At 44.0% G+C, this 129,834-nt stretch overlaps 7 protein-coding genes and 1 non-coding gene across 8 annotated transcripts; 5 read left to right on the forward strand and 3 right to left on the reverse strand.

Moving 5' to 3' along the window:
- Window positions 1–14,855: 14,855 nt before the first annotated feature.
- LOC128299813 (probable serine/threonine-protein kinase cdc7) lies at window positions 14,856–48,480 on the forward strand. The gene is made up of 7 exons (XM_053035915.1): window positions 14,856–15,159; window positions 23,454–23,547; window positions 27,802–27,883; window positions 39,995–41,104; window positions 46,337–46,594; window positions 46,678–46,755; window positions 47,285–48,480. Exons 1-7 carry the CDS (start codon window positions 14,856–14,858, stop codon window positions 48,434–48,436), a joined length of 3,078 nt encoding a protein of 1,025 aa, XP_052891875.1. The 3' UTR covers window positions 48,437–48,480.
- Window positions 48,481–56,376: 7,896 nt separating this feature from the next.
- LOC128310589 (uncharacterized) lies at window positions 56,377–58,745 on the forward strand. The gene is made up of 4 exons (XM_053047273.1): window positions 56,377–56,453; window positions 56,555–56,842; window positions 56,905–57,414; window positions 57,506–58,745. Exons 1-4 carry the CDS (start codon window positions 56,377–56,379, stop codon window positions 58,743–58,745), a joined length of 2,115 nt encoding a protein of 704 aa, XP_052903233.1.
- Window positions 58,746–61,346: 2,601 nt separating this feature from the next.
- On the forward strand, window positions 61,347–63,011 carry LOC128298498 (chromaffin granule amine transporter). The gene is made up of 2 exons (XM_053034248.1): window positions 61,347–61,449; window positions 61,609–63,011. Exons 1-2 carry the CDS (start codon window positions 61,347–61,349, stop codon window positions 63,009–63,011), a joined length of 1,506 nt encoding a protein of 501 aa, XP_052890208.1.
- Window positions 63,012–63,669: 658 nt separating this feature from the next.
- On the reverse strand, window positions 63,670–73,271 carry LOC128309880 (uncharacterized). Its single transcript, XM_053046369.1, has 8 exons — window positions 70,680–73,271; window positions 69,929–70,606; window positions 69,674–69,857; window positions 66,078–69,600; window positions 65,761–66,009; window positions 65,219–65,687; window positions 64,722–65,156; window positions 63,670–64,651 (listed from the first exon to the last, which is right to left on the reverse strand). The coding sequence occupies exons 1-8, from the start codon at window positions 73,269–73,271 to the stop codon at window positions 63,893–63,895; spliced, it is 8,889 nt and encodes a 2,962-aa protein (XP_052902329.1). The 3' UTR covers window positions 63,670–63,892.
- An 813-nt stretch (window positions 73,272–74,084) lies between these two features.
- LOC128310600 (uncharacterized) lies at window positions 74,085–74,886 on the reverse strand. The gene is made up of 2 exons (XM_053047285.1): window positions 74,584–74,886; window positions 74,085–74,525 (listed from the first exon to the last, which is right to left on the reverse strand). The coding sequence occupies exons 1-2, from the start codon at window positions 74,884–74,886 to the stop codon at window positions 74,085–74,087; spliced, it is 744 nt and encodes a 247-aa protein (XP_052903245.1).
- A 14,099-nt stretch (window positions 74,887–88,985) lies between these two features.
- LOC128310617 (high-affinity choline transporter 1) lies at window positions 88,986–97,780 on the forward strand. Its single transcript, XM_053047305.1, has 9 exons — window positions 88,986–89,151; window positions 90,754–90,861; window positions 90,934–91,388; window positions 91,457–91,586; window positions 91,660–91,981; window positions 92,544–92,586; window positions 93,369–93,598; window positions 93,670–93,781; window positions 93,848–97,780. The coding sequence occupies exons 1-9, from the start codon at window positions 88,986–88,988 to the stop codon at window positions 94,058–94,060; spliced, it is 1,779 nt and encodes a 592-aa protein (XP_052903265.1). The 3' UTR covers window positions 94,061–97,780.
- Window positions 97,781–102,040: 4,260 nt separating this feature from the next.
- Window positions 102,041–103,924, reverse strand: LOC128298071 (pro-resilin). Its single transcript, XM_053033803.1, has one exon. It carries the CDS (start codon window positions 103,922–103,924, stop codon window positions 102,041–102,043), a length of 1,884 nt encoding a protein of 627 aa, XP_052889763.1.
- An 11,741-nt stretch (window positions 103,925–115,665) lies between these two features.
- Window positions 115,666–115,747, forward strand: Trnas-gcu (transfer RNA serine (anticodon GCU)). The gene has a single exon. It is a non-coding gene; the product is annotated as a tRNA-Ser (tRNA).
- Window positions 115,748–129,834: the final 14,087 nt, after the last annotated feature.

Consider the following 129,834-nt stretch of genomic DNA (forward strand, 5'->3'; position numbering starts at 1 on the left):
TATCTTTATGATGTACATGCACCTAGCATTTCTATATTACCTAAATTATTTTGTAGAGTTGAGTTAGGCAAAAAATAAAAAGAACGTCTTCATCTTTAGAAATAAAAAGGATAATTGGTATTTTAAGTACTAGAAAAAAGTGATTATCCTTTCGCAGTTCTCATCTTTACACAATAATTTAAGCAATCTAGAAAAGCAGGTATACATGTGCATGTACATCATAAAGGTATAGCTTGAATAGCAAGAATGACAGTTGTTCAATTGAAATTGACAATTGTGTTAATCATTTGGACAGAGTAGCTTACGCCGTGTGACGTGTGTACAAGTGGTAGACAGTGGTGACTAATCAAAGAGACGGTTGTTATAATCAAGTGGACAGTTGTTTTCAGGACTGTTAAACCCTGTATTAGACGAGGGATTTTCGGTTGTCGTCTATCTGTCAAACTGCGTCCGTGTGGGGGGTTTGACACATAAATGCCGTCCTCTCGTGTAATAACGCTAGCTTCTGCAAACATGATTTCGTCTGTCACTGGCGAATAATTTCATATTTAAATTTTTCGTTTTTCGTGGGTGGAATGAAGTTTTTAAATGTAATTTGTTATTCGTTTGTTATTCTTATTTTTAAGTTGGTATAATAACCCAAAAATGTATAGTACATTCAATTAAGATATATGCTTAGCATAGGCTGCGAAATTGCAGTTTGAAACCGCAAACACTGATAAGAACTCCCGCTGATCAAAAATCGCAACGTTGCACTCAGCCGCTCGTGTGGTGTGATGGCTGGTCTCATTACCGTGTCCTCCTTTATTATTAGCGGTGTCACTTTCTGCAACAGGAGCAAGTAGGAGTCCTCGTCCATTCTGGCAAAATTAAGCCAGTCGGTAGGCTCCAGTCGCAGCTCTGTCATCATGTTTGTGTGTGATAACATGTTCCGCTTCAAAAACATTCATTTGCACCATTTTTCGCGTTTCTTCGGCATCGGTTGGAAGGCAAATAATGCCGCTACAACCAGCAAAACGTCCTCTTCGATATCCATGCTATATGCGATAGAAAAGCTCACTCGAAGGAAAACAACGCGAATGTAAACAAACCGCCACTTTGACAGATAAACGACTGTCCGAAGCAAATCGGAACCGAGCGTGCTCAATTCCGATTTTCGGACCGTCGTTTATCTGTCAGACACGCGATCGGCAAAAATGACAGATAGACGACAACCGAAAATCCCTCGTCTAATAAGGGCATCAAAACCTGTTTTTTTCCTGCTATAAGTTGTCAATTGACATGGTATGAGACCACTATTGACATGGTAACAAACCACAATCAACAAAGGTTTCGGTGTGAGCAGTTTCACTAAAAGCAATACGAGTCAATCATATTCGGAAAAGTTAATGCAACAACGAACACAATCTAAGGAAGTGTCACGTGAGTATGTAGAATAAAATATAAGAAATCTTCTGGACTTTTCCTAATCCGCTGATTTACTTACGTCGAAACTATAGTAACGTAGTATACGGCACAAAGTTAGTTCTACTGCTTTGACTGGCTCAGTTCTTGAATATGCGATGGAAGGCGCGTAAATTGTTGAATTGAAATGATATTTCACGATCACTTCAATATGAACAAGCGGCAAAAATGAACTCCGAAGGCCCAAAACCTCTTTAACTTTACAGCGACAACTTCAATATCAACCTATACGGTCAAAAATGTACGGATCGGCGTAGCGGTTCACCGAACTAACCGTACAATGAAACAGTCGAATGGCTTGTTGGTTATTTGGCAACTAGTGGTGGTCGATCGCGTAATAGAAGAGCAGCAAAGATCGCCCAACCGCTTAGTGGATCGAGCTGTATTTGTAGTGTGGTTAACAGATTTTGGCTTTAAATTTCGTTGGTTCGCATTTCCATTCCATCCTTCGATTAGATCCACACCCCGATACGATAAGTCCAGCACGCGTGCCAATCCCTTTACGGTGGGCAAACGTTCTAGCTCGCGGCTCGCAGTGGATTCACCCGCGGTGGAAGCTACCGTTCCGGGAAGCTTAGCATTACTGACCATGGCCACCTACTCCGGTGCTGCAGCAGAAATGGAACGAAACGGAACGAAACGGTTAATCCACTAAATTGATGTGCTCCACATTGGGGGCAAGAGCGCTTCCGTCTCCACGGCGTTACTTACACGCATTCATCTACATACATTGGCGGCTCGGGGTAACTGTTGGTTCTGTTTCTGCGTGATGCTGCTGCTTCGCTCGAAATGCTTTTCGCCCGTTCGCTCCTGCACTTCATCTCGGTTGGCCTACTTTGTCCGCTCGACTGTGTAAGTGTGTGCTACGCAGCCGAATGCTGACAACAAGAGCCGAAACCGAAGAACCGGACCGGACTGTCGGAAAATTCTTTCCCGCGCTCACGACGAATTTTCCGCTTACGGCGGAGATTGACAGCGCACGGACACCAAACGCCATTCCGCTACATTCGTTTCGTCCGATCGCTGCAAAGAGTGACCGATACGTGATCAAAGCACTGAATTAGCCGAGTTAAACTGTCTCTGAGGAGTCTGTAGGGCATAATGCAAAGAACCCAATACACTCGCGAGTACTCTGAGTGCAGTGCGCACCACTTACACGTACGGGGAAAATGAGTTACCATACGATGGCGATGGCAAGCCGGGTGAGCGATTGCTTCGTACTTCTTTCCATTTCTGTGTTCATTTTCTTCGCAGACCATCGAGGAAAATGCATACGCACTCACCAAAGCATCCACCCACCCATTAGCACTAATACACGCACACACACACCGCACCACAGATACACACAGCACGAAAGAGAGCAAATGATAATCCGAAACCTATGGCACGGTTTCGGCATTTTGAAGGCACGGTTACTACGTGAACCTGATTCTTCGTCTCCCCACGCACGCTAATGAGGTACTTCCGATATGTGACTTTCGATGCCTAAATGTTTGCGTTCGGTGCGTTCGTACCGTCAGGCGCAGGAAAGTGCATTCTCGTCGCGTCGTCCGCCTTTTGGGGCCATTCGATTGTTTGTTACAACCCGCCTCCCCGGTATTATCAGTCCGCTGCCATCCCGCTCCAATACACCTGTTGAGCGAAAGGGGGTTAGTGCGGGCGGGATACGCGCGTCATATCCTTTGGTGCGCGATGCTGAGATACGGCCGGGAGACCAAAACAAAGCGCAGAAGAAATGCAACCGAAGAAATGTGCCGGAATGAGAGAAAATGGTTTCAGTTCACGGTGAGAACAGCACACAAGCCGGCCGGGGAACCGGCTTGTTCGCTAGAAGACGTTCTAACATCGCGAACATTCGCACGGGCGGCCGTTGCTAGTGCCGTTCTAACCATCGAACTGGTTTAAATAACCTGCGAAAGTTATTTGTTCGTGTGCGTGATTGTGTAAGGTAGTGGAAAAAGAAGTGTTTTGGTTGGGAAAACCCCATTGCAGAATGCAAAGCAAACAAGACACTTTCAGCCCACCCTCGCGGCTCAGGGCAGCAGTGTGATGATATAAGAAGTACTGGTTTAACGTCTGCTGCAGTATTCGGCGGCCATCTCTCATGCTCAGGCGTTTTTATAATTATTTAAAGTTGCGAATTTACATCATGCTCTTATTTCGCAACATTTTCAAGTGATTCTTAAGCGACGATTTAGCGAAGATTTAGTGGTGTCGTTCTATGAAGTGGTGTGATTGTTTTACTCTATCAGCTGTTGATGTGCATGGTAAAAGCAGAGAGAGGGAGCTATACTGGCGCAGTGCTTTGCAGAAGGGATTTACTACGGGAGTCACCTAAAACCCGATAACACGTTCAAAATTGTACACCTCCGTCCAGCCAGGTTCGTCTACTAACATGTGTGTTGATTGTTGTACACATTTCACTGACTTGGACCGCAGCGTTGTTGTTTCGATTCCCCATTTCACGTCGCGGCGCATTAGCAACACACGCCGTGTCCGTGTGTTGGTGACATTCCTCCGGCTACCATGTGATAATGTTTACAAGTGTTTTTCGATGCTATTCGATCCCTACCGGTACGAAAACGGAGGAACCCCACCGTACATTGTTATCGGTCCGCGAATGCCACTGATACGAGCCACCACACTATCGGTGCAGAACGGTGTTGATAACGAATGCCGAAAGGGTTGCATCGCTCAAGTTCCCTTCTGCTCTCACGTTCCGTGAGTACCCCTGGACATACATACGGGACCGTTTTAGCTGAAATTGCCAGCTCCACAAAAAACTAAAAGCAAAAACACCTGTACCACACTACTTCTAGGATCTGTATCTGTACTAGCTGTCAAATGTATATTGCTTCATTTGATTAGAAGCAACCAGCCCGCATGGGAGTGACAGCGTATAAATTCTGTGTTTGATTACGCTTTACCGAGGTTACTTATTATTGCGTAATTACGCTACAAAATTAGTGATCTTCAAAAGGGAAACTAATATTAATCACCGAATTGTTTGAATGCGATTATAAATTCAATGAACGAACTTAAGAAAATACTCCCTCAAACTCATGCCGTTGCTGTATAATGTATCGATAATGAAACATATGCTGATGAGCACATTGTTTCCAATGTCCATGTTTAAAATCTCGCTGTTGTTTCCATACATTCCGTAACATTTCCCCAACGTGTCCGAGAACGTTCTGCAATTTTCGGTCACTTAACTCTACACCAGGTTAAATCTTCACCACACCTTTCGTTCACTTTCAAATCTTTCCCGTGCTGCCCTTCGCTTAGACTCGCTTTCGTGCTCTTTTTCTCTGCGGCTCGCCGTTTGCCCGTGCCCCGTCCCTTCCTTTTCGCGTCCACGCACACCGAAATGCCGCTCGCTTTCGCACGTAGTTAGATAACATTCTAAAATCGATTTTGAAACGATTGCCAAAACGGGGAGAACTTCAAACCGGCACGGGGACAATCCGGCGACGGGTGGTGCCGCCGTGTTACAGAAGCTCATAAATGGTCGATTAGCAGCAGTAGTAGCACCAGCAGCAGCGGCAAACAGGTGGCGCTCCGTGTAGAATCGCGACGCACGCGGCACCGGCCACCACCAACTTCCGTTCTGTGCCGCTGCGTTGGTACGCCCTGTGTGTGTTTTTGGTTTGGCGAGCTCGGACACCGTGCAAAGAAAGCGGACGCGCATTCATCAGTGCTCGGGTGCGTGATAGATTATTTTTGGATCGCGTCAGGTTAGGTTTTTGCGTGTTTGGCGTGTTCGGAGGGGGCAGAACCTGGCCCGATGGTTCGCGCTTTCCGTTCGATCGGTCCACCGGTTCAGGTCGGTAGCGCATTGGAATGAGATCCACCGATCGGACGTAACCCGAACCAAGAACCAGAATGGATCGCGTAAACAAATTGCATTCGGCAGAACTAACAATTCGGTTTAATGAAGTTACGGTCGAGTGGTACATGTTTACGGTATTCAAACACGCCAGTCTTCGCGAAAAGTCCCCGAATCGCTACCATATGTTAACGGTTTTCGTGTAAGATGCTTCAATTTCCATCTGATATGTAGACACGAGCTACCTAATGGGTGAAGATTGTTATTGATGTTTCATTTAAATTATATCCACACCCTTACATTTGTACAATATTGACGATCCACGATGTTGACCAATTTATTCAAATTAAAGAGTTATTGGATAGTTTAACGCTTCTTTGAAGTTTTAACGTTCTTTTTTGTTACTACAACAGTAAAATATGTTATTGTGAGAATAACTATGTAATCTTATTGATGCAATAATGTCTAATCACATCAATCTATCATTCTATCATCTATCATTGCCAATTCTAACAGATTTCACCAGCCATATGTTAAAAGAGCGTTTTTGTTGTTATTATTTGCTTTGCAACATATGCTAGGCAAGATTCGAAAAGTCGAGGGGAAAGTAGAACCCCAAGGAGGAATGCTTTCCACGAAAAAACTTCACTTTTCGCTACGTTTACACGCGCCGGGTGCAAAACTGCATTCTTCCAAGCTCGGCCGCACTGCAAATGCACCTTAAAATCGTACCATATTGTTTATTTGTTCTGGACAGAATAGGAACGCGCGGTTACCATTTTCTCGTTTTTCTCGACCGGCGCAAAAACCAGACGCGCGCCTGTCCGTTGCTGGTGAATGTGAATTCGAGTATTTGCCCCATTGGCAGCAGACGGGATGTAAACGGGGGTAAAAGGTTTCCGGATCGTGGGAAGGCGAGAGCAGTAGGAATAAACAGCAGAAATGGCAACATTTGCCGAGACGTTCGGTGTTTGCGTTCGGAAAGTGTGATGAGTGGCCGAATCTTGTAGAATGCTACCGTATGGAAAGGAAAGTGAAAAGAGTTCCCACCCACCATCACCCATTTCCATCAAGCGTACGTCTTTCTGGGCCCTTTTTGGGGAGGTGGTGATGGCGGCGATATGGACGCCAGGAGGATTTGTTTGGCAAGCAACAAGTTAGTACGCACGTTCTCAGCTTCTCTCGCTGGGAGAAAAGCGCACCACCAGCTGAGAGTTTGTTTCGTCTTAGCACACGCAGCGTGCGGTAAAAGTGAGAGTGAAGCACCCCCCCCCAAACGGAACTCAACGCTGCCGAGCGTCCAACGTACGTTTTGCATCTTTCCTTCATTTGCGTAGCCCAGGGATGTAACACTGCAAACCTGCCGAAGCGAAGAGCAATGAGCAAATATTCACGCGATAAGCTTATGTAGAAGCCAGGCTGTCCAAAATTCTTTAATTCGTGATTTTTTTACGAAATTTTGACAAGCTTCTATGCGAGGTTTTGATAATATCTCAAAACATTCTTTATAATTAATTTGAAAACAATTGAGGATTGGTTGTTTGTGTAGGCTGTATCATTTTGTATGCAATGTTTCCAATGCTTTTGCATGTTTTATTCTTCAATTTCAAAATGAAACATTAGCAGCATGTGATTATAATTTTCCCAATTTCTTCTTCTTCACCGTCACAACAACCTCAAGAGGGGTGCCTACCATTTTTGGCTTTTTTTACTTTATTTACCCGTAGTTGTATAATTAGTTCTACGTAATTTTTCCACTTTATTTTGTTCATATTTCAGAGTGAAAAAATCCGATTGTTATCGATTGAGGGATAAATACAAATTAATCTTGCATTTTGGTTTTCTAAAAATATTTATTTTGTTTCTGAACAATGTATTTATGGAAATAATTAATGTATCGTTTACTTATTTTGGTTAAATTATAAGTTTTCTTTAAGTTATTTTCTTACACATTTTTGTAAAGGATAAATTTAATTATTTGAAACATACACAGTGCAACGCCTTCATTTAGTTAGTAGTGTTAATACGTAGAGTGAACACATTATGGATTTTTATTATTATTATAAAAGTGTTGAGACCACTTAATTTATACCAAGTTTGTGTAGTTTACGATCACTACTATCGGCTAATGTCAAGTTTTAGATCGTTTGTTAAAAAGAATATTTTCCATATGCCTACTAGGTTATAATTAAAATTCTTAATTTTGTTAAGGTAATATCCTTGTTGCATGATATTTAAAACAAAAAAAAAACTATTGCTATTCTTTAAACATTGTTTAGATTTCCTACTATTGGTCATCGATTTCCCTACTTTAACATTTCAATTGAAACCATTCTTTGGTATCGTTCTACCCCTTGCGCATGCTGGTATGTTTGACATTCCTGCACCAACTTTCTTAGTTCTCTTTCTCTATCCGAAGCGCACGCTCGCACCGTGAGTTACGCGTCTATTCCAAACGCACTACTACTGCTGCTGCTGCTGAGGGGAGAAAGGGGGAGAGAGAAATTCGGAGAAGTTCAATGTGTTCTAGGTGTTTAATGATAACGGTCGGCCAGTGATAAGGATCACCAGCCGTGCGAATGAGACCGACCGTGGTGTGCTTTCGCTGGCGGGCAAGAGATAGCGTCATATCGCGACTGGAGCGGGCGCCCAGTTAGCGGTAGGTTCGTCCATCCGCACGGCTAGGAATGGTGCGAGTGTCATTCTCTTTTCGAGATTCGCCCTTCCTCCCGCCCATAGGACGCACCAACCCCGGCTCACCTTCCGCCGCCGCACCACCACACACACACACACACTCCCCGTCGGCTTTGGTGGTTCTGGCGTTCCTTCCCAGCAGCGAAAAGGGCAATCTCGGGCTGGCCTCATCCTATGCGGACGCGATACGCAGTGTACGGTGTTGTTTAGCACAGTGTTAGAAGGACAACGTTACGGTGTGGACGTCAGTGCGTTCGCCCAGTGGTTCTAGTGATAGTCGTACTACCAAAACAATAGGTGACTGTGAGTCTGAAAGGGGCGAGCGCCATTGTATATGGCTGAGCGCTGCTTGCTAGAACAGACGGCCCATCATATTCTAACCATTTGTATTCTCACTAGAATCTTGTCCCCTATTGCAATAGTGTGTTTGTGTACGCGTGATGGTGAGAGTGAGAAGACGTTCTCGATAACTGATAAGAATCTCCAAGTTATCCACAGCTGTCCACCCAGTTCCACTCACATTCCCTACGCACAGCACCGCACCGAAAGGGGAGTTCTTTTCTCCCCGTTCGCGATTTTCGAGTTCCATTCTTATTCCGACCGGTTCCATATGGTTCGGTAGCGTCGGATGCCAATCAAGAACATATGGAAACGGTTGTACCCGCACACCCGCAGCCTTCCGGCGCTGGTGTTGGAACAGAAAGCTGCCCTTATCACCCCCGCACCGCACTCCACCCTTTCATGCCACCGTTCAGTGCCCCTCCCCCCCCTCCCCCTCCTTGCGCCCCCCTCTGGCAAAAGAAATTCTGGCCGAAGCAGACCGTTTCCCGCTCTTATCTGTCAATCTGTTCCCCGAGCGATTCGCGCGGGTGTTTGTCCTGAGTCACGTGTTTTTGCGTCTTTTCCCAGTGCCATTCGTTCCCGCGAGCGGTGCACCGCTCGAAATATTTTGCCCAGTGCAATCTGCTGCACACATTTCAAGTGGTTTGTTGTCGTGTCGTGTCCTTCGGGAGAAAGAACAAAGCTTCCGGATGGTACGGTATGCGCGCGGGGCGTACCGGTAAGCAACAATATGGTTCGGTTAGCTAACGCCTAGTGGGGCGTGTTTCGTGGAAGTTGTGGTTAGGTGTGCTGACTGGTGGTTCTAGAACATATGGTCAATGGTATAGATGATGTAAACTTTAAATAACTCGGTAGAGAGGTGTGATTCATTTAACTCACGTGTATGTGTATTTATTTAGGCACATTTGTGATAAAAAATATGTTCGGTGTCATTATTTTTAAACCACCATATTGTGTGGAAATGTGAAATGAATTTAAATAGTCAGTGTAAGTGCTTTTAAGCATCACTATGATGAGTAACTTTTTCGATAAAACAGTAACACAAAAAATTTTTAACGAAATAAAATCGAATTTCAAACAATTTCTAAGCGTTTCCGAAGGGAAGAAAATGAAACATATGTTTGAATTCGGCGTGCTAAATTCACACTCCCGAACAATGTTAATGCAACCGAGCTGCTGTTTATAGCTAAAAATAGTTTACTTTTGCAATTAAACTATCAATTCATACCGTTTTCCGCGTAACAGCTGGTGGTAATTGCTTTCCATACTTGACGGTCAACGGAAACATACGGTTTCAGTGTCTCACTTTAATTAACATAAATTTAGTGGCCATCTTGAGAATCCAACGAGCTTCTCCTCTATTGAGTGTTAAATAAGAAAACGGGGATCTTTTTTATTCAATTTTGATTGATGCATGGCATAATGTCGTTACCCATTCTAAGTGTTTACTCGTCTCACGGGGAGATAATTTTATCTCCGGCTGATAAATTCGCGCTCATGCTTACTTCTTGCGCAGTCATTCTAAACTTATCTATAAAGCATTGGAAACGTTGCTGTTTCCGGTTATTGTTGTTAGTGGCGTGTGCTGCAGTTGATTCCAACACTGGCCAAACTATTATTTTAAACTCCAAGGAGTGTATATATCAGACGAACAGCACGAACTGCTGCTTTGCACCTGCAAAAAACGTTTTGCGCCGTATCAAGCAGTGAATCAACGCATGCCATTCCGTATCTATAGAACGGATTACGTTACACCGGGCAAGTGACAACTGTCGGTGGGGCAAGTGTGAGCAAATTCCGGTGCCCGGTGCAAAATACAATAAAAAATAAACGAAGAACACGAGCTCCCTGTATGTAATTTCGCTGGTCAGCAGTTGCTTTGCGGGGACCGATAAGAGAACACAATGAAGAACGTACTGGGGCAGTTTCTTATCGTTCTGATGAAACGCAGAAAAGCCATGCGCTTCAAGGTAAGGCGGTTGGGGAACAGATTTCGAGGTTCGTGCTAGAAAAGCAGATAAAGCCATCCACCTCCCTTACTTTTCTGAAGGTCTGGTCACCGTTCTAAACTTCATTTTTGATAGGCCGCCCTAGACCGGGGATCAAATTGACGTAGACTGTGGTAGAGATAGCGCTCGAACCTACCGTTCCCTACCTACCTACGTTGTAAGGGTGTCTTTAGATATGACCCGATTCTCGATGAGAAGCATTCACGGGTGCTTGTGCCAGAGATCAACGGTGGGCATATGTTGATACGGGAGGCAGCGAATAAATAGATTGCCCGCTGGTTAGCTGGCAAGGGGAAGATGTGCCAGGTTTGAGGCTACACTGTTCGGGGCATTCATTTTGGGGGCTCCCACGTGAGCGATGTGTGTGCCCTAGTATGCATCAGCATGCTGGGCAAGCTTACTGCTAGTACATGCGCCTGCGCACTCCGGAGCGTGGGTAAATGGCACGTTGATTCATCTCGTGCACGTTTCGGATGGAAGTTAGACGATCGCCTGCCTTGTAGCACGGTTTACGTTCTTCTTTCTACCCCAAAAGCTTTCGCTGAACGGCTATGCCCACCCTTGGAGAAACTGTTGGAAAGCATATCTCTCGCTTTTCTACCGCACTCGTTCGGTAGCTTATAGTGGCTGGCGAAACCGTTGGGCCTATGGTAGTTTTTCCATCTTCGCTTTACCGTGCAGGGTTCTCTGTGCGGGATTTTATTGCGGGCCGCACCATTCTCACTCGCGAAGAAGATCTGCTCGGTTCGGTGCTTTCGGTGGCCTGTTTTCCGCAGATCTTACCGTTCGTTCCTATTGCGATGGGCATTTTTGTTTTACTGCGTAGCCTTTGATTTGACTGTCCAGGGTTGTGCTAACAGTAACACGTTTTGGCCCTTGTTTTGCTTGACGGTTTGGAGTGCTTTATGATTCAATTTAATTAACGCAAGCTTTATATTTTAAGGTTACAGTCTAATTAACTCGAGAAGGTTTTACATTTCGCCTCATAAATAGTGCGAAGACGAATAGGGAATAGCACAACATATCTTCATACGTTACTATGGTACTATAAAACCTTATAAATGCAGGAAATGAAGAAATTATCTCCTCAAAAACTATAATAAATTAAGTTTTACAAACTAAAAACAAAGTAAATGCAAATTGATTGCAAGGACAAAAAAAGAGTTAACAATTGAATAATGGCATTGAAAAAGTATTTATCATACAACATATTTATTCTTTCCTTCTTTATTTACTGAAAAAAACGTGATTGAATTTTATTTCGGTTTGCTTTTGCCATAAACAGCTGTAAACGTATTCAATCGTTAGTAAGTGTGCAATTGTACAACGTCTTCTATTTCATCCATCAAATATTTAAAAAAGATTTATGGAATAAAATATGGACCCGGGCCACCAATGGTATGGGCCAGAGCGTAAAGGGTCCAGCGTGGGACGCGGTCCGCTACTTGAAGCAGAAGGAGAAGAAATCACAAAACAGCTGAAACAAACGTTTTGTTGAAGCGTTTTTACCATGCTTGAAGACCCACGCACCAAACGATCTATCAATAGCAACCGCACCGAACGCAAACGCCATGGAATTTCTTAGCTGAGTTTCCTCCTCGGCTGCCCCATTTCGTGCAACCCCTGCCGACCAGCCTTTGCACTCGCGGGGCACCGGTGGGCTGCTGCAGCAGTTCCTTGTGGTACATCTTACCTCAATTGGCTCATTTGTTCTGTTTCCTCTCTTCCCACACATCGCGATCGTTTCTGATTTGTTTGCGCTTTCTTTCCACTTTCCCATCGCTACTTTGTCCGCTTGGGCAGGCTGTGTGTGAATCTCTCGCGTACAGTGCCTCTCTACGGCCACGGCTTCGGTGCTCGGGTGGATCTCCTGACTAGAGACGGTCCAAAACTCCACCGTTGGTGCTTGTTGCCCGACCGCTGCCTCTTTCCACGCCAACCGATTAAAGCACATGTCGTTCCGAATGGTTTTCTATTCTTCTACTTTTCTCTTTGAACTTTCTTCTTGGAGACTCGAACGATCCCGCAGACGAGGAAACGGTTTTTCCTGCTCGCAACTAGGTGAGGCAGAGCACGCCATCTTATCCGCCCGCTGGTACAGGGTACGGCGCACTGTACAAGGCGGCCGGGTTTAAGGCTGGATTCTATGCGCGGTGGCTGTATATTCTCGTTTCTCGCTTATTTTTTTTTCTCCATCTCCCGTGACATGGCTTGGTGACCTGAATTCGCAGCCAAACGGAAGAATCTTGCCGGTTTAATGATTTGTTGTACGGTCTTCTCGTTCGCCCCAAACACCTTTGGCCCAATTCTGGTACAAACGCTTTGAACCGGATGTGTAGTGCTGTGCATGGTGGTGTGTAAACTGAGTTTGTGAGAGTTGGTAAAGACTTTTAGGTAAGAATAGCTGTTGCCTATTTTCATGCAATAGTTTTATTGAAGTATGAAGCTTAATTCAAAGTTGTTGTTTACATTACAAATAAAACAAATAAAATTTAATGGAATAGCAACGAGTTATTGAGTCCATATATGAGATGTGCAATATTTTCTTCAAGAATCTGACCATTAAAGTTTGATATGCAGTTTTAGAGCTCGGTCCCCTGCAATCGGAACTTGGAATGTTGTACAAACGCATGTTCAGCTAAGCAATAGCAGAACGCTTCGTCTTTTCCCAACACTGCTTCTGTTTCGATTTGACCTGACTTTTCTCACTCCGACGAGCGCCGAGCCACATCCACATGCCCGAGTCCGCAGCGGAGTCCGAGACCTAGAAAAGAAAGCGTCCCGGATTCATGTTCGTTCTGCTTTGCCACGCAGGGTAGCGGTAGACTGGAAATATTTGCGGGCGAGCGTGCCAGTGTGGATGGGATCGGTAAGTTAATGCGGGAAACGGGTCCGGTCTGGCTGCACTGCACTTAACGAGTTGTACAAAACTCTACGGTTCTTCTCAGAGCGCTCAGCGCGTCTGCGCAAACGCGGCACCGTACGTTCTGTTCGTCGTCTTTCTTTTGAAACTTTCTTCGATCGAGCGAGACGGGCAAGCGACGGCGAAGCTTTGGCAACGAGTGACTCCGTTATAACAATGAAACGAGACAAAACTAGCGCAGTGCGTGTGTGCGAGCTTTTGCTATCGATAGTAAACAGCGGAGAGGATGAGCTACTCACGCTTAACTCTGCACTTGCGTAGACCAAGATGGCGAAGGGTAGGGAAGCACGTTGAGCGCACCAACAGAAACAATCCGTTCCGAAGGGCTGAAAAGAAATTGCCTCGAACCACCACCACCACCCCGCAGGGTGGTTCAGGTGAAAAGATCGGCAAAAGAAAGAGAGCAACCGTTTCGAGAATAGCTCGAAGGAAAGCTCGCATCACTAGCCGAACGCGGTGTAAGTGGCACTCTCGCAGAGCGAAAGAAAGCTTTGCGGAGCGTGCTCCGTAAGTGCGTAAGGGAGAGCCTGGGACCTCTCGGTTGCACCCGTTTTCGCGTGGTGTACCAGCGCGGAGATAGCGCGCGAAAGAGAGCAGACGTTGCCGCGCTTGTCTGTTACGGTGGTGGAGGTCTTTGGCGAGTATCCTAAACCTCGTCTCTGCCAGCGCTGGCGAGAAAAGAAGGCTCCGCCTGGTCGGCTGGCAGAATCACCGATCAGATCAGATCGTACCGGTGGCGCGAACGATCCAAAAGGCGCAAAGAAACCGCAGTCCGCAAACCGTCTTCGGAGTCTGGCAACGTGCTTCACCGGGAGTGTTCGTTGTGCCTGGCAACATTTCTGCCGTTTTTTTTCCTCATCATCGTCTGCAGAGCAAAACATTTCGTTCCCAACAAATTTGGGGTGGATTTTGTGTACGTGTGCATTGTGTGTTTTGGTGTGCGCATGGGTGCGTGTAGTAGTGCGAATGGCTTACTCATCCTGCAAGGATAATGTACATCAGCTGTACTCTGGACTGAGCAGAGGCGATTATTCGGTCAAAAGTGTTCATTTGTATTCTATTCCACAGAGATCAGCGTGCGAGTAAGTGTGCGAAGAAACAATAGGAATTTAATCCTAGCCAAACGTGCGCAAGTAACACGATCGTGATCGTAGTAGTCGTTGGAGAAAAGATAACAAAGTGCGTACACAAGGAATGTGAAAAGTATGTGTCGCGTCAAGTGCATTCTCGCTGATCCCGTAGCAATGTTGCCCCTTGGAATGTCGTCTCCTAGAGGACACTAGACTGTGGTGGTTACGCCGAATGCTACGCGTTTATTGAAGCCCTATCGTGTGATCGTGCGCGTGAGTGAAAAGTGCAAACGAATAACAAATCCCAATTTTGACTGCTCGTCTCAGGAGCACATAAGGAGAAGAAGAAAAAAAAATCAATTTGGACGTGTCGAGTTCAACATAGTGGCAGCAGTGAGCAGTGACAGTTCTACCGTGCAGTGATAGTTAAGTTCTGTGTGCGCAATACAAGCAGTGCTAGAAAGTTTGAAAGTTGATTGTTTGGCGAAACGGGTGCGCATGTGTGTAGGAGGGGCATTCGGAAGATGTCGCAACAGTTGAACGCAGCCAGTCACTGTAATACTATGCTCGGTAGTATTGCGAACAGTATCGGAACGAACAATAGTATCGCCTGCAGTATGGGCAATAACATCCCGAACAATTTGACCACTTGTGCTACCATCCCCAACAGTATGATCGCCACCATGTCCAGTCCGGCCGGTAATGCGTCCAACGGTCCGACCAGTAACGGCAACAGCAACGGTGGAACCGGTGCTAATGGCAGTAGCAACGGACCGTCGTCGACTCCGGCCACCCCAACCAACAATTGCCAGTCAATCCGTTACTGCTGTAAGTAGCCACATTTGACACCTACTCTCCTTTATATTGCCATCTAGTCAGTTTCACCCCCAGCGATACTGTTTCGTTGAGATATCTTCGCTGCGAGTATTAATATGGACGGGAGCCATATCGACATTATTGAAAAAATAGTATCAAGAAAACGTTCACCTTAAGAATTTTAAACTCGGTAAGAAATGTCGTTGAAACTCTCCAGAAATGGAAAGGTATTTTCCCTGTGGTTACAAGAATAGTTCACCATCGCCGCGATTAAACTCTGCTAGATTAGGTTACAAAACAGATTGTTTTAATAGTCATCTTCTCATACCCTGTACGATGTAACTGTTACATTTCTTCAGATTCGATTCTTTGATTGTTATCAGCATCATAACATACAACAACATCATTGTTGCTAAATTTCATGGCACTAGAATTGCAACCAGCAGATATTTTGTAACAACAAACGCTACATCTACATCGCTTGTCTGAGTGGGGCTTTCTTCTGATTCTGATAAGGCATCGTGCCTCGATTGATTAGAATCCTTTCTTCTCCCGATCGGGCGATAGATCGTGGGTCATTCGCACTGTTTCGCCCTCATACACCTGTAGCGAGGAAAAATAATCAACTTGCTCTCGTTTAGTTTTCTCCCACCCCGGGTAATAATCATCCACGATCGATCGTTGCCCTGTGGAGGCGCTTCTATCTGGTTGATCTTGCGGCTTAGCATGATGGAAGTGCTGAATGGATTGTGGATGTGGCAGTGTGGCGACGCAGGGCCGGGAGCAGGAGTGTGTGAGAGAGATTAGTAATTTCAGCTTCAACCCCACAAAATGATGGAAGGGGTGAGGGGGGGGGGGGGTAGGGGGAAGAGGGAGGCGGTGGTGGTAGTCTTACGTTAGTGGTGCGGAGCTGGTTGCCGTGCTAGTGATCGTAGCAGCCCCTAGTAGCTGCATGACACGGCCTAGCACAAGGGTTGAAGAGAAATTTTCATTCCGCTTTCTAGCTTTCTTTCCGCTGCGTTCGTTCTCCTTTCTTCCGACTGCGCTCCAACCGTTCAGCATTGGTGGAGAGCTATGCGGTGGCTTTCCTTCTCGGCTTTCTGTCATCTTCTTTCATTCCACCCCACCCCACCTCGGCACCACGTTCCTCTTACCACCCAAAAACCCATCTCATGCTGGAACGCTTGCTTTTGCTTCTTTTGCTTCGCTTTGGTTCGCTTTTCTGCCTTTTGTCGCCTTTCTTCTTTGCGATTCCGATCATGCTAGCGACGACGTGTGACGAAATTTGAGTCGCGTTTTAGACGAAACCCACGGTCTGTAGGCACTCCTTCCATCTGGCTCTGCTTCCTGTCGTGCACTTTTCGGTAACTAGTGTACTCAAACGATCCATGCAGCAACCCCAAACTGTCACCCGTGGCGAAAGCGAATTACTGCATGCGAAGAAGAATGGTTGTAATTTTGTTTTGAAACCCTCCGCTCCCCTACCGCCCCCGTATGTCCACTTCATTTCACCTCAATGTAACTCAATGATTGTGGTTATCGTTAAAATGAAATCATAACACCCTGAGCTAATACCCTACTACAAAGTAATTCTTTGTGCAAAGAAAGTTGCTTTGGAAAGCCGTTAATGACTCCAATTAAAGGGTCGATGAAATAATGCATCGAGAGTTGTTTGGAGCTGCACAAAGTATTCAATACAGCCCTTCAAAGGCTAAAAATTTATAGATTTGTGTTAAATTCTATACGTTTTTTTTATTCAATTGTAAACCCTGATCATATTTAGTATCAAAAAGAGGATATTTTGTATGGAAACTTGTTACATGGATGGTCATAATCCTTAGATAGTTAAGGGCTTTATTTCAATGCGGATGGGAAGAGACAGTCATTTTGGGCAGTGGTGGATCCGGGTCAATCAATCGGACACTCATATTTACGTGCGTTTAGTCACACCCTTGTCGCTTCTTCGGAAATCCAAAGAGAAAGAGATGACGTGATACAGAGAGTGAGAGCGAACGAACGAAGCTCGTTTATTGCGTCGTGGCCTCGCGATCACAATGAGCGACAGGTGCGGTAGAAAATTGCAATGGCTACAACGATCGATCAGGACCTGTTTGACGTGAAGGGATGGTTGGGTGGTGCATTTTTCGGTGCTGTGAATCGGTGATTTATCACGGAAAAAGCGAATGGGAATTATTTCTTGCGCGAATAAACGTATGCAATGCCGTACGATCACTTGTGAAAGGATGCAGAATACGTAGGGATGGTACATTATTTACGCTTTCCAAATAATACTACCAGCTACAGTCACAGAGGGGAATAGCTGTCGGGAAAGAAGTAATTAAACCCTTCACCCTTTATGTGGACAAAATAGGTGCTAAACTGTGAATGGTTCCTTTAAACTATCCACCCATGTGTGTCGTCACAAGATCCATCCAGACTAAATTTTCGAATGTTTCGAATGATTTTGAACAACAAATCGACTGACAGGAGGACCTTTGGTTCTTTCGAACGGTGCACAATTGCAAAAAGACAGCTGAAGGTATTTTCCAATTTAAATGTCACTGTATGAACAGCGTGCTACTTCAAAAGCTGGGCTCGTTCGTGTTCCATTGGTCTACATTCATGCTTAAAACTCTTTATTTACATCTGACCATCATTTATCAGTGGTTTTACCCATCGCCCTACGGCTACGACCGAACAGTTCTTTGTCAAGCGCACTGCAGATACTGTGCAAGAAAATCAGTGAAAGTGAGTTGATCGATGGTTGGGGTTGGGCATGCGCATCACGCTGCGGTATGCATTTTTTTCCCCTCACGCAAATTGACGCACTTACGCACACGCAAATCGGTTTGCATCGTACCAGCGGACGGGTAGACGTATAAAAATGAAAGAAAACGAAACAAAATGCTCGTTCCTCGTTTCGGAAAGAATACTCCTGCTGGAGTATTTGGTTGACTATCCCGGTTCAACCTGTCCGCGCGAGCCCGCAAGTGTCTCCCCGTGGGTTCATCGGGTTATGAAAAAGAGCAGGATAGTCCGTCTCGAGATGAATCGAGCTTCCCCACCTTCCTCCACATTTCTTTCAGCATGGCTTGAAATGCTCAATGGCTCGCATGGTTTGCAGAAGGAGATGGAATGCCTTAAAGACCAGGCCGGTGCCGCTAGGGTAACGCTGTAACAGCGGTACGAATTCACGATTATCATCATCAAGCCCGAGCACTGGTGCTTGGTGAAAGTCTTTCACGCGTTGTGAATTGTTTGGTGCTGTGCTGCCCTTACAGGGCGTCGGGCATTCTTCGCATCGCTCTGGCATACGAAAGTCTCGATGGATGGGTTGACGTTTTCCAAACCAACGAAGGAACAGGTCTGCGGTGATGAGTGGCGAGTACCTGCTACGTACCGGATCTACACGCACCGAACGCGATCGTGCGATGATTCTTCGCCAGTTCATTTTTTGTCTACTGTGCTTTGCTTCTTGCTCGTGGATACGATGCAACATCCGCAAAGGGTAACCATCTTAACGAGCGGTCCGAAAGAGAGAGGGAGAAATATAATGTTGAAATCTCCGGTTTTGGGGAGAAGCCAGTTACGAACCGATGGGGAAAAAGAATCTAGGTCAATCGACCCGGGGTGGGACCTCGACAAACGCTGCTGGATCGCTAGCGATCTTAAGATCACTTTCCACTGTATGGATACTGAGTCATGTCGGACCCGTCCGCTCAAGAGAGAAGTCCGCTGTGGCTGTTGGTGGGTTTTTCCCAAAAAATAATAATAATAAAGCCAGCAACCGTACGGATGGTGGAAAATCGCTGCGTGTGTTATGTGGCATAAGATAACTTACAGCTCAGCGAGCGCCCGACTTTTCACGGAGATCAATCATCGCGATATAGCTGCGAAGTGAGAGTTGTGTAGAAATAGCAGCAAGTTAGCAGCATTATACCGTGACCGGAGCTGCAGAAGTCATCAGCACGCACGTACATACAGATCGGGTAGATCCATAGACGTCCCTGAAGCTTAGATTTTGATACCAGTCGGCATTCACTATCATTTAGTGAACTAAAATTTTTAAAATATACTTCGATTGGGAATTTTTATTTAAAACAAGATTTTCGGAACTTCATGATTTCCTCAAAAGCTTTAAAACTTTACCAAAATTCTTGTCCGATGAGAGGATGATGTAAGGCGCCCAAACATAGGTAACAAGTATGAACACATTTGTATTAAATGCTGCCGTTACCACTGTCGTCGTCGTCGTCGTCGTCGTTGTTGTTATTTTGGGTTAAGCCTGGTTTCGTAACTGCCCAGTAGATCCTCCCTCCCTGGCGAAGAGTCGAAGCTACTACAAAACAACCCGATCGGCCGCTGGAGGTGGTTGCTAAGTTGCTTTCTTCGTTTTCTATTTTCTAGCTGAAGCTTTGTTATTTTGGAGATTTTTTTTTTCGGCACTTTTCCCCCGCCATCTTAGCAGACGTTTGGTGTTTTTTTTTTCGGAGAGGGAAACAACAGGCCCCAATGGCCAACCCTTGGCCAACTCGAGGCAAACGTTAGCACTGCGCGTGTCAATAAACTCGAATTCGATTCACCTTGTGCCTGATGCCGTCGGTTTAAGGATTGTTGAAGAGTGACTGCATACACACTGTTCGCTCCAAGCAGTAGTCGTGGTAGCACCCCACAGTCGAGGTAGTATATGTGTTGGAGCACATTGTAGTAGAAACTGCTATCTTTACAGTGGTTTTCCTTTGTATTGCAGCGAATATACGCTCACCGGGTATCTTCTGCCCGATCCACACTTATTCTTTGCACTCTCGATCGAGAGGGAAAGCTTTCTTCGCTGGTTTCGTGTCTCAATCTGGCCACGATCCACCCATAGCACCGTGCGCACTAGTACCGTTTCGCGATCTAGGTCAACGGTAACGGTACCACGAAGGGTATGGAATTTATTATTATCTGTACTTGTATGGAGCTGGGCATGATGGTGCTGTTACTCTTAAAGAAGAATCATCTTTCCGATTAGGATTGTAAAGGTGCATTCTTTCCTTTAGCTCCTTTCTTGCATGACTCTAATGATCCTTATGTTTGGGTGAGTGAGCAATGCTTTTGAATCGACGGTTAAAATCTACATCATACGAATACGCTCAACGGAATAATCTATTGCATTATGTATTTGACCATGCGAGAAGAGCGCAGAAAGACAGTAACGTCCAGTAAGGCGACGAACCTCTTAAGATTCAATTTCGACCAAAACATAGCGGAAACGATTTTTATGCTTACTTTCACTATCCAAACTATCCGGGTCTTGAGGACAGTGAGAACTGCAGCAGTCGATTTGGGTAGCGAGGCAATATTAACCAAACGAAACAAAAGCAAAACATGCCACGAATCTACACAAAAACTTGCTCCCCAAGACAGAGAGGGAGAGAGAGAGAGAGAAGCAAAAAAAAACGCACAATGGTGCCGGGAAAAGGAAACGATACAAGAAAGACACACTTAACACACAATTCATTTCGAGAAAGGGTTTTAGAAAAGAAAGCATTCTTTTCATTTTGGCAGCAGCTTCCCAGGCTGCATGACACATTCCACCCGGTCCGGCCTCCCCGTAGGTTGCGTTGCCTGCGCCGAAATCTATTCCGTCGCACGGTGACATACATCCGCACCGCACTGTGCAAACGGATGGCCGGAGCTGGTGGCGCTCGTTGTTGCTGGCCGTGTGGAATGGTTGGTGGAATTGTGTATACCGAAACGGTTTACCGTACCTCTCTTCGTGACCGTTTGTCGCGCCAGCATACTTTTCTCCTGGCGGTACGGAAAACAACATAAAAACGCGACCCGCGATGAACGGTCCAGCAGGGTGTGGGGAAAACTCAATGCACGAAACAAGTTTATTCCGCTTTTCGCGTGGTGGTGCCGAGGATAAAGGGGGAGTCGTACGAATCCATACCCAATATCAGACGGCACCCGGTACAGCAAGCAAGTGGGTGAAGGACGTTAGCAGCTAGCTGGCAACGCAGTTTTTGGTTGCCATCGGAAGAGTACCAGAAGTAATGCTGATTTGAGAATAATCATCTGGAAAATGGAAGCATTTTTTCGTTTGACCTAGTTAAACACAAAAAACAAAAACAACCCCCCCCTGCCCTAAGAGCAGTTGTTTGCAGCTGTTAATAAATAACAATCATCGAGTCAAGTATGGATGGATATTTGAGCATTGTTTAATAAGTTACTATATTTTGTATTGTGTTTTAAATGCTAAATGAAATCGACTGAATTCATTTATGAAAATTTACTGTAAAATTTGAAATTTGATTTCTATATTTTTGAAATAATTGCATCGTAACGGTGTTCATTTCAGTTTTGTGGGACACACCCCCTTCTAACAATGTTTAGGTGGGTAAAATGTAAATGTTATGTAGCAAACTTGCGGGTCCGGGTTCTTTGGAATGCAGGTCGACAATGAATGCTTTAACACAGATGCACAGACACATTGTTGGTTGGTGAAAATTCTTCACTTCTACTCATTTCACTTCAGCCAAAGCCAACCCAACTGATAATGGCAATGCTGGTAAAAGATGAAAACGGCTGATGATGATGACGCTCATACCGGGGCCCGTTTGGTGAAAGTCTTCTCGGTTGAAAGAGAAAATTCTTCGCCCATCATGCCATCATCATACGTCGCTGGTTGACTCACAAATACTCGCTCGCGATCTGGTACGATCTTTGCGGCGACCAACCAACCGGTTGCGAAGGATGAGTGTACTAGGGAGGAACAAAAAGAAGAAGCAGAAGGCAATGTAGCAGGGCTTCTCGTATGATGGAGATGCCAACAGTTTGGCATCTCCACGTAGGGTATGGCGGGCGCAGGGACTGGGGAAAATTAAGAAACACTTTCTATTTTGTCTTGCTGTTTTTTTTATTTTCTAATGCAATGTTTCGAACTCTTCAGTCTCACAGCGTTTCTGCCAGACACATGTTTAGTACACTGCTGCAGAATGTATGCACGCGTGAGACTATGCTCGACTTTCTGTGCAGAAACTGTACCGAAGCCAGCTGCCTTTGTGCCTTTGCGAGCAGCCGAAGGATGTAACTGAAAGCTAATGATAGAAGATGATCGTGCAACCTGTGCACCGGGCTTCGGTATGGGCCATAATCCCGAAGTGTAGTGTTTCTGTGCAAAACGATGACGACACTGCATGATAAGTGGTTCGCCACGATTGCGGCCCGATCGGGGGTAGAGTTTCTTGACTTCTAAAGCAAAACAGGAGAAATTATAGTGGCAACATCGAAAAGTGACAGTCCAATGAAAGAGAAAGCCGACACTCGTCATCAGCATCATCGGCATGCATACATGTCATTATTCATCAATCTACCGATCCTTGCCATTCCGTCTCTCCATTCCTCTTCTGTCTCAGTCTTTTTTCCCCAAATAGCAACAGGATCACAGGATCCCTGCTTCGAGCAGATCATGACGCGTCAGAAAAGATCTTCGCCACCCAGGACAGGTGCATGGAGCAGCACCACACACTAACGGCAAGTCATGAGCAGCAAAACAAACAGGGGTTAACCTATTTTCGGTACCCTCCGTTGGCATGTGAGCTGGATCTTCCGATCTTTTGTTCTCCGTTATTCGACTGGGCAGTGTATTCCAAGCGCAAAACCTGCCCGTGAAGGGAGATTTCGTCGCTTGCTGCCTTTTTTTTCTCCACCTCAGTTGAAATCTTTCATATACACAAGTCCGTGTTCTCTTCGTACCTTCCGTGTACCGTGTTACCGTTGCTGCTGCGGATGGTGGAAGTAACTTTCTCTCCCTCGCGGTGGTCGAACTAGCTGGGTCCGGGATGTTCTCGTTACGTTTTTACGAGCAAACTTGCCTGCGCTTCCATCCGCTTGCAACCGCCCGGTGCGATGACAACGGCCCGTCGAGGATAGCGATGTCACACCCAGCCGCTTTATTTGCGGCGTACCTTTCGGGTGAAAGTTTTCGTGCGCCATTCTCCCCGCACAGTACCGCCGCCGCCATCGTTCTTCCGCTCAAAAGTCGTTCTACCGCACGCTTAGGATTGCTTCGGGTGGACAGGTTTTTACTTCCATGCCCTTTTGCTTGCCATTCCCGGCATGAATGTTTCGAACCGATGTGTTGCGAGTCCCAATGCACACGCGTCCCCAGTGTTCTGGGAAGTGTGTCAAGCAATTCTTTGCAGGCGAGGAATGTTTGCTCGTTTTCTCCAAAACGAAGCGAATAAAACGGGAAGGATCGTTCGCTGCGTTCTGCTCTGTCACTTTTTCTAACCGTTTGCATTTCTTTCTACTTACAGGGGAAGCTGATAAGGTTAAGACTCTGATTCGTCTGCGTGCAGAACTATCGCCTCTCTTCACTGGCAAACGAAATGCATCGAAATATGCTTGGGCGTAAGTATGCTTTACCATCCTTCATATATTACAAACACTCATAATAACTCCGAGCTACCTCTGGTATTAGTAGATTGCAAATTTCACCTAAAACCAGCAACTGATAGCGATACGCAAGTTTAAAGTTGAGATAAATCAGGGCAATCAGGAGATCAGGTACTTAATGCCGCTTACATTTTATCCGTTAGTCGGCGATCTGCTACGTAGCGGACTGGTGCTTGACTGCACATGTTTGGGCGAATGATATTAATTATTCCATTTCCTACAGCCCAGCAGAAGAAGTAGACCACAAAACAGTAACCAGTGGACTATTGTGGAAACGGATCGGAAGTAAGATCATTAGAAGCGAGAAAAACGAAACGAAATAAAATATGATCGAGGCGGCCATGGCCGTCAAAGGAAAACCCAAACCCCAAACCCGCACATTGTGTGCGAGATTTGATGGAATTTCATTTTCACCTTTTTTGTCCATTTTCTTTGTCTCAGAAAAGGGTGGCACGGCGAGGGTGAGGGTGGGAGGGCTAGCTAGCGGTATCGCCAACGCACACTGTTCTGCACACCGAGGGCTCGATCAATTAGGGATGGCCAGTTTTTTTGGGGCACGCGAATGAGCGGATTTTCTTTTCCGTTTCTTCAGAGATTATAGGATTTTTTGTGTGTTTCTTTCCGCTTCCGCTTCTAGCCGCTGTAGCCGCGCTGGGGGTTGCTTTTAATGGTTTTGATCCGGTTTTGTGTGGTAGTTATTTAGGGATGCATTAATATCGCGCAGTGCTTGAAAGGGTTTATGGATTTTTTGGCATTACAGAACCTGGCTATTTTCGTGCGTTAGCAATTGTACAGTTTTTGCTGTTTGCTTTCTTAACCAAATGTTGCTCTCATTTGAAGTTTTGGGAACCTATCACGGTAAAGAAATACTGATTTTATCGCCCAACGAGTATCCAGTTGTGTTGTGTTCGGTGTGGTGGAAGCCTTAGTAGCATCAAAATCAAATGTATAAAAAAATCAAAGTGTGTGTACTGATTTATAATAAAAATTCCAAATTGCACCAAAGAAAGAAGATTTTAGAAAAGATTTAAAAGACGAGTAAAACATTAGTAAAAACTAGTTTTGTATTTTGAATCAATATATTTCGTGAATGATGCATATTTTGTGACATATTTGAGTGACATATTTTTAGTCCATCTTTAGTTAACAACAATATGTACTATTAACACAGTCCCCACATACCCTTGGGTTGGTTCAGATTTTTCTGCTAAGAAAGAGTTGATCTCGCACATATGAAAGATGGAATGGCCTGGTGTCGCCCATCATTTTTGGGAAAGTTTGTTTCATCAACAACAAAATCACACCAACGAAACAAACTAAAACAGGTCCCCTGCCGTCGATGTGCAAGACAAGGAAGCTTTCATCGAGCGGAGCAATCAGGGTAGGGACAGCATCATAAACCGAAACAGCCGCAAAGTAGAAGAATGCATCATCGCACGACCGTACAAATGCGTCCAACTCTTCTAATCTCACTTTCCGCCAAGCGCCCGTACCTGCAAAAGCGAGTAGCAGTAGCGTTAACTAAAAAACAAAACGAAAACCAATGCAAACCAAGCCGAAAGCGATAAAAGTGAAATTTGCAACAAACATTCGCAGACAAAACAACCGAATGTGGGGGGAAAAACAACAACAACTACATATCCAAGAGGCAGAAGTAAACGATGAAGAAGTAAAGCACTCTCCATGTAAAACCGTACACATACACACGCGCTTCGATTGGGGCAGCCCGATCAACGGGCATATGTGTGTGCAGAATTATGTTAACAACAAAGGGGTGAAATGGAATGTGCGAAGCGAGAGAAGCGAGAAACGACTACGAATACGGGACGAGGCACCATAGTGAACAATGCAATTCATCAGACCACCACCATAAAATGGCCACAGGGATGTGAAGAAGTGCAAAAAAAAAGACGTCCGCCGACTGGGAGACGAGCGGACTGGGTAGAGTGCGATCGCGCGACTCCCGCAGATGACAAAGTGCTGTCAGGCGCGATGCGTTTGGCGCATGGTATGCAAATGTTTGCGTTCCAATCACGACGGTGCCTGTGCCTGGTGCGAAACGTTTTTATCTTTTCGCCATCCATGTTGTTTATTCTGCAGATATGTGTTGTCTGTTCTACCGGGTGAAATGATACGATTTGGAGTATTTCGAGTAAGCAGAATTTGAGCTTTATGTGGTAACGTTTCAGCATAAAAACTTAACATACATTAGTTTAAAAATGAGGCTTGATGTTGCAGGATACTGCTTTCGAAATTTCTAGTGTTTCTTATGCTACATTAAAATAACAAAACTGCTCCTTTGAGTGTCGTTTTTGTGCTGTAGATCGTTGTAGTCAATACGATACGCGGGGTTTGAAAATTGGACATTTCACAGAGTTTTGCATGCAGAATTCAATTTGAAAGATGCAAATCTTAAAAATACAATACATTTCGTTATTATTAACATAAATTATAATTCTTGAAATATACGTATAATTTTACAATTTTACATTATCCAATTTTTATATTTTTTTACAATAAACAATTTTAAATGTGCTTCGTAACGTAAATATATGTATTCGATCCGTGAATACGATATGTAAACAATGTTTTAAAGGTAACTCGACATACGCGGATATTCGAGATACGCGCATTTCTCTGGAACGCATTATTCGCGTATCTCGGGTATCGACTGTATTCACGTGGCTTGCTTCTTCTTTTTATTCTAAAACTGTCACAATCAAAACTGTCACAACAGAGAATACCCAATGAACGTTTACTCAGCCACTGGTCTTAGTTGATCGTGCGTTGTTGGATGACACTTCTGCAATTTACTTCTACTCCACTCGATTACTGCTATTACTATGACTCTTATTTACTACTTTATTACTACAGATTGATACTGTAGAGTTGAGATAGTTTTACGTAAAAGAAATTGAATTGTTATAATGATTTTGGTTGATGCTTATTTTGATCTACAATCCGTTGACGTAGGCAGTTTCCATTTTTTGTTTAGGCGAACGTTAAGCCGTCCTCTAAGCACACTTGACGTAAGCGCTTTCATCGTATCTTTCTACGTACTTTGCTCTCATCATAATTGAAGTGCATTCGTTCGCGGTGTTCCACTGATGAGACATTTTCTGATCGATTCAAGCACATCCCCTGTACGAACAGCAACAGGAGGATGGAACTCGTCAAGATGGAAAAAGGTCTGGGAGCCTGGACAGTCTCTTCTACCCAGCAGGTAGTAGTAGTAGGTCCCTGGTGAAAGTGCTCGGCTTTTTGCGTTGCCGGATCTGTTTGCAGTCAATCTCATGCAACACACACGTACACACACAGCCATGCGCGCTTGAGCTACACATGTTTGGTCGTAGCATTCCGACAAGGTCGTGGAGGTTCGATTCGAGGGAGCCTAGAAAAGAAAAACGTGCGCAATAGAGAACGCAGTACGGCGGTTGGAGAAGGACTGGAGCTATCAAACGCAGTACAAAACCAAAACAACACACACACGCACCCATTTGGCGAATGGTCATGAAACACATCGCGGTGGGAAGGTAAAGAAAATGTTATCTGGGGGATGTTATTTTTTTCGTGGCGTAGAAACAGAAGGATTAATTCCTAGCCCAGTACCGAAGGGAACGCTAAGCAAGGGCCGGTGTAGTGTCAATCGTTTTCTGCCAGCGTTGTGCTATGCTATCGAGGGAGCAGCTGCTGGCGGTGGAGTCGGCCTGAACGGCCTGATAATTAGGATGAAAACATTGGCGTGCCACTGACCACCGACTAGCATGCGGCAAAAGGTGTGCGGACGCAGTGGAAGCAACACAAGCCGGTGGACGATCGCGCGATCGCTCGAAGAAGATCGTGGTGAAGAGTTTCACTTTCTACTTTTTCCACACGTGCGCACACCGCGCCCCTTTGCAGCCCCCTTTATTCCGCGGAGTTTCTGTTTGCCATTCCTTTGCATTATGTTTTCGTAGCTTTATTTTTAAAGCTTCTCGTCCGTTGAGATTCCCTGCAGCGGAGCCGTCCGTTTTCTGCTCACCGATCGCATTTTGAACATGGTGCATATGCTACAGTTCTTTTCTGTGTTTTCTGTTGCTGTTGTTGATGTGGTTACTTTTTTCCCTTCAATGCATTACATTTCTCGTAGGGTATTTATCGAATTTACCCGAATCAACTTTTTTATGTATGCGCTAATTTTCTGATAATTATCTGCTTGTTTCATTTCAGTGTGGTCGAACGAGAACTCAGCGTGCCTTTACCGATTTCGAAAATTATCAAAAAATGGAACAATCTGCTACAGGAGTACAAGGTAAGTTTTGTTGAAAATGTTGTTACTAACAGATTTTGTTGTGAGTAGAATGTATTACATTTTACAAAAATCATTATAACAAATAAACTAACATTCCAATAAGAGATGCGATGAGATAGAAAGCGCCAACAGTGGTTACATTTATTATGCTATATTAATTTGTTTTCACCTCGCATCCTACCAAAGAATTAGTCAAAGAATCATCACAAGCTTTCTCTGCTAAAAACGGTTTATTCTTACGACCGTAGTGCATCATCACTGGACTTCGATGATGCGTAAGGTCCGCAATTCGGACGCTCCTCTCATCCCACGGATCGGATCGGATTGAACAACCTAACTCCAAAGCTTCGCACAAACCACAACCTGCCCGATACCGAACGCAGAATGCCATTCGAACTAAAAGCCCGCCGAGTGTTGTAGACTCGACCCGGGTCGGTAGGATTCCTTTCTCGATCGCGAAGGTTGTGCCTCATCATGGCAACCGTTTCGTTCCTTCGTGACATTCAGCGACGTTGGTTGGCAGGGTCACACTTCAAGTCACCCTCTCCACCCTTGATCGTGCACGTAGGATGGGATGCTGCATGCGGGATGAGTCGCGTGCAGGGTGGAGAAATTGTCGAGTACTTTCGTGGCGTGTCCTACTTTCCGTACTAGCGGCTCACCGAACACGTTGACCACAGACACATGCGGCGACACGCGCTGTAATAGCATTCTTCCATTCGCTTATTATTCATCCCGTGTAAAGCAAGATATTGTGCGAGTGAAAGATACTGAACAGGGGGAAAAAAACGGGAAGAAAGCTGTGAAAGTGCGATAAAGATGGCAATACAGCGATCCCGAGATCAGACACTTCACGAACAAAAACGGGGGTCTATGGCGGTCAGAAAGAACGGTACAGCGGCCTCTACACCCCATTTTGCTTTGGATGACTGGCCACCCATTTGCACCGTTGTTTCGATGCACGAAAACGTGAGGGTGGTTCCTAGGAAGAGAGTTCAGGTCCCTCTCCGCTCTGATCCACTCCGTGATCATGTGTGTAGTGTGATCATCAGCATCCTCGGACCGGACTTTCTGTTCTTTAAGCGATTAGTCTCGGTTCTGTTGTACATGAGGCTGAGGCTGCTGACTTGCGATTAGAATATTATCCTGCTTTCGAGTGTGGTTTGATGGGAGCAAAAGTAGGTCATCAGGAAGCGATGTGAACTTTTCGCACAAGAATCATTGAGGCTGTGCGGAATAAAGTTTATTTAAATGCTATTTAAATATTATTCTACAACAACGCCAACGTTACTACTTAGAGTTCACTCGCTCAATATGATACCTCGGTCGGTTTTCACAGTTGCCGTACCTAAACGGTATATTCACTGAAGCAAACCGAACAGACGGAGCTAAGAACCGATCTTAGCTGTACCTCGGAAACGATGGCAATAAAATATGTGTAGTGAAGAGGGGCAGAAACAAAGCACATTTTAATAATTATATAAAGCCAAACCAATGCTTGCCAGCCGCGTTCGACACGGTTATCGGTTATCCATCTTCCTAGCAGGAACTGAAGTACAGTTAGTTGGGAGCGTAGGGTCTCTGCGGCGCTTAACCTCTGTTCTAAACACCACGAGCACGAGCTTTTCCGATCGGCAGCTGGATCTTGAAATTGGACTCATTAATCACTTCTCACGCGCACAAAGAAGGCAAGGTGCGAGAAGGCAACCCGTCCATGATCACTTCAACGCAGGCGGAGTGCGTGAGCAATTATATTGTTCATCCATTTTTGTGCTGCTATCACGAGTATAATGTTTGCTAAATTCCTTCACTGTAGCGTGCGTGGAGTAATGGATACAAAGAAAAAAATCTGACGGAAACAGATTGTGTTGAAAGTTGTGGATGTTGTTGGCTCTTTTTGGGTGAGAGTTGAAAGATAATTTTTAAATTACAAGCTAACCTACAGAGATTACTGATAAACGATGCGATATTTGTTCTTTTATTCGTGGAAGAGTAGTCTGCGTTTTTATAATATTTTGAACAAATATTATTCTTTTAAAATATGTGAAGAAAACTATCATCGACATCGACCCAGCAAGAACTCAATTTAATCGAACAAGGGCAAGGGTCATTTGCAAGAAGCCATCCGCTAGTATTTACCTTGATAGTATAAGTATGTGGCTTTGACCAAGCTCGGAAAGCAGAATTTAAACCATATGAAAAAAGCACCACATGCTTTGTTCGTATAGCCCACCGTCTGAACAAGCTGTAGCTGGAACTTGACAACGAACAAGTACAAAATTAACAAAATCGCCAATAGAAACGCGTGCTGGCTAACGAAAGCATTAGGCGCAAGGAAAGAATCGAAGTGGAAATAGAAAGCAGCAGAGGAAAGCAGGAAAAAAGAAAGGTTTTTTTTTTCAAACTTCTCCATTTAATGCGAGCCTACCTCATCGCCTTGGTAGAGCCAACAGTGCCAACAAAATAGTGGCTTTCGTGCTATGGTTACGCTCTCGTGTTCGACGACATCCACGTACACGGCCACATACAGGCACATGGGAACATGAGTGAGTGACACTGTTGATCGAATGGAGCAGCTCCATACGGTCTGGAGTATCTTTTCCTGAGCCTCTTCGAGACATCTCTTACTTCTGACGGCCCCCAAAAAGATGCGGTGACCGAGCGCTTGGAAATGGCTTCAAAGATCATCGGAACACCGATGGACACCAGCTTCATGCACAGCGAGATGGAGAGGAGACCTAACTGGGCGAAAAGATCGTAAAGGTCGATGTAAGGGGAGAGAAAGCGCAGAATTAATCCGATGCGGACGAGGAGCACTAGCTCCTGCTTTTTACGACCGCACAAGTTCCTAGATGGGTTTCGCATCGGAAGGGGGAGAGTTGTTACTTTGCTCTCCGTTCGCTGTTACAGCGAAAAACTATGCCCTCGTAATTCGTCTTGATTCTGGGGCATGTTGATGGGCTTTCATACAAGGGGTTCATTCTTTTTTCCATCAGTAAAGCTCGTTTTCCAAGCTTACAAGTCTTTCTTCAATGCATTCTAATTGTAATATCAGCAAGAGCTAGGTTGTGTGAATCTATGTTTGGAATGGTTTTGAAATAAACTGTTAAAATTTATTGATTTATTAAACGTTTAAATGCACTGCCTGCATCGTAAAACACAACATCGAAATACCGTTTCATCGTCCAGAGATGTACCGTTCACGTCACGGTTCGATTGGATTCGTGCGAAAATCGTACGGTTCTAGTTACGACGGGCCTCCCGAGGTCTTCCAGGGTCCGTATAGCAGAAGCTCATTCCATCCAAGCGTGTCATCGGTGAACGAATGGAATCCTAACATTCTTTTCGTGTACTGTTCTGCAACGAGCTTCTGCCGCAATAAGAACACCACACACATCCCTGGACATCTCCGCAACCATAAAAGGTAGATCGGGCGAGAATTTCCAACAGTTAGACTTGGCAGCGGAACCGATGATACCGTTTAAGCCGCGCTTCACCTAGGTCCGGTCGGACGCATGCGTTGTCCGAACGGGTCTGGGCGATCAACTGTGGCGTGTTGTGTATGTTGCTGTATGTTGGTAGATAACTGGATCCTGTACCGGCTGGTGTGCCGGTGATCCATTTCGGTGATGGGTATGTTTTGCGTTTGCTGCTTTTACACCTACCGTCCATTTTAGTCCACCGGTTGGCGGTTCTAACGGGTTCGTCTGGCAAAAATCACGTGCTCTGGTGAACACGTGGATCTCTCTCGTGGAAGTTCGCATGGCAACCGGGAAATAGTATGAACTTGTATGAAAGAGAGACAGAGTGAGGTACCAAACGTGAGAGCAAAACCGCTGTCCGAGTGTAGTGTTGGATCGTTGGTCCAGTTCTAGATGATTACCGCATCTTGGACTTCACTATCGACACTCCATTCTCACACACGCATTTGCCCGACTGTGGGACGTGTTCTGCCACGAAACAACCGCTGGAGGCTAAGTCAACTCTCACCGGACGGTCCGCGGTGTGGTTTGCTCAAGCGTTACGAGAGTAGGTCAAACGGACAGCCATCCAGCCTAGCAGCACCAGCAGCAAGTACCCTGGTCCAGGAAGCCTGTTCTAAAGTAACGGATTCTCGCATCATCGTTAGCGCGCTCCACTGCAGTAAGCATTGCGGTGTATGGAAAATATTGCCTACCAGAGACGGCCGTCGTTCGGCAGGGTTGAATTAATGGAAATGATACAAACGCTTCCTCCATCCTTGGACGAGCTAGCTTTTCCACAGGATGATATGCCCTGAGAAGTTGATCGGTTTCCACGGCAACAGCAATAGAAACGTGTGCGATGCGTAGGCGCGTGAGTACGACAATGGGACAAATGTAAAAAACGCCTATTGGAAGGGGCTTGGGTCATTTCGAAGGGGGTTTGAGTCTACCTGCGTTAAATGTTTTAGATGTTGTGGGGATTATCTTGCGAAGCATGCGGGTTAAACAATACGTCATTTAGAGATGAAAGTGGATACGGAATGTGACACTTAATGTGACAGAGTGTAATTTCCAAGTATCTCTCAGCAGACATGCATATTTTTGTTTATCATGGTATATTCTATTTATTGTTAAGTAATATTCGTGTAAAAAGATGCTAAAATTGCTATTTTTATTGTGTTCCGACACGGGTCCGCGCTATTACAAGTGATTTTAATTTATGTGTTCGACATATTTGCCATTCATGCTACTGTCATAAGTCGAGTAACTTCCGTAAAAGACTGTGGTTGTGGAATGTGGCTGGATGAGACAGACTCGTTTAATGTTTATATTGACCATTAGCCAAGACCAACATATCCCTCGGTCTGATTGTTAGATTTTCCTCAGAACTTGAAGATCCACTTTGCCTGAAGGCTTTGTTTTGTTAGAGCTCTGTTATTAGAGCGCTGTTGGACTTGAAATGCTTGTATCACACATTGGGCTACAATATCCGCGTGTCCCAATTTCGTTCACGTCTACGTGAGTCCTCGTCCTTCCATACCTCACTAGCCTTCTGTTTAACGTGTTAGCCTCCCACTGTCTTTCCCTGACCTCCTCAGTCTATAAGACGAATTTTTAAAACCCTTGCGGCAAGCAAATCGAATGTAAATAAATAAATTACCAACCTTCTATTGAGCTATGCTGGATCATGGCTGCCACAAACTACGGCACACCCAGGTGAAACCCCCTAAAAGATTTGAGGATGTGCCCGATTATTCGTTCCTTTTTTTTGAATGAAGCTCTCAGACAGTTTTTGGAACGGATATCGGAGCACGCAAGTGCAAACGCATGTTGGGCACGAGATGCGCAACCCACTTTACGCAGCAACGGGTAGATTACGCCCCAACTTATAGCTGAAGCAGTAAGATTGCTTCCGGTAGTGGAAAAATGTTAACACATTCCAGGTTGTGTGAATTCATCACTTGGAATGAAACGGAACATTGAAAGTTAATGCTTTGTTTTCCACCGAAACGCCCAAAACATGCAAATAATGTGTAATGTCTGCCAGTTTGTCACCTACGCAGCATACATCTCACAAGATAGCGTCCTATCGCGCCGAAAAAAAACGTACCCTAACTGTTCTCAGAAATCAATGGCCTGATCAAGCAAGGGTACACGAAATCAAACAATCGTTTGTTGGCAAAACAAAAGCCACCAGAGAAACCGAAGAAGGGTTTGATGAGCCGCGCATGCTAAGTGACGTTTCAGGTACCAACGACTGCCGTTTCGCTTATCGGAATTCAACAATCTGAACCCGGCCGGTGGAACTGTTCTATGTGGTTACAGCTTCGAAGTTCTATTTATGTTGACGCGTATCGTCCCGATAATGGGTCCTCGCACGGAGCCGATCGATAGCACAACGTGTGTAAAGGGTGCGTTGGACACCTGTACAGTGGTTCCAACATTAAAAGCCATCGCCGGTGGTAACATTGTGCGACCGAACCGAACGACCAGATGGTTGTTGTAGAAATTTGCTCGTTAGTTCCGGCTGCGATGTTTTTGCCTATCTAATGATATCGTTTATCTTTGCACACCGGCCCCACAGCAGCCGCCAGGGAACCGGTCACCCGACCCACCCGAAGCAGCAGTGAGTGAATTGCCGTGTGTTAATCAATGCTTTCGAGTAAAACCATCGGTATATTGTGATGAAAACGTCGAAAACCATAATAAAACGGTTTCGCTTCCTGGTTTGTCTGGGGGGATGCGAGTGTTTACCTTTATGCAACAAGATGGTGTGAGGGCTGGCTGGCCTCTTCATCGTGCTCATCACACATCCCAACCGTGTGATCATCTGCAAAAGTGGATGTAGATTATTTTCTGCTCGCACTCGATTCTGCCAATAACAATCACTACCATCACTTCGATTTGATTCGATAGAGCGCATTACATTTTCGTATCTTTCGCGTAGCAAAACCCTCATCAGCGAGCGGGTTTGGCCAATGCTGTGTGCACCGGTATGGGTCTGTAAATATCATGCAGTTTATGAAGTAAACCATAAAAAAAAACATTTTCCTAGTTGCAACCGTCGCTTACGAAGGGTAGAAAGTTTAGCTTTACCTACAACAGCAACCGTTTCATCACGAATTTTCCTCGCCTGTACGATTGTTATCTTTCGGGCGAGTGTTAAATAATTGTAATGCGCAAAATAAACCAACGATAGAAAGCCTCTATGGGAATATGCTTCCCATTGTTTGTTGGTCTGGCTTCTGCACGGTATCGGGTGAAAATTCTCTTTTTGCACGATTCTTTAGATGTAGTTTTTGTTTTTTCCTACCCAGCAATGCTCAAGTTGACGTACGTTTTGTTTGTGTCGCCAGGTGGGACCTTGAAAAAGTGCCCAAAATTTTGGCGGCTGTCCAGTTTTGACCAACAACGGCTCATTGTGTTTATTACACAAAATAATGAACGACGGGCCGCTCTGTTCAAGGTGTGAAAACATCGGATTTTCTAAAAAGGTTTTTTCAAAGTTCTTTTTCCAAAAATTTAAAACTCTCACACTTTACCATACCTGTTACCCTTGGGAAGGGAATGGGGTTGTTTTCTTTTTACATTATGTGTGTGTGCGTGTCCACTTGGTCATTTTCCGTGTGAAAATGAGTTCGAGGGCGCGTTGGAACTGATTTTTTTTCCCTTTTATGTATAAAATTATAAAAATGGAATTTCAAATGTAGCATTTTCTCAAAATAACTGACAACTGGAAACTTAGAAAAGAAAATTAGCTCACCTTCAATGAAGTATATGACTCTAAAAGTACCGCACACTGTCGTTTTGTCATTTTAGTCACATTAATTTTTGCAGTTCATTTTGGAGTTAACTTGTGCGTAGTTCATCCGGGATTTATTTTCATCTATTCTGTAGTCATAATAATAAAAACGACATTTAAAAGGAAATGCTTTTAATGAAAATATAATTAGAATGCCTAAAATGCTTTGAAGTTTACATTTAGCATTTACGATTACCCTCAACTGTCAAAATATCGCAAACACCACACAAATTAATCCACCCCTAAAGATGTGTGTGTGTGTGAGAGAGAGGAATCTAAGATCCTCCCGTTAGGCGACGGCAAGGGTGGTAGGCAACGAGACAATCTGACGATTCTGATCGGTAACGCTGACGCACCGATACCAAACCGTGCCTGCTCTAGAACGAGACAAAAAATAAGCCAATCGGTTTCCGCTTTCCGACCGAGTTTAATCCTCCTTTTTGCCACAGTTCTCACCATCGCCGGTAGAGCTTTAATGGAGAAAGCTCTTTTGCCGGGCGGTGGTCCATTCTTCAACCGATTCCAAGCATGTGTGTGTGTTTTTTTGTTCATTCTCGCACACGATCGCACACGATTGTGCCTTCTCTCACTCTGCTTGGCGGAGAGCTGATGGAGACGATCGCGAGATCGCGATTGTGAGAATTCTCAGTCTCTCTCGCACGCCGGGCATCCCCTCGTTCGGGACCCGCTTACGCACCGGACCGGTTAAGAACCGTTAGCTTTTACGCTTAACCTACTTTCGCGTGTTCTGTTTTGTTCACTTCATTCTTCATTCTTGTCCGTAGCTGTGCCCGCCTTCGTTGTGCGGTGTGGAAACCATTTTTATTCGTACCTTCTGCCGTTAACGGTGCTACGGGGCTGCGTTCTACCTATACGCTCGTGCACCATTAGCGGTGCTGTAACTGTTGCTCCCTTTTAGGGAAAACCTTGACTTTGCTAGTGCTGCGCCAAGTGCGTCCGGCCGGCGTGTCTGATGGGGTTGAAGGTTTGGCCTTCGGCTTCGGCTTAGAAGGGACCGGGTAACGGAGTTCTTGTTACAGCGAACAAGGGCACGAAAACTTGTCAAACGCGTTTGGAAACTTTTGTGAGAAGCGTTCGCCTGACGTGTGTCGACGAGGTGGAAGCTTAGAACATCCGCGTACCGATCGCCGGCCAAGCCTACCGCCCGTGCGATGATGTTCCATTTACGTGTTTGGAGGCGTGCGAGTGTGTGTGCTTTTTTCTTGCTTTATTCTTCGCTTCGTTCACACATCTTCTCAGCTGATCGCACTTCGCTGGATGTAGAAGGGAAGCTTCTTCCTCATTCCGTACGTAAGCGCTTGCTCCCCCCTGGTGACCCATATTGTGGCGAACGGTACAGCAATACCAACCAGACTGTTTTGCGCGCGTCTAAGCGATTCTCCCCCGAACAAAATGGCGCTCGTGGAGACTGTAAAATAATAATTACGATAAAATGAGAAAGGTTTCCTAGATTTGCCGCACCGAAGACTGCGGTTTGATGCAGGTTCAGGCCTGTTGAACAATCGCCCGTTTCAGCGTTGAATTGGGTGCTATAAATCAAAACTCACACCACCGAAAAACAAAAAAAAATGGCTCTTATGGCCACAACATGAACGCGGGCACACTTTGTCACCCGTGTTGCTGTTTCCGCATTGATGTGACATTTATGATATGCACGTCGCAAACATCAAACCCGGCTAAGCAAATCCAACTGTGACGGATGGGTGACGGCAAAGCGGGCAGCGTGGTGGCAGACGGGGTGGTTTCTTTGTCCCCGCCTTGGCCACTTTCTCTGCGCGGGCCAAACCATCATCGGACATCGGACGGTATCGATTGATTAGAAAGTGTTAAAGACGTAGTTTCACTTTCCACCGACCCAACCGCAGCTAGGCGTAAGGTGACAGCACACATTGGTGATCGATACGATACAAAGATTCCCGTGACTGTGTGTGTTTGTGTGTATTTAAGTTCCTTTAGTACAGTTGTCTAGAAGTTGTGCCTTCCGGCTAATGGAGACGCTTCTCCGGTGTGGCAAGAAGATGAATCAACTTGAACTGCTACTGTGCGCTGACCGTGGAACTTTCGAATCGTGGAAGTGCTTTATCTGCTTAAAGGTTTAGCTTTCTTTTGTTTTGCGTTTTTTGTTTCATGCTTTCTTAGGTGCTTTAATGGGTTTTGTTTCCTCCGACCATTTTTGAAATCATTTTGTAAGGGAGACAAATTAAGCTAGGTCCACCGCCAGAATCGTTAATCATATTTTCATGCACAACCATCTGGTGAACCTTCTCTCCGCTACCATCTGTTTAACGGTGTGTTCTTATTTCGAAAATCATATCCGCTGCGCTTTGCTAACCTACACCGGGGTCTGCGGTCCATCGCGTTGAAACACATTGCTCAAAATCGCGGGGAGGCACAGAAATGGGCACTCACTTTCACTCCGGACCGAAAGATGCTGAACCGGCGCACGGCTTTAACCGTTTTGGGTGCTGATTGGCCGGCGCAGAGGGTGAAACGGGTGGCCTGCACACTGAAGACCTGCGGAAAGATGATTAGACGCAGCTTTGGAGGGAACCTAGGTTGGGCTTGATTCTACGATGCGTAGCGCACCATAGAGACACTGACCACGGCCGGACGATGAAGACCTTTCTGTGTGTTTTTTTTGGCTTCTCTTTAGCCACGATGCGACGAACTTCTCCTCATTATCGGCGAGAGCTTACATTTTATATTTCTTTCTTACCTCGATTTTTTTGCGCGGGCCGTTGATCACCAACATTTCTAGCATACCACCAGGTTTTTGGCGTGTTGATACATTTTCATGAGGTTTCCGTTTCGATTGGAAGATTTTTCTGTCTGACTGCTGCTGCTGCTGCAGATAGTGGTATTATTGGCCGGTTCGCTGATTATGAGTTGCGCTGATTGCCCCCGCCGTGACCGCGTGGCTCTTAGCGGGCGTCTTTTCAGAAGAAACATGGAGCGATGCGATTTGAGCCGCAGGTTTCCTTCGTACCAGCGAGCACCACACTTAATAACAAGTACAATATGTCAAAAAGATGGTCCAGTGCACGCCGACTGTCCATTTGGGGTGGTGATGAATCGGGTGATAAAGTTTGTGCGAGAGCAGGAAACCGACCGTTGGGTAATGGTGCTCTAGCGTGGATATTGGCGGATGCCACATATGAATCCGAATGTGGCGTTCACGCTTGTTAAGCGTAACAAACGAGTCGCTGTGGTCAGTGCAAAGTGTGTCAGATTTTGAACGTTTCTTAACAAAACAGCACCTCGCACATCATTCTCAGAGCTTTCGGTAGGTGGAACTCAAGGACCGCTCATGATTTAATGCTGGCGTGCGTAGAATAAAAGCAAAAATTCATACATATACAGGCGTTGAGGCGTTGAGCTTCAGTTCGAAATTAGGCCAAATAAAATTTTGGGGAAAAGTAAACCACACACAAAGAAACGGCTCATGATAGATCATGATGAGCCCCACTTCATCTCGCGCAACACTCCAGCCAACCAGTAAGCAAATCATCTTCCCAAAGGGGGTTCATCTTTCCGCGCATAAATACGCCCTGGATGGGATCACGACCCCTCCCCGCCCGGAAGACAGGCCAGCCCCGTAGAACGGTATCGTGGGCCGTAGTGCCGCGGCACAAGGGCTGAGCCAAATAATTAACAACCGGACCCTGTAATCGACCCATTTTCACGACGAGATGGGTTGCCTCGTTTAAAAACGCACCGTTTCTATTAACCCTGGGCATCCATTCCCGGATGCTCCAGTATGGCTGCCTGCTTTGCTTCGTAAAGTTCTCAGCGTAGCTTATTCTTTTGCGGCTTGCGCATGACCCAATTTCCCACAATTAACATCGACCCAGGCACACAGACTCCGATCGACTGGCTGAACTAGGCGGCGTACGAGCATGAGGTGCCCGAGGGATGGTGTTTGGGGCATTTTTGTACAATTTTTTTGTTGTTTGTACCTAACTTAAGTCGAAACGATCGCTTGCGTTCTCTCGAATCCCGTCCCTTAGAAGCATGTAAATGGTGAAGTAAAAAAGGGATGGAACTCGTTTTTATTGTCATGGTTTCTACAGTATGTGAGATGGATGAGAGCAACCCAGAGCCCAGCAGAAATACGTTATAGAACCACCAAACATTCCGGGATGGTGACGGCAAAGTAGGTCGAGCAGGCTCGTTCTCTAGGTATCGGCGTTAAACAAGCTCTACGGGCAATGTACAATCGAACTAAAAACGGCATGTGGCAGCGAGAAGGAGCAAGCTTTTTATTTTTTGAGTCCCAGCCCAACCAGCACCAGCATTCCGTTAGACCTAGCCGAATGTGGTATCAGAACAAGAAGATGCCCATGACGAAGGCGCTGGCTACGAAATCCGGACCGTCGCCAGCGAACGGATGGGGAGAACCGGGAGTAAATTCTTGCAGTTCTCATTTCTCTTCGCCCGTGTGCTTCGTTCGTTCGGTTGGTTGGGTCCGTTGCTTTCGCCACGGGGCCGGAACAACTCGGGAACTGGGTCACTGGTGGTAATCTTCTGCCGTGCACCGTTGTACCGTGTGCCGTTGCTTGACCGACTGCCGGCTCTTGCGGCCGAACGATTTAGCTGGCGGAGTGGTGGTGTGTAGCGTTAAAAGAATGGGATCATCAAGGGGGTTGAGAATGGTCGGTGCGGAGATTTCCGGGCGTTTCCTGTGGTGGTGGTGTTGGTGAAGCATTAAAGGTCAAGAAAGATATGGTGAAAAGCTAGGAAAAACCGAGTCTACACGAGTGAGAGTTTGGGATTTGTACTAATTCAAACAATATTCTATTCCTTCTTCCTTCTCTCTCTCGGCAGGCGATCAAAATGTCGGAAGAACCGAAGCGTCGCGAGTGGCCATTCTTCAACCTCATGGATGTGTACTTCAGCGATCAGGTGAACGATCCGACGCTGCGTCTCTTCTCCTCGACCAAGCGGTTCGATTCGGACACGCTGGACGATGCACAGTTCGATGACGAGATCATGAACTCGACGGCTGCGGCCGCCATTGCCGCCGCCGCCGCTGCTTCGGCTGCCGCTGCCAACGCCGCTAGTCAACACAAGATCAAGAACGAGCTGATCGCGAGCCATGGTCACAGCGGTGGCAGCATGCTCGACATATCGGACATCATCGGCGACGAGCACGGTGAGTCGAAGTTCGACCAATTCAAGCGCGAAATCGTGCTGAGCCAAATCCAAGAGATCACACGCGCGGGTAGCGGCGGTGGCGGTGGAGGCGGCGGCGGTGGCCGCAAGGAGAAGAACAACAACAATAAGGACCATCACAACAATAATAGCAACAACAGCAACAATAATACCAACAACAGTGCGAACAGCAACACTAGCAGCAGCAGCAGCAACAACAACAACAATGCCAACAACAACAACAACAATAGCAACAACAACAGCAATCACGCGACCAGTAACAGCGGAAGCAATGCCAACGGTACGGGTCACAACGGCACCGGTGTGGGCAATAGTGGTAACGGAAATGCGACGCTCGAGAGCAAGCATAAGCTGATGGAGTCGCTCAATCTCAGCCCGGGCGGAAGTCACCTGACGACGAGCGGGGTCAGCTCGCTCAGTACGACCAGCAGCAGCAGCTCGGCACGGGATGAGGCGAGCAGCCTGAACAGCAGCCCAACGAGCCACATCAGCAGCGGACCGACGAACGGACCGTGTGGCGCGGAGATGCGCAAAATGTCCAACGGCCCAACGGCGGACTTCAGTGCACTGCTGGCGGCGGCCAACAGCCACACGAACGGCACGCTGCACAGCAACAGCAGCGCGCTCAGCAGCACCGATCGCGACACGGACTATGACGACTATGCCGAGCGGAGCAGTCTGTACGACGGTGGTAACAATCATCTGAAGAGTCTGAATCAGAAGCTGCTCCATCAGATGAACGAACATCACAACATCGATCAGGTAAGGGATACAATTTAAATGGTAGCCATGTAGAATCACACGCAATACGACGGACGAAGTCGATCGCTCAAGGTCACCTACCCGGACAGTGAGATGAGCCCAATGCACACTCACATCATCAATCGCTCCGGCTCGTTGTATGAATCGGTTGATTATGAGTACTATTGTACGCTTGCATAAGCACAGTTAACTCAAGCAATCGAGCAGCTGCAGCAACAGCAGTACGGGAAAGGAGAAGGATTTTTGGCAAACGACTTTCCAAAACGCCTTTGCTGCCTGCTGCCTGCAGAACAAACGAGCGATCGCCGCAATGGGGGATGTGTTTGTGTGTTGTTTTGCCACCGCATGTCGCCGAACGAAACAGTGCGACCACAATCAACACCTCTATTGCCGAAATGTTGGTTGGCATTTAGTGGTGCGGCGAAGAGAAGGTGCGATATAACCAATGATATTCTCTTGCTCCGATTGCGCCATTACGGGTGCCTTCGTCCGGTAAGCCTTGAGAATTCCAAATGCGTGCAGAATATCATACTACAGGCTCATGTGTGTTTTTGCGTACTGTTTGTGGTTAGAGGTGAATTCTTCAACCACCGCTTATGAACGCGTAGCTGACGTAGCCTGCTTTGTTGATGGTGTGCGTGCGTGTGGATCACAAGCGTACAATCGATTTCGGGAGGGAATTGCCTGGAATTGCCGACTAATGAATGTCTGCATGACGGTCTATTGGATCGTGTGAAAACAGGCGGCAGGTGAAACAGAAGCGTTGCGAAATAAGGTTGTCCTCCGAGCATTGTAGAAATGTTGACATACGGCGGAATAATAAAAGCAGGAGTTGAAACTCCTAACATTAATTAGAAGAGATACTCTCACTTATCTGGTTTTCACAGTACATCAAGACATCTCGCAAGTGCGTCATGTTGAAAGTGAAAAGAAAATCAAATTCACTTCCCAGCAAACCCAGCAGTAGAAATGGTCATTTGCATAAACGACAAAACAACCAATAACGATCGGATGCATCGCGTGCTTATTGAGCGGCCCGGACCTGGTGGCCGTTGGGCAGGGAAGGAAACTGTTTATTAATAGCTGCGAAGGAAAAAAAACCGACACCGCTTTTGAGCGCTTAGACCTCGCCCAATACCAACCCGACCTCCGAAGATGGGGCCCCCGGGAGGGGAAAGAGGGTCGTTCTGAGCCCGGACGATAGTGCGCTTTCGCTTTCACCATGACGTACGTGACACACTTCTTAAGTGGTTGCTCAAGCAAAAGTCGTCAAACAGTTTGACGCTCCCGCTCCACAACGCCGAAGGGAAGGAAGCCCGTTTGCTATTCGGCCGAACCGCGCAGCGTTATGCTGCAGGTGACAAACGCAACAATGGCCGAAACGGTGTGACAAAAGCGACAAATCTTACCAGCGCTTTTAAAACCAACAACCAGCATTTGCTTTCTTTCGCACACGATTTCCGAGAGCAGAATAATAGCGACATCATCTGCCCAAAAAGCTGCGCACCACTGTTTAGCGGGGTGTTCGAAAGCTGACCTGTGTCCAGCGTGCGGTGGCTTCACCTATGTTGATACTGCGCACTGCGAAGCTTCGGAAGGGTTCAAAGTCCGGCGCTGGGGTATTGTTGATAATGCAGCAGAATAAATGGAAAAAGTCGCCCGGGCAAGGTGTGAAGCTTTAAAGGGGTGGGTTGGAGGAGGGAGGAGTACGGCGGGGAGAGAATGTTATGCAACCGCTAGATACGCGTGCGTCCTTCTAATGCGAGATTTGATGTGGAGCTACCCCAAGCTACAGACAAAAACAAACACTAACACATCGCCACACATTAGAGCAAGCGTGCAGGCGATGGTACGTCGCTTTTGCGTGGTGGTTAGTTTGGGGTTAACCGAAATACAATGTGGGTAAAATACAGCTACGAAGACTCCCCCCGGTGATCGGTGATCGTGCATGGAGTAACCGAACCTAACAGATCCGTCTCCAGTGCCTGTCCGTTACGCACGCGCACCACCATCAATGTGTGTGTGTGTGCGTGAGTGTACAAATGATCTTTATTTTGATCTAACACTCCAAAAGTCAACCCCACCTCGGCGGTAACCGGTACTGAAAGATCGAACGGTAACCCATACCGGGTTTGTGAGGGGGAGAGGCTCGCGGAACGTGTTTGGAGTTTTATTTTTCGGCAACTTTCACTTTTTGGCTCTTCTTCTAGCCCGGCCCCGTACCCTGGCCGTATGGGACACGCGGCAAGTGCACGTGCGGGAAACCGACAGCGCCACCAGCCGTGCATGGCGAAGATCGCAAGTAGACTATTGTTTATATAATTAGAAGCGCGCCGCACCGTTCCGAAGCGTTTTTTTTTTCGGCATCGGGGCAGGTTTCGGTGCCGCCGCCGCGTGGAATGTGGAATTCTCCTTTAATCCTCCCGTTTTGTCCTAAGCGCGAAGGAAGGATTTGCTTCGAGATGGGGTGGCTTCATTTTTGCATTTTAAATTAGAATCGATTTCACTTTTTTTGGTTTTCCATCGCGCCAACCGTTGTTGTGCTGGGATCGCCTTATGTTCTGCTGTTTGAATGGAACTCCGTTGAAAACAAAGCAAAACAAACAAACTGCCCCGAATGCTCACAACGCATTTCCTAAGATCGCGCAGCAGCGGCGGCAGCAAGGGTCTCGAATTAATTCGGTCATTGAACCGACGAAAATGAATCCAAACACTGTGGTGGCCAAAAACGCGCTGGACGCGCACGGTTACGACACTAACCGTCGCACTTGCCGTTTGCCGCTACCCGGTACGCCCAGCTGAGGGCTTTGGGGGAAATGTTGCCAAAACAGGGAAAAGCGTTATGGCGGAAGGGTGGAAAAGGGAATGGAAAGAAGTAGCAACACTTTATCCGATTGCAGATTGCAGTACGTTTGGTACCGCCGATGCTTGCGATGGTTATGTTTTGTTTTGTTTTTTTTTGTGCGTGTGTGTGTGTGTCTATCCGAATCCCAAATTTCGGCTGAGACGATTCATAGCGCCCATCTTTGAAGGGTGAAGCGAGAGCATTTTTTATGATTTGTTATTCTTTCTCTCTCTTTCCCTCCCTCTCTCCCTGTTACTCTTGTTGTGTTGGTGGATGCTTACTGTCATGAGTGCTGGGGCGCCTCCACTGGAGGCCGCAACTTGCAACCCGTAACGCACGTACGTTACGAGCGCACGAATGTGAAGTCATCTCATCCGTCACGGTGTCGACGAACTTTTGGTATCGACAACATTCCGGTCACAAAATTCGGTACTTAAAGGCGGCCATTCCACCTGCCGGCTGCCTGCCCCGCGCTTGGATCGACTTAAGTTGCTCCAGCGTAAAAGACCTTCGGAAGGTAACACAGCTTGCCGCGTGATGATTGCGAAAAGGCTTCGGTACCGTTTTGTCTCGCTTGTGTGTGTGTGAGTAGTTTCGGTCATTTTGGAAGACTCAGGTCGGTGCTCCACGCGTTCGTATTCATTCCACCGTGAGCCATTGATACTGCGCAGTCTACACAACAACTCTCTCACACAGATCTTCCTTGCGGTAGATAGTGAAAATATTCACACCTTTGTCAGCATAGAAACACAAAACCGCCACAATAGCACCCCGTGCTTGGCACACGAGCAGTGTGGAAACGCGGTGTGTGAGGATCGGCGGTGTTCCAGCCGGAGGCAGTTCCGATTCGTTCGGTTCGCGGAGGTTTATTTCTTTTCCGGTTCTATTTCGTCGCATTTAGCCGCCCGCGAGTTGACAACTTTCACTTTCGACCTGAAAACGCGCACCGATTCCGGGACACATGGCACGTAGAGCTCGATGCGGCCTGGCGCGTTGCGTTGAGGGTTGGGCGTCGAGTAGCGGCGGTGCGTCTTTCGAACGGAATGCAAACACGAACGGATATAGGAATGGGTTGTTTTTGTTTTTCTTCATTCCTTTCGTTTTCATTGACTAATGTATATTGATTTTAGCTCGCATGCTCGTCCAGCCAATGGCCAGTGATGGCGGTTTGTGCGTGTGTGTGTGTGATCGACACACCTGCAAGAAATCGTTCGCCAAAGGAAACAAACGCACTCATATATGCAACCACAGCGATCGATTTGATCGAGCAGTGATGAGTTTAGAAGCCACCATTGGAGCACTACTCGACGGCTAACAAGGCGTTGCTGTTGCATCACGCAATAAGTGCGCAAGGTTACGAAAAGATCTCACTAACGAGTTGATCGACGAAATATTGTCAGTTCAGATCGCCTCCCATTTATTGTTCTGATACGTTTAAACAATATTGCTAAGCAGAAAGGCATAGAAGCTTTTGTTAAAGCTGTTATGCTGACGATGTTGTATGTTGTACCGTGTGTGCTTGTGTATTTAGGCATGCGTAATACCCATCGACCGATCGCACATCTCGCGTTCGCTGCAACGATCTGTCGAAACCAAGAAGCAAACACGAACGAGACGCTCTTATGTATTGTGCAACAAATAAATAAATTAAGATTTTTTGGACTTTTGCCTTCTTTCGGGAGCTGCGAGAGAAGGGAAGAGAAGCGAAGAGAAGAAGCGAGAGACAGCAGGCGGCGAGTGGCTTTCGTTCGTCTCATCATTCCCTCCACGCAGCGCGAGGTCACTTTGCGGTAGGGAGGATTTCGGGTGTTGTAACCGGTTGTGTTGTGCCATTTCGACTAGAGCTGCCATTTGCTGCGTACCCTCGCACCCCGTGCTGCGTCCAATTGGGAGGTTCCATTCAGAGACTTCCACTTACTTCCCGCTAAACCTGCACCCGAGGCCCAACAGGCTGAAGGCACGTAGACAAATGTATATGCACCTTTTTGGCGTTTACTATTTTTCGCTCTTTCGGTGCCGGTTCAACCGCCGACCGCCGAGGTTCATCCGCGAGAGTTAATTTTGGAAGAACGAGTTTCGGCGTTGTAGGCTGCGCTGCTATTTTTCGTACACACTGAAGATAAATCGGTACGTTTATTTTTGGGCAATCGAATACCTCTCTTGTGCGTCGTTCGCGTTCCACAGGCACGAATGTGACGATCGCCAAAAGCGATGGGATATTCATTGATATGCGGTGACGGATCGCAATTTATGTTTGGAATACTTTTACACCTTATATTAAAAGAATGTTTTTATACTTTATTTCGTACTTTCCGATGTTTTTTTTAAATTATATAATACTATGTACTATGCCACAAATAAATAATATGTACCTCCTATTATTCTAGTACCTCCTATCTTGGCGCGGATTCCACGGCAACATGTGCAAAGGCTTCCACAGTCTACAGCGGGACGGGCAGATGGTGGACGTAACGATTGCGGCCGGTGGCAAGATTTTCAAGGCACACAAGCTCGTGCTGTCCGTGTGCAGTCCGTACTTCCAGAAGATCTTCCTCGAGCACCCGTCGCAGCATCCGATACTGTTCATGACCGACGTCAACAGTCACCATATGGCCGGACTGCTGGACTTCATGTACAGCGGACAGGTACGTTTCAACCAATCATCAGCACGACGCTGGCCGCTTGCAGAACCAATCTAAACTATTTATTTGTCATTCTTACTTCACAGGTCAACGTTAAGTACGAGGATTTGCCCAACTTCCTGAAGGTAGCCGAAGCACTTCAGGTTAAGGGGCTGCACGGCGAGGTAGGTTCGTTGCCCGCGCGTACGCGCTGGCGTTGAAGTCGTTTGTTTTGGGAACCGTTGTTCTGTCTGTGTGTGTGTGTTGTTTTTATTTCGGGACGTTTCCATAGCGTTTGGCGCGGTCGGCGATTAGCTTTCTCTTCCTATTTTTGGGGCGGAACACTGCGAAGTCATCGAGCAGCGTTTGATATACACGTTGGGAATGAAAATGAGAGTGTTTGCTTTGGTGGGCATGGCATGCTGGGATGACAAACGGCAATATGGTGAAATCAGATTACGAACCTGATATCGATACAGCAGTTTGTGTTGAAGTTGGCAAAGCGTCGACATTTGTCCATGCTGCAGTGGGAAGGCGCAGAAGACGCTTTATGTAAATGAGTACGCCATTCTTAACGATCTTCGTTTTCTTACGGAGAAAGAGAAAGTTTATCTGCACTACATTGTCAAATTTGATGAATAGCTTTGCTCCGGATATAATTGTTTTGTTTTTTATTCTTCTCTTACAATTGTGAACGGTGCCTTTGCCGCGTAGAGTACCAACGACTCTGAGGAGCGAGACTATCAGCAGCAGCAACATCAGCATGCGCTGCGGTTGCAAGAACAGCAGCGATTATATCACCAGCAGCAGCAGCAGCAACACCAACAGCAGCAGCAGCAGCTGCATCAACAGCAGCAGCAGCAGCAACAGCAGCAGAAGCTCGCCCAACAGCGTCAGCAGTTGCTTCAAGTGGCCCAGCAGCAAGCGCACGCACAAGCTCAGCAGCAGCACCAGCAGCAGCAACAGCAGCAACAGCAACAGGCTGCAGCAGCCGCCGCTCAGCAGCAGGCCGCCGCCGTTGCAGCGGCCGTTGCACATCAGCAGCAACAGTTCCAGCATCATCGCAACAACTTCAAGGAGCTAATGAAGGCGAAGCATGCGGCTGCGGCCGTCGTGCTGAACGAGGACTACCTAAACAACAACGCCGTCAACGCGAACAACAACAACAACGGCGGCGGCATGTCCAACAACAATGGCGGCAGCAACGGTAGCAATGGCAACGCGAACGGACCCCTGTCACCATACGCCAGCAAGAAGATGCTCGACACGCAAAAGTACCAGAAGTACTACTCGAAGCGTAAGCTCGTGCAACAGTACGAGCAGGAGATGCGCGCCGAGAAGCGCAAGCTGGGAATCGAGGACGTGATACAGGCGGCAGCAGCAGCGAACGCACTCAACCTTCGTCTCAACAACGGTGGCAGTCCGATCGGTTCTCCGAACGCGGTGGCAGCAGCCGCAGCAGCGGCAGCCGCTGCACTGAATCCGCCCGGCACACCGACGAACGGTGGCACTAGCACCGACGACGAGCAGCAGCAGCAGCAGCAACAGCATGGCCAGCAGACACCCGTCCTGCTGCAGAACATCAAATCGGAGCCACAGTACGACGATGAGGACGAAGGCATGGAAGTTGACCAGGACAACAACAACTCGCTGAACGCCGCGAACGCCAACACGGCGCACAACAACAACAACAACAACGATGATGACTACTACGGGCAGCATGACCAGGGCGTGATAACGACGGGCAATGGCAAAACGATCAAACATTCCATTCTCGAGCCAAATATAGTATTAAAACAGAGCGACGAATGTCTGACGACCAACAATCAAACGGGTAGCCTGAATTTATGCAAAAACGTCAGCTAATTGGTGCGCCGCACATGAGCAGATCCTCGGCGAAAGGATCCCACCCGTCCAGGCTGGGGCTATCGGAGGGCAGGGGATGAACGGGATGGAGGGGATGGACGAAAGCTTAGTTTGTGGATGAGGTGGATGTGTTTCGGCACGTTCACAGGAGAAAAAAAAACAGGAAAGAGGGCGCAATTCGGTATGCATGACTGCGATGATGCGGTAGACTGTAGATAGATCTAAGTAAAGCGTAACGTGTAAACTAACTTATTTATTGCTGTATGTGGTATGTATGGGTGCGCTTGTGGCGTCTGTGTGATCGGGAATGCATGTACTTGAGGCTTCCTTTCATCGAGAGGCAAGTCTGGCAAGGCTGTTTGGTTTGTAGTGCAGCGTCTTGAAACGGTCGACTACCTGCTGTGGTACGTTCAATCGGTCGATCGATCGATCTACTCGCTGACGGAACGATCGTTTATAAGATATTCATAGAAGTACGTCCCAAGGATCGGTGTGTACTGTAGCGGGTTGTTTTCTTTTGTTTGTTCGTATTTGCGATCGAGTAATATGTTGGTTAGTTATTGCAGTTATTGAACACTGTCTGTGGACCAATTACGTCCAAGTACGCAATGTACGAATGACTGGTTGGATATGTAGTATTTAGTTTAGTATTTTGTATCGTTTTCTTTTATTATTTACCAATGTTGTGTTGTTGATTTCCTTTATTTACTTTCCGTTTGGATCATACACGGCTCACATGTAAGAAATCTTTCTAGCTGCTAGGTTTGTTTATTTTTTGTTTTGTTTTGCATATAGCGTTTGTCTTTCCTTCATTTCTTGTGTAACCTTATCTAGCGTTGTGGGAACTTACTGCCTTACCTACTTATGTATCGTACGTTGCTGATTTGGATTCTAATAATTCAGGGGTTTATTTATTATCGTATATGTTTTTGTTTTCTCCATGCATCTATGTGTAATAATTGCTAGCGCTATCGTTGTTGATTATTTCTTAAAGAACACAAGAAGCATGCGGATAGTGATTGGTGACGCGCGACGCAAAAGAAAGGCATTGCCACCACGAACAGTGTGACCTAATTTATATGATGTTATCGAAATAAACAAGCGACATTTAAAAATATACACAAACACCCATACGAACGCAAAAAAAAACAGAAACATACACTCATGATGTAGTAATGTAAGCACTCATTATTGTATAAGCGTATAGAAAACTTTCCGGAAGCTGCCGAGTGTTTGTGTCTAGCGGATAAATCGACCGGTGTACGCATAAAATGATTCATCTATCAAAGATGAAACGAACAAGCTAACATAACACACAAACACGAACACACACACAAAAGAAAAACACAAACACAACGTATTAACACACACACACACACATGACACAAGCCAGTATGAAGTATGGCTAGTGGTTGAAAGTAAACAAATTGCCAGCTCAGGTGTTTCAATTCTAGTTGTTTGCTGTTTTTTTTTATGAAACAAAAAAGAAGAAAGAGACATAAGCAAAACGTCCAGCTCCAAAGGAAACGTTTTGGTATCGGAGTAGTGAGCCTCCAGGATGGCCGCATATTTTATATAGAGCAAACGGCAGCAGAGCGTTAGAATGACGGTAGGGACCATTGCGAACCATTCGCAAACCCTGCCGGTTCGGACACGGTACAATTGTGCAATCGAGAAAACTTAGTGTAAACTAACCGTACAGACCGTACATCCCGCATAGGTTGAATTAGGTTGATTATAGATTGGGCTGGCAGGCAGGAAGGATGCAGATGTAAAAAAAAACTCATAAATTATAAGAAGAAAAATCTATTCATATAGCTCTTCTCAAAAACAAAAAAAAAGAACACTACGAAAGGCAATCGATTTAGTTTTTGTTTTGTTTTGTCGGTTTATCATCAACATCATCAACATCGTTTCACTTGTATATCCGGGTGGTTAGTATTTATTTGTTATTTACGTTTGTTCGCGGCGTTCTTATCGAACCGGAACATCTCTGTCACTTTGTTTTGCATGTAACGAACTAAACTATTGCTTCAAATACACGATTGTTGTTAAACATAGTAATCAAGACTTTTTGGGACATTTTCATTACCGGATCCGTACGGATTGCATCCGGTACGGGGACGGTGCATTAGCCAATTCAACCGACGACGGTGAGTGTTGACGCTTCGCACTCACGCAAACAGCCGGCAAGTGTTTCGTTGATGTTGTAACACAAGCGTATTAAACGCGTAGCATCTAAATACTTAGCTAGTTACTGTATGGCAGCTACATGTTTCCTCATCCACACACACATACACGCATTACAAAAGGTGAACAACTAACACCTATCCGGTACGGAACGTATGTAATACTTATATGTGGCTAAACTCTTATTCAAACTTATTACTATTGCTACGACACTTGTACTACATTACCTGATTTGTTGTGAGATACTGAATAAATAATGAAATATACATATACAATAAAAAATAAGGTGTGTAAAGGAAGGTGAAAATGGCTTCATGAGATAGCATCAACCGAAAGCGTGTAGCGTGTAGCGTTGTTCCTGGGACGATCATTATTGTAACATCAAACGAAAGCTCTGATACGTTACTCAATTTGTGTGTGCGCTTTGCATGGTTGTATTTAAGCGATGCAAAACTGACTAGTGGGATCTATCGATCTCATATAGCCATCATACAAATGGTCATGCCTGTCGGGTGCAGAAGTTGTTCCGAGGCATAATACATTTGTGTAACAATACCGAGCGCTTTACGTTTAATGTGTTGATCGATGTACGTGTACGTATGTGATAGGATATGAGTGTATACAAAAGTTTGCACGCATGACAATGTTGCTAACACATAAACTCTTCAGGTATGATTCACAACGTTGACGGAAGGATTATGAAACTAAACACAAAAAAGTGTAGTTTAAGTCCGAGTATCCTACTACTTTGGATAGACACCGATTGGATAAGCACTGAAAAAGACGCGTTACAACGTTAGAAGAGGACTCTTTAGGGAATGAAACGTCAGAATAAAGATCGTTCCTCAAAGATCCAACTATTATGGCATAATTTACAACAAACACACACAAACACACGAAGCAGAAACGATTTTAAACCAACAATCCAATTAGTAGAAGCCGGTCCGATGAATTCCACAAATAGTTAGCCAAACATACATCCGCAGCGGGAAACAGTGAAGGTGTAACAAAACATTGTTCAGAGATTTTTGTTCTGTTATTTTTTTATAGTAAAGGTACAGATTAATATAAAAATATATACATATATTCTATATTATCAAGCGAAGCAATGGTGTTTTGCGTTTTATTTTGACTTTAACATAGCGTTAAAATATACATAATAAATATAGTAGTTAGAATGTTGTTTTATTGATGTCTTAAATGCATTAGTGTGAAAATGTGCCCGGGGGGGGGGGGGGGGAGGGAGGTAGAGGAGGGTTCAAATTTCGCCTGGCGCCTCTTGTGGTATCCTTCGGGGCCCCCTCTAGCATAAAGAGAGGGAGCCTATGTATACACCTTTTACTACTACACAAATTTTGCCATTGGATGTCTAATCAGTACTGTACGGCGAGTGAAAGATCAATTCAATGTTTTAAATCCCCTGTTTAATTTCGGGCTCATACGCATAAATTCATGATTCCTTACCGGTGAAGACTTTATACACATCTTTTAAAGCATCGTCATTGAATTTCTTGGGATATTCTTTGTTCCAAACAACACAATCCTTTTTTAACAATTGTTAACTTATGTGGAATCCAACGCGCACAAATATTTTTAAAGTACAAATTATTTAAACAACATAGTATGTATCCTGTTGGAACTAATGCTCCAGGATACCTCTATCTCACGATACGCTACATGACGAACTTGCATGATCAGTTCGCGTACAGCATCGATGTATTCCGGTACAACTGTTTTGTTTGTTTAAGTTATTAAAAACTTTATAAATAGCACTCGGATGACAAAAAGTTCTAAATAAATGTTTGCTAAAAAAATAAAATTTTAAATCAAATCTTTATTTTCACTGCAGTGGTGTTGCCATTTCCCGAAATAAAAATAGCAGCCTACGTGCTTATTTAACCTGCATAACAGTTCAGGTGAGTCAATTTTTTTCTGGAGAATGTTTTTCCACAAGTACACATTGCGCGACCAATGTGTCTATGTTTTATGGCCAGAAAACCTAGTAGTAAGCAACGAGTGCAGTTGGAAACACCGCACCAAGGTGTGTTTGTTAGGATAATTCGTGCGTATTTTTTTCGGCCAGATTCCAATTTACTGACCCGGATAATAGTGTTGGACAACGGAACAGCTTCTTCTGTCAATTATTGTTGTTGAATCACGTTTAATAAAACCTTACATTGCCAGTGCTTTGTAGGTAATCGATTGATACTGAGCACATAAGTCTAATTTACTATCTAACATGATCCCTAAATTTTGATAGGTAAGACATCGGCCTATTCAAGATATACGGCCCGGTCGTTCTTTCGATTATTAAAAAAAATCGTCCCAATGTAACACCTATTAGCTGGTAAGTGTATAAAACCTTTTTTTAAGGCATCACGTTAGATATGTTCACAGAGATTGACAAGCTGTTGATTAACTCTAAAACGACAAACTGTCTATCAACACCTGTAGTTGAGTGCAGTCGAATCGTCGTACACGAATCAGAAATCCTAATGCCGTCGGCGTACATTAAACAATGAAGGGTCGACAGGACAAACAGGCAGACGAGACAGTGGAGGAGCAATCCTCTTGGAGGCCCAGGGCAGAATTTTTAAAGGGGGGCCTATAATTCTTACGGCATTATCGGTGTTAGGGAGGTGTACTTCAAACATGATTTAACAACACCAGCAAAGTCTCGGAAAGAAAGCTCCCTTGCGTACTTTCAGAGTTATGTTGCGTAGCCCTGTAAACAGGCCTAGTAAGCTAGTCTATATCTAAACGTTTGTATGCGCTAAGGAGAACCGTAACGCCACTACTTGGATCACATTTTCTACGATTTACGTACATTTACGATTCCTGATTAGTCCAACGCCTTCTACGATTTTTCGCTCAAGGTACAGTTTTCAATCGGTTTACTTTACGGTAACAATAAGAGAAATTTCTTAGAAACCTGTTTCGCTCATGTACATGTTTTAGGCGATGAACAAAACAATTGTTTTCAGATTTGCGATACCAGGAAAACATGTTTTTCAAGAGGTGACACCTGCAGTGTGGAGTAAATTTGCCCATCATTATTGCATTGCATACTATCAAACCCGTGAGAGCGATCGCTAGTGTAAGGAAGATGGATGAAACGGAAAGCATCCTTCATCTCGCTCAAACTTCCCGTCGGCTGGTACGAAATTCTTTAAAACCAGCTATTTTCAGATTGCCGATACCAGGAGAGCATCCACGGAAGAGGTAGCTCCTGGTACTGCGCCGTAAGGTATGCAATGTTTATACACTAACTTTGCAACCAACTTGCAATGCAAGTTTGGTGCATGCAAGAAACTTGCATGTACCAGCCGAGCAAGATGGCGCGCAAGATGGCGCCCAACTTCGTACTTGCATGCAAACTTTCATGCAAACTCCTGCATACCAGGAGAGCATGTTTTTCAAGAGGTAACACCTGGTACCAGCCGAGTACCAGGATGTTGCACAACACATGTTGCACAACACATGTTGCGCAACATATGTTGCACAACATCTGGCTTGCAGCACATGTCGCGCAACATCTGGCATGCAACATCTTACATGCAACAACTTGGGATTGCAACTACCGGGAAGTACGTGATTTGTGCTTACTCGGCTGGTACCAGGTGTTACCCCGCGACACGAAGTTGCGTCGCTCGTTTGCTTAACTTTTGCTTAACGAAGGCTTAAAGGAAGATAGCCGTTAAGCATTAGTGCAACACATTTCTGAGTGACCGTGAGTGACTTTGAGTGCCGTGAGTGATTATTTCTCGTTATTTGCACTCTTCATTCTCTCTTCTTCTTTTCGCCCTTTTTCATACCAATCCTTCAATTGATCTACCATGTCTTCACGATGTAAATACAACTTAGTTTTATTAATCATACATAGTTTGTTTTTCACAAATTTGTAATATTGCGGTATGTGAATGTGCGGAAGGTGCAAAGGCGTTCTAAATTGTAGATCACAAACGAAAACAATGATACGCTTGGATCCCTACGCATTCGTAGCACAGGTTGAATCAACTAAAGTTAGTTTAGCTCCTTTTCGCTGCAACCGTTGGTGATTGGTCGAATCTGGAAAGAATGTTAAAATTAATTTATAAAGTAACAAACAACCGCATAAACAAATGGCATCTTACCTGACTGCGGTACTGCTGCTAGATGCTATACCATTTCGGGGGTCGGTTATTAGTCCTTTCCAAATGGAATCATCGTCAAATGCGGCACACCTATTAAAAAACATTGAAACGACGAAACATTGGCAAAATAAACTTACCTAACTATGTTTAACACTTCTTTTTTCACGCAAATTTGTTTGCACTGCTATTGCCGATCACACAAACAAGAACTGTCAAATGAACTGTCAAAAAAAGGTAAAAAGAAAGAAGCTGTCGTGCGACAGAACAGCATGATGGTCAGCGAGGTATAACATATCAAAAAAAAAGGAGAAACGCTGCAACACTGAGTGCCGTGAGTGGGGTTCTCATATTTTGTACGGCCGGGTACCTCTTGAAAAACATGCTCTCCTGGTATCGGAAATCTGAAAACAGCTGGTTTGTATGCAAAGTTGGTGTGTAAACATTGCATACCTTTCGGTGGTTTTCGACTAAAATTGCTGTACTAGGTGCTACCTCTTCCGTGGATGCTTTCCTGGTACTATCCTTCCAGGATTCGGAAATCCTGGTGCAATTTCGTTTCTACTTTAAAGTCACAAAGTCGATATTTTTCTCTGCATTTAATTTATCACATAGAAACAAAAGTTTTATATAACCAAGGAAGATATTTTTGATCAATTTTTTACCTTTTAAATTAATTTCTTTTGCTATAAATTTACTCTGCTGTAAAATTTTCAAAAATCGAACAATCGGCACAAATTTTTTGGGGCCCCCAACACGGCGAGGTCCTAGGCAACCGCCTACTCCGCCACTCGTTTGATCAGCCGCTGAGACGAGACAGCATTAATGTACAATAAGAACAAAAGTGGCCCTAAACTGTCTTCAGGTACTACTGAAGGGCTATTGAAACCAGCAGAAAGTGTGATGTTGATCATGAGGCAGTATTTTCAATTTAGTAGATAGAAACTCAACCAATTCAAAGGGGATTTAGAGAACACCGTACGTTCGAGATTGGAGATTAGAAAGCTGTGTTTTACGCGATCAAAAACTGCCTCTTGAGCAGTATAGACGGTGCTTTTCAGACAGACATGCGAAAATGCCTGTTGACACACTGAGCAGAGCTCTACTAAATTGATAAATTCATCTTTCTGCAAACAATTACTTACTTGATAGTTTTGGTTCGGGAGCGGGACTTTATAACAATTCTCGGTAATAAACTAATTTTACTTTTTAAATTATAAATTATTATAAATTAATTCAATTACAAAAAGGCTTTTATTTTTAATTATTTTTTTTACAGTTTAATGACTTCATTTATTATTTATTATTTTATTATGGAACCACTTATCAAGTGCTCTTCAAAAATATAAATTATTTTCATAAAAGTTGCACATTATTTAGATAGAGAAATAAACAAAATCTAATTAGCGCTTATTGTTCCGCTTGCATTATGTATTATTAATTTTGTCATAAATCGAGCGTCAAACATGCGTGTTGTCATATCCGTCAATCACATTATAAACCATTGGTCGCACAATACTTGTTGCGCCTAACGATGGCATGCGATATTCATGTTCATAATTTGATTTTACACTGCCCACCGTTTCAAATCAATCATCCGCTGTGTAATAGTTGTTCGTGATGGGAAAATGGGCTCATTTTGTCACCGATAAGCATCACCATCAATTGTTGTGTATGGGTGGCACCTTTACGTTCTGGTGATTAAAATAAAATGGTAGGCTGCAGAATGCTTTGTGTATAAATACGACACCGGCCACGGTCTACATCTAGTGCTCTGTCGTGGGCTTTCCGACGCTAGCCGCGTGGTGTTAATAAAGATGCGTTTGAGCGTGGTGCCACTGCTGCTGGCCTGGGTAGGAATGCGAACATACTGCAATGCTGAGATAGTAGTGCAAACGACGACTACCCGATGCCAGTCGCCAGCATTTCTTATGTACGAGGCAATGATGAGTTCGTACCTGGAGGGGTACACATCACTGACAACCATCATCGGGGACGACATGGTGGATAATGCCATCATTGAAGCGGTCAAGTGTCATCGTGTGAACAAACTTCAAGCCTCCTACAAGCTGTACACGGTTGACACGTGAGTATGGAAGGACTATACGGCGTGCGGTACGATTTAGTTGGTATCATTCCCTGTATCAGATACTTCCAATCGGTCGAGAATGATCGAAACGATCGGAACTATGGCTACAACTTCAACCCTTACCCGCACTGGGAAGCATTCCACAGTGAAGCGAACGTGTCGATGATAATGGAGCAAGTGCTGCCGGCGATAGCGTTTCGCAATCCGATAGCGAGAGTTATTCTGCTCATTCGCGGTATTGCTAAGTACGATATGCTGCAGTTCTTTCGCAGCGCCTGGACCCGGTTCAAGATGCTGGATATTCTTATACTGAGCCGCATAGACTATCGCACACTACTGGTGTGCCTGTTCAATCCCTACCTGAGCAGTCGGGACGAGATGCTGGAGGAACGGAACATGTTCTGCTTCCATCTGCGAACGATGGACGATGTCCGCCGGTTCATTCGGGAAGTGCCACGTTTTACCTACGAGCGTATCAACAACCTGCACCAGTACCCGCTGACGATCGCCATTACGGATGTTGAGCTGATGTCGAAGGCTGTTTACTTTGCGAACCAAACGATTCGTCGGTGAGTACGATGCACGAGTGTACTAACAGCAGCTGCGTGATTTTGTAGCCGCTTTGCTTAAATTGTGTCTCGAAACGCTATCTTACCGCAGCTATCAATATCTCGATGGTGAAATGGTGGAAATTATGCGCGAACGAATGAACTTTACGATAAAGTACAACCAACTCAACTATCAGGAGTCGGTCGGCTTCATCACCTCGAACGGCAGCTTGGGCGGAACGCTGCAGATGCTAGAGCACAACACCATCGATCTGGCCGCCAACTCGCGGTCGATCATGCAGCACCCGATGCGCAACCTGCAGTACGTGCACTTCCTTTGCCCCATCCAGCTGGTCTTCGTGGTCCCCATGAACTATTTCCGCGATCGTTACAAGGTGGTGTTTTTCCACTCCTTTTCGCTGCAAATGTACTCAACAAATTTGGCCTTGGCTGTGTTATTGCCATTGCTGCTGCTGGTACTGATGCGCCGCGAGTTTTCCCTAGCCGCCTATACGAAGGAAACGTTTCGCATACTCGCCATTGTGTTTTCTTCCAGTGTTCGTTTACCGCGCGACTATCGGCATCGGTTAGTGCTGATGGGACTGATGTTCTACAGCATAGTTGCCTACTCGGCCTGGCAAGGCATCACCATTATACAGCTTAACCTGGACGATGAGAAGCTGCGTAACATACAGACGTTGGAAGAGCTGATGAGTACGAAGCTGAACCTGAAGGCCATCATTTCCTTCGGTAATGCAATACGCGGCAAGGTTTGGAACAGCAGTGATGTGCGGGGTCGTATAGCTGCTCGACTGGACGTACAGTGGACACCGTCCAACATAAGTCTGCTCCCCGAGGTGGCCGATAACCGCACATCCGCCGTGCCTATCATCGAGTATTTCGTCGAGGTGGTAAGGTCTCGCTACTTCGATCAGGAACGCAAGCAGAGCAAACTGTACTTCGTGCGGCAACCGTTTATCGAGTATCTGACCGCAATGGCACTGCCCAAGAATTCACCGCTGTTTCCCACGATACGACGCTTGACGATGAACTGTCTCGAGAATGGGATAGTTAACCACCAGCTGTCGCTCATACGACAGAAGGGCGTACTGCTGCAAATTGCCCAGAACCGGAATAAAACGTTGCGCGATGAGCCTCCGGCCCGCAGGGTAAACCTGTTCAATATGCGCCTCGTGTTTTTCGTTTATCTGCTGATGAACGGAGTGGCCATTTTGGTATTCCTTGGTGAAGTAGCTTACTACCGCTATTATCATAAGCATACAACAGCACGCAGAAATCGCCTGCGGGTTCGGGTACGAAGATCTTCCACAGTATGGCCGTACGTTGAGTGATCATTCGGGTTAATTGTGCAAAATGTAACGTATTAATTTATGGGATATTTGATTTGATATTCGCTTACATATTGCCCTTAAATAGCGGCTATCGATGGCGGCTATTCCCTCATCGGCGTAATGTGGCACTACATAAAACTTTTATCGACAAAGACAACACAACTTATAACAGATATTGGAGAAGGAACGGATATAAGCAACTACTGCGATGGGATTCAAACTAGTAGACCGTTGTCCCAATGCGAAGCGGAAGATAAGCCTCACGAACTCCATGTCATAACAAGCTAAAACATCTCGTATCGGTGTATTGGGGTTTCTACTACGACGGATATGACTGTTCCTCTAAAGGAGGGTCTTGCGGTTTTGAATTCCAGATGGTCCACATCATAGAATCCGACCCCGCCGCCATTGCCATGTACATCCAGAGCGAAATGGTTTGACATTAGTCGGTTCATCATCCGAATGTATCCACGATCAACAGAGAGTCCACCGAAGCAAGGCCACAGATTAGCGATATTCTAAACGCCTTGTTGAACATTGAGCCGAGCAACTCAACAATTTTAACTATAAAATAGTCTTGCCGCTTAACAGAACTGCAGTTTTCAGTGCTTCAATAGCACTATGGCTATCTGTAAATATGAAGTTCTGATCCGGAGGTCTTACTGCTGTTAACAATAGTGAGTATGACGTTCGTGGTACGAGTCGCCTTGTTGCAAACCTCCTCTAGATGTCGACCGTGGTGCTGTTTGCGGCAGAGCTCAACCCCGAGGTACTTGAGTGTCTCCGTGGATTCGATCGTGTGTGTCCCCGCTCGTAGTTGGCCTATCTGCGGGGTGTGATGGGTGCAGAAGATCATGTAGCCGGTCTTGTGATGGGCCAGCTGCAATCCCACTCCTCCCATCCAACGCTCGATCGTCTCCAGGTTCCTCGTAGCAAGGGCGCTGATGTCCTGCGTGTCCCGTCCAACGAGGGTGAACGTCACGTCGTCAGCAAACCCGATGATGTCCGCACGCTTCCCGAACAGCTCCAGACGGAGAAGGTCGTCGTACATGACGTTCCACAGTGTTGGCCCTAGAACCGAACCCTGAGGCACGCCCGCTGACACTGGTAGCGAGACCAATCCTTCGTCCGTCTCGTAGTGGAGCGTGCGATTCTCGAAGTAGTTCCGCAGCATCGCCAGGAGGTACGGTGGCGTGTTCCTTCGCTGCAGAGCCTCTCCGATCGCTGTCCAGTTAGCCGTGTTGAATGCGTTCTTCACGTCGATTGTCACCATCGCACACAGTCGGTCGCCCTTGCCCTTCTTGTCGAGCGCGATCTTTCCGTTGGCGAGCACCCTGTTGATGGCGTCCATCGTAGAGCGTCCCTTTCGAAATCCGTACTGGGCGTCAGACAGACCACCCGTCGCATCAAGATGCTCCGTGAGTCTGCGCTGAATGAGTCGCTCCAGTACTTTCCCGAGGACGCTCAGTAGGCAGATTGGCCGGTACGACGACGGTTCCCCGGGTGGTTTCCCCGTCTTGGAGAACAGCACTAACCGTTGCCTCTTCCATTCGTCCGGGAAGTAGCCTGTCCGGATGTAGTGCTGGAACGTTCTCCTGAAGACACCGGGAAAGGCCGTCATCGCCGCTATCAGGGCCACGTTCGGGATATTGTCGTCGCCCGGGGCTCGCTGCGGGTTGAGCGATTTTGCAATGCTCAACAGCTCCTCCTCGGTGACGGGATCCCGGTCGATGTCCTCTTCCGACAATCTGGCCGCTGTGGGCCACTCCATGGGCGGTCGCTCCGGAAAAAGTTCGCCGACGATGTGCTGGAGCTTCGCTGTGTCCCGTTCCATCGGTACGCGCGCTCCAGTCCACTGCTGCTTCCTGATCTTGTAACCCGGCCCGAATCCGTGGGGCCCTAGCTGTTCATGCCCAGTGTGACCTTCGGATGTGCATAAATTATTGTTTCAATTATTATTTCTCTAAAAATTCATATGAAAAATACCTTAGAACTAATGACTAACAATTTATTATACTTTTACGAAAATGTAATTTACATTAGCAGGAAGATATGAGAGAAGTTTCAATAGAAATTAAAAATATGTATAACACTTACAGTATTGATCATTAAACGTAAATTATTGTTTATTTTTAATATTAAAATAAAACGTGAAGTACTGGGCGCCTCCATTACACTGAGTGTCTCCATATTGTACTGGGCGTCTCCATTGAAGGTGCTCACATGTTGCTCGAACGAGTGTCTTTATTTATCATGAGATACCCATTCCAACCGTTGCTATCGTTACCAAACAACTCTCTCGCGGGTTAATCGGCAACAGTTCTCATCTGTTTTGTGCATCCTTTTAATCGGGAGAGTATACCAGGATTGCAGTCAGTCACCAGGAAGCTTTGCCACTACAAAGGTCACACACTTGTTGATACAGCGGGTCGACGAGTAATTTTTTGTTCAACACAGATCGACGAAAATACATCGCTAACGAGATTCGTGCGTGCGACAACGAATACGGCACTTGCGAACAGGGCCTATTCATCGGTGCATTTTTGCAATCGTTGCGTGAAAGTGAGTCGCTCAAAGCATTAAAAAAACATCTGTTACAATATGTTATCGCTGGATTGCTCGAACATGCGCCAATGTCGGGTAGTTGTGGCCATGGTTGTCTACATTTCCCTTTTTCTTGATAACATGCTGTTAACAGTAATAGGTAAGTGTGGGGTGTGCCATACAATAGTGAATTGTCGCACATTGCATACAAAAACGGCCACATGTTAGTGGGTTTTAAATACTTTGTTGTGCTGTTTTTCTTCATTTTGTATGTCGTTCGGTTCTAATTCCGATCATCTTATCGCTTACTAATCTACAGTTCCGATTCTACCCGATTATCTGGTGCAGTTTCACGACAACGTGCCGGCCAGTGTCATCTATAAAAACTTTAGCCTGCATTACGTCCCTAAGCTTATCGGCGCCGTAAGTGAGGCAATGGTCGTCGTACAGCCAACTAATCCGCCTGTAGATAAAACACCCACAATGGAGCAGGAGAACGGTTCTATAGGGATTCTGCTCGGTGTAAAAGCGCTCGTACAACTGTTGGCCAACCCGCTAGTTGGTAGTGGAACTGCCCGCTTCGGTTACTGCGTGCCAATCACATTCGGTACCGTCAATCTGTTGCTGGCATCGTTAATCTTTGGCTTTGGGACATCGTACACCTCACTGTTCGTGGCACGAGCCATCCATGGTTTAGGTTCGGCGTGCATTGGCGTGTGTGGCATGAGTCTGGTAGCGCAACTGTACACCGAACCCGAGCGTCGGTCTAAAGTGATGGGCACAGTTTTGGGCGCGATGGCCGTCGGAGTGCTGGTAGGCTATCCGTTCGGAGGAATAGCTTACGCAATGGCCGGCAAAGCTGCTCCGTTTCACGTGCTGACAGTGTTGTGCGCGGGAAATTTGGTGCTACAGTACCTTCAACTCGATCTCAGCGCGTATCGCCTCAATCCGTTGCCCCACGATTCATCCACTACGACGGAGGACAGGCGAGCGACATGGTGGCCGCTGCTCAGCAACCGTCTCATACTGGTCGTTGTGGGTGGTATCTGGATTTCAACCTCCGCAATGGCCATCCTGGAACCGTGTCTTCCGATTTGGATGATTAGCCAACTGCATCCGAAAAAATGGCAACTGGGAACGGTCTTCATACCGGACTCGATAGGCTACTGGCTGGGTACGAACTTTTTCGGCTCGGTGGCGTACCGATTCGGTCAGATTCGTGTCTCGATTGTGGCCCTGCTACTCGTTGGCAGCTCGTGCATTCTCATTCCGTCCGCAAACACCGTAGCGGGACTTTTGTTGCCCCATTTGGGGCTCGGGTTGGGTATCGGCGTGGTAGATGCGGCTTTGGTGCCGCTACTTGCAACGCTGGTCGATTCGCAGCTGAGCAATCATCCTGAGCATGATGTCGGCTTTACCGCCGAAGAATCAGGCGGCGAGCGCGGCTACGGTGCGGTATATGCAGTACAACAGATAGCAGTCAGTGTGGCTTACTCGCTCGCACCGATAATCGGCGGTGAGTTGGTCCCGGTCATTGGATTTGCCATTGTTTTGCGCGCTCTCGGGGTGCTGAATCTACTGTACGTGGTATTGCTCGCGTGTTCCGGTCTGCGAAGCTCAGTAGGGAACGTATTCGGCAGCTCGGCGGCGAAACAGCCCGATTTACCGCTTGCCAGCAGTGAGCCTACAATCTATAGGCGTTTTTACAACACCCTCGAGTGAAAAGCCAATAAATTCACGATGGAAGCGGGCAATCGTGCGTGAAATGGAATTAGCCGTTATCTCTCACCACCAGACATTGTCATTCTACGATACTTTACACCGAACCGTATACAATACCGTCCGCAATTGACTAACGTTGGGACCATTTAAATAAAACCGTATTCTTAACAATGAGTGATCCATGGATGGAAAACTGCTGTGTACACCTATACAACCAAACATTATAATACAAATACACATATGGCATCCATTTCGGATTGTTTTGGTCAGTTTTGACTTTGTTGTATTACTGAAATATCATGTGAGAAAATGTACTACTACCATATGATGGAATAGCAAAGGGTAATTAAGGGTATTTGTTTTAATCCGATAAGAAACTCCTTCCATCACATATGGGATGTGCATTTAGGATCCTTTAATTAAACAGACAGCCTAAAACTACACGCATGGCGTATGAGCGAACAAAATAATGAAAAGAAAATATTTGTGTGAAAGCCAATTACCTTCACATTAGCATTGAAGAGAGTCTGGTAGCATGAAGTTCAAGCAATTCTTAATTAATTTATTTTCACTACCAGTACTGTCACTGTTTAATGAAATAAAAGGATATTTTGCTTAGATTTCAGGGGAGTCAAGCAATAAACATACTTCACGGTAAAGGAGCAATGTTAAAACTTTATTGACCCGATATTTATCAGTAGTAACGTGCAACGGAACATTAATGTAACTTAACAATTTATAACTTGCTATGTGCTGTGCTAACAACACACTCAAATAAACTCGAAATGCATAACCTTAAATCGACTGCTATATTTTATCATTTTCTAAACGGGAACAGTGCAGAACGGTGCAACCATTACAAACCATAGCTTACTACGAGTTTACAAGCACTGCACAAGGCATTGAAATATGAAGGAATCATGCTGTCGGAATATTTCCTTGAATTTCGTCTTTTGGCTACCATTCTGGTCGAGACGTGAGTAGAAATCCTTCGCTGAGATGATAAAGTTGTTAATTTCTCTTTCGTTGAGCTGTTGGTACGAAGGCAGCGAGAGCACTTCCGGTAGCAGTTTGATCAGATGTTGGTTTAGCGATGCCGAAAGAAATATGACCGTTAGGCACCATACGGATTTGTTCACCTGTGGGAAGGATAGAAAATTCGGCAACGAGCAGAGCAACCATTCCTGCAACAGCGCCAAGTACGATGCATCGATGGCGGATCGGAAAAGCTGGTACGTAACGCCAGCAATGATGTCGGGATTCGGTTGGTTTAGCATCAGCTCTTTAAACACTTTCGTAAGTATCTCGTTCGGCGGAAGGAGGTCGCGTATCAGCTGACACAACACGTCACCAAACACTTTCGCCCCTTGCGGCGTGGTGGTGCGTATTTTAGCGAAAAGTATCTCTATTTTGTCGATCTGCTGCACAATGATGTCCGGTTCGTCCTGCACAATGCCGTTACAGCGTTCGGTGCTTTCCAGTTGCTCGTTGCAGCTGCGATAGATGCAGGTGACCAGCAGCTTCAACGCGGACAGCGAAAACATTTCGTTGTCAATTTTAACCAGATCGATCGCAAGCTTTTCTATTTTTTCATGCAACGCACGCGACACTCGATCGGTGATGATCAAACGTTCCAAGCCCTTGGGAAAAAGACAAAAAAAAGTTTAACGTTAGAAAGGAAATGAGCAATCGACTGCTACCGTCACTTACGTTTAGAATACACAGATAAATTTCCAAATTGGTTGTCCGTTTCAGGATATTGTTGGCAGAGATAATGCTGTTCGATAAAAGGTTACAATCTGACACGAAACGTGATGTGTGCTCGATTAGATAGAAGTTTAGCGTCCATACGAGCTTATTATGAAGATCACTGAAGGCTCCGGAGCTTTCTTCAATTATACCGTGCTTTACGATGTAGCTCACTATGACGTTGCGCAGCAACAGTAGTTCATCATTCATGGTGCCAATTGAAGTGTTCGTTTTGATGAGACATTCTAGCAAACAGATTAATCCTTGCAACGTTGCATTACGAATGTACAGCTGTGTGCTTTTTAGGTACGTCGGAATGATGGTGCACAGATGTGTTAGATCGCTCATCGTTGGAATAAGAAGCGCCGCCATTCGACACAACAAGTAGATGATGTGCTGGTAATTGTAACGATCAAAACAATCAATTCTAAGCGACAGCTCTGGAGCAATTTACGTACCTGCTGGGAAATTGTATCTTCCATCGGAACGCGCTCTTGCAGCTTTAGAAGTAGTTGGTTTAACCAAAAGATTTGCTCTCGATTTTCTACTATTTCGCAGAAGCTCACCAAATGTGGTAGCACCAGTGCCGGGTCATCCTCGATCAACTGCTTCAACACGTCATAAATCAACTGCAGTGAGCTCGTTGTATCGATGTTAATTTTTTCTACAAAATAACGCTTATTGCAAACGACCAACGATTCCAAGGTCGGTGCGTTACATCCGCTCTGGTCACTGGCACGCTCTATTATCTCCCAGAAATAATCTAGCGAAAGTTGATTCTGATCGAACCGCAGCGTGCCGACACAGCTATCGTCAAGGGCATACTGATCATCGATAGCAGTGATTAGTAAATTACGCTCCAAATTAGGCTGATAAAATACATTGTTCAAGGGAATGGAGAGCTGAACATTATGAAGTTTCTTCAGCCTAAAACATTCGAAAGACAACATAAAATATGTAACGCATGGTACGATGATGTAGTGCGCATTCAAATACCTACCCTATGGTCTCACACTTAACTTTTGGATTGCGTGTAGTGTGATGGAATTTACCCTCGCCGAAACCAATCCGGGGATATCGATAGCATGACAGTAGCAACGACATTACAGCTTGCAGGCACATGTTTTTGATTTCCCGTTGCTCCAGTAGACTCACAAAAATAGGATCTTCCGAGCGATTAAGCAACACCATCAGCGACATAAACAGTTCCTCAAATTGTTGACGTGATGAAAACCCGAATACGTTTGCTCTAGAAATAATAGTACATCATTAGAGATTGGAATACTGTTCTACTGGTATTAACGCTGTGTAACATACCTCTTTAAAAACATTTCTAGCAGCTCAACGTCATACAAATGCTCGATTGGTACAGTCGGTAGCTTTGGGTGGCCATTTTCTAATGCATCCAACGAATCATAACATTCGTACAGTTCGTACGGTGTCAGTGCGTAAGGATAAAATCGGTCCAATTTTAGCAATGGTATGGCAATAGAAGCAACTAAAGAAATCATGTTAGTGCCCATGCTAAGATGAATTGCCATTCTCGTAGAATCCGACACAAATTCTGCCAATACAATCGCCTTCAGATAAACATCCATTGCGCAGCTTTGGTTGGTTTGAAAGTCTTGAAACACGAGCGGCAACTGGCGACGACCTAACAGTTGATCGTCCAGTAACGATCGTTCTATTAATTTATATAGCACCTTGATGTAATAATCCACCGCATCAAGATACCGATCGTTCTGGTTTAATTCATTCCAAAGATACCGTTGATGCACGATGGTTCCGATGCATTTCAGATACAGTTCGATGCGTGTAACATTTTCCAACGGTTCTTGCTCCAGAGATTCCGCGCAAACGCGCCCGAATGTGAGCAGTGTTTCAAAAAAGTTTGACTTTAGCAGTTGCTCCTTAATGAAGCGATCGACAAACTTGCCCTCGATGTAGAACAGGCATAGATGCTCCAGCTTCTTGAGATACTCCAGGAAACATATGACAGATTCGGCACAGTATGTCGTTGCAGCTGCTTCCTGGGGTTTATGTTTCGTTTCGTTCATCCTGCGCATTAAAACAATTAAAGCCACCTTCAGCATCGGGTGCACTTTCAGGTAGTTGAGATGAGGATTGTACTGCACACAGTCGGTGCGGAACGCGTGGAACATGCTCTCGAATGCTACCGATATTATGTCGCGCAAAAGCCGCACATTAAGCGATCCACTGGAGAGCAGATTGATGAGCTTGCTTTCGGATTTAATTTCCAGCAACATTTTAGCTATGTGTCGAGGCTTCGTGTAAGACGTCTCGGTACAGTGATACGAAACTTGCTGCAGAAACCAAACTTCGTCGATGGTTACGTCCTTTAACGTCATCGTGTCGATGGATGGTAGAACCGAAGCCGTACATTCGTCCACCGAAGTTCCTTCATAGTATTGTTTCAGTTGGGACAGCGTTTTAAAAAGCTTCGGAAACTTTCGCCTGCGTTCAGTGCCGAAGCGCGAGTACAGGTAATGGAAATCGCTTTCCGGCAGTACGGTGAGAACAGCACTATCCTTAAGGCCTGCAGCACCTAGTTGCACCAGCGCGCTCAGTTTGTGATCGAGGATAAGGGCAGCATTGCGCGATGTCACTATATTGACCGCATCGAGTAGATCTGTTAGCCGGTTACACATCAACGGCAACGTCGTAAGCGATGCTTTTTCCAACAACGAACATTGAATAGGGGTGAGTTTTCCTTCCAAAGTTATCATGATCATCTTTACTATTTCCTTTGAAAATTCTTCGTCCGTAATGTGGCATAGTAGCAGAGGGTGAAAATGTACCGAGAGCAGGGAAGTTTCCGTCGATAGCAGTGCACATACTTCTTTGCGCGCCCATTTCGATTCGTTCGGTTTATATTCCAGCAGTACTTCAATCAATGTAGTGACTAGACGATCATTTCTCACATTGTACTCATCGTTTCGAATTAACGACAACATTAGCTCCAAGTCAAATCCATGCTTTATCAACATTTCGCTTAAAGCACGTGCTACTGCCACAGGTAAACGACACCAATGTATCAGTTCCAATGGTATCTGCTCGGCTAGCGCGCGGCTAACTTCAGCAAACCGGGTCATGTTGCTCAGTGCGCAAATGTACCGCTGGATGGAATCGCACGTAAATCGAATATCCTCCGGGTTTGCGTTGTACGTTAAATTAATATCATCCAAAATGGTTAAACATTCCCGAAGATAGTGTACCATTTTTCCCACTAAGCTTTGTGCTGCCGAATGAACGTCATCTTCGGTAAGTCGATCGGCAACATTTCCATCCTCGTGTGTAGCTTCTTCATCCGTATTCACCTTTGCCTTGCGGAGGTACAATCCAACATGATTCAGTAGATAAATTTCTTCCGTCTGTTGAAATACTTGCCGCACGATCATTTCTGCACACGTTATCTTTTGAAGTGTTTTCCACGAGTCGTTTGTGATGGTGGTGTAGAAAATGTCTACCAAACGAAGAACCACCTTGCTTTCTAGCAGTTGATTAAGGCTGAGACATTCAAACAAGCGCAACACTATATAGTAATCTGTATCGCATTTTATCGTAAGCTTTCCGTCTCCCAGCACTTGCAGTAGAGCGGTCAATACATCCGATTCGCAATTGGCGGCGTGTGTACCGTCAACGTCGTGTAAACGCTCGCTGTACATTATCATCGGAATAATCCGATAGGCGTCCAGCTCGTCCGGAAATTTCATCAGCATGTTTAGCACCACCTCTTTCTGTGTATTGCATTCCGCTGCCTCGACAGGCTTGGGTGCTATGCTATTGCGACTAGGCCTCAGCAGAAATATTTCATGCGAAAGAGCTTGCACCGAAGCAATGGCTGTACGTCGAATGACATGATTTGCCAACAGGTTATCACACAAATTAATAATCTTGGGGACCGTCACTAACGGCTTTTCACGTACTAGGCCGCTTAGCTGGAACAGGAATCTCACAACTTGACGCATCAGCTCGTCGGAATCGTCCACAGTACCGCGTTCGATGGATTCGATATGCTTGAAAATGGATTCCACAAATACGTTGTTAGCGTCCAGCAACTGATAATTTATGTTGAAGTCTAGGAGTTGACACAGCATCTGCAAAATGTTCGCCTGCACAGTTGGGCGCATTTTGGTGAACATTTTCAAACACGTTATAACTAACGGCTCGAAGAGCTTGACGAACCCGCCGATTTCCGGTGTAAGAGGTTTGGATTTCGCTTTGCAAAAGTCGTAATATCTCGCGAACAATTCTTCCGACGCTACTACCTCTATCGGATCTTCCGACAGTGACACTTTCCGAAAGAACGATACTTCTGTGGAGCGGTTGACGTAGTTGACATCGAAAATGAACCGCAACAGATATCTGGTGCACCGTACACAATGGTCCGGTTCGAGCGTGAGGAATGTTTGCAAATAGCGTAACACTTCTTCCACAAACTTTAGTCCGTTCGTCATGGCGGATAGAGATTTCATCTCTAACAACGCCCACAGTGCAGCCAACGATGCTCGTAAACAGTCGAACAGCTTTTGACCCGATTCGTCATTGATCGATATGCGGTAGCTCTCCATGGAACAGCGAACTTGTTGATAGAACTTCATGTACGCATGATCGTTACCAAAATATCCGAAGCAGTTTACTTGTTGCAGTTCTTTGGTGTTCATAAAAATGTCCGCTTTCTGGGCCCGATTTATTACCAGCGGCGTAGTGTTTGTGTACACGTGATGATAAATGTTGAGTAGCTTCAGCAGGTGGATGATGAATTTATTCATCGCTTCATTATCCATTGTAGCATTTGAAGGGCTGCTCGACAATATAGCTGAAAGATGGCATATACAATACATTAATCAAAAGCAAAAAGAGACTATATTAGGGCTAAAGCTTGATCTTACCAACAATCATCTGCGAGCATATCCACAGTAATTCGCCGTGTACAGCAAGATCAAGCACGGTACCATTCATTCCCAACAGCAAATTCAGAAGCACGCTAATCACGTTGTATTCATTCCACAAGTTGATGAAATCGAAAATATCATAATTTTCCAGGAATATGCGTAAAAAGTGAATTATTCCAGACTGAAAGTGAATAAAAGATAGTTTATTCAAATATGACTCGTCAACATTTCCGAGAAGTGCTGTAATCTTACCTGTAGATATTTGTCGCCAATTTTTAGCAACAAATTGCTTATTCTATACATCAAACGGCTCACAGTAGGCATGTCTGGCTTTGGTGAATTTGCATCAATCTTTCCATTAGTTCGAGGACCGAATGGTGAAGAGAATGTACCAAAAATAAATTCATCTATAAAATCACCAACAACAGATTGCTTTTGGTACATTGGTTTCTGTCGAACAGTATTAACCCACGGGGTGCTCTGAAGAAATTGTAACAACCGTTCGGCAGCATGATTCCGCACACGTTGATCACTATCGCCCAAACCGATCAAAAGAAGATCGCTTACTTTTTCTCGCATCTGCTCGCCTAGCTGTCCGTGTGCTTTGATGCAATCAAAATCTAGCCGAACAATTATGTCCAGTAGCCTACACTGTACTAGCCAGTATTTGTTGTGCGATAGAAGAAAAACTCGTTCGAGAAGAGTTTGCATGTAGCGAGATGATTCTGAAACCGAATTTAATATAAGAGAATCGTCTGCAAAAATGTTCCCTTTGCACGATTGAAACGGAATGTTTGAAGTTGTGGTACGATTTTCGGTCAAGCTTACGCCACTTGTGCCAACGCAAAGGCTGTTGAAGTAAACGTTAAAGAAAAGTTCCACCGAGGAAAGTGCTTGATTTGCAACGGTGTGAATTTCATCCGAGAGTCCCTAAAAAGCAAACCAAATTGTTTAACATATTGCGCAGATTAAAATCTAGATTTAGCTGCAATCGAATGCTTACCTGCACAACGACCTCAAGAAGCTTGTGCTCACATAGAAACGATTGTGTGGTTACGTTTGGTATCTTTGTACGCAAAAAGTTACGGTAGCTTCCATTGTGGTCGATGGCAGCTCTTAACAAATTACCCACTATCAACTGTACGGTTCCACGCAACGTTGGATCAGGGCTGTCGTAAAACAGCAATACGTCGGCAAGTAATTGTTGTTGTTCCTCGTCTTCGGGTTCCTTATGGTTTGAAACTGCCATCGCTGTGATTGTGGTTTTTTCATCCTGTACCTCAACGTTACCGGTTCGTCCGCCAATTCGATGTTCGTTCTTGATGGTCGCTATCATCTTGGGTACCACTAACAATTCTCTTTTGCGTGACGCACCAGTAAGGCTCGCAGCTCCGGGTCCCGGTTCCGACTGCGAGAGGATGGCGTCCAAATCGCGACTTAATTTTTCATTATTATCGATAGAGAAATTTTCTTCAATCGACTTTAGTTTTGATTTTAAACCCTGATCCAGGCTGAGCGACATCGGCGAAAAATACTCAAAGTACGTTGCACTGGTGCATTCTCCGAAATGATCTTCCTTCATTTCTAGCAACTCGGAGGCCGGCTCCTCCTGCAATGGTGTGACAGCTCTAGCACCATCCGGTTTATCGTCACATGGTGACGCTTCTTGCGAGAGTTCATTTATCGCATCCTCGAGGTTCAAAATTTCCACCACAGCAAACTCTTCTCGGAATGCATCCTTCTCGAGGGGTAGACAAAGTAGCTCCGGTTTCATCCTCACACACGCAGCCATAATTTGCATCGACAAACTCTTTACGGATACGCGTACTATGGAATCGGCTACCAGCATGTGTCTAGTACCAGCTAGTAAGAATCTGGAGCATATCAACCGCGCAGTGAAATCCAACAAGTTCTGATCATGTATGGTACCAATAAATAGTTCTTTCACACTTTCCGTAGTCTCGTCGACTACCGTCGATGTGTTTAGCGGCACTTCAAGCGTGTCCCGTGAAGGTGTTGGAGTTGGAATTGAAGCAGTAGGGACGACAGTGACTGGTTCGTTATCCAGATCTATTTCCAATGTTACGTCCAACTCCGCTCGGATCGTTTCTGCATTGGACGACATGTAGCTGCTGGCCATCGATTCCATCGACAAGCGGTCTTCCTCTCCGTCGTCTGGAAAAGGTTTATCGATCGACTTTCTGAAAAATTTCGTTACTGATTCGGCAGCATTCGAGCTTGTGAGCAGTGTGTTTATAAAAGAGCCGATAGAGTCGGTGGATTTCTGACTTCTCAGAGACACTGAGTCAGGTGCAGGTGGTGGTACAGTCGTGCTCCTAGCACCGCTTGTTGTGTCCAATGTACCAGAACATTCCAGTTGCAGGGCAGGAGGTGCAGTTCGGCTTTCAGCATCGAGATCCATGCTTTTCAACGAATCGAGCTCAATGTCCGATGCAGACGCCAAGGACCGATCGTCTACGGGTAGCGAAAATTTGGTCGGTGTTGATGTGAGAGGTAAGGAACCTGGACGCAACAGTTGATCTGATCGTGCATCGGTACTGGACTTTCGCGATGATAGCAGGCTGTCGCTGGGATTTAGTTTGAAGATGCTGTTCTTCAGCGTTTTACGTTTCAGCAGCATACGCCTATGTTCACATTGTTTCGACAGCAGAACCTTACGAACCGCTGGCTGGACGTTGACTAATATTGCGAGCAGCACTTCGAGTGTAGCGTTTATGATGGTGTGTGTTCCTTCACGAAGGAAATGCAAACAGAGGTCGTACGTTTCGATCGCTTTTTCCACGCTACAGTTTCTTAGCACGATCGGCAGAATCGCCCGAAAGCAGCCCATCACGCCAAGAACCGTGTTCGATTGTTGTTGCGGTTGGCCACATTTCAACAACTGCTCGATGCAACGATTGAACGCATTGTTAGCATAGAAATCGGGATTACGGGAACCCTGTATGAAAGAGAGCGTATTTTTTGCCGCACAGCGACGTTTGGTGACACAGTCGGATCCGATATCCTCCAGGAACAATTCCGTCATCTTTAAAACTTCCCCATCCGTGAGGTACCCTTCTAGATTCTTGCAAAACACCTCAGTAAAGCTGCACAAGCATTCCAGCAACGATGGTTCGCGGCGTTTGAAAATGGCATAGATACAGGGTAGCAGGTTCTGGGCGTAGGTGCGTGCCTTCCGTTGACGGATTGTTCCGCAATAATGTGCGAAAATGGACAATACAGTGCGCAACGAACGTTCATTTCCGTTCTTTTTGATTTCGTGATAAAGATCCCGCTGTATGCGGATAATGTTTCCCGTAGATTCGCAATGTCGCACAATGCGGGACAAATTTTCTTCGGCACCCATACGAACACTGGAGTCGGATTCTTCACAAAACATGATTAACACCGTAACAGCACTACTGATGTGCCCATAGTAATTGGGCGAGTTAGCCGCGGATGTTCCGGGACGAACATTGATGATTGTTTCGCTTATCTGTCCGAAATGGATTAACTTTTCTTTCGCGCTGCAATCTATTGTTTTCAAAGCTTCGATTGAACGCTGAAGCGCCCCAAATGGATTTAACTTATCCATTTTCGTCGAGGCACTCTATTACAGAGGATACGTCCCTTGGGTGGCCAATGAAGGGGGTAGTAGTACAACACGGAAATACGAAAATTTATCCACCCAGCTTTAATTGAATGAGTCAAGACTTCAGATTTTTTTTCTTTACAGCTGCTCAGCTGTCAACAAAACAATTTGTTGTTGTTTTTTTGCGGATGACGTTTTTGAATTGACATGTAAACAAATCGGATAAAGGAATGCTCTTGGTCATTTTAATTAACATCAAGTACAGCAAATATACTTTATAAACAAAATTACCGAAAACCCAACAATTATAAAAAAGCCACAACGTAATAAATAATTTACAAAAGAAGAGCATACACCGCAATTTAAATTATTTATCTGTGGTTGAAATATTTCAAGGGCATGTGAACATTTCATGCTACGTATTGCATACGCACAGGCGTAATAGCGATGCGGTTGAAACCGGTTCAACTATGTCGAAGGGGAATATTTCAGTACAATCGTCGTTTTTCGAACATCGAATTTCCCAAATCAAATCGAAGTTTATTTTCCCACCCTGACTCTACCGTGTTTTTACCTTCTGTTTCAAATACTAAATACAGAATGTGTTACGGATTTGACTGTGGATGGCTAGAGCTAGAGCCACAGCACATGAAGGCCCCAAAGAAAGCTGTTATGTAGGATAGAGTATGGCCCGAAAAGCGCCGCTTTTACTATACCCTCATGTAAGAGAAGTTGCCTAATGTATGTGCAGAAGAGAAGAATTAATTTTAACACATAAATTTATTTTCAAAAATGAGTGAAAAGAGAAACAAAGCACTAACAAATGGAATTGCCAAATGTTGACTGATCCAGCAGTGTTCGTGATGAGCAGAAGGCATCGCCAACAGCAACATTCCTAGGAAATGATATGATTCGTATATCACCAGTTGGAGATATTTGTAAGGTATTGGATCCCGTTCTGCCAGTTGTTCCAGCTGGAACATTTAGTGGTTGCTGTAGCTGTCCCGTAATTGGGTTGTAAGGATCACATCGAGCTTTAGCCAGTATGCACGAAGTAGTGTTGACATAAAAACCTACGCGCTGTGCTTCCACATTCAGATCGCGATTAATCAGCGTTTGTAAAATACACTGGTTGATAAGCATGTTTCCATTGATCCGTCTGATACATTGTACGAACTCGCAGTGTCCCGTGTAGCAATCTGCTGTAGGTGCACCGGTTGGTGACACGGTTACCGGGCGCAATCCGGTCACAATACCCTTAACAAGGAATGGTTGCAGATCAGTGACTTAAAGTTGAATGAAAACATTATCTTACTGCTAGGTTGGTTGCACAAACAGCATAGCTCGTATTGATGAGATACAGAGAAGCACACTGGCTGATCGCTGCCAATTGTGTTGGTCCGGCGGCAAGAGATCCCGCCCTGAAGAAGCATCCGTAACACGCGTCCCGCGTGGTGACCGTAGTGGTTTGCGTCGTATTGCACAGTAGGTTAAACAAGGAAAGCAACCGTTTGTCGTTTGCGGGACACAGAGGCCACGGGTTAACAAATTTAAACCCGAGGAGATGAACCGCCGCTAGACAGTGCACAACTAACAGTAATGTTGATAACCGCCACATTTCGAACGTCTTTACACCGAACCGTGTCAACTAAAACTACAATACATAACGTCATCCCAGGTCAATTCGATGGTCGACATGGCGCGTGGGATGAACGCCGATGTATTTAACAAATCGGCCAGGCGGAACTGACTGCAATTTGCTCACCTGCCACTCACTACCTAACACCGTTCAAAAAGTGTTTGTTATGATCGCTGTAGAGTGTGTAAAACATACAACACGACCGTAATTATAGAGAAAGTTCCGCTTTCACTACCTAGAACATGGAACATAGAAACATTCTCCGCTTTGTGTCAATGAATTACGCATATAGGGTTGAACAAAAAGTGAAAATGTCAAATGCTGCAACAAAAAGCAAAGCAAAGATATTACCGAAACGGTATCTCTTGGAAACAAAAAAGAGAATTGGCTTTTTTAATATAAACTATCAACAATCAAAACTATCTCATAAATTTATTTCTTTCCTTTAGGTGTTTTCTATAGTTTAGGTATAGAACTAGGCTGTAGTAATGGTGGTGGAGTATTATACTGCGGAATGAGTTTTATTTTACGTTACGTTTATGTTTGAGTACGGTATTATGATTCAGCATGTAAGCACCACTAACGGATAAGCTGTTTCCATCGGTTTACATCAATTTGTCGTGATGTGTTCGTTCGTGAGATTGAAGAGCATTGATCACGCGATCGTGTTTGCGTGAACATCAGTGAGAGAGCACGTGCTCAGGACATATCACTAGCTCAATTTTGCGAGATTAAGCTAAACGTGTTAAAAATTATGCAACAGTACTTCAGAAAAAAAACATACATATATTTGGTTTGTGTTCAATACTTTTGTGTGTAATTAGTGCAACCGCCCGTGAACAGACACAATACAACCATTAACCTGCATCTGAACCTGGGTTTTTTATATTGAAATCTTTAAAACCAAGTGACAAACTATGAAATAATAAACAATTTCCCTATCTTCACGAGAGCATAGTGCATACGCAGATCTTAAGTTTTCTGTTAAATTTTCTAAGTTGTTTGACAGTATTTGAACTTTAAACTACCAAATCAGAAGAAGATTGGGTAGAGTTTATGAGACCGTGGCTCAGAAATAGTTTCCTGGGTGACATCGTGCCTTGTTTTCGTCTGCACTTCAAGTTAAACTGGAGACAAAACGGAACTGCAGCTGAATAATGGTACATTACTTTACTGTTCTACTTGTGCTAATAAGTTTTTCATTTTCTTCATTTTATAAATGTCTCTTTCTTTTTTCTTTAATATTAGCTTAGGTAGGTAGCTTTTGATGTAATCTAAAATTCAGTAAACCACTTCGTTCAAAACACCTCTTAGACAGCAGAAGCTGGAATTCTTATAATGGAAAATTTATAAATCCCCTGTACTGCTAGCGAAACTTGATGCGCTGGGTCTCTTCAAGTCTTTGTTGCCTATTTAAGGCCTATTTACACTTCGTCCGGTGTTCCTCAGCGCAGTAACCTTGGACCTTTGTTGTTCCTGCTGTACATCAACGATGTGTGTTCCGTACTTCCAGCCAGTGGAGGATCAATCCCCTTGGAGGCCCAGGGCGGAATTTTTCAAGGGGGGCCCATAATTTTGCTACGGCATTATCGGTGTTAGGGAGATGTACTTCAAACATGATGTTAACGATAACGCCACTACTTGGATCGCCATTAGCTGGTACGAAATTCCTTACAAAACCAGCTGTTTTCAGATTGCCGATACCAGGAGAGCATCCACGGAAGAGGTAGCATCTAGTACAGCAATTTTGCTCGAAAACCGCCGAAAGGTATGCAATGTTTAAACACTAACTTTCCCGTTGGTCGAGAAAAATTTCTTCGAAAACTACCAGTTTCCGAATTTAAAGTACCAGGAGAGCATGCACGGAAGAGGTAGCTCCTGGTACTGCGCCGTAAGGTATGCAATGTTTATACACTAACTTTGCAACCAACTTGCAACGCAATGCGCCGTAAGGTATGCAATGTTTATACACTAACCTTGCAACCAACTTGCAATGCAAGTTTGGTGCAAGCAAGAAACTTGCAGCAAAATGGCGCCCAACTTCGTATTTGCATGCAACAAACTTGCATGCAAACTTGCATGCAAGTTCTTGCAAGCAAATTCTTGCAAGCAAACTTGTGTGCATTGTGGGTGTGTAAACATTGCATACCTTTCTGCGGTTTTCGACCAAAATTGCTGTACTAGGTGCTACCTCTTCCGTGGATGCTCTCCTGGTATTATACATTCGCAAACAGGTAGTTTTCGAAGAAATTTTTCTCGACCAACGGGAAAGTTAGTGTTTAAACATTGCATACCTTTCGGCGGTTTTCGAGCAAAATTGCTGCAAAATTTTGATATGATAATATGATTTTATTCATATTCTATGACAATGCTAGCTATTTCGTAGTACACTGACAGATTGTGTCGGTTATAACATCATTACCGGTAGCAATACGGCCTGGCTGTTCCTGAATAAAAAAAAATCATTACCGGCTTGCAAACTTGCAGAAATTGTGACAATCGTAATACTAAACACAATACTCCACCACAATACTGTTTCGAAACACGTAGGCTGGACATTTTCACGGTTCAATGGGGGAGAGAAAACAATACCATACCACGAGTAACGCAATGGCAATAGCTGGCGAATATTACGCAAGTGAAAACAAGCATGGTTTCTATTCTAGCATCTAACGGTAGGATCATTTACGAACAGATGAAAAAATCCCGTTCAAGAAATAGAATACATGAATAGGTTGAAGTAAAAGGGCATATAAGGGTTCACGGGGCGGCCAGATGGTGTATTGGTAGCGCAGTCGGTCTGTACAAGACAGGACCACGGAAAAATTTCAGTTGGACCACCAAACCTACGGGTCCTACGGGTAAATAAAGTAAAAATAAAAATAGAAATGGTAGGCTTAAACATCCTAAAGATGTCGTGCCGATAAAGAAGAAGGAGTTTGAATACACTGCATACTTCTCTCGCGTAGCGGTGTAACCGGGCCGATATAGCTAATCAAATAAAAAAAAATATCTAATCAAGGATATATAAAATCTAAGGATATTTTCGATCAATTTTCCACCTTTTTAATTAGATTTTGTGCAATAACTTAACTCTGCTGCTATATTTCCAAAAATCGCACAATCGGCACAAGTTGTTTGGGGCCCCCAACACGGCGAGGCCCTAGGCGACCGCCTACTCCGCCTACCGTTTGATCCGCCGCTGCTTCCAGCAGCCAGTTGTTGTCGATGACCAGACCTTGGAGCGGCATATATGTGTTAAGGATCGCACCAGACTGGGCTTCATTACTGGACTGCATTCAATTTGCTGCACCGTGCTGCACCGTTCAAACGTGCTGCACCTTCAACGACGTGGGTCCCGGAGTTGCAATTGCAGTATAATACTTTTGAGCCAGGTATTTCGGCTGATAATTCTGTAGCCGCGTTGCTGTCCAGTGTACGTCCCAATAATCTCAATGTATTCTCGTCCCATAGTGCTATTGCGTCTATATTTGTTATGTTCGTCAATTCGATGTCGAAGAGGCCTATCGACATTTTTCAATAAACAAAAATTAAACAATTTCAACAACAACAACAACAAAACAATTAAACAATTAAACTATGACCAAAACTTACGAAATCTGTTTAGCCCCATATGAGAGGAAAATTATGGGAAAATTTCTCTATAGTACAGGTTTGTTCTTTATGATTCATACTGTTTTCTTTTATGATTTTGATCAATGTTTCCTATTTCAATTTCAAGTTTTGAATTAAATGTATTCTCTATAGTACAGGTTTGTTCTTTATGATTCATACTGTTTTCTTTTATGATTTTGATCAATGTTTCCTATTTCAATTTCAAGTTTTGAATTAAATGTATTCTTTTTAGAAATAATTCGTGAATGCGTGAATTGTGACACTAATATGCAACACATAGCAAAATTAGAAACCAACACTTGCATACAAACTAATGATGATGTCGTTGATGTTCTTAAATTGATATGAAACTCCGTCGCAGTTCACGTAAGCTAATGGAGTTCAATTGACTTTGAGGAACCATCGAAAAGCCAACAACATTCATTAACAAGCCGGGAAGTTGCCATGAGCATTGTCGATGTGTTAACCACCTTGTTATAGTACTAACCAAAGTTCCTTCAAGCGTTACTTTATTGAAAAGTCATAAAGATCCATCCAAACAAATGATATTTGTTTCATGTTGGTAATGAATAACTTTTACATCAAACCTTTGCCAATGAATTGAAGCTAGTAGAGTTAGTATATGGGAGCACAACTCTACAGTTCCTAGTGTATTGATTTTCAGATTAAAAAATCGTTCTGCTTGATTAAAAAATAGCAGAATCTTGCAAAAAAACAAAAATATTTGTTAATTGTTCCACACTCTGTTGCAAATTACAATTTCTCATGTTGTAGTTTAGTAAATATAAATAAGATGCGCTATAACTATACAGTCCAGTTTCGTTATTGAACGATATTTTGTAACATTTCAACAAGATACTCAATGGTTGAATAAACAGCAACCATGCGTCTCCATTTGAAGTTCATACCACTGTCAACAAATCACCAACAGCTGCTGTCCTCCGCCAGCAGTTCTAATGGTTCTAATGTGAGTAAGTAACAAGAATTAACTTTCTGTAATCTGTACCATTAAGAACTACGTCCTTTGACGTCATCGATGTGAAAAGCTCGCCCACTAAAGCTTGTTTTATTCTGTTCTTTCGGTGGCGCTCAATATCTCCGAGCAGAGCGTCAAATCGATTGCATTTATATACGTTTCAGTTCGTTGTTTATTTGCTTATTTGTTCTTAACTCTCTTTCTTTCTCTCTCTCTCTCTCACACTCTCTCTCTCTCTCTCTCACACACTCTCTCGCTGTCTCTGGTTGGGCTCGATTAGGTCACACAAAGTTTTGGCTTGTCATGGAAGCCATTCTCAACCGGCATAAGCACTGTTTCCGTTTCCATGAATTTTAGTTCCGGTTGCAGTGGGTGGGTTTTTATTGTGGTGATGTTGATATAATAAACAAGGCTACAAACACGAATTAATCGTTGAAATGTTTATCATGTATTGTTGTACAGGTTAAGCTAAATGGCACTAATATTAGTAGTTACGGGAGTCCAGTCACTGGAGTTCTCACATTTAGCAGCGTTATATAACGCCATTTTATAGGCCAACGTCATTTCCGAGAGAATGCTTGCTTGTAAAATATTTTTTTCATTAAAAAATGGCTGCACAGTTGATTTTTTTTTAGTTCACTTCGTTTCACGTGTCACGCTAATATATTCATGTGTATTTACGTCACCCAAAAGTGAAGATTACGGAGTGCACTTCTGTCTGCAACCATAGCAAGCGTTGCTTTCCCTTCCAGTTGCTGACGCTCTTATTGTTCTGGGGTCTCTTTACTAACGTCGCTCTTTTCTCGTTCTCGTTCGAAAATGTGTTTATCCATTCGATTGTGCTGTGCGTTAGTGTTTGTAAGTGTGGGTGCACACGAACCATTTCATTCATACGAATCACATACAGTAACAAACCGGATTTGTGCCAGCGGGAACAGGAAACAGTGGGTACCGTTGGAGAAGCTTGCCCAGCGCTGGTGGCCTTTGAACCTGGTGGGCTGTCCAATAAAAAGGACTCGAACACTAGTACGCACACAGATACAGTTTCCCATCGTCCTCTCATCGAGCAGGCAGTCGACGCTCAGTTCAAGGTGCTTTTAAGGAGAGCAGAGAATATGCGTACACTTTTCCATGTGTATTCTCGGTGCACCAACACGGTTATCGCACGGTAGAAAGAGTGCTTGACCGGAGTACATTTTCTGATGCTAACCGGATCGGATCGTCGCGTTCGTGGTCGTCCGTGCTAGCTAGGCGCCCTATAGACCTCGGGGAACAGGCAACACATCCTGGTGCATCTCGGTGGTGAGCACATGTGCGGGCTACGCTTCAGAACAAGAAATTCTCCGTCTCAGAAGACATCCCTGCGGTGGGGCGACAGCTGTCCGTGCCGTCGGCAGTAAAACAAAAGCGCAAAAAGTCGCTACTCCAGCCAGAGTTCCCTGTTCGCAAAGCTGCTTTTGCTAGCCCCGAACCTCCTGGGTGGGGGGGACGACAACTATCTGCAGCAAATCGAGCAAATCAGCACACAGACACACATCCACGCCCAAACACTGAGTTTCACGCACATTCATCGAACCCCTAAAACTTAAGCTTGTTCTCCGCACCAGTAGCAGCAGACCAGCAAAGCAGTACTTTCACCGTCGAAGGGAAGGCAAGAAACAATCGAAATTGTGCGTGCGCGTGTGAGTGTTCAATAGGCGAGGAATTTTCTGTGGTGACCGAAGGACTTTCCAAGTCCTAACTCCAGCACAAACAAGTTAGTAATCTGGTGCACAAATTCTCGATACTGTAGAACTCCACATTTTATAGCGATTTTCTCAGTACCCCAACTGGCACAGACAAAAGCGACATTAGTGATCCAAGATGTTCCCTAACTAGAAGCTAAACGGTGACCCGTTAATTACGGGCACAAATACAAAGTCGCAGTGTACTCGAAATATCCGCAAAGGAGTCGCGATAGAATCGTTTCGTGTGGAATTTGTTTTCTTGTTGTGCCTTTCTCAAGGCGACCGTTTTGTGTAACATCGTGAAAAGTGATCAGATTAAGGAAGAAAAGCAAAGGTCCTGTGTGCTATTGATAAGCGTGTGTGTGTATGTGTGTGTGTGTGTGTTCCATACGCGTAATCATCTGCTGCTGCGCTTCTTTCTTTGCACCTCTAATAATTCGCGCTTTCTTGCCAGCGTCTTCAAGGTGCTATCTGGCAGCATCCTTTTCGTTAAAAGTACGTCTTTATCACGGACAGGAAAGGCAAGACAACAACAAGAACTGGCGGGTAAGCTTACGCAAAAAAGGGTTTTTTGCTGCGTGTGCATGTGTGTGTATGTGTGAAGGTTGCGTTACATAACGCTTACTTTACATTCCTTTGCTCAGGTCTCACTCTCACTGTTGATTCATTGGCTCATCTCACTAGGTGCTTTTCACCGCTCATCGTATCCGGTCGTACAGACCCTTAGAGCGATCAGATTTCTTGGGGTTCGTGGTAGCGGTACAGTTGTTATTTCAGATTTAACTTTATAATATTTGGTTAATCATATATTTTGGCGCGTAAATTTTAAACTATAGATTTTTTAATGAATTCAAAGTTATAAGAGAGCTTGCTTCAGAGCACATGTTAGAACTGGCCAATTAAGTGAACTGAGCAATCACTTAGTAGGCATTACACTTAAATTATTTATATTATGTCGTTAAGCCTGTCGTTAAGGAGGACATTATTATATTATAGATTCTACAATAAGTTTACATTAACATTTAAACATTTCATCATTTTACTAACGAACTTAACGAACAAATTGTTCATAGAGCAAGCTTCTATAAGCAAGATTAATGAGGATTGATTCGAAAGTTATGATTTTAAATTGTTTCTATTACATTTCCCCCCGTACGCAGCAAATTAGCAAACTATTTGTGATTTAAGTACTGCTTTCAGCAAGGATATGAATATGCAACGTTCTGAATTACCACCACAAAAAAATGCAATTAAGCACAAACAAAGTAGTATTTGCACTGCCTAAATAGGTTTTCGTGAAAAAAAACGATCCGCTGGGTCCTATGTGCCGAAAAAGGCAAAGCCATCCATGTGTGTTCGTTTTATCGATTGTGTGCATTCGGCATGTGCGCTCGTACTGATTCTTGTCCGTGCCCAAGGTACAAATACCGGCTCAACCGAAATAGCTTTTACTATCCGTTTACCTATCGCTGACTTTCTTTCATTCTTACATCCCTCTTTGTCACACATCTATACTACTACAGCATGCACATGTATACAGCAGTGATGTAGTGTGTCGATGGTATAGTTTCATTTTCACTGACCGCCCTCACGAATTCCGAACTCGGCACCCACACAATGAAACAGAGTACCGAATACTTCAGGGGGAGCAAATACTTCGTACTTTATTCAGCTCGCACCTTCATCATATGGTGCCCGAAGTTTCTCTTAAAACTTACTCGGCTTGCGTCCCAAATGTACCACGAAAGCTTGAGAACCAAGGGAGCGATTGAGAGCTTTCGGTAATGTTATCGTTGCTTCATCAGCTCATCTGCTCTTCGCATTTTTCCCACCGTACCAATACCCTCTCAGTTGTCGTTTTGAGTTCGTTTCATTATTGTCTTAAGCCTGCACCGTGAGAGGATGTTAATGTTTGTTGTTTGTATATACCACCTCTTGCTCAATAGTATCCGCTTTCCACGCGACCATTCTATCGGCCGCTATTCCGCCATTTTGCGGACCAATACGGTGACACGTTCCAACCGCGCCGTCCATGGTTTTGTTATAAATAGTGGCTAATAAAATTTAATTATGGGTGGACCGCGTTTTTTTCCTTACGCATCAAAATAAGCCCAAATAAAGCAATTAGGTGGGTTAAAATCGACACGGATTGTTCTGATGTTTGCTTTTTATGTTTGCGGTGGTGTATCGCTCTAATGTGTGTGATGTTGATGTTATGTTGATAATTTCCTGCATGAACATAGTTCGACGGTTTGTTAAAGTAACAATTCAATGGAGACGCCTGGTATAGAGGGAGATTTTTTAAATTCGTATTTCAACGGTTGTGTGAACTTAGGCCATAGAACAATTATGTTTTAGACTAGGTGCACTATTATGTTTTAGGTGTTGCAGTATATCATGTGTTTGAAAAAACTGTGAAATCACACACTTGTACCGTTGAGATAAGACATAATTCCGACTGATTAGTAACACTAGACTTCCCGGACCAGTCATTGTGAATGCGACGGTTCTTTTTATCAAACGAATTTTTGAGGTTAAACAATTTGGCCCAGTTCTACCATTACATTACGTTAATGTTTCTAGTGCCACAATCTACTAGGTCATTGCCTGCCATTCCTGGCTTTCTTGACGTATATTACCACGTAGTCGGATAGTCAGTCCTGGCTACGGGCAAACGGTCCAGATGGGATTTTTCCTCGGTTTTGTCGTGGACAGCTGACCCCAAATTCACCACCGCGACGCCATATTGATTCAATACAATGGTTATATCCATTATTTGCTTTTGTTTTGACGTACGTTGCAGCGCAAATATTAGAATTCACTGAACACAAAATCCTGCACGTTATCAAGAAAATCTACATTATGACTTGATTTACGAAAAAAAATACCTTCCCTGACTAGGTTTGGGCAATTTTGCCAATTGGAAAAACTGAAAACTCGAAGCATATGAGTGTAATATAACAGACAATTTGAATAACAAATTAACAGACAAAATATTATAACAAATAAGTGATTGACAGGCAGATCCCTGCAGCCAATAGGGGGAAAATTTATACACCTGAAATTTTTCATGAAAATTTATTTTCGGAAAGCGGTGTATTACTATTCACCATATACATCATCACTGTTGAATTTTAATGGTGTTAAATTATTTCGCCATGTCTTTTAAAGTAAATTTTGTTGAATATGACTATACTGAATATACTTATATCTTTTAAGTAGAAGTACTTATAGTATGGAGCGGTCTGGTGGTGTATTTGTTGGCGGCCCCCAATCCCATCTGTAACAATCCCCCGTACGGAGGATTGACTATCCGTGTCAAGTCAAAGAAAGCCAAAAATGGCAAGCCTAGACCTCTTGAGGTTGTTATGCCGGCAAGGAGAAGTAGAAGTTGTGTTTATTGTGTTAACATAACTATTATGTGCTATAAAAGCACGATCTTTTTTTACAGATTATAAAGGATTAGATAAGGATACTCTCTGCATTGTAATAATGTTTACTAGGCTAGGTGTTTGTTACGAAGATATATCAGAGCAATTTGTGTTTTGAAATTCATATTTAAATAGAAATATTATAGCAAAACCTCAGTTATATTTCTTTGACATTCTTGAATACTTTTAATAAAACATTTCTTCAGTACTATGTAATAATGTGATTCTTCTAACATTTGCACTGAAATGAATGAAACATTTGCACTGAAATACAGTTTATTTTCATCAATCTTTCCCTTGCCGTTTCAACGTTAAGGCTCATTAGTAATTGAAAAAGCAATCAGAACTGCAGCGGCAAGTGACAATCACAAGCAGTGAATAATTCAACTCGATCTGATAAGATTGCAGCGGATTTATAGCGAGTTTCCTGCTCGTTCTCATCGCGTAGAATACTCCGCACGCCGCTCATATTTCAGATCAAATCAATCACTTACCGTAACGAACGGTAACGGTAAGCCTAACGAAATAAGAGATAAACCGAGCAGCACATCAGTGATAAATAAACTGTTAAAGTTTGCACTGGCTTTGGATATAATACACCAAAAACCATCTACTCGATTGAACAGTTCACCGCAGAAACCAACGCTTCATGATGGAAAAATTCAATTTACCACACCGTCCGTCTTAAGAACGTGTTCCCTAAATTTCTTTCCACACCTCGAAATACGCGACTATCGTACTCGAATGAAGTCATTAAAATTGAATAATCTTCGATTACGGCACGTGAAATCCTGTCACTCACAACCGACATTTTCGCGTTTGTTTCAATCCGGTTGTGTAGATAGTGTAGAGCAGTGAAAGAATCGCTTCCACTCGACTAGACCGCCTGCGTTAGGGAACTGAAAGCTTGAGGACGCAGACGGTTAACAAGGGGAGTTGATGACTAAATTGCTACCGTCGAACAATGCGCGATGCAAGCACTTTTTTATACAACAATCAGCAGGGAAACCAGCGGCAAAGACAGAATGAACACTGCGGGGGAAAATGTTGTGTTGCTCATTACCCTGTTTGGTGAATCTACTCATTTAAATTTCAAATTGTTATTATACGGAACCGGTCGTGGTGAATACAAATAGAAGCACGGCGTTGGTGTGTGCTGGTTGCCGTTTTGGTAGCTTAATTCTCTTGTTTGTACAGATTTTATGCATCTAGTTTATGAAAAGTTCCACTTGTCGATCTGAAAATGGATATATGGTTTAATGGATATTATGTTCCACCTATCTAGCGCCAGCAACATTGTAAATATACACCACTTTCCCGCACACCATTTGCAACTTCATTGAATGGTTTCTTGATTCCAGCATCGTCCTTCAAACGTCCTTGCTTTGTATCGTGACGATAGCTTAAAGACTAACTGATTCTGAATCTGTTTTTGATGATTGTGGTGAATTGTGGTGGGATTGTTGATCATTCTTCAATTCATTAAAAATTATCCGTCGTACAGCTATTAAAATAATAAACTCTACATTCTGGCACCAATTCAAACCAGCAGCGTATGTGTGCTGTAGCAACATGTTCAATTCAACATTCAAAGAGCCATTATACATTTGGCAGGACTTCAACTCTTTCCCGTGATTGAATTATATCGTTCAACACTTGACATTATCGCTTGAATACTTTCGAAGTCGGAGAGTATCTTCAAACATTGCCATATCTAGCTTTCAGATTCAAACAAGATTTATTAAAGCTACATAATTAGCACATGCATGCTTGCAAACAGTATAAGTATGCTTAATCGACAGAGGTAACCGTAAATTTCACTGCATGATAGAAATAAACTTCAATTTGTTGTACTTTTTCTTCATTCCCTGACTACCAACGCGTCTACGAAACGCCCAAACCATCATTACCATAAAATACAATCGAGCCAGATTCTTCGGTGGCACCGAATGGCACCGTGAGCAAACTATTTTATTATGCTTTATTGAAAACCGTGTGCCCTAAAGGGAACTATTTAAGTAGTTGTAGCGATTGTGCCCCCAGTAGCGTCGAAACGCAGGAGGGTGTTGTCCTGAAGGGAACTGATGATGATAAAACATGCTTGCAAAGTTGTACGGTAAATCATGATCGGTGTATTCGCCGCTGTGCCAGAGCGTCCTTCTTAGCGCGTACTTTTATGAAAACCGTGTCCACTGGTTTCGCGGGCGAACGGCAAGCGACTGTAAACGCTGCACTCGTGCGAAGCGAGAAAAGTGGTCAGACCTTGACGAACAGCGATGACGTTCGGTAAAGCTTTATGGGAGAACGTTCTAAATCAATAAGCTCCAGATTGCAGCAAACTGTAAGCCACTCACAAGCGGATAAAGCCTGAACTTTCTCTATGGTATTTACGTTAAGATATACGTGACAAGGTTGCTCCAATTGGAATTAGCACAGAAGGACCAATTAGCATGAATATGAGGGATGAGGGTGCGAAGTATATTGGATGTTACGAAAAACTGAGATTGAAATTAAGTATTTCCCTCTTAAACAGGGTTTCTTTTCATTTTTACCTAATTTTATAAGCATGTTTCCCGTTTAATGCTTCATCAAGTAACGGCATAAAGCAAAAACTTGTGAGAAGACAATGATATTAATAAATAATTAACTGATATTGATTGATGCAACCAGTCGTTTCGGATAAACGCCTTTTTTTACATAGCTTATCTTTACGACTTTGTTGTACAGTATTTTCCCGAGTTGCGCAAATTTGAGATACACGAATTTTTGAATTTGAATTTGAATTTTTGACAGTTCGTGTAATTTTGTGTGTGGAATTGGATTTTTTTATATGCGAAATTTGAAATTTTACCAAAAAAAAACGTTGCATTTTAATTGATTGTAAATCACTTTCAGTAAAATTTTACTCTAATTGTTGAAATAATCGTAAAAATATCAAATATCAAATAAACGATACTATAAAGTGAATTCAACTTACGCGAATATTCGAACCCCGCGAAATCGCGTAATTCGGGAAATGATTGTATTTGGTTCGTACTTGCTGTTGTGGGCTCAGGTGGGCTGATAATTCTTCTGGGCTTCTGGTGGGCTTCTGCACTTCACTCCAAAGTCCAATAAACAGTCATCCGAGTGGACTGGACGCGATGAACCTGCTCCAAAGCGGGGAAAACGCAACAATCAGTTGGCAAGGATATGGCGTCAGGGTTTTGGGATTCGCAAGGAATAATCTTCATCGACTATCTTGAGAAAGGAAAGACCGTTATCAGCGACTACTATATCAAGTTATTGGAGCGTTTGAAGGACGAAATCGCCAAAAAACGGCCACATTTGAGAAAAAAAAAATCATGAAGACAACGTACCGTGCCACAAATCAGTGAAAACAATGGCAAAAATTCATGAATTAGGCCACGAAATGCTCGCCACCCACCGTATTTCGTAGATCTGGCTCCCAGTGATTAACTCCATTTCTCAGATCCCAAAAAGATGTCCTCTGAGAACAAATTTTCGTCGGATAAAGAGGTGTTTGCCGAAACTGAGGCCTTTTTTGAGGCAAAGGACAAATACTACTAATATCGGTATCGGGTATCGAACAATTGAAAGATCGCTATAATCGGTGTAACACCCTTGAAGGGATGTATGTTGAATAAAAAAAATAATTTGGCAAAAAAAAAGAGTTTTACTGTTATAGGCCATACAATTATCAGCCCACCTGTTATGTTTTGATTCGATTAAATTGTTGTTTTAATTGAAGAAAATTGTTTTCTGTAATAATTACAATTTAAAAAGATTATGTGTTTTTCCTCACTTCAACAATAATACAATCGTACCTATATTAGATATGCGCTCGTGCTCGGAGCTCGTAGTGCTCGTAACTGACGTCTGTTCTTTACTACTTTCATTTCAGGTTTTTCTTGCCACTGGAACCAACAAGACAACGACCTAAGACTGTGCGATATAAATAAATAAACCCACCGCTGGAAACTAAAGCCGGCACACGACTCCGGAAACCAAACATACACACATAATAAAACGCAATGTTACGCCAACGTCAAGGTGTGCAACTGGAAGCGTGAAAAACCGTTGACCGAAAGCTGTAACGGCCGGACGAACTTTCACCAGTGTCAAGGACGTTCGCCCACGGCTTGTGCAATCTGGTACATTTACGTGTTTGCGTCGAGGAACTTCGGACCGGTACCAATATCACGTTCGTGATTAAGTTGACATACGGAGTCTTAATCGGTCTCTGCTGGATTGATATCGCGGGGAAAATACTGGTCGCTTTGCTAACGCATCTCGCAAACAGTCAGGATGATTAATATCGCCGGCGTTGTCAGCATCGTTCTTTTCTACATCTTGATCCTTGCGGTCGGGATATGGGCGGGCAGGAAAAAGGAGTCCGGAAATGATTCGGAGGAAGAAGTTATGTTAGCCGGACGTTCGATCGGCCTGTTTGTCGGCATTTTCACCATGACCGGTAAGTAGCGTAGGAAGCAGATCGGCCGAAGCCGAATTTCATATTCTTACCCTCATCATGGCTTTGCACGAACGAGCGGATGTTGCTGTTCATCTGTGCTGTAATAAGTGCCACACAATAAATCACTTTCACTGGATAAATGTGGATGCTGGCCAGGCAAAAAAGTTTCCATGTGTATTGTTGGGTAGTATTTTGTTGCTTGCAAACTAATACACTTTGTATTAGTATGAACAATTTTTGTTTTCTTTGTGAAGAGTAAATATATGTGTTTTTTTTTTCGAATATATTTATGGAAGTACTCTAATGAATATTTAAATTAACGTTAAAGACTAGAGGTACTAGAGACGAATATCACTACTCTTTTAAAAGAGTGGTTCACTATTAGCCACTCTTTTAAAAGATTTGAATCTCGAATCAATTACTTCCATTCGTTGATGTCCATTGTATCAATCTCACGATACAATTACTCGTCGTTATCTCCCGTTGCATAAAAATTACTAAGCTATCAACCTAACCCAACCTTTCAAGCAAGAAATTACGCAAGAAACTTTACAATTCTTTACAAAATTCAATCCAGGGGCGGCTCGATGGCATGATGGTAGCGGTGCCAGTCTTCACACGAACGGCCCGGACCAAAATCCCATCCTATCCGACTATCCGGCTACGTGATAAAATAAGTCGATACGGCCAGGCCGTACTAACAAAACAAAAAAAATCAATCCTACTACTCCATTGCAAATTCTTTACGGAAATTTTATCTTACTACTGGCCTGTCCGTATCGACTTATTTTATCACGTAGCCGGATAGGTAGTCCTTGCTCCTGGGGATTGGTCCTAATGGGATTTTGGTTCGGTCCGTTCGCATGAGGACCGTCTACGCTACCATCGTACCACTGGGCCGCCCCAATATTTGTATTTTATTCAGCTGCAAGTTATTAAAAGATTTTGGAATTATTACAGTCAGTTGGAGCGCTTTATTTGGGGAAAATCCTGTGTACAAACAGTTTTTTTAATATTTCACAAATCAAAAAGAATTGTTTGTAGAGAAAATAAGGATTTCATTCACTCACTCCATAAAAGGACTTCTCATATTATAGAACCAACCCTTTTTTACACATCTCTAGAAGATACTTAATTGAGGTCAATACAAAATGTATCTACATCCATGAGCAAGGCCGGTGATGTAACTGGTAGCAGTGCCAATCTTACACACGACAGGACATGTACAAAAATCCATTAAAATCATTCAAAATTGGCCCCGTAGCCAGGGATATCCGACTATCCGACTACGTAGTAAATATTAACTACACGGCAAAAAAGATATGAAATAAAAGTTGTAAAACCGAAGTGAAGGAAAAACACACTGAATTTTAGTTTCAAGTTAGTATTACACCTTTTTTCCTTGAATAAGATATAGATAAGATAAGATAAACATACAGGGTACAACATTATGTAAAATCAAATCTCTTCACTGTCACAACATCTATGCCACCCTCTATAAAGGGTCAATGTCCTTAATAATGTGCTTAACCTGATTAAATGAACGTTTTTTATTATATGTTTCTTTGATTTGTCTATGTGTACGTATCCAAAATTCTTCAGCTACATGGGTCGGAGGTGGTTACATTAACGGAACAGCGGAAGCAATCTACACATCCGGGCTAGTCTGGTGTCAGGCTCCGTTCGGTTATGCGCTCAGCTTAGTATTCGGTAGGTCGCAAATCCGATTGCCTGTGTAAAACTTGCTTATGGCAGTGCATTTGTCATAACGTTTCGTTGCAGGTGGCATCTTCTTCGCGAACCCAATGCGAAAGCAAGGATACATCACGATGCTGGATCCGCTGCAGGATAGCTTCGGCGAACGGATGGGAGGTTTGCTCTTTCTGCCCGCACTCTGCGGAGAAGTGTTCTGGGCGGCAGGTATCTTGGCCGCTCTTGGCGCCACCCTGTCGGTCATCATCGACATGGAGCAGGAAACTTCGGTTATCCTGTCGGCGTGCATCGCCGTCTTCTACACCCTGTTCGGAGGGTTGTACTCCGTGGCGTACACGGACGTGATACAGCTGTTCTGTATCTTCATCGGGCTGTGGATGTGCATCCCGTTTGCGTGGGCCAACGATCACGTCAAGAGTCTGTCGTCGATGGACGTTGACTGGATCGGTGAGATCGGCGAGGGCTACACCTGGTTCTATCTGGACTACGGCCTGTTGCTAATATTTGGCGGTATTCCCTGGCAGGTACGGTCGATGTGCTGCTAGCATCCGAAATAATACCGCTAATGTTTATGCTCTTCGTCCTCTTGCAGGTATACTTCCAGCGTGTTCTTTCCAGCAAAACAGCTGGACGGGCTCAAATCCTATCGTACGTAGCAGCATTCGGTTGCATTCTGATGGCCATTCCACCCGTACTCATCGGTGCCATCGCAAAGGCAACACGTAAGCGATGCGCTCGAACTAATGCCGGCTGCTGTTGTGGAAATAATTTTGTTGTTGTATGAACATTCCACAGCCTGGAACGAGACGGACTACAAGGGCCCGTGGCCACTAACGACCCAGGAAACGAGCATGATTCTGCCGATGGTGCTGCAGTATCTGACGCCAGACTTTGTGTCCTTCTTCGGGCTCGGGGCCGTCTCAGCCGCCGTTATGTCTTCGGCCGACTCATCGGTGCTGTCTGCTTCCTCAATGTTTGCCCGCAACGTTTATCGGCTGATCTTCCGGCAGCGTGCCTCCGAGATGGAAATTATCTGGGTCATGCGTGTGTCAATTCTGGTCGTCGGTGTACTGTCCACCATTATGGCCCTAACCATACCCTCGATTTATGGGCTCTGGTAAGTGTGTCAGATCCATTTCTATTCTTGCTAAGCTTTGATACTCGGTTATTGAACAAGAGACAAACGACAATGGTACGTAATGGTTCGCTCGTGCTACAAATCTGCGAACAGAAACTGTACCATTCTTACAATGTAAGTGATACGTGACCTTCTCGTGAAATTGCTATGATAGTGCCACTTACCGGTGGATCACCCAGACAAGAGTTCTTTGGATTCAAATTTTCCTTTATATTTCCATCACAACACACATTCTGGTGCATCGATTCTTGTGGAATACTAATGGAAAACAAAATCGGTCGATTTCCCAAGCACTACTTAACACACTACCCAGTTAGGTGGAGGACCATTCTTTCGTAACACTCGCCACCGGGTGTTATACACTCACGTTGAAGCATTTATAAAGCGCCAATGGCTGGCAGGGCCCGGTTGTCTTTTTCCTTACAATAGCCTTACCCGACGTCGAGTATAAATCGTCTTTCTGGGGAGAAAGTATGGATTGAACCATTTATCAAAATTATCCTTTTCCTTCTCGTTTCATACGGGCCTTCTTGGTGCGCAGGTCAATGTGTTCCGACTTGGTGTACTGTATTCTCTTCCCGCAGGTGAGTTGAACAACACGGCAAAAATCCAAGGAAAAATAAATCAAACATTGTGCTCGGGTTGTAACATTAAGTGAACGTTATCGGTCAGTTTTATGCTGAAGTTTATTTCCAGTTTTTTGCGCAGACCATATAATTACAAACAACCCTCTTTTACTCTAGGGTTTTCATATTGCATATATTGAATATATTTAGTGAATAATTTTACAAGTAATTAGCATGATTTAGCAAGTAACATTCCAATAAGGTGTCATCCTAGTTGAGGTTTTTTTTAAGATATAATTACCGTCCCAAGATCTTTCTTATTGATGAAAGTCCAGAGCGACTATTAACTGCTCGAAATATTGTTTTTTTTTTTAAACAAATATATAAAGTTTTGTCTAAACCCGTCTTATGAGTATTGGCCATATTATTCGCTATACGAGAACGGACTAAATCTGTCCATCAGTCCGTATTCAGAGGATTATCTTTTTCTATTTTTCCTCTAATCTTTTAAGAGTTTTATTGCCAAATAACCGGTCTAGAGTGAAAGAGTTGATACAGATATCAAAAAGTTAATCTTGAAATTGCACTCTAATAAATAAATTAAGACTTTTTGCAAACAGTCTAGTTTGTTAACATTATTTCGACTATTTCGAATTGTTTCATCATTATTTCTAATCATCAATGATCAATTGTTCATTTTATATTTGTCAAGTTTTACAACCCTTCGCATTTTTATTTCTGATTGTATATTAAATTTACAGCTAATTAAACTGTCACCTTTCTTTTTCTCATTCTTTTAGCTTCTGATGGTGGTACATTTCAAGCATCATTGCAATACGTACGGCAGTTTGGCAGCGTACATAATCGCGTTCCTGGTGCGTCTGTCAGGGGGTGAATCCATGCTGGGTTTACCCGCTCTGATCCACTATCCGGGCTACAATGAAGAAACCAGCACCCAGATGTTCCCCTTCCGAACAATGGCCATGATCATGAGCCTGATCACGCTGGTGGGCGTATCCTGGTGGACAAAGTGAGTATCTTGATTTCCTCTCAGCAACAGCTTGCTGATTTTATCTGCTTGCTTTATCTCCTGGATTCTAGGTGGGTATTCGAAACTGGACGATGGGCACCACACTACGACTATTTCCGTTGCGTAGTGAATATACCGGAAGAATTGCACCGTGTTGGAGAGCCGTCGGATTCGGGCGAGCAGGTAACTCTGTTTGACGATTTGTTTGCCTTTAACACACCAAACATCATGTCCCTTCTTCTGTGGTAGCTCTCGGTGATGGCTGGTGGTATGACGCGCATGTACGGTGCGGCTACAATGGTCGGTAAGGATGAGCGCAACGGACGAATAAATCCGGCCCTCGAGCCGGACGACGATCTGCCGGTGGTTGAGGCGCAGCGACAGATGCAACAATCCGCAGGCGGAGAAAGCGGTGTCGCAGCACCCGGCACTGGACCGGCTCAGGCCCATACGGCCTTTTGAAACGCACCCACCGGTACCGGCGTTCGGTTTGACTGAACGGAGCCGGTTGGCAGCCGTCGGGGAGGCCGAACCAAAGCCGAACGAAATCGACTTTATTAGCGTGCAGTATTTGGAGCATGTTCTCCACCCCAGGTGTGAAAACGGTATAAAGTGACGAATTATCAGCAAAAATACATATCAAGAATGCACGTGGGACAGGACGTAGTATTAAAATATATAAAGTAAGTGGAATGAAAAGTGAAAAGAATAATTAAGACCTTAGCCACTAGAATGGAAGAGCATAAAAGAGCAATGCAAAACAAAACGACACGCAAACGCAAAAGTTAAAGACAAGAACAAGTAACGAATACATATCAAATCAAATCAATAGAATACAATGGAGAGAAAAATAGGCAAGCAGAGAAAAAAAAACCCTAGGATGCATGTTCATCAAGCAACAAATACATATCAAGTATGGTAGGGGAGAAACAAAACGATAGGTATATTATACATATGTTAACGAAACAAAACTAGTAATGACTATACTTACCTATAACTGTTAGTTGGTTTAACGCCATAATCCTAAGGGCGGTGGCAAAGCAGGCGGTAAGGCGACAGTTGTGGTTGATGCGTAGCAAATTTTAATGACATGTTAGCAATGGAAAGGTTCGAGCGGAGGCTTGAAATAATATTCTTTCACTCATTTGTTGGATTTCCATTTTATGTTGCTCCGTCTGTGAATATTGTACGATTAGATAGGAATGTTGGAAGTCACGAATGTGAGGTACATAAGGAATGTTGTTGGGCATTTGGTTGATAAACAGCGAATGGTTTTATTAAAATTGGTTTGTTTTGTTTAGCGTCATCCTACACGGAGGAATAGCTTTAAAATTCCGCGATCACAATGGTTCACAATGGAGTAAAGCAAAAACAAAGTCACAAACTCAAAGGTGCTAGAGACAGAAGATGGGAGAAGACAGGAGTGGATGAGTTGTCGAGCAGATGTCGATATGCCATTATTATTGTTTGGTGTTTGTAAGTTAGTAATTTTTCGTTAGTAATTTTAACGCAATTCTTGTTGGAGTGTTGTTGCAGAGTTTAGTCCCAAGAGAAAGGCAGCGAACGTGAGGCAACGGTGAGGTGAGCGGAGTAATGAGAGAAACAAACCTATAGAACTGATAATTAAGTCCCGGGCAGGTGAGCGGTACGAACATATCATTACAAGTATAAACAACTGCAAACGTAAGTTGCATTTCACTGGGACATATCGATGGGATATTACTAGGGAAGGATATATATATATATATACATCTATACATATACATATAAATATATACATACAAGTCTGCTGCAAGAAAAAGGAAAACCCATACCGTAGATGTCGAAGGCATAGCTGTATAATAAAACACACACAAAACCATGCACAGCTAAACACAAAAAATGAAACGACTCGACCATACTATCGGTAGTAAAGCGTTTTAAACGAAACGAAGGAGTTGCTTCTGAGCAAGCCGTGTAGAATTTCCTAGGACACTAAAATGGCAAAACAACTAAAATAGCAGGAGAAGTGTAGATTATACTACGTAAAACTGTGAGAAACTATGGCGAAATGAAGCAACGGGCGAATCGAAATACTCATACATATCAATCGTGACCTTCCAGCGCTTAAATCTCCAACCCGTTTACGATATTTCGATACACGTTCGATCTTCATCACGGTTAGGATGCAGCTTCGGTTCTCGTTTAGGTGCAGAGTAACACTGTTGTGAACGGAGATTAAACTACGCGGTGAAAATGTTTTATCAAACTAGAACACGCGAAAGACAACACTTTCACTATCCACAAAGAGCTGTACCATACAACTGAATTGTTCTATAGACGTGCCTCCCCCCTTGGTGGAATTTTGATAGGGCAATTGCCCCCAATTTGTGAGTGTCTGTGAGTGCATTGCGTTGGACGGTATACTCCTGCCGTAAAACCAGTGTTCCGATCGGTGTGTTGTGTTTCGAGGTTGTATAAAAATCCGATCATATCGTCATCGAAGCGTCTGCTGCCGCTAGGAATCCGAAGCGCCCGAATAACCCACAACCGTGTCGCACCACCATTGCGGTACGGTATTTTCTGTTTTTTTATTTGAGTTTAGCTTTTAGCTACACACAATGCATTCACACACTGTTACACCCTGTAATCTATAACGAGCTGTGGCCATATCTCATTAATGTACCTCTCTTTTCGTAAGTGTTATATGCATGTTGTTCACCGTACGTCAATCGCGTGACGATCGAGAATGTTGTTGTTCGCTTACGATCTGTTCGCCACTGATCTACTTACTTTATCCCGAAACAAATCGTGTCCGTGCACCGCCCGATCAATCTGTTTGCAAAATTTACTGCTGGGAACCTTTTGGGGACAAACTTCCACTGAAAGGTCCGCACTTGACTTGTTAGATTGTTGAACAGCAAACGAAACTCTAGTGAAATATCAAACCAAAACGTTACAAAAATTGTTCTTAGCTGTGCTACTATTTAAAATTGAACATACACATTTGATTGCACTCCGCGGGTGCGTAACGTTGCGGCCGACCGCGAGTGAATATAGAAGTGAGCCGAACCGCGCACCAGCAGCGTGAAACACCCGCCAATATGAGCGTCAAGAAAAATGGAATATATTTGTTTGATGAAACTATTGCGCTAATTGTTGATATCTGAGTGGACTTACAAATTGTGAAAAGAAATTATATAAAGTAAAACTACACTTATTGTAAAGCAAAGGGGGATGGATTGATCGATGGATTGGGAGAAGGGAATGAAACGTACAACCAAAGATGTTCGTCGCCGTTGTTAATGGGTAAGACTCCATCCGAAAACAAAAGAAAAATCGACACATATCGTGCATATATAAATACTAACATATACATACATATACCTACATGTACCAGCAACAGTTGCTACAGACAGGCTATGAAACCAAAGCGAAACTGTACAAGTAGAGCATAGTGGAAGCGAACCAAAGCGTTTAGCACCTACCACACGCTTCGACAGGATGCGAATATTGTGCAGCTGTAAAGCAGACGTACTTGGGACGGACTGGAAGTTCGGATTGATAGGTGTACAACTGACGAGGCAAAAAGATCAATAAGCGAAGAAAGTAAAATCAAATAGACCCATATCCGTGAGCTTCAAAGAAAAATTTAACTGGCATGGTCGTGCAAAAATGAAATTAAAGCAACATATTAGAACCAAAGAACATTTCGGTTGATTGTTTAGCAGTTTCCCCAAAAAAGCATTTTGAAATAGAATCGTTATGGAATATAGCTTCTACCTATCGAAAACGAATGAACAGCATTTAACGGAACAGTCATGGAAAATAAAAAGTGGCTCCCAGGAACAAAGAACGGAAAATCCCAATAGATGTACATGTATTTTATTAGAAAATAAGATAATTATACAAATACACATATGTATATGTAGGCAACCAAAGCAACCCATTAAACAAACCTAGTGATCGGACTGAAGTGAACGAAATGCGACGAGAGACGCCTGGTTCGTCAACGGGATAGAATGACAGCGCTGCAGGAGTGGCAGTAAAGAAATGCCTGAAGTTAATAAATTTCCCAGCGTTCAGTTCACCCTGGCAGTGTGTGAGTTGATTGTGGGATAGAGAAAATGTTTCATTCACTACAGACAAACAAACCGCGTTCGCGATCGTAATTGTGGTATTAAATGTTGCATTAAACGTTATGGCCGTTCGAAAAAATTATTCTTCCATAACGAAAATTTAAAGCGTTTGAAAGATGAAAGGTGGTCGATTTGGTAATGCTGTAGTTAAATTCTAAGACATATGATAATCACTGATAATAGCTTAACACAAACAGATAATATCTTATGTCAATGAGAATATAGTGCGACCCTTAAAAAATGCGAAAATCTTTCTCAAGATCTTCTTTACAAGATCTTTCTCACGTTCGAAGAAAAATATTAAATTAGTCTGAGGACATTGGTCAACCATTCTATTCCATATTATTCGATAGGGTGAACTTTGTTTTCCACTAATTTGTTCAGACGGCCAGGGAATCGTTTGCATACCTTCCGAATGTATAAACTGTACAACGAGCTTGCAAAGCGTCGGCACTGGGAAGAAATTCTTCACAGGCTTTTGCATGAACATTCGCCCATTCGGAGTACACGTGGGGGTTCAAGTTCAGGATGCTAGGAGGACAAACATCGTTTGAATAAATAGCCATGATATTCTTTAGTAACTCTTGACTCCCTTTCGAGGTTTAATACGGTGCTCCGACTAGTTGAAAAAGACCTGAAGGTGCTCATTGAAGTTTTCTGCCATCAAAAGTAAGACCTTCTCAATCGAAATGCCCAAAAAGACATCGGTTTTCACCTTCAAATCAGCTTTGATGAAAACCGGAGTCATTTTCAACCCATTAGAAGCAACTGCTCTGAAAGCCATGATTCCGGCAAAATGTTTAGTAGTTCCTTTAAATAATTCCTTCATTGGAACATCCTCCAGCATCTGCGACGAAATAAATCTAACCATGGGCGAATTCCATGCAGGATCGCTGGTGAAAATTGTGTGTTTAGAGACCACGACGATCGGATGCTTCTACTCGAATACTTCCAACAAAATCTTCCGTAATGGTTTGATCCGATCTGTTATTAGGTGGCATTTCACTCGTGCCCTGGATTTTGAATTTAAGTCATTATTGACCAACCGTTCCATTGAAGTTTTGGAGATATTAGCATCTTTCGGTAATTGTCGACAGGATCGCACTGGATTTCGTTTTAGTTTTTATTTGACGAATTGGGAGTTGACATCCTGGCTTTCTAATGACGTTGATCTTCAAGAAGGATACTTTTAATTTGGCATATAATGGCCACACGGCACTTCATCGCCTCCGCAATTTTTTTGGCGAGTTTTCCCGCGAGGAGCAAACTAAACATGACTTCTTTCGTGGATATAGTACACATTTACGTCTTTAAAATATCGCTGTTTGGTTGCAACATCTCATGATAGCTTGAATCCCAAACGTCACATAAATATCTGCCATAAGTGAATTTTTTTTTCAATACAGCCAAAAATAAAGCTTTGCATTTTTTATGGGTCATACTGTGCAAACAGCTACAGAAAACAATAAAAAAACAGAATCTGTTTGAGATGCAGTTGATACAATAGACCTCTAAAATGCTCAATGGGAATACGTGATGCAGCTTCCTAATATGAATCGGATTTGTACTCATCTCTAAGAGACGCTAAAGCAGCTCCAAATACACACTCAAGCAGTTCACGGTCAATAGCACACTTGAGGATCGCGCTTGACCTACTGCGACGAATCTTCAAACCGCACACGATCCATTCACTTTGGCACAAAATCACCGATGCCAGCCAGCTAATTGAGAAGGCTGCACGCATTCGCAAGGCATCTTCTTTCCTCGCCGGGAGTCCATTTCCAGACCTTTGGAACGCTTTGCGGATGTGTGTATCGAGCGTGAGTACATCATTTCACTTTTCTGCCCCAACTATCACGACTCAGCTATACGATGCGAAGGCACAGACAGGGCGAAAGAAAGGGAAAACCGAACGTTGGAGCCGATCCACGATGTTTCGGGGCATCCATCCATCCATTGCCAGGTGAACTAGTTTACATTTGCTTCCAGTGTGCATGGATTGGAGGATAGTTACATGAATCGATTCACCTTTGCTTCGTCGAAAAGACTATTTTTACACCGAAACGATCGTTTGGAGATCGCCTGGAGACTTGCATGCGTGAAATTGCACCCATTTGTAGCAGTGAAAGATGCGTTCGCAACTACGTCATGTGACCGCGTGCGAATCGTACTGAATAACCTCATTAGCATACGCCATCCGCTGTACCGCGGCATGACGACAGAAAGAAAACACACACATACCATAAGGTTCGTGCCTTTATATTTCGGCCTACACCAAGTCTCCTCTGTGGAGCATTATTTTTTCACTTAGCGTTGGATCAAGTTGTGCACAAAACTTAGCTCTAATTGTGTTTCTGAAGTGTTTTTCTTCTGCTTATCTTCCATAATCTACCCACGAATTGCAACGTGCGCCCGTTGCTTTGTTGAGACGGTATCGGATTTTCGGTGTGTACGATCATGCTTTTCGTCAGCTTTGTAAAACAATGTGCAAATTGCATCAAATGGAGTGACTGCAATGTAGACTGAGCTTAAGAGTGCGGTAAATCGGCACCGCACAACCCATTACCCGCCAATTGTGCGTTACGGCATGCGTTGACCTCTTATGACACCGCAATCGAAGGGTGATTAGCCCTGTGGGCCCAAAAATGAAACGATCTTTCGGCTGGGCAAATATTTAATAAGCGCTCAATGCAACCCTTGTTCTCCCGCCGGTCCGCTTGTGGGTGCTCCGGTGATGGTGGGAAATGTTCAGCATACCTGCGCGATGGAACCGTGCGCATCGGAAAGCATGCTCGCCGACCCTTTCCCACCTCCCCACATGGGTTTCATACGCAGGCGACCAAAACCCTAAAGTTCACTTTCTTTGACCTTTCGCGCACTGTGGATCGTCGTTGTTGGACGTACTTGCTGAAGGTACCGATGCAACACCGTGTTAACCCCTTACGTCAGCACTTCCGGCGTGCAGGCGGCGAATACACGAATCCGCTTACGTCTCTTTCGATGTGCCGATGCTCGAGTGCTCAAGCGGGGTGCATTAATGTTTACCTTTGTGCCGTACTGCTTCCTCATGGCGAAGTCCGCGGTCCGCGCTGAAATCTTCGACAACCTCGGCGCCACGACGTACGATTCGTACCGTGGGTACTTCCGTAACAGCGCACTGCACAGTGGTACATAATTCACCTGAATTCCGTAGCGCACCAAGGGCCACATTGTGGTCATTGCGTAATCAACGGACAAACCGAACTTCTCACCGAACCAAGCCGTCCGTTCGTTAAGCACGTGGTACGAAGTGCGCGAGCTTCGATCTACGAAGGGGCCGATGGGTAGCCAAAAGTTCTTATTACCCAACCACGTCACATAACGTGGGTCATCGAAGTGTGAGCAACGAATTGAACAATAAAGTGGATAAGAAATGTGTGGACGGAAAAATGGTTGAGGAAAAAAGTCAAACGATGATTACACTTTATTTCATTCGAAGGCCTGCCATAGCCTTTTAATCGCTTGGTATACATCGGTGTCGTTTTTCATTGCACGGTTTGCAAACCCCTATCGCTGCCCTACATAGACGATGCGTTTTCGTCCCAAAATGCAACATGCTCACACACTTCCTAAACAGCGTCCCCTGCCTGTTGGGAGTATCGAAGAAGTTTGCTCCACAATTTTGCGTCACCAAAAATTTTGGATAAACCTCTTGCCTGGACTTGCTTCTTTGCTGTTTTGTTCGTAGTACGTGGTAGTCGGTAAGGTAGTGGTTCCGAAATGTACGCATTGGGAGTTATTGTCTGCCTGTGGCTGCTGCTGATCGTCGGTTTGCGTCCGTGCCGAGTTCCACCCGCACTTTCATTTAATAGCACTAACAATCCGCTCGTAACGAAAGCGGAGTACGTATAACGTTGTTTTAAAAATGAAGTCAACATTGAACAAGATGTAATAATTTAAGTAATGGTACAACCCGTCGCACTCACTTTGTGACAATGATTTGCGAATGGTGGGTCCTAAACTGTATCTCGAAAGCCCCATATTGGTCATATATCCATTGTGCACTATCTTCTGACAGCTGTCAAACGTGCTGTTTGTTTGACAGTTGGTCGCAATCGATCGCCAAGGAGGAAAACCCATTCGAACTGTGTTGTGCGACGGCGTTTGGGTATGTTCCGTGGTTCGTCCGCTGCTAACAACCGAGTTATGCGAGAACACAGGTGGGTAAACTATAATTTATCTTAAATAAGGCACGTGTTTGCAATATGCTCCGTTCCGGTTCCGTTTTGCTTGTCCGTGTGGAATTGGCAGTGGTCATGGGGTACTTGTGCTGATTTTTCTTCGTTTAGTAGTTATAGCCACCGTTGGAGGAGTACGACTGCGGTAGGGTGGCCGGCACTTGCGATGGACCACCGGAACTGTATCCACCGGCAGAATGCGACGGACCACCGGAGCTGAAGCCGCCAGCCGTCTGCGACGAGCGTCCGTTCGAGGAGAAGCTACTGGCCGAGAAGGAAGCCTGGGAGAATCCATTACCGTTCGAGCTTACCTGGTAGCTGCCACCAACGTTACCATTACCGTTACCGCCGCCGAAAGAGGAGCCGCCCGACGAACCGAAGCTTGGAGCACCGTACTGGCTGGAAGGTTGCTGAGCAGGGGCTCCGTATTGGCTGGACGGAGTCTGAGCGGGGGCTCCGTACTGTGAGGAAGGTGTCTGAGCGGGGGCTCCGTACTGTGAGGAAGGAGTCTGGGCCGGGGGTCCGTACTGCGACGACGGGCGCGATGGAGCAGGTGCTCCGTATTGGCTAGATGGAGTTTGAGACGGTGCTCCGTACTGAGAAGATGGGGCCTGAGCGGGAGCTCCATACTGGGACGAAGGTGCCTGGGCCGGTGCTCCATACTGCTGCGACGGACGCGATGGAGCGGGCGCTCCATACTGGCTGGATGGTTGCTGAGCGGGTGCTCCGTATTGCTGCGAGGGACGCGATGGAGCTGGTGCTCCATATTGGCTGGATGGTTGCTGAGCGGGAGCTCCATATTGGGACGAAGGAGCCTGAGCCGGGGCTCCATACTGAGAGGATGGGGTCTGAGCAGGGGCTCCATACTGGCTCGATGGGGTCTGTGCTGGGGCTCCGTACTGAGATGATGGGGCTTGGGCAGGAGCTCCATACTGCTGCGATGGGCGAGATGGAGCTGGTGCTCCATACTGGCTGGATGGGGTCTGAGCAGGTGCTCCATATTGAGAAGAGGGACTCTGAGCCGGAGCACCGTACTGCGAAGAAGGAGTCTGAGCCGGAGCGCCATACTGGCTGGACGGGGTCTGAGCAGGGGCACCGTACTGGCTGGACGGGGTTTGAGCAGGGGCTCCATATTGAGACGAGGGAGTCTGAGCCGGAGCTCCGTACTGCTGCGACGGTTGGCGAGACGGTCCACTAGAATATCCATTGTTACCATTGCCATTGCTGTGACCGTTGCCATGTCCATTACCGTTGCTGTAGCTACGTCCGTTTCCATTGCCAGAGTATCCGTTGCCGTTTCCACCTGACGGAGCACCGTATTGGGTCGATGGACGGCTTGGAGCACCATAGCTGGACGAGGGACGGGCTCCGAAACCATTTCCGTTCGACTGCGAAGGTGCACCGTATTGGGACGATGGACGTCCGCTAGAGTATCCATTGCCACCGTTGCCCTGCGGTGTACCGTACGACTGAGAGGGAGCCGCCGGAACTCCGTAGCTAGTGGAAGGAGGACGGAACGACTGTTGCTGTTGTTGCTGTTGCTGCTGTGGAGGTCCATACTGACTCGACGGGCGTCCGCTCGAGTATCCGTTACCGTTTCCATTGCCATTTCCACCGTGTCCACCGAACCCTCCCGAGCTGTGTCCACCGAAACCTCCCGAGCTCTGACCTCCGAAGCTGGGAGCACCGTATGACTGGGACGGCGCCGAAGGAGCACCGAACGATTGACCACCACCGTTGGAGTGACCACGGCCTCCATTGCCATTTCCATTTCCGCTCCAGCTGCCAGCACCACCTGTTGGCGCACCGTAGCTTGAGGAAGGAGTCTGTGCCGCCGGATATCCACCAGCTCCGCCCGACGGTGGAAGGTAGCTACCGGTCGGTGGGAGAGGCGCCTCTCGCTTAGCCAAGCTGGTCGATGCACGGGCTGGCACAAGGACAGCACAGCATACCACCACGAGGACGGTCAACCGATTGCGATGGGAGACCATGGTTCTGCCTTTAGAATCTGCTATGTTCCAACAAGGTGAAACCTGCGGAAAAGAAACAACAAAATCCGTTCGTTAGGTCAGTTGGCCAGTGGGGGTTGCGATCGTCTCGTCTCGCCGTAGCGCCACTACATTGTGTAGCGAACGATCGTGCACCGTCGGCAACAGGAACACAAGAAAAAAAAAACCGGTAGCTATTATGCGTTCAATATTTACGATCGTTCGCGCTTCATCTGCCGGAATTGGCGCGTGAGACGTAAGCCGACGATGCAAATCGATTGTTTTGCGGTGGTTGGTTTATGGCATTCTCCCCATTTTGTTTCCCTTTACATAATCATGGTGCATCGGGGGTACGAATTCGACCGTCCCGATGGCCATCTCTCCACCGTCGATCGTCGGTACGGCAGCGGCGAATCTGCGATGATCATGCCATTGCACCAATGCACGATGGATCGTGCGTTTGAGGTGCAACGAAATTATTGCCGGACTTATGCAAGTGCCCCGGACGCCCCCGTCGAACTGGCCGGTACGGATACCGGCGATTCAACAACGATCAGTACTACACATCGATTTGCACAATGCCCGTTGTGTGTGTGTGTGTGTGTCGAGGTGTGCAAAATCGACACGGCTACAACAACGGCTAAAACGGCTAAAACAACGACACAGCGAAGAATGCAATTATGCTGTCAGATTGAGTTATCTTTCGCGGCGGACCATTGGTTTCCCGGTTTGGGTGCGCGTGCCAAGCGCCGATTGCACTGTACCGCGTCCCATTCCCGGCAGCTGACATTCGGTGAGATGGTAAGTGAAATAATTAGATTGTGGTTTTATTAGCGGAGAAGCCGAGAAGTCCCAGCAACACCTTGCTCGGGAGAGCCGCGTGCTGGGCCGCTTCGGATCGCTTCAGATGGGGTGGAGGTTAATCATGCTGATGACATCAAACCAATTAAGCCAAATGTCCAAAGGATGACACTCTCGGTGCGAACGTCCGACGCCACTTGTTGGTGGTGGCGGTGGTAATGTGATTGTTTGGAGTTAGCTGTGAGAAAAGGAATGTACACCCGCGGCTTGATGATATAATTGACGGACAGTGTACCAGCAATCAGGCAAACCTCCGGTAAGCGGAGAACCCCAGAATCTTATCCGTTTGAAAACAAAAAAACTTCAAGCGGCCACACGAACCGTACATAAAATCGCTACGAGGCCACTTATTATGCTCACAACATGGTTCGATTGAATTTTAGTATGTGTGTTTTTTTTGTAGAAAGCCACATCAATCAACCTTTTGCAAGATCTTGTCACCAGATATTGTACTGTGCGTCACGATCAAGCGAGGCTCGGATGTCGAAGGTTAGAGCGCGATCAAAACTGGTAAAACAGATTTCGATAATCACGCTGAAGTCGATGAAGGGAATGCGTCGATGAGCATGGGGCGGACCATTGTATCTGGCAGAAACTGATTTGAATACAACAGATTTTAATTAAGATACTCTAATGAGAATCATTTGTCCAGTGCGACGTGTTGCGATGGCGACAATTAGACTGCGAACGGCAATTATGCGCTTTGTTGTTGTACGGGGTTAGCGGTTAGGATTATGCTGTTTGGGGAAAAATCACGGAAATCTTACACCAAGTGGTTGATATTCCATGCCAACAGGTTTTAATTTATTTCATACCGCATATCATATTTTGGCATGTGTTTCAAAACCAAAAAAAAATATTGAAATAAATTATTTATTATTCATTATAAAAAAAAAATTATCATTCAAGAGTAGATAATTGTTTCGCATGAATTTTGCATTAAAGAAAACGTTTACACAACCAACAGATGATCAGAATTTGCGTTTGAAGCAGGAATATAAAACATCACAACTTGTTCACAAACTGATCTAATGCAACAACAAATAGAACACAAATTGTTGCACGTTTTGTGCTATAGTAGAAATGAATTTTACAAAATAATAGCAAAATAGTATTTCGCAAAGAATAGCAAAGATTACAGAAGATCACATCACTTCGTCCAGAACCACATCACTGCACAAAAGAGTTTATTTGGTTAGCAATTCGCTTGCTTCCTATACCATTATTTATAAAGCGTCACTTGATCACTTTTTAATTTTAGTTCACAAATTAAACACACTTTTGCATGCTTGCTAAAAGATCAAACTGACCGTCACTGGAGACGCCCGGGTGCTTGGGGATCGTACGGTGTGATTCCCTATCTGTTCAAGCAGTCCGATGATTGGGGTCCTGTACACACGGTTCACAATCCAGCTGTTTCGGCACAATCCTATCTGAACGAACCGAAACGGTGTTCGTTGGTGGAATGATATTCAAATCAAAGCATGGCTTCACTTTTATACTCGAAAAACTCGCTCGCCTCCCTTGGCGGGTGTAATTTTCGACGATTTCGTACCGTGCTGCACTGTGCACCGGGGTAAGATCACGGGCATCCCTCTCGTTTGGTGAGTACCCTCAAAAAAAAAAAGCACACAGAAAATCAACACATCTGCTCCTCGAATAAAGGGGAGGGATTTTCCACCGGGAGGGTTAACCGACGGGTGCCGTCGGTTCGTCGGTTTGAGAACACGAAGGCAACGACGCTTCCACCACCATAGCCACGAGCATAGGCCACGGATCTCATCTTCTGCAGCATCGTCGTGCTCATCGTGGGCCATTATCATACGCCGACACGCCGAACGAGCACTGTTTTCGTGTTTCGCATAAAAGCATAACAGCGACGACGGCACATACACCCCCACCGGCCCAGCGGGTGGTAGGGTTACGAGTAGCCATCACCGTATGACTCACATGATCCTCCGTCAGCGTGATCGGCAACGGCATCGGTGCAATCAACTACTGCTATTGAGGTGGATTGCATTGGTGGTGCATCTTCCTCCGAGTGCCGGTAATGCTGATTTCATGGGCCGAACAAAAGCGCGAGGGGTTATTTTTCTACGTGCGAAGCATTTTTTATATTGTCTCCATGTAGCCATCGTGATCCTTTCTCTTGCCACCATATGGATATCCCTAGCTACTTGCACATATTTGAAACTATTAGAATGTAATTGAATGTCCCAATGCAAGACGCGATAGTTTCACATTGGCGCTATTTATTATTACAATTTCAATTAATCATATTACTTATATGTTATCATATCTCATAAAATTAACTATAATGGGGTTTTGTGATAAATTTATAATTTCAAATCAGATTATGTACGAAAGCTACAGGAAATGTTTAGAAATGGAAATGGAATGATACAAATCATACTATTAGCACTATTCATACATATTCTACTAGAATTTAATTTTTAGCAGTAACTTTTTTTATTTTGCGAAAAATTTTGAAATTAAATTTGGGATTGTTACATTCATATTATTGCCCAAAAAGCAAATCATTCATAACCGAATTTTTGTTTCATCGGAACCTTGTTTACCTTTGCCCTTCATGTTAGCCTCCCATCAACCGACGATGGCATTCAAATCGATCTCTAATGGGCTTCGGAAATCGGAAGACCTCTGAAATATGTTCCTAGAGTAGCCTAATCACCGCAAGGGAACAGTCAGAACGTAACATCCAGCAACATTCATCCTCCTGCGGAGCACGGTGAGTACGCAAAGCACGCTTTACGCCTAATGAACCGTGGATAAAGCAGCGGAGAGCGAAGGGTATGGCTCTCGAAACAGTGACGCAGACGCGATCTCTCAAGATCGCCCATTTTTGAGACCCATTCGGGGGCATCTTTCCGATCGCACAGCTGGCACAGCTGGCACAACCAGTACGAACCATCATACTTGAAGGTCGCGATCATACGGTGGTGCGCACTCCGTTTTGTGAAGCCGCGCGACCTGCAACCTGAGGATGATTAGTTAAAGCGCCGCGGCGAATTGTGTGGTTGCGAGCTATGAACCGGCGAACTTTGTGCAGCTCGGCAGACACCCGCCAGTAAGTTTGCAAACTTGAGCATTGTTTAATGAGATCAATTGTTGGTGATAGTGTAGGGTGGCGTTTGTGGGAGAGGAAGGTAGGAGAGAAGGTGGCTATCGAAACGCGTCCTTTCATTTCGTGCCGGCTGTACCAGAGCCGCTCATACTAGGGCGCAATACTTATTTTTAGCAACACCGCAGACGAGTGCCGCTTCAATTGTCTTTCCACTCACGGCTGCTCGGCTGTTGGTGTTTTACGGAGGGTTCGGGGTTTTTTTTTAGAGAGGCAGGACCTTCGCCGGTAGACTGGCCGTATTCTGGTTCCCGCTCGAGTGACACACGATCTAAAGGACCCGTACCGCATCAACGGAGATGCGAGCGGCCTCCGGAGACACCTTCACAGTTCCTGGTCGTGCAGCCCAGAATTTGGTCCTTGGCGCATCTAGCGCGCATCGCTTAAAAGACATGACTAAACAAAACAAGCAGGCTGAGAGATGGGAAGGTGTACGTGTGCGCGCAAAGTAGGCGGGAAGATCTTGGCGACTAGGCATTCTATCGACGAGGGTGAATGGGAATTGCGCTAAATGTTGCGCTAGCAATTGCTGTATATTAATGGCGGCACATGTGTGTCATCGTACATTCACATAGGAATTGCCGCCGTCAGAAAGATAAGTCACTAATAAGTGCGTTGAAGCGCATGATTTATACCGAATCACGCTATTTGTCACCAGTGTGATGGATGAGAATGGATTCCATTCATCTACAAGCTTAGACATAATCCTTTGACATATTTAATTGAGCCGATTCTAGAAAAAGGAAACTAAAAACACAATGTTGCGTTGGCAGAGAACCAATAGCTTTATGATAGGTGCAAGATGGCGCAAAAGCTGATTTAATATGAATGATAATGATATTTATCTACTGTTTTTGCTATTATTCCAGTGCATTAACTTCACACTGGTAGTCGATATTCTGCCCCCCCCTCATTTCGAATGACAAAGTTGAAATGTAAAAATGTGACTCAACGCTGCAACAAACACCAATTCTATGCAAATGTGCACAGCCATATCGCATGATCATACATGGATCGTTTTTGTTATGACAAGAGCACCTTTTCTAATGATTGCACCAATCGTTTATGCATTCAACGCGCGTGCTGCCAGCTGCCTGCTATTTAGAATACAGATGTCTTGATTTGCACACAAACAATTTAAGCACGAGATGGAGATTTGGTCATTGATGTGATTTAGATCGATTGTTTAATGGTGAAATTTTGCATATATTATCTGTCTGCTGCTAAAATAGGGATGCTGAAATTGTAATTCTATTTCTGCTTACGTTTGCTGTATCGTGTATGTAACGTAGATCGTGAGCTTTTATCGGGCAAAAGTTTCAAACGAGCGTGGCACACTGGCCAGAGACCTCAAACATATATACCTTTAATCATTGGACTTTAATCATTATATTGCAAAAGTTGCTTCAATTAATTTGAATATTTAATGATACACTACCAACTTTAATCAAAACTAATCTTCTATTTTAAAGTCAATTAAACCGCGAATACAACTACTCCTACTACTACTAATAATATTAATAATACCTTTTAGGTTACTAATATAAAGTAAGCCAAATGGAAGATAATTTATATACATATGTAACGCTAGCTTGGCTAAAGATATTACTGCATGAAGTAATAATCTGTGTACTTACACCGCCAATTTCTACGCACGCCATACTCCTACCGGAATCAATACCTCACCTCCCCAAGAAGATCAATTCCACAATTAATGTGTCAAATGAAACCCATAATTAACTCTTTTCCCCGTCGCCATGTTCTCTATCCGAACGAAAGTTACACGTAAGTGGGTACACATTGTAACCGGTAACATTTTCCAGGCATGCACTACATCCAGCCATGCACAAAAGTGCATCCTCCACCACACGTAATCCGCACGCGGCGGCCCCCTAAAGTTCATCCGTTAGATAACGCCTGTTTTGTCATCGTCCAGCAATCCAGCCAACGGTCCATCGATCGGTGACTGCCAAATGTTAATTTTTCGCGCCAATAGAGGAAAATGATGCACGACCGACCCCCTTCGTCCATTACGTTTGCGCGGGGCTTTGTCTGTGCTGCAAACGCAGCCATTCCTCCGGGAAAAAGGCCACACGCTTTTCCTTTTGGCATCTTGCCTATATCCCACAAACGGATGGCGTTTGCTAAATGCAATGCAAACAGCTCCAGCTTGTAATTTCGCTTAGTAGTACGCGATGGTGAAGATCGTTTGTAAAAATTGAAAAAAAAGCAGGCGAAGAGTGCTAACGCACCAACAACAAAGGAAGAAAAACGCAAACGGAACTGGCACAGTGAGATGTTGCAGTGGTGATAACTTTGTTGTCGCTGTTCTCCCATGCAGCTTACCGCTGAAACCCAGTCCTATCGGAGCAGAAACTGATGCTTTTTGCCGGGGTGTTTTTTTTTTGTGCACAAAATTGTAGAAAAAGCGAAAGGAGACCCTTCAAGGTGATCGCCACCGCGGCCTAGCCGAGCTGCATTTGATGGACGACGCAAACGGTAAGAATTGGAAGCGCTGCAGTTGCCGCGCACCATTAGAAAATGCACATCTTTCGGACTAGTTTCAGTCGGTCAAGAGTGTAATTCGGTACAGGCTCGTGGTGGCTCAGATCTTCCCATGGCATTTCCTGCGCGCAAATACCACTCAAGTGAAGGTGCGCTTTTTATTATGATTTGATACCTTTTCGGAGCATCGCCATAGAGGTCGCGGCTGGCCAGTGACGTGAAAAACGCGGGAAGAATTCAATTACCCCACTATCCACTCCAAATGCTTCACAACCATGGACCGTTGCATTTAATCTGAATGAAAACGTTAATGATAATTGCGTGCAGTTCGGTGTACAGACGGCGCAAAGCAATCGTTCCCCAGCGCTGGTGACCGAAACCGACCGTTGCCGCGCAATGCCGCGTCGGTCAGAAATTATATCTCCCTAACCCGGCCGCTTTTGGGGAACCATTGATTCAAAGGATTCGGCGAAAATGCGGGCTGTGTCTCAATAGGAACGGACACTTCAAAACGATAACACGTGGTGAACATGATAATTAAAACGTTTGTTGCTGGACAGACGGTTCATGAGGCGCCTGCTAATGATAACTTTCAAATTAATTGAAATGTTGTCGTTGCAAGGGCACCACTGATGAAGCAGTCAAACACTGAAGGTAACGCGTAGAGAGTACGTTTTATTTGCCAATTGGTTGACATCTAACGTAAGCATAACAATTAAGCATTTGCATAAGTTTAAGGTAACAGCACCGATTTAGTACTCCATACGTGTAGAAGAGTAAATTGATAAATTTTCAGAAATTTCTGCATTGGCACTTTCCCTTTTTTTTCGCACTAACACATGCCTTACCTTTGGCCGATCCACACTGAAAGTGATTGTCGGCCCAATAGACGCGTGGCATCAGTGGCGGTCGAAAGGTCGAAAGGCACACCGGTGGTGTCTTATCTTTGAAGCGGGAAAAATGCACCGATCAGATACGAATAATGCAAAGAGACACTAGATTTTGTCGATGCTTCTGCTTAGCTAGCAAACTCAGCAGGAGCATTATCGACACAAAAATATGTTTGTAATTTGGGACATGTTAAAACGTAAGGTTTCGTGCCTGAGAAGGTGGTCAAGCATTGTGTAACGTATTTGGAAAGGAGAATTTGTTATCAGCATCTGCGCATCGTGCAGGTGGCTAAAGGCGCATGCAGAGTGATTCGATGAATTTAAAAATGAAATCGTTATGTTACTCAATACCGCAACCGCAAAGAGACTCACGATATCAATTAAAAAATCATTTACAACTAAATACATTTGTAGTCGGTTTTCAATAACTAACCATCAAAAAGGATTCCTAACGAAGCATTAGTTGTCTTAACAATAGTTATCAGTACCAGTTGCAGTCAGCAACAGTTGCTTTAAACTTGGGTATTTCCCACATATTTGGAAAACATCCAGAATTTGTAGCAATCCCTAAAAAAGGCAAAGACTTGACGAACCCAGAAAGTTTTTGGCCTATTGATTTACAAAGCTGGCTGGGATTTTTTTTATAGCTGATAGAAATACGCATTCGTTCTCATACAGATATTAAGAACATAATACCAAAATATCAATTTGGGTTTCAGCCAGAACTCTCAACAACACATCATTTAGACTGATTGACAAAAAATCAACATAACAAAATTAACACAATTTTACGATTAACAAATTGATGAATAGGAAAACAAAAAAATCAATAGGGTTAGTTATGGTTAATGGAGAAAAGACTTGGGAATCATATGGCATGGCGTTTAATTCTTACTAAACAAACTCATATCTGGCAAATTTCCTTTATATTTGATCAAACTAACTAAATCTTTTCCCTAAAATAGACAAAATAGCGTATGCATAGGTCGTGTAAAATCAAAAACGTATGATTCTGTTGTTGGTGTTCCATAAGGGAGCACGTTATCCCCACTACTATTTAGTATTCATACCTCAGATATCCAAACGATATCCAAACGATAGCAATATTTGTAAATTTATGTCTATATAACGACGATTTTGCTTTCTGATCATCATAAAAATTTCATCATAAAAAAATTTAATCATATAGTAGATATTGTATCATATAGCAGATAGAAAGTGGAAGTTGTAAATAAACGGTGTCAAAACAGAGGCAATATTTTTACGAGGTACACATCAACTCGCAGACTACCACAATACAATAAATATAAATTTTTCAATAACATATAGAAAACATATATGAATATAACATTAGATAAAAGGCTAACGTATAAAAACGACATAGAAAAATAGTGCAAAAAATCTGGCAACATACTGAAATCTTTATTCCAAGGTGGATTTATAAAAACAAGCTTCTTCTATATTCTGCCTGCTTCAGGCCAAAGCTCACATACGGCGCACAGATTTTTTAAAATTGTGCCATAACTAAGAAAAACAAATTACACATGACTCAAAATAAAATTAAACAAAATATTCTAAGCAATCCTATATAGCAGAGTACAACGTTACTTCATGCTCAAACCAATATGGACAAGTTAGAAGAATACATTACCAGCATGAGTATAAAACACTGTAATAACTGCTTAGCAAGCGAAAATCCAATCGTATAACAACTAGCGCACTAGCCTTGTTGGCATAGTATTTAAGTAAGTCACACTTCTACTACTTCTTCTACTACTACTACTTCTTCTTCTACTACTACTACTACTACTACTACTAGTAGTAGTAGTACTACTACTACTAGAACTTCTACTTTTACTACTGCGGTAGTTGGCATATTTTTTTTTGCTTTAAAGCTTCTTCAGCCACTTCAGTGAGAAAACCGTGTGATAGAGATATGAAAATAAACAATTGGGAAATGAAAACTATTTGCACTTAATAATGGTCGTAATAACTTACTTGGCCATACTTACATGAATTGAATCACAAAGCTTAAGGGGTTTCATCAGAAGCTCAAATATAAAATATTGTGGGTATTTTAAAGCAATGTTTTTGATAGAATGAAGAAAAGAAGAAAAAGAAGAAGGATTCGTGCCTTCCTTAACTCAAAATATGCCCCATATGTGCTCTAGTGAACTTGCTTCACTGCAAGCGTAATCACCGTTCAATGTTTGTTTTTTTTTTTGCGCATAAAATTTGCCATCCGTCACCGAAACCCGTTGATGTGCGTAACACTACGTACGTGACACTCACGGAAGGTCAACGGCATTAAGTACTACTGACCTATTAGGCTCCATGTGTCCGGAGCCATCACATGCGGATGTTACGCTTCTTCGCGAGCAGCACGGTGTGTTGTGACTGCACAAGATATCATACCGGGCGATGAATATTCGTGCGCAGTACGACGGTAGCTAAAACAGCAGCGGAAAAAAAAACACGAAATAATAGCTTCGAACACATTGAGAGTGAGAAAGCGACGTTAATTGTTTGCAAAACATCTTTTGCGCATGCAGAAGCATCTTCGGGTCCGTCATCCCTGGTACCCTCCACGATGTCGTCCAGTGTGTTGGAATAGGCCAAACGCTTCGTTAATGGTACACAATTAATCACTGATCGCTATCCATTTTTTTATAATATGATTAAACGCCTGTCAGCTTGGGACCCGTTGTCAACGTTGATGCTGTTGTAATCTTTGGTGGACTCAAAATTAACTCCAACTAGGCTCGATATCGTGTTACAAGTGTGTCGAAAGTACATCACCAGAACGGCTGCCAAGGTGCTTCGTTCGATTTTATGAAGTCACTTTTGTCTGGGATGAATGTGTTGTGGGACATTTGGTGCCCAGCAGCCATCAGGTGCAGCGTGAAGGATCAACAAAACCAGGCTAAATGGGGGTAGGAACGGCCAAAATGAAATAGACCGGTTTGGTTGCTGCTTCGACAAACTCCCGCGGGATCAATTGCGAGAACATCAGTATGAAAGAAATGGCATCAAACCAACACAAAACTGCAACTACCCGCTCGGTAGGTCATCTTCGGCAAGGGGTTGTGGACCGATGACAACAACAACAGCAGTGGCCCCATTCGCGAAACTTCACCGTGCCAGGGGTCGGTTACGTTTCCGCGTACGGGAGACAAAGCGACGGCGATCTCCACCAAACCCCGGGCGTTGGTTGCATCATGCCGCTCGTTCCCGGTTGTGTGATGATGCACCAAGCTGCACCAGGAGTCACGTTCGGGGTTAAGTAGCAAACGAGCAGCCGGGTACGGCACACGGGTAAAGCAGCTCGATTGTAATAGTAATAATTAAATCGTTAAAGCCCACAACCTGTATCGTGCCGGTAATATCAAGTCTGCAATCTGTAAGCGGCAAAGTCAGAAGTCTTCCTCCAACCTGACAGGTCAAAGACAGAAAAAACAAAAACTAAATTTTTCTCTTTTTTTTCGTACCGCTTTAAGACACTTTTTATACTTCTCCACCCGTGCATCATCTTAGATCGCAATGAAATTGGGCGTTGTTGCATAAATTCCCCCACTCTCCACTAGCGCTAGCGCGTACGCAAGCTTCACCGTGCGTGCGTTTGACTTCTGGTAGGGAAATAATAAAACTCATCCGAAACAAAAACAAAATTAAAACCAGTCGTCATCGTCCCCTTAATGGATCGTTGCTTCCTTTCTCGCAATGGCGGAAGCTCGTGTGCGTGGTTCCCACGACGTTGGAGATTTTTTGTTTTTTAGTCTCGTTTCACCACACAACCGTTTTTCTCAGCAATTCGTTTGAAGGTTTCAATTTTTGGCAGCCACCCAAAGCGTCTGCTTTGGCAGAAAGCTTCGCACGTTTGTCAAGTGTGAAGCAGTTTCCTTTCACGGGAGGAAAACCATTTTGTGTGTGCGGATTCAATCGGCCCGACAGAGAGTTCGCTGTAAGAGGAATGATTCAAATCGTTTCTCATAGTAAATAATAGTAATCGAATATGTTATTTCATCATGACTAGTGTGTCACCTGTTCTGTTGTTATCATTAATATGGCATAAACAGCAAATGATAGAAAACTTCCAATCGTGCTATCTCATAAGATGATAAATATAAACTATAAGAAGGAAACGTACGTAAACATTTTTTTATGGTTAACATAAAATTAGAAGAAAGGCCTTTTGTTCCTGAATTTTTATTCAATTACTACAAGAATAAAATATTCCTGCTGTTAACTGAAAAAAAAAACATTTGCAATTTTGTCAATTTATTTTGATTTATTTAAACGCAGAAAAAATACAACCCGGTTAAGTGTTGATTACGCTTAATGTAACAGACGAGGTGGCCGAGAGGTTAAGGCGTTGGACTGCTAATCCAATGTGCTCTGCACGCGTGGGTTCGAATCCCATCCTCGTCGTCGTTGGAGTTGTTAAAAACAATCAGTTTTAGAGTTGTTTGGAGGGGAGAGGAAGGAGTATAAACGATACATTATTTTTGTTATGCCAGATGATAAACACTCTTGGCAAGTGATTGGGTTGAGTTAACGGCTAACAAATAGGGGATGGAAGCAACTTCTAAACTGACTTGATTGATGATCTATCTCAGGCTTATTCTTTATGACTACAAAAGATAAGCATGGCCTTCTAGATTACATTTCGTTTGGTGCAGATTTTGAGGTTGTTTATAGTTTGGCTCGAAGAACCGTTTCACAGCTTACATTTTCCATTCGCTGTGTAAATATTAATGGGCTCTTTGTATGGTAACAACGCACCAAATGTTCTTCTTGTTGTCAACGACTTTAGCGGCCGAAAAAATATTGTGCAGCTTTTATATCAACGCCATGCACAAGCTTAGTACATTGTGCAACAATAATTCCGCTGAATGTTAGCACACTAGCATGAGCAAAGGAACAGAATGCAGCAAATTGTTTTACGCTGATCGAACGCAATCGCTTGCTTGGTTTGTTAGTGGTAGATTGGCAACACACTCGTTTCGTCACCTGTGCACCAGGACGACGCCGATTGAACCTCCCCGGTCATATGCATTTGTTCCACTGCATTGAAGATGAGCGTGCCGAATGCGTTTCGCTTCCAAGCCCGTGCGCTCACCTTTATTAGGAAACGGTTTTCGCATGGTTATTTGCTTGCGGTCAACCGTTTTGTGTCATTTTTCTTCCCAAACAACAACAGGTAACCCAGGTGGGAGGGATGAAATGGAGTTATACACACATGTTTTTTTTTCCAAAACCAAAGCCACAACGTGCAGTAGATGGGGCTTGCGGCGTACGATTAGAGACAAGATAAAGTAAGCCATAATTAGGGCTAACATGATTTTGCGACAAATCTTGCCTCTCACTTCGCAGCGGTACTAACCCACCACAGTCAGGGAAACCATTCGAAGGTGATGTTCACACATTCATGTCGGAGTTTATTTCCCCGTTCGGTGAACGTTTCAGCACCTGCGATGCACGTCGGGTGCAGCTCGACTCAAATCAAGATGTCACATATGCACAATGCAGCCGGCGGTTCCGATTCGTTTCGTTTCGCCTGGGAAAATGCAACGTGCCGGAAAAGTGTTATCGGTCACGTGGTGCTTTGAAGCTGCTTTTCATGCGAACTTGTCTGTTTCGATGTTTGTCTGGTATGGGGGTACATGTGCGATTAGGCTTGCAGTTTGAATCGTACTTGAAAAATTACGGAGCTAAAGTGTGGTTTGGCGTATGAAAAAAAGGTATTTAGCATTCTGTTTTGGACACACAATGGGAGAAATGATGGAAATGAAAAGTTTAATTGTATCTCTTAATAATGTAGCTATTAAAAATTAATAACAAGAATTTGGTACCATCATGGAATATTTCCAGTGTATTTTTAAATTTCAATTTTAAAACAGTACGGATTAAATTAACAACATTACAACGCTGAACACTTACAACGGCGAATGTGAGCGACTTATTAAGCATTATTACAAACGTTCTGACAAATGTGAATACACTGAAATTTGATGGCTGTTGGACAAATTGCCTCCAGCGGTTGGTCTCACGGCAAAGAAGCCAATGTTAAGCAAGCAAGCTCCCACGTACAGTGATGGTGCCGGTTGTTGTTTTTTTTTCCTTTGCTTGGCGGTTTGCTATGCGCTTTCGAGGGTAAAAGAGAATGTAAACGTAAGCTACGCGTGGTGGCGTTTGTTCTGGTTGCTTCCCTTTCGCCTCGGTGGAGGGAATTGTCTTGAAAGCAATCGCTCGTTGAACCGTGCGCATCATAAGCATGAAAGCCGTTTAGGATCGGTACAAGTTCACTCATCACGCACCGTTTTGGAGTTGGTGGTACTGATGCACAAGTTTAGTAAACGGTTTTAACTAAGCGACGAGAGGAAACCTGTTGGTATTGGATTTAGTGGCAGCAGTAGAAATCGAGCAGTTAAAATTAATATACGTCATGCAAAGCACAAACTTAACATACCATACCTTGTTATTTATCAGGCGCCACAACCGTTTTTCGGTCGAGTCCAATAAAAACTTAACACTACATTTTGTGCGATTTCGTTCCCCTGACACACGGATAGCACACAGTAGTGGTGAACGTGCTGTACGTTTGTTTAATTATTCAATTACATTTTATGGGTTTCCATTCGAGAAAATTCACACTCAAACTGTAATGTACACGAAGCGTAGATGAGGATGTTAACATCAACAAGTTCTCGTAAAGCATGAATCAAATTGGAAATACAAACATGGATAGCGTAATGTCTCCGTTACTTCATTCGTAACGATTCAATTAATGTTTTTTATCTAGCATAAATGTTTAATCAGACATTGTCCACTTTCATACTTATAAATATTTTTTTGTTTATCTGCTATTTATCTGCTCTTTTACATATTTTACTGTAAATATATTTTTTTATATTGCTAAAATATTCAATCGTTTAAAAAGACCAATACGACCTACCCGATCCTGAAGAAATAAAAAAAGATCGTTTTTAAAATCATAAACCAGTGAACCAGTGAACATATTCGCAACATTAACAAAACTCCCAGCGGATAGAGGCCCTAGGGAATGATAACAGCCCAGACCCTAGTCTCCCACAGGTGACATTAAACGGTGTACAAAAAAGTGTGCCAGCGGACCATAATGTCCAAAGTCTCTTAGTGGTACATTTTATTTTACACCATAGCAACCAACGAGAACCATTAGCCCCCGATCGATATGGAACGCGAAGGCACAGAAGCTGCCTACTACTGTCGGTAATGTTTGTTTTACGCTGTGCAGGTTGATGGAGGCAAACAAGTGAAAAATATGTTTCCACCCCTCCCGCAGCATAATTGACAGATCGATCGGGCAGTTTGCGTACGAGTGTACGCTTATTTCCCCTTCCGCAGGGCAACCTACGAGTCGGCCCGGACAGCGGAAAAAAAACTACCCACAAGGCAGATAATCTGCTGAATTATTTAAATTTCAATTGTTGCTTTTGGATGCGGTACGGGCTGGAGTCTCCGGCTGTTTGCGCCGTTAAAACAATGTATTTGGTCTTGGTTATTATGTGGGAAAATGAAAGAGAAAACAAGACATCTAAAAACCACCATCGTCTGACATCAGACAGCGATGGTCCTTACGACACAATTAGTTACACTTCGCCGTTTGGGCTGGATTTGGGCAGGGTAAAGGGTTTATTTTTTTTTGCAAATTGAAATAAAGAATCAGCAGCCATGTTTTTGTGCAGCTGCGTTTGAGATTGGTTTCAGATTTTGCACTGAATTTTCGCCAACCCAATGAGCTGGAAGCTGCACTGAAAAGCCACCGCTTGTCTGCCACTACGGTGGTGCTGGTGAATTAACCTGAAATTATCTGATTAAATATAAATAAACACTGATGAAACATTGGTTGTGGCGTTCCGAACCTGTGAGCGATTGTGCTGTGCACGGGTTCTGTGTGTTTTCAATGATTATTCTGGCTGTGTTCCCGTGCAATCAACGGTTCAGTGCAAGGTGAGATAGATGCAAGCGCAAGTTTATGGATCGTTGCGTTTTTGCTCTTGTTTTCGACACATTTTCGTACCATTCCGATGCTATCGACAAGCGGGAAAAACTGTGTATCGTTTGATTATATGGCGTGGAAAATTCTATTAGGCAAGAATGGTTCAGCAGCCACTGTACCTGAATTTTGCAAGTGAATGGGTTGTAAAATTCAACCATAAGAAGCAATAATGATTTTTTAAATACATGCACGTATGTGCGTATATCGCGAATTTTGAGAAAAAATCGTCTAAATGGAACCTTCATTTGTCATAGTGTTGCTTTAGAATCATTTAACATCATTTAACGAAGCTAAACTCCATATGAATCACCGCGTGCAAATTGAATAAACTTATTCACCCACTCTAAACCTGAACGAGTGGTGCACAATTTATTGGCCTGTCTGTCAAAAGCTATGTAGGGCGATCCTAGTAAGCGTTTATAATTTTATGGTTTCACTTAACTTTAGTCCCAGACGTTCTTAGCTAATGCGATGGCTCTTTCGAAATGAGTTTCGTAATTATGTGTTTAGGTTTATTGCACACTTTAAGATTGAAGAGCACCTTCAACGTGATTGAAGCCATACTCTTCTTTATGTTATTTTTACCTAACAAGATTTTAATTAGAAGTTAAGGGGTAAAAACATTGTTGCTCTTTATATTAACTATTGTGCAGCCTACCAACGTGGATGATATTGATGTAAACCATTATCTCCGGTGCTATAAAATATTCCTTTCACTTGTCTATTTACGAACCACACCCTGGATTAATTTCCGCTTAACGTAAAGCAAACCAAAAATCGCAGCTTTTCAAAACACTCAATACTCCTCGTCACACGCACTTCAACGCTTTCGGTCGGTGTGTTTGACGATGATGAAAAGCAAACCGAATACCGGAGTACCGATAATTATTTGCATCTCAAACACCGACCCAATCGCCAGAAACCGCCGTAATGATCGGTTCGTGTGCCTTATTAGTCTGACGTAGCGGACATTCAAGCTGCTCATTTCGATTTATTTGATCAGTTGAGTCGCGGGGCTCTGCTCTGCTCTGCGCTAAAAGCGTGCTAGAGTTCGAAACGTTTCGCTTCCGAACTCTTTCATAATGTGACGGCCAGCAGCATTCCGCCAGTGCGGGCTAGGAAAGAAATTGATGTAATCCATTCTCGGTGGACGCATAAGCGCCAATCGATGGCAGTAACGGTGCACTTTTTCATGCTAAGATGGGCACTAATGATACATGTAATTTTCTATTTGAATTAATTAGATAACTATTCGTGCAGTTAGACAATTTTTAATTTACTTTTACATGTTTTTCTTTTTATGATTTTCGAAGGCTAGGAAGAGAACATTTTTGTTTTTTTAAAGAACAATTATTGTTGAATTTATTAATAATACACCATGTTTACAAAGAAAATGAGTGTACTGTCGCAGGTGCTTTGTACTGAATAGGTTTGCTATTACTAAATATTTACTCTATGGATAGAAATTAATTCTGTGGAGATTGGAAAAGATAGGTTAGAATAGACTAACGATTCGGGAATTGCAAAAGAACAATTATAAAGTGGAAAGTGAAAAGGATAAACTTTCATATTGGACCTGTGTCATGAAACTAAACCTTAAACATTAGTACTAGAGCTAGCTATCATTATATCATTAACCAAACTAACCTACCCTATTACCGAAGAAAATAATAACAATATTTACAAGAAAAGATCTCTTATGAGCTCGAAGTTGGATTGTAAGCTGGTATTTTTAAGACGATCCAAATCAGTACGCATCCTCTCTTGTATTAGCGGAATTCGTGTTAATTTGTGGAGGCCGTGGGTGCTGTATCTAAGAGGTAAGTTTAGGATCATTTTTAGGATCTTGTTTTGAATTCGTTGTAGAATAAGCATATTGGCGGGGAGCATGTTCCCCATGCATTTGATCCGTATAGTATTGCAGGCAATATTGCTTGTTTATAGAGAATGATCTTGTTCTCCATTGTTAGTCCTCCATTCCTTTTGATCAGAGGATAAAGGCTCATCAGTGTCCCAAGGACTTTTGTTTTTATATGATTGATGTGCTGTTTAAAAGATAATTTGTGATCTATAACTACGCCAAGATAGCGAACATGGGAGTCCCATGTGATCGCATGGCCTTCTAGTTTAATACACTTTACACTACGCCTGATGGTGGAAAGCCACAAATTCGTTCTACAAGTTAATACAATACCTTGCGTTTTGGCACAGTTTGGCACAATTTTCCAGTCGTGGAAGTATTTTACAAATTTTGTTAATGCTCTTTGCAGTCCACCATGTAGACATGCCAGATATTTCTGTTGATATAAGATGGCGGTATCATCGGCATAAAGAGATAACTGAGTATTGTCGTTTAGTGCGGGGACGTCCGTTGTGTAACAATTATACAAGAGCGGTCCTAAGACGCTGCCCTGTGGTACACCTGCCTTATTTTCATAAGGTTCAGAGTATGTCGAACCTAGGTATACCGCCGATGTTATGCAGCTTAGATAACTTTGTATCATTTTTATAACATACATCGGAAAAAGTTGTTTTTTTAAGTTTGTAAAGAAGGTCCTGATGCCAAACATTATCAAACGCTTTTTCTGCGTCTAGCAAAGTGATTGCTGTAGATTTTCCAACAGGTTTACCTTCATTAATGATGTTTAACATCCTTTGTAGCTGATGTGCTGTTGAATGTCCCTTTCTAAATCCAAACTGAATTTCAGATATGGTGTTATTTGCATTAGAATGATCTTCCATCCTAGCATGCAAAATAGAGAACATTGTTATTATTTGTATAGTCTTTGGTGAACTTGAAATATTCGAATAATCTTTCTCGACGATCTTTACGATCTTATTTCAACAAGATGCCGATGGATGCAAATGCTGCACAATTTACGTAAAATACAATTTTAAGCTGAACAACTTTTCAGGTGACAAATTGTAAGAAGTAATCAATCAATGCTAAGCTAAGCAATTCGCACACGCTACAAAATGGGACCGAATGCAGTGTTGTTTTCTATATTTTTTCATTTTTTGCTACCAGATTCTAACCTCGCTGCAAGCGTCGAATCACTTATCGGTTGAAAATACGAGCGAAAGGAACCCCTGGTTGGTAGCGGTAGGCAAAACGCCAATGACGTCTAATGATGTCGGCACGATCTGCATCGATCAATGACAGAACCTGGCAATTTGGAACCGAATTGCTACCTTCTGCAGCATAGCAACGGATTTCGACGCTTCTCGCTCGCTGAACACCCGTTCGAAGGTTCTGCACAAAACATCGTTAAGAAACCGTCGCCCTACGTCGACAAATGGTATCACGACGCAAGCAAGACGATCTTTTCAATTCGACAAAACTTAAAACCGCGAGCGATATCGATCGCAGGCGCAACGTTATGCCTGATCATCATTATCGCAGATGCTGCTGCTCGCGATCGGTGTAGACGCGAACAACATAAATCATCGAGCATGTCTTCTGGCGCTCATCATTCTGATCGGTACCGATTATCTAACCTTCTCGGATGCATCTATGCAGGGACACCATTGGTGAACGCATGATTTTGAGCCATAAGAAACCAAGATGGGTACGTCTAGTGATAGTTTCAATCAATATCAGTAGCACAAGTATAATTAAAGCAGATATTAGCGAAGATAACATTGTCAGCTAGGGGGCATCGTATCGTATTATGGCGAGGGGTGATTGGAATTGTTTTCGATTGCAGTTGATTACCTTGCGCACTACGTCGATGCGTGAAAGCTACGCCAGCACAGGGAGGTGAAACTATCGAATCGCTCGATCATGGATGGTAAGCCTGATATGACAGTAATGGACATACAACAGGCAATTTCTTGCATTCATTCCCAAGGCCCAATCGGTAGATGTTGTCAACGGGGCGAACAAATATTGCCGTTTATCTTTGCGGCAACAACTTTCGACCTTCATTTTAAACATTTTTTTTTACCCGATTACCTTTAAAACATCGATCGACGGTCCTCCTTTTCGAGCACCGTGTTTGAGTACCGATTTCGAGCACTTCGCGACATACACCTAAGACTGGCTGAGTGGTGTGGAATGACACGTCTCAGTGTGAGCTAAACAAAAAAGAAACCGATTTTTTGAAGAAGGTTACCCAAAAATGGCGAAAGCGCAATCATTGTTTAATAAATTAATAAACACACACATCTACTCTCGATCTCAGCTGTTGATGAACATTTTCGACTTGTGGACGGTGAATTAACAGCCGGCATTCGGAAACATGGTGACCAAACCGGGCGAACCTGAAAAGGCGATACGCTGAAAGCCATCTAGTGCAAAAGCTCCAAGGGACCATTTTGGGAAAAATGATGGTACACTTCAGTATGCGACAATGTTTCATACGTACCGTACCACCTCGACAGGTCGATTGCGACGGTATGGCAGGTTGGCTGCGAGCGGTGCTAATAAATTCTGAATGTTGAGCGTTGCAAAAATTGAAAGTAAATCAAGGCTCCGGCTGGTGACTCAACGGTGCAGTAGATGAGTATCAACTTCATTTACCAGATGTTGGGATGATCTAAAACGATTAAAATGAAGACAAACCCCTAGTGGCAGTGTTGACACATATCATGTTCAATTTAACTTGAAATAGTTATTTCACAAGAAAAAATGAACCAAAATATTAAAATTGAAAATGTTCGATAAAAATGATCTTCATGTACCCAAAATGTTAAGCCTAAAAAAATGTCCATATAGGAAGGTGATTCCTACCAACTCACAACCTTATTTCAATTTAGATTTACATATTTGAAAACATTTCACGTAGAACAGTTCATTTGGAGCATTCTATGTCACCTTCATCTAGCCAGAAGACCCTGGAAACACTTTAAGGGTTGGTTCGTTCAAATTCATTGTAATGACATGACTTCCCGGAGTCCGCTTAGTCTTAATATTATAATTCATACAATATTAGTCCCAATATGTATATAACAGTATCACTACAGCAGCTCCTACAATGCCTTTTAATCCATAATCCCTTTCAAAAACATTCTCAAAAATTTGATCAATGATCCAAAGCTGTTAGTGAATAAATAAACGCTAAAAGTTTTACTTAGTTCCAACATCGTCTATCGCGATGAGTATTTCAAATAACCGTTTTTATTCAGGTTGTTATTATAACGACTAGCAGTCTCCACATTAATCTGATAAATGATTGGTGAAATGTTAAGCTATTTCAAATGTGCGATCACCTACATAGAAGGGCTTTTGTTTGCATAGTCATTGACCAAATCACAGTCGTATTGGAATCTTGCTTGTTCTTCTGTAACTCGAGCATTTCCGAGGATCTGTTCAATTCTTGGATGCAATTTTGTTCTAATGAATTGCATAAATTGCGCACGAAAATATTAAATCATCAAACCGACAGTAGCCATCCACCATGCGATTACCATTCACTTCTCGTTCACACTACAAACTGAAACATTTTCAATTCATCTTCAATAACTTTCCCCATTCACCATTTTCAAGCGTTTGCCTAACCAATCTGACTCTATGGAGTTGCCTTATAGAATCTTTTAGGAACATTCGTACGACTTGCGGAACGTATCATGGTTTCGGCACCTTGACGAACGACAAACACCGTCACGACTCAGTTGACTCGGAAGATTCATCATCCAAAGCCCAAAGCATCAAGCAACCTGATCGGCGGTTATTATTTTGTTTTGACGATAACTGTTTTTAACGATAACATATTGGAATATTGGTTATGTTCCAAATACAACTACAAACTCAATATAGTGATGACAATAAAAGGTACATAATTGTTACGTTCTAAGAAAGGGTTATTTCCTATATAGCACACACGTCTTATTTGATCGCCGGTTAGAATGAAAGGGGGCGATCATATTGCTTTTCGTTAACACTTCCACTTTGGCAGTGCTACCATGACAATAATAAAGTGTGAGAGATTGTTTCTTATTCTTGTTACTATCCGAAATACTTTAAATAATACAATTTAAACACATTTAGTGCCAAAACCTTTCTAAAACGATAAGCCGTACAGACGTACATCGCGATTGAACAAATGAGCTAATTACTCATGAAAAGGTATGTATTGTTGCTCTGCGCGCCGATTCAGAAAAGGGTAGCTGACCTTTAAGGTTTGATCGGAATGAATCAAATATCACATTTCTGCAAACCGCAAAGAGATCTAATCCGAACAAAAAAGGTGATAGGATCCGGCTCAACGAGCTCGTCCAATTGACCTCGTCCAAATCGTCTAATAGTCGCCTGTGCGGAGATCCGAAAGTAAATGGTTATAGTAGAAGATGCTGATTGTTCGTGTGATATGATTTAGCAGTATAAATGCTAATAGCTCATTTGCTTTGGCTCTCAGCCAGATGTGGCGGATAGTTTGGTGGAATCGGTCACGTTCATCAATCAACATGCAAAATATTGCGCAGAAATCTCGCTGTGTCCATTCAACCACAAACGACATGTGATACGTTTGGTTTAGTTGCCTAACTGCACCCTGAGGGCAGCAAATGTTTGATAATTCGATACAATATACTGTCAGGTTTAACTTCGTCAAGTTTACCTAGGTTTAGGTTTAGGTTAAAATCTACTTTATCAGGCTTACCAAAAGCCTAGTTTAATAGCAATCACCCACGTGTAAATCTTACACTAGAACGCATTTGGAACAAATTACATCACATTATATTCCGCTACTTAATCTTGCCAATTCCTATTCCTTTCATCGCTGCTCAAAATGTTATCGATCGCTGCTGAGCGACAAAATCAGAGTTTCCAATCGATTTGTTCGCTTACTTGATTTTTGTTTATTTCTACGGAAAATAAATGCTTCATTTGTTTCCCTCGCACTGTGGACCTTTTTTACTGAAGGCGGTTTTGGTCTTCTGTATCTGCGTCTCTAGGGAAAACGCCACGCCTTTTGCTCGGCTAGCTATACGTCCTCGCTGTACCTCGTTGACACCGGTTGTGCTAGAAGGGAGCAACGGAAAGACAATACTGGAACTCCACCTCCAACGAAAAGAGGAAGAAGGTGGACGGTTTGAGGTGTTGATTCCGAAAGGAAAAAAGTGATAATTCCGATTTTTTCACATTTTCAACGCATATACAGTCATGCAGGCGCAAATACTCAGGAATCGTAGAAGGCTGCTAATGATGGACACGTGATTGAACGGGGGCTGTGCGTTTGGTGTGTTAGTGCTCCACCGATTGGATTAAGTCCACCCGATGGAGGTCAACGAAAAGTCATTGACTATGTTGGGTGGCCGTGTGCGTGGCGAAAGCAAAACGGTAACACTCTCGTACGAGTCGCGTTCCTTCACTGCGTATTTGTTTCACCAAATTCCGTTACATAAGTAGCAAGTCATTCTTCTCATCGTGGGAATCCATACGACGGGATTAGGAAACGCCAAATCAAGGCTGTCTTCTTGCAGGAAGCAACGGCACAAACACACCTTCACCGCGTTTAGTGTGTACAATCGCAACATAAAACCAACCTCACCCCATGAATGAGCCATCGCGATGGATGTGGTAGTGCCTTGGAGAATCAGTCGGGAGAGCCAAAAATGCTCCAAATTGCTCACACGAACCACGCATACACACACGTGGATGAAAATGGACGAGTGGTGAAAATCGATCGTTCTAACTAGAATTCACCACACGCTCCGAGATACAGGACTGCTTGGTAAAAAAATCTTGCATGAGAGCGGGAGCACGTAGGCATTGAGATTTAGTAGTATGGATGGGAAAAAACCTAACCACCTGAGTTGGGGCAGAAATTAAGGATACGAGAGCTATACACTCACACACGCGATGGAGAAAAATAAAAGCGATCTTGAGCTTGCATGAATGAAAATCATGGCCGACTTGGAACGCGTTCGATATTTTGCCGAATTAAAAAAAAATGGAAAAAATGTTGCGAAACACCATAACGCACACTGGAGGTGTTAAGCAACGTAGAAAGGGTTGAAATACAAATAAAAAAAATAAATGCTTTTTCATCGGTCTTGATCGTAACGCATTGTACGATATTTCCGATTTCCTTCCATAACAATATGTTCTTTGCGTATTTGCGTTCTTCTCCAAACAGCTGTATGTTCAATTTACAGATCGGTGAACTTATAGCTCTACGTGAAGAATGTAAAATAGTAGCGTGGGAAGACGAAAAGTTTAACAATCAAAAGCAACAATTCTTGTTCAAAGAGGAGAAGCAATCTATTTGAAGATTCGGTTTCTTTTGCCATTACTTGAAGAAAAACTGCAATGGCCATCCGGGCGAAAAATGTTCCTTGGACCAAAAGGTGAACGAAAATAGGGGTTTTGTTATACTCCAGCCGAAAGAAAAGGGAGGAATTGCCAAAAATTTCATTGTTGCATCAAACATCAATGTGACGTATTTGTGACGCAGAAACATACATCAACGTGAAATAGAGAGACACATGTACATCCTGACAGGCGCGAAGCCATATCAAAGTTTCGCTGTGTACCTATCCTACCGCAAAATTTTCCATCCATTCCACCTTCCCAAAAGTGACGAAAAATCGTGTGCCTCAGTCGCGACCATCGCACACGGTGGTGATATATTTGGAAGCAATTCAAACCAGCAGAGCAGAAACAAACACCAAACTGTCTCGGTTCAGCGCTCAATCGATCGTACTGCGCTCGTTTGGTGGTTATATTTTATCCACTTCAATCGCCTGCGCCTGAGCCCATCACCTTCCCGAGGTTCCACCATGCTAAAGCAGTAGCTTGCTCCAACTAACTGGCCGTTATGTTGGGCTGTGTTTTTATTCTAACGAAAGAAGCCTATTTTCGTGCGGTGAATTTGTGGTTGTGGCGCTCGATACACCCCTGCATACTACCTTTACAGCTGAGAGTCAGGATGTAGCAGAAGCAAGGTACGCTACGGGTATGTATAATTCGCGTGGAAAAACTACAACATTTCTTTCCTTTCGTTTTTGGTCTCTCACTCTCTCTTCCATGCAGATGTGCTAAAACATGTTGAACGTAGGAGTTACTGGAAGGTATCAGATTCAGAAATAAATCAAATGATTAAACGATACGCACAATATTGAAGAGCAAGGGATGCGGTTTGACGAGTTTTTGAAAAGTCTCAGATTCTTTGAACCTCTATAAATATTTCATGAACACTCTGTTACAAACAGACCAACTTTTAGAAATAGACTTTTTTAGTTGTTTTCTTTATGATTTCTCTCAATTGATTTTCTTTTTTTATCGTCTTTACATTCTGATAACTGATACAACTAGCATAAATCTTATAGAGCAATATTATTTTTGCTTACCCGATTGGACACAATCCAACAATCAACATTCATCCAATGACAAATGAAAGGATATCTATTTCCGAATCGTTCATTCGACTGCTAATCATCCAATAGGCTTACACGTGACTCGTGTTCCCAATCGCTTCTTCGTGGATCGGTTTGTTAGAATGTAATTTTTGTTCTGTTTTCTTTTCGTTTCTGAATTGGACATCCTTCTTTTCAAACCGTTACGTAATCATTTGTAAACGTATCCAATAAAGATTAACTGGTTTTGCGAACCCAAGAAAAATCCATTTCTGTCGACATAACGCAAGAAATAATAAAATAACTATCATTCGTCAAAGATTAAACGATTTGCTTAAGGGCCGTTTCAGCTGGAAACTGAAGAAGCATGATGCAACCGACGGCAAAAGTGAAGAAACGCTCGAATGCATCCAGAATGCATCACTTAAACTCAAAGGTGGACTTGCACTGGATGGCCTCTTGTAGCACCAATTCATTTTTTTACAAATACGTCATACGACCTTTAAAAATATTTCTTATGTGTGCTACAAAAATATGTGTGCAATGAAAAAAAGCAGAGCTTATACTCAGTTTACACCTAACCGCATTCTATGTCGTACGGACATCACGGATAACCCGTGACAGGTTACGTAATTCCGTTCGGAATACTATGCGGGATTGTTGCAAAATGTCTCCCACAATTTGTATCTATTAACTTCATACGCGTTGGATTTTAACTTGAGCAGAATTACTTTACTTGAGCAGAATTACAGTATTTTTACTGTAATTTAACTTCAAACTATTTACAAGGACTTCAGACACCATTTTGATACTACATCTCAATTCTTATTATCTTCAATTCAACTCACTTTAATACATTTTTCGCCATTTCTTTTTTTTGTTTTCCATTTTTCTGAATTTTAAGATAGGTATTCCTTTTTTTCCTTCGCTTTTAAAATATATATTTAAAAAAATACATGCTTTACTTTTTCTTCACAGGTTTCCCATTTTACAACAGGAAGCATTGAAGCTGAAATCGACAACAATAGAAACTATAAACTGTCTTTTAAACTTTGTCGTGTTCTGCTATTGGGATTGTCTGTTCCAAATAGGAAATAAAACGCTGGAAGGAAAAGCATCTTGCTTCAACAAATCTATTCATCTAAGTGACAAAGTTGTAAAACAGTTCCCATTTTCC

This window comes from Anopheles moucheti, chromosome 2 (assembly GCF_943734755.1).
Source record: "Anopheles moucheti chromosome 2, idAnoMoucSN_F20_07, whole genome shotgun sequence".
Lineage (NCBI taxonomy): Eukaryota > Metazoa > Arthropoda > Insecta > Diptera > Culicidae > Anopheles > Anopheles moucheti.

Bases quoted from the DNA above. Each gene is read 5' to 3' on its own strand.
- LOC128299813 (XM_053035915.1), top strand. From the start codon at position 14,856: ATGTCGCAACAGTTGAACGCAGCCAGTCACTGTAATACTATGCTCGGT. The intron at 41,105-46,336 runs GTAAGGGATACA...CTATTATTCTAG, and splicing joins AACATCACAACATCGATCAG to TACCTCCTATCTTGGCGCGG. The intron at 46,595-46,677 runs GTACGTTTCAAC...CTTACTTCACAG, and splicing joins ACTTCATGTACAGCGGACAG to GTCAACGTTAAGTACGAGGA.
- LOC128298498 (XM_053034248.1), top strand. From the start codon at position 61,347: ATGTTATCGCTGGATTGCTCGAACATGCGCCAATGTCGGGTAGTTGTG. The intron at 61,450-61,608 runs GTAAGTGTGGGG...ACTAATCTACAG, and splicing joins CATGCTGTTAACAGTAATAG to TTCCGATTCTACCCGATTAT.
- LOC128310589 (XM_053047273.1), top strand. From the start codon at position 56,377: ATGGGAAAATGGGCTCATTTTGTCACCGATAAGCATCACCATCAATTG. The intron at 56,454-56,554 runs GTGATTAAAATA...TTCCGACGCTAG, and splicing joins GGTGGCACCTTTACGTTCTG to CCGCGTGGTGTTAATAAAGA. The intron at 57,415-57,505 runs GTGAGTACGATG...ATCTTACCGCAG, and splicing joins GCGAACCAAACGATTCGTCG to CTATCAATATCTCGATGGTG.
- LOC128298071 (XM_053033803.1), bottom strand. From the start codon at position 103,924: ATGGTCTCCCATCGCAATCGGTTGACCGTCCTCGTGGTGGTATGCTGT.
- LOC128310617 (XM_053047305.1), top strand. From the start codon at position 88,986: ATGATTAATATCGCCGGCGTTGTCAGCATCGTTCTTTTCTACATCTTG. The intron at 93,599-93,669 runs GTGAGTATCTTG...CCTGGATTCTAG, and splicing joins GGCGTATCCTGGTGGACAAA to GTGGGTATTCGAAACTGGAC. The intron at 93,782-93,847 runs GTAACTCTGTTT...CTTCTGTGGTAG, and splicing joins CGTCGGATTCGGGCGAGCAG to CTCTCGGTGATGGCTGGTGG.
- LOC128309880 (XM_053046369.1), bottom strand. From the start codon at position 73,271: ATGGATAAGTTAAATCCATTTGGGGCGCTTCAGCGTTCAATCGAAGCT. The intron at 69,601-69,673 runs GTAAGATCAAGC...GCCATCTTTCAG, and splicing joins ATGCTCGCAGATGATTGTTG to CTATATTGTCGAGCAGCCCT. The intron at 65,157-65,218 runs GTACGTAAATTG...TACAATTACCAG, and splicing joins AAGATACAATTTCCCAGCAG to CACATCATCTACTTGTTGTG.
- LOC128310600 (XM_053047285.1), bottom strand. From the start codon at position 74,886: ATGTGGCGGTTATCAACATTACTGTTAGTTGTGCACTGTCTAGCGGCG. The intron at 74,526-74,583 runs GTAAGATAATGT...TTCCTTGTTAAG, and splicing joins TTTGTGCAACCAACCTAGCA to GGTATTGTGACCGGATTGCG.